The 144,179-nt window shown below is 35.8% G+C and overlaps 4 protein-coding genes across 15 annotated transcripts in view; 1 reads left to right on the forward strand and 3 right to left on the reverse strand.

Annotated features, from left to right (window-relative positions):
• Positions 1-2,756: 2,756 nt before the first annotated feature.
• amon (prohormone processing protease amontillado) lies at positions 2,757-92,327 on the reverse strand. Of its 2 annotated transcripts, XM_022064555.2 has the most exons (13): positions 92,025-92,327; positions 46,449-46,553; positions 31,646-31,892; positions 30,714-30,751; positions 26,766-26,842; positions 17,872-17,960; positions 15,868-16,043; positions 13,377-13,589; positions 13,057-13,157; positions 12,180-12,413; positions 10,250-10,414; positions 9,914-10,031; positions 2,757-9,188 (listed from the first exon to the last, which is right to left on the reverse strand). In XM_022064555.2, the coding sequence occupies exons 1-13, from the start codon at positions 92,241-92,243 to the stop codon at positions 9,027-9,029; spliced, it is 1,944 nt and encodes a 647-aa protein (XP_021920247.1). In that variant the 5' UTR covers positions 92,244-92,327; the 3' UTR covers positions 2,757-9,026. The 2 variants fall into 2 exon arrangements, with proteins under 2 accessions (XP_021920247.1, XP_087207774.1); XM_087351648.1 differs by lacking the exons at positions 46,449-46,553; positions 92,025-92,327 and adding an exon at positions 32,457-32,565.
• Positions 92,328-104,589: 12,262 nt separating this feature from the next.
• Positions 104,590-114,385, reverse strand: LOC110830087 (uncharacterized). Of its 11 annotated transcripts, XM_087352202.1 has the most exons (7): positions 113,408-113,590; positions 112,198-112,291; positions 111,645-111,848; positions 110,539-110,727; positions 108,294-109,514; positions 108,089-108,218; positions 104,590-107,266 (listed from the first exon to the last, which is right to left on the reverse strand). In XM_087352202.1, the coding sequence occupies exons 2-7, from the start codon at positions 112,274-112,276 to the stop codon at positions 107,155-107,157; spliced, it is 1,935 nt and encodes a 644-aa protein (XP_087208328.1). In that variant the 5' UTR covers positions 112,277-112,291; positions 113,408-113,590; the 3' UTR covers positions 104,590-107,154. The 11 variants fall into 11 exon arrangements, with proteins under 11 accessions (XP_087208328.1, XP_087208326.1, XP_087208321.1 ...); XM_087352200.1 differs by lacking the exon at positions 113,408-113,590 and adding an exon at positions 114,246-114,385 and having other exon boundaries at positions 108,089-109,514; positions 112,198-112,287; XM_087352195.1 differs by lacking the exon at positions 113,408-113,590 and adding an exon at positions 114,246-114,367 and having other exon boundaries at positions 108,089-109,514.
• Positions 114,386-114,451: 66 nt separating this feature from the next.
• Positions 114,452-118,537, forward strand: LOC110830088 (rhythmically expressed gene 2 protein). The gene has a single exon (XM_087352204.1). The coding sequence runs from the start codon at positions 114,452-114,454 to the stop codon at positions 115,208-115,210; it is 759 nt and encodes a 252-aa protein (XP_087208330.1). The 3' UTR covers positions 115,211-118,537.
• Positions 115,533-144,179, reverse strand: part of LOC110830096 (small subunit processome component 20 homolog) — a 28,702-nt gene continuing 55 nt past the window's right edge. Inside the window, exons 1-34 of the mRNA XM_087352192.1 lie at positions 143,863-144,179; positions 142,876-143,156; positions 142,029-142,362; positions 141,463-141,681; positions 140,717-140,995; positions 139,820-140,091; positions 138,245-138,797; positions 137,842-138,051; positions 136,965-137,163; positions 136,186-136,345; positions 135,421-135,624; positions 134,597-134,773; positions 134,114-134,239; positions 133,842-133,999; positions 132,711-133,146; positions 132,119-132,366; positions 130,499-130,796; positions 129,665-129,956; positions 129,293-129,490; positions 127,899-128,032; positions 127,015-127,153; positions 126,075-126,826; positions 125,427-125,682; positions 124,173-124,340; positions 122,973-123,410; positions 122,175-122,345; positions 121,318-121,560; positions 120,694-120,843; positions 120,313-120,495; positions 118,598-118,913; positions 117,799-118,049; positions 116,991-117,182; positions 116,368-116,643; positions 115,533-116,102 (exon numbers count right to left, since the gene is read on the reverse strand). The exon at positions 143,863-144,179 is cut by the window's right edge and continues 55 nt beyond it. Of these exons, the coding sequence (XP_087208318.1) occupies positions 115,980-116,102; positions 116,368-116,643; positions 116,991-117,182; positions 117,799-118,049; positions 118,598-118,913; positions 120,313-120,495; positions 120,694-120,843; positions 121,318-121,560; positions 122,175-122,345; positions 122,973-123,410; positions 124,173-124,340; positions 125,427-125,682; positions 126,075-126,826; positions 127,015-127,153; positions 127,899-128,032; positions 129,293-129,490; positions 129,665-129,956; positions 130,499-130,796; positions 132,119-132,366; positions 132,711-133,146; positions 133,842-133,999; positions 134,114-134,239; positions 134,597-134,773; positions 135,421-135,624; positions 136,186-136,345; positions 136,965-137,163; positions 137,842-138,051; positions 138,245-138,797; positions 139,820-140,091; positions 140,717-140,995; positions 141,463-141,681; positions 142,029-142,362; positions 142,876-143,156; positions 143,863-143,907 (8,481 nt within the window). The 5' untranslated portion in view covers positions 143,908-144,179 and the 3' untranslated portion in view covers positions 115,533-115,979. The remainder of the gene's footprint in view (positions 116,103-116,367; positions 116,644-116,990; positions 117,183-117,798; positions 118,050-118,597; positions 118,914-120,312; positions 120,496-120,693; positions 120,844-121,317; positions 121,561-122,174; positions 122,346-122,972; positions 123,411-124,172; positions 124,341-125,426; positions 125,683-126,074; positions 126,827-127,014; positions 127,154-127,898; positions 128,033-129,292; positions 129,491-129,664; positions 129,957-130,498; positions 130,797-132,118; positions 132,367-132,710; positions 133,147-133,841; positions 134,000-134,113; positions 134,240-134,596; positions 134,774-135,420; positions 135,625-136,185; positions 136,346-136,964; positions 137,164-137,841; positions 138,052-138,244; positions 138,798-139,819; positions 140,092-140,716; positions 140,996-141,462; positions 141,682-142,028; positions 142,363-142,875; positions 143,157-143,862) is intronic.

The raw sequence follows: 144,179 nt of genomic DNA on the forward strand, positions 1-144,179 counted from the left end.
CACAACTCTGCATTTCGAACGCAGAAAATATTTACGATTTCGATATGATTCTCCTAATAAAAATTTATTATTTCCGTAGACAAAACGGACCAGCTGGTCTTTTAAAAGAGACGTATTTTGATCTCTTTGTAGTACGGACTGAATTTTAAAATACACTTAAATGAGGAAGACGACTGTCTTTTGGGATGTAGCTCTGTGTAGTCTGGTAGAAGTTTATTAACGTCCCAGAGGTCTTTTCTTTCTACATCTAGATCTTTATATATAATCCAGAAGACAGCCATCTTCTGACTCACCGTCGTGAATACCTCAAATTCTACTCACTTAGATGTGGTTCATCTTCAAAGGGTTAAGTCAGTGACTTGGTGTCAAATGTGTTTCGACGTCTTACTCCATGGACGTCCGGTTCTTCATGTCAAAAATAGCCAACGACTTTTCTCCTAGCATGCCTGACCTAACCTAACCTAACCTAACGTAACCTAACCTAACCTAACCTAAGCTAACCTAACCTAACCTAACCTAACCCGTATCGCTTTATCCATCGTAATTCTACTTGCGGACAAGAGTGGATTATCAATCTATATATAATCGAAGTAATACGAATTAAGAACTGTAATAAGAGAAAATATATTGTCGTGGTATTGGAAGACTTCAGTAAAGTGCAGTTTCTTTACTGAATAAGATCTGAGGTTTCTGTGTTGGCGTCTTTCTAAGATTGTGTTCCACAAACAACCATCGGTCCAATTTTGTTTTTGAATATTACCCAATTGAACGGAACTTGCGTCATCAGAATTATCGATTGCTTGCTTCTCGTAAACCCGAATAACTTAAAGTGTAGGAGAAGTAACGGCAGGACCTGGGAATGCTTAGTTATTGGAAAATTCCTAGTTTTTAAGGTATGGAGTAACGTGTACCCCGACAAATAGAGTGGTGAGTCCATTTCACACACACACGAAGTGTTTTGAGTGAGAATAATATAGCCGGCTTGTACTAAATAATATAACAAGACGGTAGTTAGTGTATAGTTGTCGGAAAACACGTAAGCTAACCCAGTTCATAATACAGATTATCTTCATGACGAGCGATATTTTAAATGGGAAACGAAACCACGGGGTTTTATACAGGCGGTTAGTACTACAGTTATTTATTTGCATTTTAACTTTAATTTACGAATGTAAACTCTACATCGTTATGCATTGAAATACCACAAAATAGTTTCTGTCGTATGGAATATTTTACCATCTTTTAGTAGTATTACCATGTTCGCAATGGCCCACCAGTGGTTTGTATCTTTAGCAAGATCAATCTTATCCAGTCATCACAAGCTGTTACTTTTAAATCCATTTTAGTGTCACATTTTATATCCCAAGTTATCTCTGTCTTTGAAGTTTCCATACTGCAGTTGTGTGTATATTTATCATCTCCACCGTGCGTGGTCCATCTCACCCTTCTTGATTTTACCACCTAAAAAAATATTTTGTTTAGAAGATAAATTATGAAGTACCTTGTTATGAAATAGGTTCCACCTCAGTTGTTTCATCTCTCTTAGATCCAAATTACTGATCGATTCTATGGTATAATGCATTAACAAATAAAATACTGAAATAGCGTTAGATGGTCGCCAAGATAATCAAATAGTTCAACAAGAGTCCACATAACAGAATGAAATTAATACTAAAATGAAGAAAAAAGGAAATAATAATGGCAGACACACGCGAGTTCAAGTCTATGCGATGCGGAGTAGGGAAACGGTTGTGAGATTTGCAGTCAGTAAACACGCGTAAATAAACTGAAATAACAATAAACTAACAAATTTCATTATGATATTGTGACATCGTTGCTTCATTTTAATACAGAGAATGGTGGATTTAGTTCAGAGGAAAAACACTTGTAACCATTACTGCAAACATAAAATTTACATAAAGATTTTCTACATCTAAGAGTTCATTTTAGTCAACTTAAATTATAAGTTCTGCAGTATTAGAAAAGTTTCTGGTGTGAATGTGTTACTGTTTTATTATTCATATTGTGTAAAATAATTACACGAAATTCCACTTTAATTTTTAGATTTTATATAGGAATGTTGCAATTGTAAATTTAGCTTCAAACATTTTGAACTATAGAAGAGTAGCCATTTTAAACCTTTTAAAGCATGGTGGTAACTATATGTATAATTGGTCTAAACACTGAGTTTATTTGTGGGTTTTGTGTGATTTTTAGATTACGAAGTTATTATTTCCTTAGACAGTATTAATTACCAGAACTTTCTAATGGAAAAGGATTGTGTTTTCTCTGAGGTACAGCCTAAGTTTTAAATATTATTTAGATTAATGGCTCTCTCTATCTCACTGTCTGTTATTCAATGAGTGAAAGTAGATACTGAACGTTATCATTTTCATAATAAGAGAAGTTGGAGAGTAAAGACAGGAAGTTTTTACAATAAAATAAGTTTTTTTAAAAGAGGGCTTTCAAAAGGTTTGAAAATTTTGTTTTAAAATTATTTCATTGCCCTATTCCACAACGCATTGTTCCATTTTACATTAACCTGACATTTTTAATAGAATATTTTAATTTATTTACAAGTTTTTATTACATTAACTATACCACGTAGGCTATAGTGTAGCTTACGTTATATCCATTATGAATGTACCGTACTTTTTGTCACATTTAATCTGGATACACCCATAATGGTCAAATTGGGTGAGAAAGGTAAAGGGTTAATGATACTTCTTCCATAATCTATGAACTTACAAACAAAATTATTTCTTCATGATCAAATGTATTCCACATGTTCAATTACGTAGGTTATACTTGGACTAACAGATGATGACATAATTCTAACAAACTCCTTGTATGCTTTGAATTTAAAACTAGAGTTATATCGAAGGAATATCTATTTTTAATAGAAAGCATTAACTACAACAAATATTGTCCTTCTATATGCTTTGCAGTTATCATTTCTATTTATATGTAATATATACTAAATTTTTTTCTTCAAAATAATTATGTTTATTCTCGTAAGCAGATTTTCCTGTTTCAGTATTCTCACTCCTGAGTAAATTTACAAAACAAAAGTTCTAATACTTAAAGTCTAGTTCCTGAAATTTACTTAATTTTTCAGGACTACCACAATAATTTAAAACTGTCTCATGAACAATAAACTATAGTCTGAGTAAATTCTGTGGTACTAATATGGTTTGAGAAGAAAAATAAGGTAACTAGATAAATACAGGTATGTGAATATATGTCCAAATAATAATAATTATCCGTTGCGTGACAGCTCCAGAGAGCCAAAGCCGACTAGCTTGACTGCTGGCCTCACGTTCACATGCCTCAGCAGAGGTGAACGATCATCCAACCAGATATTGGGTGACGTGTGGTCAGCACGACGAACCCCCAGCCATTGCTAGCTTTCCTGACCGGATTACGCTACTCACTGTAGCTCCCCAATTTCCTCACGATGCTGGGTTGGCACCAGTCCCATATACCGGTCGAAAGCTCATGAGAAAATTTCTTCTCCCCCGAGACTCGAACCAGCGCGCGTTCCGTATCGCCGTTCCGAAGAACGATGCCTCAGACCGCGCGGCTACGACGCGGGACACATATGTCCAAATAATGTAACAAATACAATATTGTGTTTTTAATAAAAGTATGATCAGGTGACAGAATTATCATACGCTTTCCATAATGCTTTATAAATATTACTTTCGAAACTTGGTTTTTCGTTACCAACTATATCATTGATTACTCTACAGATTAGATGATTTTATAATCCTGTATTTACGAAGAACCTTGTCCGGAGAACTTGTATAATGCACCTAGTGCAAATGAGATCCAAAGTTGTCCAAATAATTTACTCATCCTATAATTTCACTGTTTTAGTCATCTATTATATAGTAAAACTGGAGCCTACATGTGTTAAGGTACAGTGAAACACACTTTTACGTAATTTCTAACATAAGATGGTGAGGTACAAGATGAACGGTAATATGTGTTTCTACTTAAGTGAAATTGCAGAAATACGAACAAATACCAAACTCGTGGACTTGGAATGTAGAACAAATGTTGTTGTTGTTATTATTGTCCTGCATTTTATAAAACCCAGGTCACATAAAACAGATCGAAGAAATATAAAAATAACCAGAAGTATCTCAAATATAAAGCAAACAGTTTATGAAAAATATATATGTTACATGGTCCTTTATTTTATACTTGTTTATACTTCAACCTCCCCAATAAAGCTACATTTAATTTTCATACAAATTATTGAATATAGAGAGATCATTTCTAATCTTCTGAAATAGATAAATAGAAGTATATGAAATGGTACTGACTGATAAGAACTAGCATGTGAAGGGCTTACGATTAAAAAAGAAAACCACATCACTGAAGGAAAGGTCTACATTTTGGGAATTCAAAGCATTTCGTGGATTAGAAAATAAAATTTTTCTATTTTCTAAACTTGATCGATATTCCACAATCCTACAGACGTTCCAATAAATTCTAGATCACATATGCGGTACATAGTCAAAGACTTCGTAATCTAATAAAGTTACGATAGCTGTAACAGAATAACGTAACGAGTCACAAAGTGAAAGTTACTGTAAAGGTAAATATACACATAATAAAATAAACCCTTTCTCTGTTGTGTATTTTAACCTAGAATTTTTTTAAATAATACAAAAACAAAAATAGGACCTAATATTACTGTTCTTAAAAAAATAATTTCACTACCAAACAATTTACGTACAGAATAACACTAAACATGCCGACAGGCAAGTGTTTCTTGCACTGGATTTTATGTTTACTACCACAGCTTATAAATAACAAGTACAGTACAGATTTTACAAATTTCTAGGGAATTACACTTCACTAATATCCATATTTTTTTGTCCTAATAAATACCTTAATAGATATAGTACTTAAAAAACAAATCAGAAAAATCAGAATTTCAATCAAAGTTTATATATATCAGTGACATTTCTCTTACGTTCTCTTCGGAAAATTCGATAAGCTAATCTCTACAGTCCAATCAAAGATGGTAGATCAACTATAAAATGTCATCAACCCTGTATACCGCTTATACCACAATTGTCTTAGAAAATATAAAGAAAACTTTGAATTATGTAAGAAGTTGCGTGTAAAGTTATAGATTCTTTCTGACAGAGAATTTAAATAATGGAAAGAGTAACGTCATGTCTGCAGGTATTGAACTTCAGGTTAAAAACAACTGCGTTGGATTGGTATGAGTAGCATCAGAATTGTGTCATTATATGGTGCACATAATCTACGTCGAATATTTACAACATAATTTCTTTTAAATTTAAATTGTGCACTCAAAATTAAAGTGAGTTTCTTACGCAATATTCCGACCAGCGGAATTTGTTTAGTCTAGAGTGCATTATGGAATTAAAGTTCTCTTTTAGGTTTAGTGCTAGAACCAATATATCCGTCAATGAATAGGCTTTTAATAATTTAATAATATACGCACGTAAAGAATAAATTACGTTACCTATGATATGATATCACAAGAAATTAACTTTTTTTAAATAATTATTCTGTGCTTTAAATCTTTAAATCAAAACACATTATTTAAGAAACTTTAAATTTAAACTACAAAATGAAGGAATTCTTCAACATGACTACACTAATAAACACCTCCTTTTAATGTCAAATATAATTAATCATAAAATTAGTTGAGATGTAATTGATCCCTCCGTGATGCATACAATCTTTGATTTAAGACAAATAATTTACTTTAGTTATATACGTGAATATATATGTATCTGCAGGATATGTAACTAGAAACAATACAACATAAATAACTACTTTTCTTTACCGCTGTTTACTTTAAGATGCCAATTTAAATTGGACTTTAAATATTACGAGGGATAAGATATTTATAGGCAAATGATTTTCTCTATAACTCATAAAATAGAATTATTATTTTTTCATAAAGCAAAAACAATTAAGCAGTAGTTGCGAAACTTACAAATTACTTATCCGCATCTAAAATTTTAAATGTTCATCAGATTGTTTGCTGTGCCTACGATTATATTCGACACTTCTGAATTATATTTTTCTTTATTTATGTAATGCAAGTAAAAACAGATATATCATATGTTTAGAACAAAACGATCCTTCAAAATCTAGAGGTAAAAATATCCTCGATTGGACAAGCATAGATAGATTTCAATACAATCTTACGTGTCATATAACATTACAAACTAATTTAAAAAAAATATTTAAGTTTATCAGAGACATTAATAATTCTTCTCAATATTGATACCACATTAATTGTTACAATATTATCATATCCTGCTAGCAGGAAGATAAATTCTCAGTCGATAAAATGTATGCAAGCTATTTGTTTTTGTGCGCTGCGTGTACTAGATTCGTGAACTACGTATTACCTTGCGTGGACACGTCTGAGTTCTGATGTTATCGTAAATATATGCTTACTCAGGTAACATACAATTAAATATTATGGTTAATCAGCTTCTTAAACTTTGATCAGATATGTTTGTCGATGAACTTATTCGGTTTTACGAAAACACGCGAATATAGTTCAACTGTTGTTATCAATTATGAGACTAATTTACGTAATTCACTGCAAATAATTTTCTTCGGGGAATGTTTTTAAATTTATAAAATGTCTATTAGAGTTCTATAAAGAAATTTATAGAATATTCTGAGACTCAAGATTATATTCCACAAATTACAATCTATTGTTTCTATTAAATTAAAAGTCAAAGCACGGGAGATACAAATGGGTCTGTGACGGTAATCACTAATTCGTATGTGCAATCTCAAAACTACGTAACTAAACAATAAATATAATATATGAATTAGTGAATGAAAGTGTTGGTTTCGTGAAGATAAAAACGCCGTCAGGCAGCAGGTGAGTCCGAGACGCACGTCATTCTAATTTCATTCTTGAGAGCACTTACGAAAATTATGTCATTATTTCCTGTTTATGTTAAATATTACTTATCCAAATTAATCAGTATTAACAGTAAATGAATAATGAAAAATTCTCGACATGTTTTTAAATATGCATTGTAAATACTATACGGCAAGTAATATTATTTTATTAATTAGAGAGAAATTCTGTAACGGATCTATATCAATTGCTTCCTTATATTATGAATAAATCATTTGTAATATTTTATTATTTTTTAAGTAATAGGTTTTGAAAAAATATTTTTTTTAGTTTATATTTATTTAACGACAGACACAATCCTCTTCATACCTTATGGAACCAGAAGTATTTTATATTTTCTTCACACGCTTTTATATTATAATCATAAAATTCTTACGTTAAAATATTAACTATTCTGCGAATAATTATAGTGAAATATGCCATTATTAATTGTGCTGAATGCAAAGAACTGTAGTCGCACTATTTGGTGGTTGTAATGGCTGCAGAGCCATTGAATCGTAAGTTTAATTTCCACTGCAATAATTTGAATACGATATTATAGATTTTTGGAAGTCCACGTAAAGTACGTCATATGTGAAGGGTTTCTTGAAGTCAAATTTGGATATCGCTCAAAAAGAGAAATAATTATATTTATGTGCTCTAGGCAACATGCTTTACGTAATAAAATATGAATTTAAAAGATAATGTAATTTACTACAGAATGTATTCATGTTACCTGTTACGTGAGTTTTGATATATTATTTTACAACTTTGCACTTATAGTAAAGATTCTCTTGAAAAATTATTTACGCATTTAACGAATAGATTAAAACAATTAAAAAAATAAAAATAATTTTAATCTTGTAAAAACTAAAGGTATAATCGTAAAATATAATAATATAGGGGATGTCCCAAAAAAAAGTACATGGTTACTAACTTATTTAATGGGACTTTACGAATTGCGTTATGAAGTAGAGTGGGAGGATGGAATTGGATTCGCGTGGCTTGGATTATGATAGGGACCAGTGGCGGGTAACGAACAAGGTAATGAAATTTTGAATTTAAGTGTCACGTGTAGTTTGAACGTCTGATTACCTATAGATATTCTAAGCCCTTTGTTATTTGAACCGAACTTCATAAAAGTACATAGAGTACCTCAGGTACATCTTGCACCATAAAAAAAGAAACTGCCTTATTTTAAGGTTATGTCATCATTCACATTTTGATCTTACCTCCTGTGTCAAGAGAGACTTAAAACGTTCTCACGCAGCGCATTTTATAATAATTAAAACAAATCTGCTCAATTTCGTCATTCTTTTTATTCCTCTGCCTTTGAATCCGAGTTCTGTTGCAGTTAACATTGCAAGTGAATTTTCTCTTAAATTTTACAATGCGGAAATTAATTTACGATATAATTTCGAACAATTATGCTTTTGAATGCAAGATTAGTAAGTCAAAACTCTACTGCCTCCGCCCAAATTTTTATTACCAACACGCACTTTAACGTTGTGCAATTTTCGAAGTGCCTAGCGTGGAAATTATTTAATTTATTAAAATACTAAATATTTTATTCTGTTCCCTTTTTTAGCAGGACAGAGTCAAATTACTTTACTACGACGTCTAAAGCACAAACTAAAATATGATTTTTATTAATTCTGAATATTACGTTAATAATTTTGTATATAGGGTGGGTGGTAAGTAAGTACATTGAGGAATGGTTATAACCTCTATATTTCCAATGCAAAGCGATTATTTAATGCCTACTTACTTCCCACCCACCCTGTATATTAGCATCTTCATCGATTCTACACGCGACTAATAGAGATATAAAAATGCTTTTAAGACTGATGAAACCCCCTGTACTGTCCTTGTCAAAGTACGTTTTTGAGAATAATTAATCTTACGCTGTTTCTGAGAGCTGGTAGAACAATTTGCAAATAGAGGGGCTTTAATGAACGTAAATAATGTGACGTACGGCACTGAAGTTATGGAACTGAAAGAGGGAGATCGAGATCTGTCAAGCAAATGAAGAAGAAACAACAGAATATTAAATGAGGGCGTGTAGTGGCTTTGGATGGGGAGAGAAGCTGAAGAGATGAGATTAATTTTACATTTTATTTCTTTCTTCGTGCGCTTTCTTGACAATGGCCAATTTGGAGTGTGGATCTGACACGGGAAGGCCGCTGTATGGTGGATCCCGGGTCCCGTGCAACATCAGTGTCCATTCCTTGATGAATCCTGATTGTGGAGACTGCGAGTTAAAGCTTACCTGAAATTTAAAGAAATTATTTCGCAATATTTTTTACAAATCCTGGCAGATGTTTGTACATTTACGCATCACCTTTCGTCTTTATGTTACAGATGCTTACACATCTCCATGGATAACCTGTTAAAATCAATCTATCTCTGTCTGTGCACATAAAAATCTCGAGAACAGATAGAGTGGTTTTGATGAAGTCATTTTTCCTCTTAGTTGCGATGCTGCAAGTCTACAAAGCGTCACAGCCCAGAAGAACAACACTGACATCTTCACCGTATTACGATTCTGAACAAATTCGATACTGGTGAATTTTACAAAAAAAAAAAAGAGCATCTTCATGTTTGAACATGGCATCTTCAATTTTGAACATGGAATCTTCAATTTTGAACATGACATCTTCAATTTTGAACAAGGAATCTTCAATTTTGAACACGACATCTTCAATTTTGAACATGACATCTTCAATTTTGAACATGGCATCTTCAATTTTGAACAAGGAATCTTCAATTTTGAACACGACATCTTCAATTTTGAACATGACATCTTCAATTTTGAACATGGAATCTTCAATTTTGAACATGGCATCTTCAATTTTGAACATGGCATCTTCTGCAACGCGCTTGCAGTCTTGAAGAACTGGACTGGCATTCCAGAAATGCCAACTGCCTCCATCATCACGGCGTGCAATCGCTTTGAACGAATTATGATATCCAGTTGATGATACTTATACTGACCTCTAGTGACCATGTTCCTTGTGGGTATTCGCCCCATGTATGTGTCGTCATGAATGGCCACTTGGTGAACCCATCTCGATGATCGTCGTCGTTCACTCTCCTACTCAGGATCATCGACCTGTGATGGGAACGGGGGTCAATTAAATTGCTGACAGGCCTATTGTAATATGAGTCCATTGAAGTAGGATACAGTTGCAGTTGCCATCTTCAGGATGAAAACGCAGATAGCTTTCAACATTCGTTGCTAGCAATCCCCGAAAGCTAAAGTTGTACTTTGAACTCCAGTCGCGAAAACCTAAGGACTAGAAAAATCGAATTATATTCGTCTACACTGACCTGGTCCCCATTGGTGACGTGAGGAACAGTTCCACGTCTCCCCGACGAGTGGCGTTCAGAGTAATTACAGCCTGGACGTGCTCGAGATAGCTGACCTGAGTCTCGGTCCCTTGACATGCGTTCGTGTTGATTTTCAGTAGCACTGAGCGGCTGGAAGGGATCTCCCTGTGGGTAAAAACACGGCTCTCAAATTATTTCGACTATTATTGAGAATTGTAAAAGCTTTTGTGTCAAACGGAATTGGGTAGTTCTACACCACCATATGTTAAAACGTTCTCTCTTTTTTTTTTCATTTTATCCACCGTGTTTTACATGTCTAAAAAATATTGAAACATTAACACTCATTTCTTTTCTAAAAGGGCATGTTTTTTCGTCTTCAGGAGAGATACTTATGCTGTTCGAATGACATAATGTACAGTGAATTGGAAAGAATATTGAAGGAATCGGTAGTGAATTAATTTGAGATATTTGCGTAGACTTCGACTTAACTACAATGTAGAATGCGTACAAATGTAGGAAAACAAACAAATTTTCATTGCCGATTATATAACTGTGTGCTTACAAAATTAACTTTTATGACATTTGTAAGCGTGTAATATATTCGTATAATTAAATGACATTTTTCACTATAAACGCAGTCACATGATAAACGGCGTACAAAAATAAATATATACAGTACCAGAAACTTAGTTCTATGTATCTCACAGCATGGGTACCAGCTTAATTACGTAAGAACTTGTTAACATGTGAGACGTCAAGGGTTCATTGAACAACATCATCAAATAACGAAGTAATCAATCTTCTAGCTGTTCTTTATTTCGTAAGTCACGTTGAGTTCAGCTGAGACTGCACTAACTAGCGCCGTGAAGGTCGACTACTTCTCCGACACGTCTGTGTGTTAAAAAGCCTAAACATGACACGAAGGCGTTCCTGACAAACGAATCTGTTTATGTGAGAATCGGAATTTCTGTACAGACGGCATGAACATGAATGACGCTGTTTGAATCCCATTGGAGCTGAAGTAGTGGCCCACTTTAATTCATTCTACGTTGTTTAAATGTTGTTCGTCAGTAAAATTTTCATTTGGGTATATAATTCTATTCTGGGTTCTGAAAACTAAAGGAAGTGAAACCAAACATATTTTTATTGTGTCCTTGCCATTGTAAAGCTGAGTAGTGACAAATCGTGATATATCAAGAGATTACTTCATGCATTTTTTTGTAAATGCTTACCTATCGACAAAAGAGTGGATTACACATATTTATGTGAGGATTAAGACGTACGTAATCTTCTATTAACGACCTTCTGAAGACAAAAATAAGGCTAGATGAAGATAACGTGTTGGAAGCACCAAAGAGACAGCACGAAAAAACTGCGAGATTGATAGTTTTAAATAACAAGCAGATTGACAGAACGGAAGGAAATTGTGAAAACAGAGTTACTCCTGGCAACTAACAAGGAAATGGAGCGAGGCCGAACGATTTATTACGGTGGTAAAATCATAATATAAAATATGTATAATGTCATTTCTTTTCATTTCTAGATCATGATTCGAATGATATACCCAGATGTTCACTGCGAGAATTTTCAGGTTTGAAATATCCACCTAATAAAATTATAGGCCGGATATAAAACGTCTCTTTCGCAATTACAATCTTTCCGTGTACACGGCTTACCAATTAAAACTCAACCAAAAAAAAAAACAGTCGTCTAAAAATTAACTTCTCCAACCTCCCACGTTACACTCCATTCAAGGTCATGATTATTGCTAGGCCGGTGCTCAAGCCAGTTGCGCAGAAGCTGAGCAGGTGCAAACAAAGCGAATTCAAGACCTGAACGAGCATTTATTCTAGGCGTGAAGTCTTTCGTGTGTCGTATTCAGTTCCCAGTTTAAATTCGAACATCCTGTAGAATAGCCGTGTCAACTTACTGGGTCTCCGAGACCGTGCCGCCCTCACAGTGGTACCTGGCTGGAACAGTCTTCCACTGCTTCGCCAGGGCCACCATCGCACCAGCGTCCAGGACTCCAAACCCAAACAAATGATTGAATTCCAGACCCACGCCATTCATCGTCCAGTGGAATCGACCTTTGGCGTCAAACAGCGAATTGCGTTTTGATGTTAGGACTGTCAAGTGTTGGATGTCTCTCCAGCTCAACTGCGGGCTGAAAAATCATACCACACCAAAAAATGTTAGTCTTTCAGATGTGATGTTTTTCGGCTGTGAGGTTCGTGGTGAGCATCTTGCTTTTGGCGTCGTATAAACTCGTCTGTAGATGCTAACGTGCTGTATCCATCATCGGGGCTGAAAGGCAACGGTCTACACACGACGAAACCTAACATGACCAGGAAGTCCACAGAGATTGTACTCTTCGCCAGATTATATTCGGATGAACTAAAAAGGATGACGTGACGAACGCGAAATGTACGCGTAATAGAGGGATGAGAAATAAATACAAAATTGTTATTGAAAACCTGGAAGGAAGAGACCGCTCGGGTGACCTAGACATAGATAGAATGATATTATTAAAATGGATCTTAGGGAAGTATTTATTATAGTATGGATTGAATTAATTTAGTTCAGGATAGGGACAAGTTTAGAGGTTTTATGAGCATGGTAATGAACCTTTGGGTTCCATAAAAGGCTTGGAATTTCTTGATTAGATGAGCATACTATTAATTTTCCAAGAAAGGCCCTTAATTATTTTTAAAACAATTTGTGTGTGTCTGACGGGAATGATAATAAATTTTTTGATAACCGCAAAAAATTATGTAATAATATCATATTAAATGCGCCTTATCACTCACTTTGCTTCTAAAGCTAGCGCAAATACTCCAGCTGCTTCTGGTGCAGCTGCACTCGTTCCAGAATGCGTTGTAGTGCATTTCCCATAGAGATCCGTGGTTGCCTGAAAAAAGAAAGACAGATTTTAGGTTAAGGACGACAGAAAACTCCACTTCAGCATTAAAGAGATAAATTGTTTAACGCTATTTAAGGAAATAATCGCTGTTTACAATAACAATAATAAAAAAGTCATAATTAAAAAAATGAAGAGTTATCGATTGTGAAAACAGGTGGGATATTTATTGATCATCGGGCTTTAAATTTTTAATTGCAATGCACGTACCACGCCGGTGTTCGGGTCCTTGGCCCCGTTGCTGAACGTAGAAGCGAGAGTTGAAGAACAGCTCTCGTCGTAGTGCGCGTTCTGCCCATCGTTAATTGCGCTGTTAATGGAAATGGTCCACATGCTGGCAGCGTAGCCATCACAGTTACAGTCATCGTCCTCACCGCCGTCCCCACTCGCCCAGACGTAGATGTTACCCAGTCCGTTTCGACCCTAAAGAGCACAGAATCAGAACATGACGTTCTCCTCGGTTTTGGCGCCGTGACGACTCGGCTGTCTACGAGGCGCCAAAACCCAGGACGATATCATGATCTCACCACCGTGAAAACCTCAAATCTTCTACAGCACAGATCCACTTTTATACGTAGTTCATTTCGTACGTCAGAGAATGTGCCAATGTTTTATCCTTTACGTTGTGTGACGAGTGTTGAAGGAGAAAGACATGTTTGATGTTCATCATGTTTTCATTACAAGAAATATGTTTAATAATGTAGCTGTCAAGATATTAAAAGTTTACGAACAAATTATTTCTTACCTTCTCTGTGGCTTTCACATGAATACCACGTATTATAAATGAAACTAATAATATAAATTGATTTATATATATGGTTGATACAAATATTACGTCTATTAAAAGATGGTAAATTCAAAACAAAAATATTATTCTGTGTAACGAATCAACATAAATGAATTAATATATTTTGTACGTAAACTCATATTTTACACAATTTACGATCGTATAATTTAAACCCATTGTACCATTGTTTTTTAAAGAATATATTTTTATTTCGGCCGATACAACTGAAATAAAGAAAACACAATTGGAGGCCCACAAAAGTAATTAAATACAGAAAAAAATAATAAAAATCACAATATTCAACAAGTGTTGCCACTACAGAACAAACCCCACTAAGAATAGTCCTGCTTCAGAAGCTAACAGCAGTCTCAGGTGGTTATGGAATTCTCTGACTATTACAAGTACAGTGTTTTATTTCAAAATAGAGTCGAATACCCTTAAGCTCCAGGCCATTAAGACGTATGGAGGAGTGGAGGTACAGCTCCGTATATTCCTAATTTTGTGTAGTAGATAAATTGAGTGGCCATTTCACTCTCCGAATGCATTACTCCCTGAAGAAGGCATCCCGTATCAACGAAAAAGAGTGGATGAGCCCCAGAACCCACGCGTGTGTTTTAGCAAAGAGGGAGATCTATACCCCTGCTTGGAATTGAAACCTTGACTCTAATACAAGGCCAAGTGGCCACAGTATCTCTCGTCATATAAATAAAAATCGATATATAAAAGAAAACAAATATTAAATCAATATCGTGAATTAATTTAATTGAACTAACTAAATAAATAAATATAAAGGGAATATGTCCAAATTTGTCACGATGTTTTAATGCTATAAAAATTCAAAATTAAAGTAGAAAGCACGACGGTTGACGATAATTTGAATTACACTGCAAATGGAAATTATAACAGACTGAACACATTACGTGATTATTAATGCTCTTTTACTGCGACGACACAATGAATTAAACTCCATCAATCATAGCAGTTAAATTAATGTTGGTACAGTTATATAAAATCCAAAATGAAACTTCGTTAAAATTCTATACACTAATACATCTGCTTCTATTCTGATTTCCGTAAATTGTGACAACGAAGTGTCAGATTAGTAGAAAAATGTATATCCAGAAACACTACTTATTTTCCATTTCTGCAGACGGAAAGATGAATCGGTCTAAGTACGTTTATGTTTTATCTGACAAGTATAAAAGTATTTTTTATCTCTACTGCGTGTGTAGAACTGTAGCACAGAAAACTTTAGAAGAAATTTCTTATACTCCGCAGAATTCAAAAGCCAAAGTTATTTCATATTCAAATTACTTTACGTCGTTTTCAACAAGCGTATTAAAGGGAAAGTAATGTTAAATAGGATTACTATAAATTATCTACTTGAACAGTTTGAGCCATGAATAGAATAGAAAGGATTTTAAAAAAACTGTAAAGTACGCAGATTTATGGCTAAAACTGCTTAAAATAAAATCATAAAAAAGGTCTGATATTTTCAGTCAGCAGTGATGTCACATTATCACATAATTTATAGCCATTTTGTGATTTATCGGTTGTAACGTGGTATCCTTTTCACCAGAAAACCAACCAATATATTTTTGAAGCAACTGAAATGTCGACGTCAGAGATCAGACCACATTCTAAAATTCAAAATCTGAAGGAAAAGAAAATTGTGAAGATGGCAGTCTTCTGAGATGAAACATCGCGTATGGTATATAATGATAACGTTTTAGATAAGCGTACTGCCTCAATCATGATTGTAATTCATCCAATATTTTATGAAATTTATTACGCGGGTGGGCGTGGTTCTGATTTAATATTTTCTCCTTAGTTCGTGATTATTCTTGGGTTTTATTTTAAATGGTACATTCTGTAGCGTCTATTAAACAGCGTAAGCAGTAACATAGAACGTACCTCGTTCACTCCCCTTACGATGGCCCTCATAGTCGCATTCCTCGGACCATCTACCGTCTTCCCGTCATCTGTTGGGCCCCAAGAGGCGCTGTATATGTCGATGAGATTTGGCTCGTGACCCATAGAGTTGGCTTCAATCAGATCTGTCATGTACGGCTGATCCAACATCCGAATACCTCAATCAGAAATACACGAAAGGATATTTTGGTAAATGTATTAGAAAATCTTAAAACCCAATACAAAAGATCAGCTGTAAAAGAGGGACACAATCGAACTGCCTAGTTAGTGCTTGACAATTTCCTTCAACAGCCTTCGAGACGGTAGGCGCCGCGACGGTCAAAGTCTGTTTTGTATTTTAGTACCGAGGTTCATTTGTGCTATATACGTCATTGCTCGGCGTCGGTTCCTAGACGTCTTTTACATTGGAAGCTGGAGGCTTACCTCTGCTAAATGTGACGTCTTTGAAGGACGTCGCAAAGCTTGCAGTAGCGTCCAATTGCATCCTGAGGTCTATCTGTCCAATATATTCATTCTGCTGGCGACGTAGGGGCGAATGGCGTCACTGCGAAAAACATAGCGCCTTAGCGGTACCGTAAAAGTAGCGTCGTGACGCTCGGCGTCGATTCTTTTAGAATCAGTCGTATGCTGTCCAAATGCTTCTGTTGCTTTTATTTGCAGTCTGTAGTCGATGTCTCAAGGCGTAGCTTCTCGTCGGTTTTCCAACATCATGTCCAGTGACATCCTAAAGCTGATCTTCTGGCGTGCCGTCGCTCGCCATCGGTTTTGTCACAATCGATCCACGCGAAAATTTTTAGGATTATGCTGGCTTTATTTGCTTTTCGTATTCAGCGTCTTTCGAAGCCTCATATCCAGTTTCGGATTACATGTCATACCAAGGTTCATTTACGATATGTCTGGCATCTTTTTACGCCTTCGCGACGCTTTGCGCCTGTTTTCCGGCATCATGCCCTGTACCATTCCGAGTATTTTCTTGGCAGGGTTTTGATTTCTGGGTCGTGGGACGCTCGGCGTCTTATTCCGGCGCCGTGTTGGAACGCATTCATGCTATAGCCTACTTAAGATTTGTTGTCTAATGTTGCCGTCGGAATAATTGGCATCTCGACGCTGTTCGTCGGTTTGCCAACGACGTGCCATGCAGCTTCCATTGTATATTCATGTCTTGATTTGGTGTTCTGAGTCGGCGTCGCGACGCTCTGCGTCGGCTTGTCAGTGTCGTGTCTTGCTTTTCTTATGTGAATCTTTACAACAGGCGTCGAGGTGCTCGGCGTAGATTTCTCAGCGTCTTCCCTTGTGCCTTCGCTAACATTATGTACGCTATATGTAGAATCCTGTCGGCGTCTCGATGCTCGATGTTGGGCTATGAGTATCCTATCGTATGGCGTCTCGACGTTGTTCTTCGCTATTCTCAGTGTCTTGGTGACGTGCTTATTATCCTAGGTAAAGAAATCGTCTTCACTGGAAATCAATCCCAGGTTAATTTTTCGGTTTTCTATCCTCTGTTGTGCAATTATTTCGTAGAAACAACCGACTTTAGTCTAAGAGACGTTCTTCCACCGTATTTAGTTTCTTAGCAACCTGAAACACGCCTTCAGCGGGAATCAAACTCAAGGAACTTTTTCCAGGGACTGAAATATATAGGCTTATATCCTACAGGGTATAATTTAAGAGTATTATATCAAATCTAAAAGTTCGTGACTATGATGAGTTATTTGAATAAAAATTTCCTTGGATATTTTACATCTTCAAGTAAAATAATAAAATAGAAAACGACGTTTCGGAGATGGGGCTCTATCACCGTCTTCAGGTACCATCTCCGGAACGTCGTTTTCTATTTTATTATTTTACTAGACGATGGAAAATATCCAAGGAAATTTTTATTGAAGAGTATTAAGCTCAGATATGAGTCATTTCGGGGGATTAAGTTTGTTTTGTGTTTAATGGATGTACCACAGACTTAATGACGGGTCATGAAGGTAGCATCACCTGCTATCTTGGAGTCGTAAGCGACGCCAACGCCACACACGCCGTTGTCCCTGGCAGCAGCCACCTCTCCTGCACACCTCGTACCGTGACTGCAAACAGAACAGAAGCATTGCGAATCAGTAATGCGCTTTCGAGGGATTCATCTATAATTCCTTTCAACGCACGACATTGAACTGTCAAAGGCAACGCGAATCCATTTTACACAATACGGTATTTTCGTATAATACCCTCTGAAATATGTTTACTGTTAACTCTGCAAAATGGAGATAAGTACAAGTCATTTCATGGATAGGAACGCGATTACATTAAACACCATCGCAAGACCTCTAATTAAACAGGCTAACGCAGCAAAGAACAAGTTAGAAAATGTATGAATAGTGTCACAATTCGGGATATTTTGAATTTTGTAAATTTAGTCCGTACAACAAAGAAAACACAGCTCCTCTAGAGCAGTGGTATTCAACCTGGAGTATGCGTACCCCCGGGGGTACGCGAAGACATTTTACGGGGTACGTGAAATTTAGAAAAAAATTATGATAAACACCGAATAATCAGTAATGTAATTTATTTAATTTATTTAATTTATTTTAGATGTAGATTATATACTATGTATAACTTGAATTATACACCAACTTTGGGGGTATAAAGTTGAAGAGAAATTATATCTGGGGGTACGCAATCAAAAAAGTTTGAATACCACTGCTCTAGAGGACAACAGTCAAAAACCTAAAATCCCACAACACTTCCCCATTACAAAATCCAACTCATTATATCTGTTTAAGGGAATAATCGTTGTTTAGTCTGAATCACATGAAACCCATAAATACACACTGGAGGAAAAGTAAAGTTAATGAATCGTGAACAAGGTAGCACATATATTTACCGTTAGTTTCAAACAAATACTCCCATCTCTGTTACTTTACGTCTCTAAACTCAAAAATATTCATAAATTTGTTTTCATGATCCGCAGAGGTGTTCATCTCTCAGTATACTTCATGGCAATAATCTGGCACTCTTGATATGTGGATCGCATATACAGCATGTCCACCCATAAATCATTCAGAGTTTAAACTTATTTCTAACATTATTCATATGGCTTTTACTATGACAGAACAAATATTCAAGAACAGACAAAAATCGAAGTATATAATTTTTAAGCTGTAACGCATCAAACATTCATTCATAGAATCTACGACCTCGTTTTTTCTTAAATTGCAAATTTATGGTCTAATCTGTAATTTGATTCCAATTACTGAGCCGATAACATGACGACACACTCTTCAGTTCACCATTTCACAAGGATTCAGACCCCTAGCTACTACTTTATTCCCTGATCCAGGCAGTTTAATTTGCATCTAAGGTCGTTCAAAGGCTGGCGGAGTAGCTGATGTACCTTAAATAAGCGAAGGATGAGACTGAAACATGTTTTATTTTTTGTCGAATAAATTCTTGCAGTATAACGTGATATTATTTTACATTTTCAGTAATACTCGTTTTTAAATTTTTAAATTCGTTGTAGATATATTAACCCCTTAAATCACATTATTAACGAAATGTAGCTTTAGTTGTAACAATAAATAACTGCAATTTGTAAATAAAAAATAAACATTATTCGTAATAAAAAACTTTTAATTACCTTACCTAAAATAACCTAAACAACCTAACATTTACCTTAGGTAATCTAGCTAAGCCTAACCTAACCTAACCTAACCCATCCTAACTTAACCTAACCTAACCTAACCTAACTTAACCTAACCTAGCCCAACCTAAGACAATTCAACGCAATTTAATCCAATTTAACTCATTATTGTTGTTATTACGCTGTATTTTTGCGATCCAAATGGCCAGCCATTAAGATAATTTGGAAAAAATAGTACAGTAGAAGTTCCGTTTCCTTTCTTTACCGCAGTGCGGAAACCGTTTGGGCTGTTACAGCTGTTCTTTCCGGTACTCAATATTACTAGTCCCAAACAAACATAAACTAATCCAATGAAGTTCGGCATAAACTATCCAGGACTAGTCCTACACCACTCTAAGACTTATCTAGAATTTCTCGAGGACTTCTCCAAGACATCCCCACGACCACCCGATGAAATTCTCCAGGACCATCGCAAAAGAACATAATCCTTGCAGCCGGGTGATATCCCCGTTCTGCTTCGCACTCCTCCCTCGCCTCAGTTCACTCGATTAGTGGATAATGGCAACGTAAGGGGCAATATTAAAATAATGTTATATATGAAATGAAGTGTTACAAATTATGTAAACACAAAAAATAAATTTTTAAATTTTTGAAAAATTGTTAGGTGTGTTGCAGATCTTATGGATGGACCACCACGGCCATTACCTTCGTATTTTATGAGAAATTAATATCTACAGGGGATAAAAGACAAAGATTTGGTAGGAAGATGTATAATAAACATAACAATACTCCGTTAAATGACGCTAAAACGGAACCTGTAGGGGGTAGTTTATGTCGTACTACACATTTTGTATTCTATAGCCTGCATTTAACCTACCCTACGACTGGAATCACAATGTGTTCCCATGGCTGATGGATTTATATTATGATTCTGTACAAAGACAATTGAATTTAATAACTCCACGAGAACTAATTATACGTGTTGTACCACTCGAAACATGAAAAGGAATATACTATCGTACACAGTCATATTACAATCAAATTAGCAACGTAAGAAGAATCATATTTAATATAATTGCACTCAGTAAAGTCCCTTTAATGTCATGGTTCGCTGGAAGAATTCTAAACAAATTACCGTACTAAAATTTGTTTGAGTTTATAGAGCTAAAAGAGAAAAATAGATCCCCCAAATGGAAAAACACTTCAGGCAATTACAATGGATTTTATATTTAATTTTTGAAACTTCTAGAATGTCACTTCATAGCGTTTGTTCGTCTCCGTAAAATCGCTTTTCTTTCCATCGGGAAATAAAAACCGAATCCGATTCCCAGAGACTGCTTTTATATTATTTCCCGTTAATTTCCACAATCCAGTTCTTGGAAAAAAAAGGAGCCTGCGTGAAACTCAAACGTAAATAGATTCTCTCTTGTCCGGGTGTAATAAGTTGTGCTGAAAGTCGACAGTGAAGAGGAAATTTGCAACGTAGTTCTGATTTGCACCACAAGAACGCCGAAGCATAATGTGACAAATTGCTACAGATTGAATCTAAATTAAATTTTATTACAGTATCGAATCCACATTTCTTAGAAAAAAATATTGAAGTAGTTATTTAAAATGTCCAAAAAATTATCAAATTTGTGGAATGCAGTATACACATTTTCTATAAAAATAAAATACATTCGGCCTGAAACATTCAAGGCCATACCCGGATAAATATGGCTGTCTTCTGAGTTGAAGATCCGTGTAGACTGGTAGAAGGTTACCGACGTTTCAGAGGTGCTTGCTGCTTCCATCATCAGGGCGTCTACCTCTGAAGCGTCGGTAAACATGGTGCTACTAGTCTGTCAAGGAATTAGAAACTTCCATGTACTGGGATGAAATTTTAACAGCGATGTTTTAAAAGTCACGAATGAAACTGAAACACGCTAGAACATTGTTTTCCTTAAGAAATAGGAAAAATAGTAAGGTCATTGTAGGCTTAAGTAAGAATGTACCTAACATTTAAATTACTTTGGAGTGGAATACTTTGAAATAAGACCTACGCTCTAGTAGGAAACGGTTGGATATATTTCCGATACTTGATACCAGTGACGCCTCCATCAGGATTAGAACTTAGTGGTTTTGAGCAAAACGCTGCCAAATAATGATCGTTCATGATCGTAAACGAGGGAGGCAGAGTACGCGTACACGCGTCAAGCTTTAACCGTGTTAGCACGGCTAACACTGAAAAGGACTTCTTCTGCCTTAGTTTAGCGGTTTAGTAGCACTCTGCACACTATAATAAAGCAGAACCAATCTAATAAAATGAATCGATTGGCAGATCGAGGAAAACCAGGGGTTGTTAGCTGCCTAGTTGAGGCTTGCGCGGTTAATGAACACGTTTCGCCTCGGGTATAAATATATAATTAAATCTATGTGGCTTACGTCAACCAGTTGAATCGTTAAATGAAGGCAACACCCCTGCGTTTTCACGACTGAAGTAAAATGTTAACGAAAAACTATTTTAATTTTAGAACAATGAAGCGTTATTACAGGCAAAAATAACATAGCAGAGACTTCGATTATATAAATCTGTCATCAGAATACACAACTCAAAAAGATCACATGCGGTCGATCAATGAATAAACGGGAAATATGGATCATTTGTTATTCAAACACAATGTTTCCGGATCATTGCTGTACAAATATTTTGGCATTTCCATTGTGCACGTGGACTATCATGGTCGCAATCACTCACTCTGGTGGCAACGAAATGAACTGGCATAATAGAAATAAAACCTAAACAGCAGATAGATTGACAGAACAATACGTTGAACACAATCCATGACTAATATCCCGAATATTCCACATAGACATATGGGCCTTTGATCCACTGTCTTTCTATGAATTGTGTTGAGAACGCATTTCACCCACAAATGCTGTCACTGGACAGAACAGAATCACAATTTACGAGACATCTCCCTTTTATACCTGCGTATCCTCCTTTAGGAATCAAAACCTACTCGCCGAGCTGAACTAAAGGTTTTTCCTTAGTAATATCATACTGAATAAGAGTTCTGTTTATGGTATTATTTTTCTAACATGATTTATTCTAGAACAATTAAAGTGGCCGTATTTCCAGACGTGTTTTGTGAGTGCGTCATTCATGAAAAGAACAAAGCATTTCGATGTGTAAACAGCAGTATCATCACGCCAGTAACGCCAAATACTGTGTGGTTCAGAGAAAATCAACTTTGCTAAAATAGTTTTCCCAAATATTTCACTCCCCATTTTTAGACCATAACTTCACTGATGATACGCATTGATTTATCTGAATTTTTTCAGGGCACGTTAAAAGCCAGAATACTCGCCTTGTTTGATTTAATTTCTACAAAGTTAGTTCCCAAATATGGATCGCCTTAAACTCATGAAATTAGAAATTTAAAGGTAAATATTTTGTTAGTAATATGGTCATTTAAATTTGTATTGTCCAGTGGAAATACTGGAATCCTGTCACCCAAAAGTCCGTGGTTTGACCCTACGAAGAGGCAGCTATCGAATGAACGATCATTTCCACGTCAAAACAACTTTGAGGAAAAACGTCTGATAATTTAATCCAACTTACAAAATTTATAACGAAATATTTATGAGGCGTATGGGATCATACTCTCTCTCACTAATAGGTTATTAATCAATCCAGATATTAATGAAATTTTATACGCTAATAATGTCACGGGAAGCTATATTTTTATTTTTTACGTTGTTGTCGTCTCAATTGTGACCCCATGTAGTCTCGTTAGTGGTTATTACAATAAAATTAATGAGTTTGGTGTCAAACAACATGTGATGCGAGTTTTTTATCTGTTGTGATAAGCCGTATATAAAAATCTGAGTAGTAAACAAGATGGCGTGTGTTCGATACGCAATTCTACCCAGCGAGTACGTGAGTAAACAGAATACGCGTGTGTGAGGAATTGAAAACTCCCCTCCTCCAAGACAACCTTTAAGACTCGATGGCGACCACAAAATTGCATGATCCGAGTGCTATTTAATCTGGTGGATTTGTTCGATCGATCGCCTCGTATGACCCAGTGAATGCTGAAACTATTAATGCCTGAAACGCGCAACATTTCTAAGGCCACTTTGTCCCACCTCTTCAGAGCACATGAATGAAAATATAAGATATATTATTTTAAGCATTGGGCAATATCACTTACAGTTCATGTGGGTTTTAATTTTTTAAAGAAAATTTTCATGGTACGTTCGTCTGTTTAATCGATATCTTTAACAAAGATGACGTGTCTTCTACGATGCTTCACCGTGTAGTCTGGCGAATTTGACAGAAGTATCAAACTATCGCCATGATGATTGAAGTACTAAACACCTTTGAAACGTCGGCGAATTCCCATAAGACTTCACGGCGCAATAACCCACGAGAGAGTTACATTCGAGCTCGCCGTGAGAACCTGAAATCTTACCGATGACCTGAATGATTAGCAAATGGATGATATGACCACCACAGACCTACTGTCTGGGTGTCCCTGTGATTGACTTCTTAAGAGGATTTATGAAGGGCTACGTCTTCAGGGATAACCCGCAAATGGTTGAACTGAAAGCAGAAATATCACAACTGCAGTTGTATTACAAAATAAATAGTGGTTGCAGTTATGGAAAACTTCAGCGTTGTCTGTATGTAGATAGTATCGGTATCATACATTGAATAATTATTTTTAAATTAATCCCCTGTGTTTTATTAGTATTGTGATAACAATTCTGTTTTGTCTTTTAGGTGGTAGAAAAAGTTTCGTAGGACGTAAGAAGATCAGTAGAAATTTCCACTCGACTACGCTCATAATTCGCTTCATACATCGTGACAACGACGACACAAAATTTCCATGGCCAGTTTCGACACCGTGACTCGTCAGTGTCAGCTAAAGTGTTAATGGAGTAATTCTATTATGGAACACCGTGTACATCGATTCGAGGGAGAGAAATGTGTCGCGCTGTTCCGGTATTGAGTCTTCGCACACAGGGCAAACTCAATAATGCATGATTCCACAGTGCACCAAATTTCACAGATTCCCTATCCTTCCCCCAACTTCTCACTCAGCTGCCATCCTGTTAGACGAGCGTGTTCGTGGAAGCTGATGGCAGCGAACTAATTTGTGAGAACACATTCTACTGTCATGACCATCATCAAATCCCCACAGAATAATATTCTAATACAATAAATGGCATTTACGAATTTAGTCCGTACCGCGAAGAAAACACCACACTTTACCGTTACAAAGATCAACTGGTTAACGCTGTTTAAGAAAATAACCCCTATTTCCAGAGAGAATCATACGAAACATATTAATTACAAAATGAATAATTATTTATTGCTAAAGCAATTGTATAATATAGTTACAATTAGGCTTGAGAGGATTAAAATAATTTTGTTGCATGCTGTACTATACATGTTGCTTTGAAATTTTGATGACGTTTGAATCCTGACAAAAGTCTGTAACATCATTACCTGATGGTGAATTGTAAGATTTACGGTGATCAAAGTTTATGTTTTTTTTCAGAATGACATAATGACCACAGGAAACAAGGTTGGTAGCTTCTGAATAATAAGTCAGTATTCTCCCGAAACGTCGCTTATACATAGTCTTGTTCTTGTTTTTTCGTGCACATAACAACGCTTTCTGCAACTTAAATTATAGCAATATCATGTTAGCAGGATTTGAGGTCCTCACGGTGGCGATGATGATGCCCTGATGATGGAGGCAGCATGTACCTCTAAAACGTGTTAAATTCTACCAGAATACACGGTACTACAACCCACGAGACAGCTATCGTCGTAATCGTGGCTTAATATTAGGTATTACAGCGACACCTGTATGGAGGAAATCGGTCAGAAGAGCCGGAAGTGCCAACTATTCTGCCGAAACGTCCAATCGTGTATTTAAAATATAGGTTTGTGCCAGACAGTGGACAATGTACGACATAAAATTCATGTAACATGTAAATAATTGTTACGGACTATTATAGAATGAAAATATACTAATAATATTCAAGTTGTCATCACATAAAATTCGGTCATCCTTATATTTACAGACTTTATTAGATTACACATCGCATTTAACTGCAGGTTAAGTTTTAGCATCAACACGACTCCAAAAACAATGCAGAGAATAAAAGACAATGAAGGGGGTTAATACACGCTTAGGGATGGCATTAAAAAGCTATATTTCATTTACGTACGGGGGATGTCTGTTTGCTATGTACATGGATTGTCTCTCAGTGTAAATAGAACAAAGTCCCACACAAACGACAAATCCTGTTTTTTATATAAGGGCAAATATTGTCTTGATTTTATCTTCGTAACATTTTGTAAAATTTCCCAAAAGGCACGTTAGTTTCTTAAGTGTCTTTTCAACTGAAATACTGAAGCCTGGACCACGCTTTCGATGACACATAGTAATAGTTACTGATGTGCTAGTCAACTTCTAGAAATCATTTAATTTTTTTAAAAATAATTGAAACACATACCGTATGCTTTTTTTCAGGTAAATACAAAGAAATGTTTCCCTTAAAGTGAATTAAATACGCAAATATTAATAGTATTTTGCTTATTTAAGAACCGTTCATCTGCTCGTGAAACTATTCTGATGAGGTGTATGCACTTTACAATCATTTAGAACTTTTAACTGATTCTTAACATAGGCCAAATTATAATCAAAATGGCTCGATAAAATTAGATATGTCCAAGTTCTCTTGACGACAAATAAAAAGATGGCTGTCTTCCTAAATGTTTCCATAATCACCCCCGTTATTGAGGTAGAAAGTCCCCCTCAAACATCGATCAATGCCTACTGGACTATGCATTCTAGAGACCGCCATCTTCATAATTTATGGAGATGTTATAAATGTGAGGAGTCGTCTTAGTTGCTATTACTAGCGAACATAACGACGGAAATTAATAAGTAGTTTTCTAGACGAATATAAAAAAACATATTACACGCTAAGGTAGAACAATTAACATAACAGATCATTAGACGAGTGTTTGTTTCTTATCACAACAGGGAAACACAGCACAACACCAAAACGAGAAACAAAGCAACGCAAAACAACACCGAAATGCGCAGATTTAGGACTGCAAACAGTACGGAGCAAAGGCCACAGGTAAAATTAAAGTAGCCATAATATTAGTTCGTAACAGATAAAAGACAATTTGTGTGTTAGGACGCTCAATTAAGCGACTTAGTAACGAACGAAATACTTTACGTACCTGTTAAACCAATCGTCAGTGTAGCGTGGGTAAGGGTACGGATCATTACTGCTGAAGTCGTAACTCGCTCTGGCGTTCTTGAATAAAAACAAAAAAATATTATTATTATTATTATTATTATATAATCTTATAAATGCAGAAGAAGAAGTCATTCAAATGTACTACTTTATAATACTAGTGAAAATTGACAATTAACTACTTAAGCAACTCCATGGAAGATATTTTGATTTCCTATAAAACATGAAAGGTTCGTTACCGAATAGTATCCTCCCTTACAATTAAAATTTGAAAGTCACTTCTAATTTATATCTCCTGCGCGCTACATGCCCCGCCAATCGCATTCTCCTCGATTTGATCATCCTGATATTAATGCCTTGTATTAAGTGATAGTATGGGCGGAAGATACAGTTTCCATTAAATTATAAATGACTGAATTTAATTTATCCCTCAATCGCTGATGTGAAACAAAGTGAGTGTGTGATTACTGCAGTGAATTGTCTTCGCAGATACATCGAGGGAGTATGTATGACTCCACTCCCCTTACATTCGCGTTGAGTGGCAGGCAGAGTTACAAACAGAGATTAATTGACATCAGCTGATATTTGACCCAGTCGCATGTAGAAACAAGGATAAAATTTGGCAATTATTACGTCACATTAACTGCGTTTGTTTGTTTGTTTTAGACGAATATTTTTAAGCTTTGATTAAACTACTAATAAAATCTATTTATACGCTTCAATGCCTCCCCCTTTTAAAGCTGAAAAAATTATTTTACAAGCAATTAATTAGAATTTCCGCAATTTGTCCTATTCAAAGCTATACAGTCAACACAGAAATGAAGTGAACCAAGATTAATAAGCTTGTGTATTATGTTGTAGGCGAGAGAGCTACAATATGAAGCCAGTTTTCATAAAAACTGTGGAACATTCATACAGAGTTCATAGTTATCTGTATTTTGACGCCGTGTACGTGGGAATCAACGCCTCGTAAGAATGTACCGCCTTTATCTTTAGAGCTGAAGTCACTTAAACAGGTTGGTTCACGTGTTTCAGAATATATCATAAGAACTTCGTTAGTCGAATTATTTTGAGTAAAATATGCTATTAACATAAATCGAATTAAGAAAGTTTAGAGCCATGTCAGTTTGAAATTAAGACAAAGTATAAAAATAAGGAATTGGATTAAATATTTTATCATAATTTCAATGAGAAACACATGGATGACATTTAAAAATGACTATAAGCCCGATCAAACTTCAATGAGATTTGTGGGATTATACTAAATATCAATAATTCAATTGTTTATATAGCACATGTGGGAATCATGTCTGGCCAGCAAAATTCTCAAATTTGAAAGGAAATTTTACCTACATTTACTGTAAACACATATATGATAGTTACATAAATTGGTTAAGTCATAAACAGATATGACATCTCTATTATGTGTTCACATAATTTACTTCGTAACTAAAAATATAAAGATCATAAATTGAATATCAATACTAACATCACTTTCAAAATCAGGATTTAAATCCGTGCTCTCTGGGGATCTTGGCCTACATTAATTAGCAACATTTAAATGCCTGGTTTTTTTCCCTTGCGTGATTAAAATTCATGCCTCAGACTGCATGAATTTACAGCACATTACATACACTAAACTCTTATCCGTTTCGCTTTAAACATGGAAAGTCGATTTCATTTGTTCGCTCGTATTTTGCTGAAATCTCTGGTTGTTCGATTGCTGGCTAACTCTCGCAACATGGCAGATGCGATACTGCTAATGAAACGTGGCATATATAACAAACAAAACCCTCAGACGAAGTTCTGCTCAAAATTAACTTGCTTTCATACTAAGTTGCAGAGTTTATGCTCTTAGTAATGAGGTTAAATGCTATGTACCAAGAATAAGTTCAGCACTATTAGAAAATAAAGGAATAATTGTTTTGAAATTCTCTTCAATTAAAGTAAGATTTCACAGTTTGGCAGGCAGACATCAGCGCCTTCACGGTAACCAGCCACTGGCCTTTGTGGGTGTATATCCTACTAGTGAAGTCTTGTTTATCTAATATAGCCCCTTGTTTGTTTATATTTGAGACACAAAACAATTTTTGGAGCATTTCTGTAATTATTTTCCATTAAGCCCTGATGATGTTTATGGAGCATTCTATATTACTAAAATAAATCTTTCATTACACGGTAATATAATTTCATGTAACCCGGAGAGGTTCACAGTTTGCATAATTAAAGTCTATATGTAAATTATTTTAATCTTAGACGCATCCTCTCGTTTCCAAAGGTGCACTGAACTGTAATGAAGCCCAGATTCAACGTTTATGTTTATCGCCTAAAATTTAGCGAGTCTGGAGTTAGAATTTCTGTTCAAGAACATATGTATGGGTTGAATTTGCTTAACGACGTATTGCACTCTCACACAACCCCGTTTCTGTGAACACAGCTAACTTAAAAAAAAATTTAATATCTCAGCAGTTTTGTTCTGGATAGCGTGAGGAGCCTAGTTATTTCCGTAAAAAAAAAGAATATGGAGAAAATCCTCGAAATGATAAAATACAACCACGCTTTTGTGCACTAAGGTGTTGTTTCTTGTACAGCACGTTCAAAAAGCCACGATCCAATAACAGTTTTTTTTTATTTTCGTATGTATCCTGACACCAACGTTGAATAACACAAAGTTTGTAGCTGAACCCTCACCTCGAGATTGCGTGGAGATTTTATTTACATGTACCATAACTCTCCTACAGTGTGGCGCTTTGACACAGAGATAAATCATACTACAGTCTTATTTTCAACGCTATGAACATAGTTAAATTTAGACTTGCGTGTTTTAATGTTTTACGCTCTTGAAATTGATTTTACCATAACGATTACTAGCCTCAAGTCAGAAAATGAATAAAACCACTCTTTCTAAAACCCACAAATATATCCACACTGAAATGTACACTATATATGTTTGGTTTTATTAGTGTACTTCAAACATTAAAAATACAACAACAACAAACAAAAACATTATAAGCTAAATAAAATTGGTTTCAAATACAACCAACTTTAATGCGCGCACAAACATAGATCATCGTACACAAATTTGTAAAATTGGAGTGTGGGTACTGTGGCCGTAATGGGGTTTCAAATAAACGCAGTTAATTAAGTTTGTATACGTATACAAACATGTCAGCTTTGTGGGAAACAGGTTCTGGTTTTTGAGAAGTATAATTAATATTTACTTATTACAAACGATCGCATTTCTTTTAAGCCCTTACATCAATCAATGTTCGGTGGACAGCAGAGTTACTACAAATGAAATCTCTATGTACGGGATATTTATAAAAAATGATAACACATTAAACTAATTAACACCGTTGTTTTATCCTAAACTAAGAAAAACTATTAAAGGTGTTTGAGACAAAGATGATGCACTAACACAGCTAACACAGATTATAATAAACATAATTATTCCTCTTGACTGGCTTGGAATTAGAACCTTCAAAGTTTTGAGATCTACGGCAATATTAGTTCTGTAGTTATAGGCCTAAAATTAATGTATTTTTAAAGCATGTTCTCTGCTCAAGGTCAAACATAAGCCTACTTTAATTAAATTTAAGTTAACTCCATGTAGAATAGCTTCTGAGAAACTAGCAGTCGCTCAGATAATTAAGAAACTCTCCGGGTTATATCGAACCTGAATGTTAATTATTGTGTAATTTCCAGGACTTCTCTAGTGTACATTAAGTGTCTCTCTTAATGAGTAACAACCTCGAAGTTGATTCTATACCAAATATGGTGAATGGGTATGAGGCAAATGTTCATTCAACAGAACGAGATGCTATGTTGAAGCAGGAATCTATTCAATAGCCAGGGACTTCGCGGTCTCACGGACTACAAAAAAAAGACTTCTGTCGAAATATACTATGAATGACAAAATATCGGGACTTACATAGTTGTACTTCAGATCAGAATGCATGTAGTCCACACCTGGAACAAAATGAACAATAGTTTTAGGATGTAAATAAGAGAGAATTATTGTATTGATTACGACATACATTCCTAAAACTCATTTTAATTTTGGCCGTAGCATATGCAAGTAATATTATACAGGGAATAGATATATACTATCAGTTACCGACTTTTTAAATTCATGTCAAATGAGGAACGAAAATGTTTGGTTTAAAACGCTTCGGTCGAGTAGAAGAAACACTGCCATTATGAGGTAATTCATTAATAATTCGTCTAAAAGCAGTAGTGCAATGCATTGAAGTAATTCAAATCTATTCGCTTCAGACAAGATGAATATTTAGTGGTTCGTCTTAAATATTAACTCTGAACGTATTGCACAAGGTCAGAAACCATAATTTCAACTCACGTATTAAAGTAAAGTAAAGTTTGTCCCACTATACGCCATGTAGGCGTTTGGGGTGAGAGAAGGTATAGCTCCTCTCTTCCTTGACCTCGGCACTAGATGGGGGTGAGTGGTCAGCATCACGCCCCGGCCGGCTTTACCCCCGGGAAAGGATCCCGGTACCCATTGTAGAGGAGGCTGGGTGGGCCCCAGAGCCGGTCTGGACGCAGAGGCTAGAGGAAAAATCCTCTGCCCCCGTCGGGGATCGAACCCCGGTCGTCCAGCCCGTAGCTAGTCACTATACTGACTGAGCTATCCCGGCTCATCAACTCACGTATTACAAAATTATAATTTAAAATATTGACGTCCAATAGCTCAGACTGCTAGATGCTTGTTTCTCGCTTCAGGGACCTGGTTTAGGGCTTTCCTCAGAATAAAAAGGGATTTAATAATTTACAGTAACGTGTTTACAACTTGGATTTCAAAAAAAAAAAAAAAAAAAATATCTGCAATGAACAACTGCCACTCACCGTCATCCATGATTGCAGTTGTGACGTTTTTCCCAGTAACTCCCTGAGCCCAGGCTGCTTCTACGTTGAGGTCCAGTTTCGCCTTGCCACCGTTCTGTCCGGTGTTCTTCAGGTACCATTGGAAGGGGAAGTAGGGGTCGGTTGGGTCATGTTGCGGCCTCATGTGATGCACCAGGTTTTCAACCCGCAGAGGTTTGTAGCCTCGTTTTACCCTCTTAAAGCCAGTTTGTTGTACGGCTAGTTGCACCTGCAGCCATAACAAGTGCAAGTCAAACCTTTGAAGACAAATGCGAAATCTTGGGCGTCTCATGATTCAAAATATTAGTAAATCCACACAGCTAAAACTTCCTTCGGAAAGAGAACTATTTCTTTGATTCTCTGCAACATAATTTCTTTTGCACTATTGTTTCAAGAGATTGTAAAAGACGTACCAAAAATTGTATTGCAGAGAAATTAAGAAATAAAAGCTTGTAAGACTTGAGGTTCTCATCGCCCTGATGACGGAGGCAGTATGACCTCTGAAACGTTGGTTAACATCGACCAGACTACACAGCGCAACAACCCAGAAGACGGAAATCTTCAAATAAAAGCTTTTCTAAATATTATTTAAAGATCCAATTCGTACCACAAAGAAAACACTTAACTTCTCCATTACAAAGATCAACTATTTAACGCTGTTTAAATGAATAATCGCCTTTTATTCCGAGAATCGTACGATAGAAACAAACATGAAAATTTCTAAAATAATATTTAACTCCGTGACGTAGATTCTTCGTGAAAAACTGCAATAAGTTAGTTAATAAATTCCCACCTTTTACTCTACAATTTCTTCCTTCAACTTCCTTTCCAATTAACTCGTCATTAGACTCCGTTTGACGCTATATAACCATATATAATAAAAACAAAGTTAAATAAACAATCGAATTATATAATAAGCAAGTGTTGGCTGGTTATCATTTGCTGTTGAGGGATTTTGGTCGTTATGCGATACTATTTCTGAATGTTTATGTTATAAACGTTGTCATGGTAACACTGTTAAATGATGTTTGGCCTTATGGGATAATATGTACAACTATGTGTGTTTACTATAGATTTTCTTGTCATTCTTGATGGACAATGTATTAGCAAATAAATAAAATAAACGCCTACAAAATATGAGTCAGTCATCCCTAATACTGAACTCAAATAGTCTGTAACTAGTTTTCATATCTGAAGAAACTATTAATTCTACATAAATTACAGCGAAGAAGATATTAATTATTACATATTATATTAAAATATAGGTCGAAATATTCTCCTGTGTTAAAAGAACGTAATGAAAACTACATGCCGGTCCATAATTATTTTTCAAGACAAAGTTAATCTGCTCTGTCTGTCCATATAATGACGTTGCGGCTTTCAGCCCCAGATCACCAGCTTACAACGCTAATTACCAGTAGCACAGGAAACTAGATATGCCGACTTCCAACTTCAAAGCTTCTGGTTCAAGCCAGACAGACGCGTCTGGCCGCCGATTCTGCATATAACAAGTACGCTTGTTACTAACAACACACACATACGCTTCCAAATTGGTGTGCGTCTTGTATTTAAATTAAGGCAACTTACTTCGAATGAAAATGTAAACGGAGATGGTATTAAATGTAACTTTCTATTATCGTGATCCAGCATAACTTTCTTCTCAAATATCACCGAGAACATTGTTTCGTGGTGGGGCATCTAAAATTACACAAGAAATCCCAAAACAAGTTAAACCTCATACCTCATACTCATCTATAAATATTCCACATTCACCAAGCATCGTCATATATATATATATATATATTTTTTTTTTAGTGTTCTGTTGTGACGACAGGTCCATATGAACAGGATCCTTCCATCCTTTTCTCGGACTGGGACCTGTTCATATACGTTCTTGACAGATGATCCAGAAGTGGTTTGCCATTGCCTTCTTCTGTGTGTGAATGGAGTAATTGTTGGGATGCCACGGAGAAACCGCGGAAGCCCCCGGAGGAAAACTCCGTGTTGCCTAGACCACGGCCTTGCCCAACACAAGTTATAAATTCGGGCACCGCCGGGAATCGAACCCGAGACCCCCAGGATTACAAGGCCAGCGTTCTAACCGCTAGACCACCTCATCTTATTATTATTTAGTGTTCTGTCTGACGACAGGTCCATATGAACAGGATCCTTCCATCCTTTTCTCGGACTGGGACCTGTTCATATACGTTCTTGGCAGATTATCCAGAAGTGGTTTGCCATTGCCTTCTTCTGTGTGTGAATGGAGAAACCGGGTAAGCCCCCGGAGGAAAACTCCGTGTTGCCTAGACCACGGCCTTGCCCAACACAAGTTATAAATTCGGGCACCGCCGGGAATCGAACCCGAGACCCCAGGATTACAAGGCCAGCGTTCTAACCGCTAGACCACCGTGGCTATTCATGTATAATGCGTGACATAAAATCTGCGTAGGAGAATCAGTGAACATTCAGGTAACTTCGGAAGAAACGAGATAAGGTGAGAGATAAGAGAAGGGTGTAGGAGTTGCGATAGGCACTATTTTTTTAACGGGCAGGGAGACATAAATTTTTTTTGTGGCTACGAAGGACCCCAGGCAGTGCTCAATCGTCCTTCTGGTAGTGATAGGTCCAGTAAAGGTAAGTGATCAGGGTGGGATAAAATATAAAGTAGCAAGGAAACGAAGCAGGGTCTTATCCAAGCCTCAGCCCTTACCTCAAAGAAAACACTACTCTTTACCGTTACAAAGATCATATTTTGTATTCTGTTTTTTTTAGAAAATAGTCACTGTAAGAATCACACGAAATCCATAAAGACAAAATGAATACTTATTGGCTGTTCAAGCAGATTGAAAACGTAGTTGCCATTTGGCTTTACAGGGCTAATACAAAAATATCCGCTGACAGATGTACAAAAAAGTATTCAGAACTTTCAACCTCCGAGTTAGACTTGTTTAAATTAGCAGTGCGTAAAGATATGCATATTTACTGGTAGTGAGATGATAATATTAAAATTAATCTCAAGGAAATAGGAGTTATGGAGTGAACTTTACTCACCTGACTAAAATCTTTCTATATTTGAATATTTATGTTTTCGTAGAGGATACAGAGTGATAAAATATTTTTAACTTAACGGTCCCAAACATTTACAAATGTAATTCGATATTCATTTGTGTATTATCGTTTCCAAACATCTGAACTTTGTTACGGGTTCAAAGGATCATGTGACATTAATAATTAATTAATTAAAGTAATTCGCCAATTGCTGGGGCAGATACATTATAGCCTGGTGCAGTTTAGATTTAAAACGGCGTTTACTAATTAGATGTCGATCTCTTAATACATCAGACTTAACAAGATATCGGATTGAGCTGTCAAACTATTACCGAAATTGAATTCGCTGTAAATTAACTTCGATTACTGTAGTTGAAAGTTCAGTCAGCCTCAGGATAAAGCAGATAACATACTGTTAGTTCACTGTGTGTATCTGGGTTGCACAGCATGTAATTACAATGACGACTCTAATTATACAAATTACCATATGCTTTTGAAGAAGACGGAGGCAGATGTTGCCAGCACAAACCTGACATGACCAAGTGGCACAGAGCTCAGTTTGTCTTTTGGAAAAGACGCAGATCTCGAGATAAATATTCTAATGAGTCGATGCTAGTTTCCAGGGTTACCGTTGTTGTTGTTGTACAGACATGTGGACTTGTATGCAGGTAATCAACATCTTGGAGGAACATACTGCCTCCACATTCAGGGTTGAAGCCACACTTTAATCCTGAAGATGGAAACAGTATTTTCCTCCTAGCAACCCAGAAAACCAACACTGAAATCTTCACCGCCGTCAGTAACCAAAATTTCATGTCTATGTAAGGTTTTAGTGTTCTCAAGTTATTCAATAGAATTTAGTTATAACATTTCACTGAGCGTAACGTAGCATAAGGTAGTAAAGTCCGAGATATGAAAAATTTAAATGTGACGTCAGAAAATGCCGTATTTGTACGTATATCCGCAAAATTTAAGTGATACATAATTTTTAAAACCGAAAAGGAGAATTTGGAGAAGGGAAACAGCATTTTGCTTTCACGACACTTTTGTAAATTACAAAATTGAGTAAGAAATTTAAAAAAAATCCGGATTCGCTGCTGAAATTCCAAATTCATATTCTTGAAAGATATTCCACTGACAATCATGATTTATTAATCCAAAACAGTACTAGTCATCTGCAAAATATTCTGTAATTAAAACAAATACAATTTCTAGCGAGTAGGCAAATTGCTACAATCTTGCTCCAAGATTTGGTAACCTTAAGTTGGGGGCATCATTTCAGAAGAATTTCGAAATAAAAACTTTTTACCCTAATCTACAACTTTAAACAACATACAAATTTACTATCCGAATAAAAACATGAAACTTTCAATTCATTTGCCGCAATGAACAAAAGTAGAAAGGGAATTAGACTAGAAAGTTATCTCGCCTCTGTCCGTGCCTTTATGTGACATAAACTTTATGTGTGTGTTCCACGTTAATGTTCTCAGAGCGAAAGAAATTTCTGACTTCCCTGTTTAAATTTTCATCTCACATTTGGAAGATGATAACACAACAAATAAAACTCCGCCAATCAAATAATTTAGTACAAACACGTGGACAGTAATGAAACATAATATACGATATGAAACAGGGGATTTCCTACTGAACAGGGGCTTATTTTTACTAGTCATTTTTTCTTTCAAAACTTCTTTAAAGAAGCTTGTTGTAAATTCGTAGTGAATCCCTAAACAACATTAGAACTTGCTTTCTTTCCATCCGTCAGTGCTCGCGATTACATGCTTTTTGCATTTGAGCATTCGATCCATCACTCTACCTAAAATTAGGTCAACACAAGTCAGATTTCTCTGTTACCTTCATTTAAGAGTTCGTGTATGTCTTGACGTAAGTGTCAGATTCAGATTTGTACAATATATGTGCACGAGTTATTTTTACGTACATGAATATCACGACAATTTGAACATTTTTAACAAACATGGCGGCAGTGCGAAATTTGAGTCGAGAAAAATACTGCCATGGATTCTTAAAAGTCATGTCGTTTTATCCAGTACTGAACGACGTATTGCGTTTTAAGATTCCGAAGTATTATAAATCACATTCTAGCGCATTCATCTGTTATTTCTCAACATAAAATCGAACCGAGGATTGCAGACTGACCAATAAAACTGTCACAGTTATAAAATACGAGACATAATTTTTCGAAACAAATTATGTGACAATATATTATTTTATTATTTCTTATGTACAGGATTAAACTACGGCTAAATATTTAACTGCGTACGCGAACAACATGTACAAATTATAAATTTCCACAATGAATTATGAACAAATGTCGCAGCCAAGAATGTAGTACTCCTGCTTTATATTTGGGAACAATCTATTCACGGAGACTGCTTACCCTAATAGATTTTCCGCATTTTTTCTCAGGCCCTCCGAAAAATGACAGGATACCTTAAGTATGTCCATAAGCATTGTCTCCTTTTATAATATTTCGAATTTATTATTTAATAGTCGTATCATTTAACGCTATACAATCTGAACTACTCACAGCATCGTTAAATAAACAAAAAATTGGACTTAATACCGTGTATTTTTAATTTCTTTTTAGTTTATACCCAATTAAGTGAAATAGTAGCACCTAACTGTTTAGAGGGTTAAGGTTCTCTAAGCTTCTACAGCACTGTACCACAACTCTCCCATTTTATGACCAAATTAAGACTTCGTGGTAGAGGGATTTATTTTTGAGCAGTAAATAGACTGAAGAGTGACAGGGGGGGGGGGCAATTACGTCACTCTGGGGGTGGGTTTGCATGAGGACGTAATCCGTGAAACCAAACAATTTGACACATTTCCCATCCCTGGTCAGGGAAACAACGGGGAAAAGCTTACAGTGCACATTTCGCATTAGATTTTATTGATTTCTCTCATGGAACAGCACTCAGTTGCACAAATTGTGCTGTCAAGCATTAGTTTATAGCCTTTCCATGCAATAAATAGGATGACAAGCGCCTTCCTCACAGCAAAAAGGGAACAACAGCAAAATACGTGGATAAAAGTTGTATTAATAACACGGTATTCGATATTTGTATTTTTAACGGAGGATATATAAATGTTACGCAACAGTTGGAAATAAATTACACGTTAAGGAAGAATATGGCTGTCATCTGGGAAGTTTACGGACGTTTCAGAGGTTCTTGCTGCCTCCACCATCAAGGAGATGAGGTCCGATGATGGAGGCAACACATTACACGGGGCTACAACCCAGAACCACGGTGGTCTAGCGGTCAGAACACTAGCCTTGTAAGCCTGGGGTCCCGGGTTCAATTTCCGGTGGTGCTCAAATTTATAACTTGTGTTGGGCAAGGCCGTGGTCTAGGCATCACGGAGTTTTCCTCCGGGGGCTTCCCCGGTTTCACCGTGGCATCCCAACAATTACTCCACTCACACACAGAAGAAGGCAATGGCAAACCACTTCTGATCATCTCTGCCAAGAATGTATATATGTATGAGCAAGTCCCTGACAACCTGAAGAGGTTGGAAGGATCCTGTTCATGATATATGGACCTGTCGTCAGACAGAACACTACAAATAAAAAAAAATAAAAAACAACCCAGAAGCCAACCAACCTCATACTAGCCTCCATGAGAGCGTAGAATCTAAATTACGTACGATTTACCATTCATGAAAATAATTTTTACATTAATTATAGGATTTAAAGGCAAGAAATAGTATGCAGAACACCATTTAACGTTTTAATTGACAAAGGGATATACAAACAGACACGTGACCTCGCGGAATAAAATAGCTTTTCTACGTAATTTCCTTGATTTAAGTTAAAGAAAAAAATTTACGTCCAAATTGATTCAGATTTCCTGCAAAAATGACTATTAAAGCAAGTCAGGATATGAACTCACAGCGTAATAGTTTTGGCGCTTTAGTCACAATCTGATCTCTGACCTTTGCAAATGGCGCCAGTGACGTCAGAGCTCTCTGGATGGCTGGGGATCTCCATGTAACCATGGTAACCAAGTGTAACCATGGTAACAAAGGTAACCATGGTAACCAGTGTAGCCTTTGGATTCCCCACTCAGTTGCTATGATGCGCGCGCAGAAAGAAACATGCAGGTCTTCATGTGAAGTGCCTCTAAGTCAGCGAACATAAATATCTAACATAAATTTAGTAGTTTACTAACTTAATGTTGTCCTGATGGTTTGAACTTCAGAAAGGCGAAACGTACAAGTGGTGAAATTTTGGGTTCTCACGGCGGCGAGTAGGATGGCGAGTGTCTTCTGGGATGTCGTGACGTGCACGTGAAGTATATTGACGTTTCAGTGATGCTTTCGCCCTTATGATGGAGGCAGTAAAACCCCCTAAAATGTCGGTAACTTTCTACCAGACTACACGGCTACTACTATTCTACTCCACTACACTGTAGCATCATTTTTAAATGATAAACAATGTATTTCTCAGATACTCATGATTTTCTCGACGGAGTTGACAGGAATCACTTCTACACGAGTTGTGTTGGATGTTACTCTCGTTACCATAGAAACGCTATAGCCTCTGCGTCAATCCTTTCCACCTCACCCAATCAATTTCGTTAGTTTATGCGTGACCATGGTTCGTATCACTCTCTATAAGCTCTCCCTGCTGCCATCTAGGGCAATATCGTCTATATCAGCCGTAGCTATAGTCCGACATGACGCATCTGACAAGAAACCTCGTAATGAAATATCAGCCCTTTGAAGCTGAAGCAAATCTGTGCAGTAATAATATTAAAATGAATCATAAAAATATAGGGCGTAAGGTTGTCAATTGGCTGAAAACACGGTTCAATGGCGGACAGGTATGAAATTTTTAATGAATCTCTGAGTAACATTAAAGGCAGAAAATTTATTTAACAGTATAATATTTTCTAGAAATTTTCTGTTCCATGGAAGTTGTACACAGCTAAATCTAAAATACTGTCTAAAACACATTCTAATTCATTAATCTCATCTTTATAGCTCATCAGGCCTGATAATAAAACAAAATGACACTAAATATTACATCTGAACCTGACATGTGGATCTGGATCTCAGTTCAGTGTCCTTTAAATGACACCTCCCACACAGCAACAGAACTTCCGCCATGTTGTTTCATATAATCAGGATATACAAGCAAATGAATAAGAGGTAATAAAGACAGGAAATGTTTTTGATTGCGCATCAGACCGTAAACATCGCTCATTTCCTCTCACTTAAGAAACAACAGAAGGCAGACTCGAGTACTTTCTGCCATCTTATTGTCGCGACTTTTTCTTTAAAAAAAACTGAAGTGAGGCTTAGGATAAACTCTAGCATCAACTCCTACTGTATAACTTTCACAACAAAATAACAGGAACTTGTAAAACAAATACTATAATACAATGAATTTAGGTATATTTTTTGTTCAACGGTGAGCAATAAATGTAAAAATTAATCATTTCTTGGAAGTTTTCAGGAATATTAAATACGAACAGAATCGTGAGACACAGTAAGACACTTAAAAATTCTGCTTAAAGGAAACAGTATTGTCCAATTTCTTTTAATAAAACTTGAATGGAAAGTTTCACTACATTTTTGAAACGGTTTCTTGACGTATATATATTTATATATATTACTGAGTTGCATTTTCTATAGGGCAGTGTTTATCAGCTGGGGGCCAGAGAAATCTTCGTGTTCCATATAGGAAAAATTCGTAAGTAGCTGTCGGTTTGCCAAGAAGGAATAATATTATTAATTTGAAAAACAAGGGACGAATACTCTAAAATGCCGCAGAGAACATTTCTTACTATCTGTGCTCAGTTAGTTATGCAGTCTGTTTTGTTCCCATAAATTATAAGGAGTAATAATAGAGAACAAGTAGCAGACTGTCAGGTTAGAACATGTCTGGCCTTCCTCTTGAAATAGTGCTGAGTTAAATTCTCACATAAACGGGCGATATAAAAGTCTCTTAAAAGCCGAGTAACGAGCAGGTTCCATTTCTAGAGAATGTTGTAAGTGACTCAGCTGCTGAGCTAAGTTGTTCGTAAGTTGTCTTTATGACCAGAGACCCATGACATTAAAAACAGGCTCCGAGACGACGGAAAACGTATAACCACCCCTTCCAATCGACCGCCCCAACTCAGTAACACTGTTAATTATAAGTTTCATTACGATAACGCATTTATACCAAACATGTTAACAGCTACGTAAGGATCATCAATGCAGCAGCCAGAAAAAAAGTCATCATTTTCATGGTCTAAACGGGGAGAAGGTGGAAAAACCGTTTACTTGTATTAGCGCTGAATCATATACAGATCACTCTCGTTATGAGCGCTTTCGTTATCCGCGGTTTAATTTCGGTCAAACCTGTGTCGAAACTTCACCAGGAACATCAGAGAATGTGATGAAGATAATTAATTACCTTAGCATCAAAGAATTCTGACGTCAGTCCAACATAAAAATGTTTTCTGTTTTACACGTTTTCAATACTCGCGGGGATTCACAGGAACTCAACATCCGTGTATAACGAGACATGGTAATTGATAGTCTAATTTATTTATATTATATATGGTTTACTTAACAAATCTGTAAGTAAGTTAGAGTACACAGCATCCGATAATGTAATTAAAGAAGTACTCCAGACAGCGTGGTCTATAAATAAATTACCCCCGCCCACAATTTATGTTAAACGTCTCCCGATCTGTCAAATCACAACAGCAAAGATCATCAGGTCCAGTAACAAATAAAGACAGAATGGTAATAGAACGATTATATTGGTTTTATAATGTTTCCTTAGTAAAGAATATAAATTATTAATCTCCTCAATATGCATTTTCGTCCATTCTTTTATCACTTCATTCTTCTTAAGTCCAAATATTCATCTCAGTACTGTGTTTCAGTGAGGACCCTACGTACAATTAAGTGAATCCAATGACCAATTCACAATTCTGCGGAGCTGAAATGGTAATTTAGTTTTCATTAAACATGGCACGTCTGTGTGCAAATATGACGTCATATATTCCTGGAATCATGTAATTGTTTGTTAGTCTATAAATTACATCATTGAAGATTAACTGAATACAGGTTGCAATGTAATTAGAGGGCAAACAATACAAATTTTATATTTATCATGCACAATTTAATTCCATTTGCAATATTTTGTTACTAAATGAAAATGATATTACAAAAAAAAAAAATTCAAATATATAAGTATAAATAACAGATAGGCAAATGTGTGTCATATGAAGATGCTTTAATTTAATGATGGAAGCCTTAGCCTGCTTGTATATAAAAGTATTTTAAATATATAAAACATATTTCATTCTGAGTGAACACTATTTGCTTTTAAACAAGAATCTAATGTTCTGCCCAGTTTGATAACATGCGACCGTCGATTCGAAATTGTGGTATATATACAGGGTGAGTCAGAAGTATGTTTACAAATTTCGTGTGCGTGTTCGAGGATCAAAAATAAGAAAAAATGTTCCTATGAACATGGGGTCGCAAATGTTAATTTTCGAAATAATAGCCATGGATGTACGTAGGTGTGTATGTATGTATGTGTATGTAATTATTTCGCAATTTTACTACACATTCTTGAAGAGAGTACTCGGCTGCAGACATTTGTAAGGCAACATCGGAGTCACAAATCTGTCTCAATTGTCTCATCCATCAGAAATGTTTAATAATACTTTTCTGACTTCATATTTCTGAAATTTGCATCCCATGATTAAACCTCATTCTCAGAGTCCCAACGTCGGAAATAATATACATGTATATCACTGCATCAAAGCCACTTCTGATTGGAAGAAAGCTAATTTTAAACTTGTGTTATTAGTTTTTAATTCTATTTCTTGTTTGCAAACCGAGAAGCTTGTATCATAAAAAAGTAAATAGACACTTTTAAATCAAATTCTAGAATTTTCCGTAATATAATTTATCGGCGTTCATACTGGAACCGATACAAGACTTATTTTTATCAACACGGTCCTGGGACTGGGATACGCCATGTAACATAAAGTTTAATCAGAAGACCAAATAAGATGAACGTAATCTCATCATCTCTGAGAAATTACGCGGCAGAAACATAATAACGTAGTTTCCCAGAAATGTCCTGTGGAACCGGGAGAAACTTAGAAAGCCAATATAGACGGCCATCTGGCCAAGCTGGTAGGTGGTTACCTTATTGGGGTAAGGTCTTTGCCTTCATTTTCCTCTGTCCTGTAAATTTAACTTCATTTGAATGACCCTACTGAATAGAAGAGCTCATAACATCTGTAATATGCTCTTCGTTTTGGATGCATTACTTCTTCGAAATACGAAGGCAGTGAGACGAACAAAAGTGAATGGTCTTGAGATAACAGATGAGCAATGCCATTTCTGGCATTACAATCTTTATCGTTGAAGATTATGGTTTTGATACACGTCCAGGGAGACCACCGACTGTAAAATGTAGGCCCTACCTACTGTGGTAAAGATTTGTACCTGACGAAGCCTATTAAATTCAACATTCCTATGTTTATGAAGCCAAATAAATGGCTTTAAGATGGGTTCCATTCTTGACAAATATTATTACAATTATAAAATAAAGGAAGGTGTAATTTTCAGGGCATGCAGCACGCATAGGAAGAAACGAAATGCGTACAACATTTTTGTTGGATAAACTGAAATAAATAGACCTCTCGGTAAACAAGGGCGTAGATCGGAGGATAATATTGGCGTAGGGAGGGTGAGACAGGATTAATGTAGCTCAGAATATAGACTAGTGGTAGACTCTAATGGTCAGGGTATAGATAATTTTAGTTCCTTAATAGGCAGGAAAATTCTGTACTAGTAGAGCGATTATTGGTTTATGAAGGTGTACTCTGCTCCATGAATATAGTTAGTTGCTTAGCTGCTTGGTTGGTTAGTTAATTAGTTAAGCAGCAAGTCAGTAAGAATGTCCTAAGATATAACAGACATTATATTCGGACAAAACAAGGACATTTATCGACTAGTGAACGAAAGTAATTTAAGAGTAAGGCGACTGAGAAGAAAAATAAGCTGTCTTAAATATACTGGGGACACTGGAAACGACCCGTTCTTCAAGTGCCTGAGCACTGCGGGTTCCAAATATTTCGTTGGCTTGATCTATAGACATTCGGTAGGAATCCTTGGACGAGGGATCGGTCCGTCGCAAGGCCTCTACCTGTACACAGGACAGCACAACACAGACATCCATGGCTTGAGTGGGATTCGAACCCACGGTACCAGCGACCAAGCGGCAGAAGGTCCAATCCTCAGACCGCGCGATGTGGTGTTTCTCAAAAGTCCTTAAATTTTCTTTACAGACGTTTGTACGTCTGTATATTCTAAAAAAACTTTTGATATGCTTTGAAACTAACACGCAAAAGTAGAGATGTCTCTCCTTGTCTGCATCCACACAACATTTAGTTGAAAAAATGATAACTTTTTTCTGTGTGAACATAAGCTGTTTGCAACATCTGTTACCTTTTACGACAGAAACGAAACACCTTCAAGAGATTTCTGGGTAACACAGAATATCTCGTGAGCTTTACAAAGAGTGTGCTACATATATCACGTTTTTCTTTTATGAAAACCGTGTTAAGAGATACCCACTCAAGTTTGAAAAGCTTAATTTATTCAACAGCATTTTCGTATTCCAAAGCGAAATAGCATTTTCTGAAGAAAAAAACTAACTAGTGTTTTGGTCTGATATGTAGCTTATTAAAACACAAAATACTTTCATCTTTCTGCTCGGCTGTAAATGGACTTTATTTCAGGTCATGACCACGCCTTGAATAACTCATATTTATTGACCTCTGTGCCATTAATATTTTCCTAAGGTCCTTTCAATTTCCTATGAAATGTAGGCCAATTCTACAAACATCTCGGTTAAATTTGGTGTCCTTAAACGACATGAAAGCAATGACGTCAAAAATGTCTTAATAAGGTTTAAATTAGAAATTTATCGGCGCCTATCACTACACTCTACTAATCAACTAATTAACTCAGTTGAGCACAGAAGACCGACTGAAGATCTATCAATGAAAAATATAATTAAGATTTAAAATTACACAGCACTAATTATTGATTATTTTAGTAACATTGAATGTTTTATTAAATTACCTCGAATTCCGACACGTAATATTTAACAGAAAGATATATATTTATAAAATGTACGGTCATATTGCCATAAATAACGTTACTAAAATTGTAAACTGTTCATTAAATAAACATCTACTTTCAAATTATGTCTATTTTATATGTAGGTGAGCCATGTTTTATTTCCTAATCGTCCTGATGATAGAGGAAGAAAATTCCTCTGAAACGTCGATCAATATCTACCAGAATATAGGTGAAACATTACGGAAGACAGCCATCTTAATATTTTCCGCTGTGAAAACGTTAAATCTCATCGAGATAAACAGTTATTCACCTATTACTGCTTATCCGATTGCTCTATAATTACTTGGAAGCTCTAGCCAGTTAACCGCGCAGGAGGGATCCGATCTCTGGCGCCTGCCAGCTATGGACGCCTACAGACTCTTTCATCACCACTAATGCACATAGCCTTGATTTATTTAATGAAGCCATTAGACGCCACTATTACCGATTTACGATGCAGTCACAATTCTACTCCTCTGCAAACTCCTAGTGACGTACACGAGAATAACTGGCACATTTCTGAATCATTCATGCCCAGAACTCGAAGGGAAGAAAACCACGTGGGAGATATGTGAGAATATTGGAGGATAATGTTAAAATGAATCTTAAAGAAATGGGAGGGGGTGATGGAGGCAATACGTGTATCTGAAATGTCGATAAACTTCAACGAGAAAAATTATTTCGACATTACTCTATCATTCACATCTCAAAAATAAGTGGAGAGGAGGGAAAATAATAAAAACTTCTGTTTGAATCTGATTGATTCAGAAAAATCTGCGCATTTAAAATATCCATTATCTCTATAATGTTAAAATAATTGCAAGGAAATGTAGTCTATAAACATTAAATATTAAGATAAAATTTAGAAGACAAATGTTTGCTATTATTCTCTTCCATAATAGTAAAGAAAGGGTTATCACTAATGTATAACATTATTCACAGCGTATTTACAACGTGTGCCCACAATAATATTATCTTATGAACATTTTAACATACAGACAAACATCAGGCATTGAAGACAAATCAACAAAAGAAAAGCTTAGGAAAAGTTGTATTCTTATTTTATACCAATATATAGAAGTATCCACGACAGAATTGTAAAACATGGAGCCTAAAGTACGTTATATATTCCATATAACTGAATATACTTAAAAATACTACTTTGAAATCAGTTTTGTTTGCACAAAAATTTAAGACTGAATATGCAGCAAATGCAAATCTTTTATTTATGAGTTAACATTCTCCTGAGGAAGTATTCAAATACAGTATTCTGATATTCACGTCGTATCCTATTATTCAGGTTTCCCCCCCTCCCTCATCAAAGCAAATTCTAAAATATTATACCAAGGATTTTGCATGATTTGTAATTTATTCTGACAAATCTCGTAATAATTGTAGAGTACGAAGGTCAACGGACCATCCCTTCACAGCATCCATGCTTTTAACTCTCCTGTAATTTCAGTATGAGTTTTATCCATGACATTGTTTCCCATGAACTCACAGAGTGAGTTGTCACTAGCGGTCAGAATAACATAATTGGCGAAAACTGAAATCTTTCACTTACCAAAGGGTCCACTTTAAGGAGCCGGGTGTGAGGGACACTTCGCTTACTGCGCGCGTGAGGCAGCGCGCGGTATAAAAAGTGAAACTCATTTGGCGAGCCCAGGATCTGGAAAAAAAGTTACGTCAGTCATAAAACAAGTACTGAATGTCTGGATATATCCTAACTGAATTAAATCATAACATTTTTAAATGTTATTTTGCAATTAAATACACCGTACTAGATAGTTCATTTTATCTTAACTCAACCTTGAAGATGGAGGCAGTATTTTCTTCCGAAACATTGACATGTACTTTAAAGCACATTTTTTCTTGTTTACTCTTAAAATCGTATGAAACCCACTAATGCATTATGATTGGGTAAAATGCAAAGATGTTAATTTTTACAGCATATATTTTCCATTAGCTTTTAAAGTTTTAAAAATTGCGAATTATTTGTATTTATATCGAGTTCTATGCCTTCTAAGAAAATAAGCACATTAATTTGGTGAGAAAAAGTATACTCTAGTACTAAACATAATAATACTGAAAAATTATCATAACAGAGACGAGCCATCTGCATTACCGATTTCTATCGTAACCCTGAATAAGGTGTATATGGCAATAAATACATTACATCTGCAATTTTTAATTATTTTAATTCAGTATTAGCGTCATATGTGAAATGCGATGTTTTCAGGGTGATGAAAGTGTCAGCTCTAATCTTGTTTTCACGACACGAATACTTGTAGGCGGAAAACAATGTTTCGGAGTAAAGTACTGTCTCCTTCTTTACTGTAGTACTCACTTTATTCTGAAGATCTAGGTTATGCGATTATTCGGAACCGCCTACAAATATACAGAGCGTCAAAAGCTCAGAAGACCACAATCCACAACGGCTTTGTGTTTATTCTGAGCCACTCTGATATATCTTGAATGTATGTAGTAACTATGTTCGTCGCATGATTTAACTTAAAATAATTCTGTATTTTGTTTGTGAAATGTACATATTGTTTTCGTACGATTCTCAGAATAAAAAGATTATTTTTTGAACAGCATTAACCAACTAATCTTTGAACGTATTTTCTAGGAGACAGAAAATTAAATTAAAAATATTATATTTTATCTTCGTGGTCCAAAATGTCAATGAAGTATAATAAAACTTTGTTGCTTTACGAATAAGTAGGTATTTAAGACATGTTACTCTGGGCGTATACAAATCTGTGAATATATTGGCAAATGCATCGCTGATATCACAGAGAGATTACAACATTTCACAAGTCGAAAGGAGGGAAATTAATCTTCTCTGTTGTCTTAAAACGTGGGATTATTACACGTTCAAATGCAGCATCCTTCTGGGCTTCAGTATTTTATTATTTCAGTAGATGTTAAGGAAATCCCAAGACAGAGAATGGAAATTTTGCTAATATTGAACAAATGTTCGATAACCACATCAGTAACATCGCATTTCGTGTATTAGAATACAGCGGTATATTGGAGTGCCACAGGCAAAGACTGGCTTTCTGTACGGTCCAACTACCCATGCACTCAAAGACCTCATTTCATTAAATACCGTACCTCATACGCGACCATTCTGTAAAAGCATTGGCGGTTTCATGAACGGCTATTGAAATGCGGTGAAGTGGACACATGAGCTCTATCATATGAACATAGTCTCACGGTCACTCATTCTTGCAGAAAATGACATTCATTTGATTTTGATTGGTTCATTTGTCATATATCTCATATAGGATGTTTAGCACAGATGGAACCAGAATTCAAATCTCGTATTTAAATTATTCTACAGCGTAGTATAATATTAATATACATTTTATTTGTGTTCTATTAAAAATGTAGAATAAAGTACTTGATACGTTCTTTAAAATAGTGAATTTTTTCATAATTATATACATCGTAACGAAGTGTGTTCAATTATAGTGTTTAAAGTATGTGTCAGGCATCAGTATTAATCATGCATCTCTACTCTTGTTCTTATAACGAAAACACATAGATATATTTTCAAAGAAAAGATGTGTATTTAAAACTTGACAATAATAGAATGTCAATTTAACGTGACAACTGTAACCACACTTTCTAATTTAAATCTAAGATTTACATTACTTCCCTTAGGATCACTGGGTCCATTGTTTTAGATGCTTGTTTTATTAGAGAATATTTTTAAACTTTAAATATGAATGTCCTGTGGGCTGTTGCGCTGTGTAGTCTGCTAGAATTTTACCATTGTTTCAGAAATCCTTGCTGCCTCCATCTGCAGGGCGATTTGTACTATACTACATAAAATTCTAATTTTTTCAACTTTATTGGTTATGTAACGTTAAATGTAAGGATTTAAAAAAGTGATCAATAAAATACACAAGTTTTACTTTCCACAAATCCAACTATAAAACTGAAATAGAGTTTCTTTAGAATTTTACCTGCTTCTTATTTGAAAATGTTTCGATTTTCATATAATTGCTATGTAAGTTTAACAAGAATTAGAATAGTTTGGTTCCCTACTGAGATAGGTAGTTACGTCCCACAACTAACATTTATTCTCTGTAGGTCTCCGTACGTGACACGTTAGGATTAATTTCGTTCAAACTTAATCCGAATCAACTGTGACTCCCTTACACAATATGGACTGAGTAATGGGATTTAAATTAACAAGAAATAAATTTGCATGATAATGGATGTTTCTGTTCAGAAGCAGGCAAGCAGCAACGTTGGTTTGCTGTATTTATATTCACTATTCAATACGCTTTTCTATGAACGTTAATCGAGTGTCGACAAAACTTGATCTGGAACTTCGTAATAAATATGTATACGAGCAATCACCTGACTCTGTTTCACAGTTAAGTAGGGCTTGCACCAATTCCAATGCAGTCTCAAAACTCGCATTGAGGTCTTCGTACAATCCTGCAAGAAAACCATACGCGACCAAGTAGGGAAAAGGTACAGAATTGTAAGAACAGACTCCTACAGAGACGACATCTCGTTTTCCTTATTAAGTAAGATGGTAAAGTTGCGTCATATTATGATATAATAAATATATATTATTTAAATCTTGTCCGTCTAATCACAATAAATTCTTATTAAATATTAAAATATTACAATAATTAAAATTTAAAATATTTAAAATATTAAATGATGTTCTTTATCGAAATATTCGATTTACATTAGACCATCATTTTTCACGACATGTTTCAGTTCCTAAAAGAACTATCTTCAGGTGTATATAATTATATAAAGATTCAAATCAATAATAACTTAAATACAATTTCTTAAATACAATTTCTATATATTATTTTAGCGTACATTTTTTATCAGATGTTTATCAGATATTAAACGATGTTCTTTTCCAGATTTTATTCCATTTTAATAACATATTCGATGTTGTTCTGTATACGTACATCATGCTCAATATGACTTTAGTGTGAGTGAACGTTTTTTGTTGTTTTTGTATCAGCCTGTAATGTAAATAATATAAACACTAAATGAATATTAATAAAATAGAAAATAAAATAATATATTGAAATAATGAAATATAATTTTGAAACATACCAGAAATATATAATAAATGAATAATATATACTTATTAAATAAGCTTTACAGACTTCAGGGTAAGATAATTGTTTTAAATGGGTGTGAAATTTGGTCTCTCATAATATTGAAAAAAGGAACACAGACTAAGCCTGAGAACAGGACACAGAGAAAAATATTGGGCCCAGGAGGGATGAAGAAATAGGAAACTGGATAAAACTGCATAATAATAAACCTTATGATTCTTATTCTTCACCAAATATTGTTAGGATGATCAAATTAAGAAGGATGTATTAGTCGAGGTATTCCCATATAATTTTGGCTGGAAACTCTGAAGGGGAGAGCAAAATTGGAAGACTTAAGAATAGAAGGGAGGATAATATTAAAATTGATATTAGGTACATGGTCTGGAAGGGTATAGATATTTATTATTCTGGCACACTGGCGCTATGTTTTGTGAATAGGATAATTAAACTTCGTGTTCCAAAAAGACGGACAACATCTTAAATAACTGGATGACTTAGTTTCTCAAAAAGAACCCAGCTCAACAGACTTCATTAGTTGTGTTAATGGAAAGGCCCATATAACTGTCCTGCGCTTTGTCACATTCGTACTCGATTACCAATTAAATACTTGTTTAAAATGGTCCCAGTTTTGAATTTTTAAATGTTTATGTCTTTAATCTCGTTGCTTTGTAAGGTTCTGTATGCCAGTTTACTTAAATACTGTACCGTGATGACTAAAATGAAATATTCAAAAAAAAAATACCTTAATTCTGAGAAGAAAACAGCGCACGTTTTACAGTTTACACAGAACCTTTAACGACTTCTCGAAGGAACATTCTTTGGTTCTACTTAAGACGGGCTTAAATCAATATAAATTAAATTTGACTTAAGCCGGTCTTCCTAAGCACCAAATAATTGCTCTAATATTACGAGATTCCGCTTCAGGACAGAAATAAAACCTCGTAACTCAGGTATGTTTCGCAATTAGCAGTTTCGAACTTGCTTCTCAGACTTTATTGTGTAAGAGGATCTCAGCTTCGTTCGATAGCATGTTGACGAAGATCCCAATTGTCTACCGCACGAATCTGCAATTAAACTTGAAGAACTAAAGCGAGGTTAAGTTTCAAATTAGTCAACAAAACATTCTGAGACACTGTAAGATGTATACGAAACAAAGTCAGTTTTCAAAACAAAACATCTGCATCTCGTGTGTATTAGACATCAGAAAAAAAAGGCACTAAACGTAAATAAGGGCTTGGCTTTGAAATTTTATACCACGCTGTTAAGCAGAATTTCTCGAATGGTATCCTTTTTCTGTGATTATATTTTTTTGTACTAAAGTCTATTTTGGAGAAACTACAAGGATAAAGTCTTCTCTTCACAGAGACACAATGCTTTTAAACATAATACTAAATCTGTTTATATCATCATTTTTAAAAATGTTGCATTTCAGTTGTGTCAAATATTATAAGTACCTTAATAATAATAGTGGATAAATACTATAAACGAGAAAACATTAATGCCAGCGAGGAAACTGTTCTAGAAACAAACGTATACAAAATTATATTATCCTAAAGTGTTTCCATCACGGTTTACTAGGAAATAATTTTAAAATCTAGCGAAGTTGTATTTTCGAACAAGAGTTAACAAATCATAATTAAATTAATTAAATAGTTAACAGAGTATTTAATCAATCAACCCTTGTAATGGAAACTTTTACAAAGACTAATTGGCCAATGCTGTTTAGGATAATTATCACTGTTTATTGTGAGAATCGTGTGAACCCACCCCCCACCCCACCCCCCCCCACATACACACACACAGAGTGTTAAAGTATGTGACACAATTAACACTGCTTTGGAAATCAGTTAAAGCAAAATTAATAACAAAGGAGTACGATAAGGCTACTTTACACAGAGCTGTGTGCTTTATAAGGCCAGAGGGTTTTGTTACAGACCAAAGACCATATATGGATCACGTTATATGACGCAAAATCCAATAACCAATATGTAGGGTTATTCTTTATCGTATCTTCATAGTTAATATGCTTATTCGGGGGAAAAATGGAGCTCCTATTTCTCCTTTCTGTATTTTATTTATTCATTTTTACGTTTTGAACAAAAGTTCATGCAATCGGATCTGGCTGTAGATCGAGAATTTTAGCGGCCATAATACCTTTGTCAGTCTTCATCACATATCACTAGAGTTCGCTTTTCGCACATGATAAGTCTATGATTCTCATGTTACAAGGGTTTAAATAACGCAGTCCTATTTAATCTTGGTGAGTTTTTACGTTCTCATGGAAGCGAGTATGAAGAAGGTCTTCTAGATTCTTGCGCCGTAAAATAGACATCGTCTCTCTGAAGACGCAGACAGCAAGCACCTATAAAACTTTGGCGTATGTACTTAGTATTACACTAATAACAACTTGCAAGAAATAAGATTGTTGATCATAACGATAACTTAAAATGTGCATGTGTTTTTTTTAGCAGAATGTGAGTTGGTGTACGTAAAAATAACTAGAACATCAAAAGTTTCAAAAGATAATTTTGATTAAAATAAGCTCAGTTCACAAATAAATATTGTCCATAAACATTTAAAGCTATATAACAAAAACTAATCAATTTCTGGTAGAAGATATTATAATTTTGTAAAATGTATGACCGTCTAGCATTTGTAAACAAATTAATCCAGTGGCTTAACAATAATAATGTTACCATCAAGGCAGTGATACCGCCACGGTGGTCTAGCGGTTAGAACTCTGGCCTTGTAATCCTGGGGTCTCGGGTTCGATTCCCGGCGGTGCCAGAATTTATAACTTGTGTTGGGCAAGGCCGTGGTCTAGGCAACACGGAGTTTTCCTCCGGGGGCTTACCCGGTTTCTCCATTCACACACAGAAGAAGGCAATGGCAAACCACTTCTGGATAATCTGCCAAGAACGTATATGAACAGGTCCCAGTCCGAGAAAAGGATGGGAGGATCCTGTTCATATGGACCTGTCGTCAGACAGAACACTAAATAATAATAAGATGAGGTGGTCTAGCGGTTAGAACGCTGGCCTTGTAATCCTGGGGTCTCGGGTTCGATTCCCGGCGGTGCCAGAATTTATAACTTGTGTTGGGCAAGGCCGTGGTCTAGGCAACACAGAGTTTTCCTCCGGGGGCTTACCCGGTTTCTCCATTCACACACAGAAGAAGGCAATGGCAAACCACTTCTGGATAATCTGCCAAGAACGTATATGAACAGGTCCCAGTCCGAGAAAAGGATGGAAGGATCCTGTTCATATGGACCTGTCGTCAGACAGAACACTAAATAATAATAAGATGAGGTGGTCTAGCGGTTAGAACGCTGGCCTTGTAATCCTGGGGTCTCGGGTTCGATTCCCGGCGGTGCCCGAATTTATAACTTGTGTTGGGCAAGGCCGTGGTCTAGGCAACACGGAGTTTTCCTCCGGGGGCTTCCCCGGTTTCTCCGCGGCATCCCAACAATTACTCCATTCACACACAGAAGAAGGCAATGGCAAACCACTTCTGGATCATCTGCCAAGAACGTATATGAACAGGTCCCAGTCCGAGAAACGGATGGAAGGATCCTGTTCATATGGACCTGTCGTCAGACAGAACACTAAATAATAATAAGATGAGGTGGTCTAGCGGTTAGAACGCTGGCCTTGTAATCCTGGGGTCTCGGGTTCGATTCCCGGCGGTGCCAGAATTTATAACTTGTGTTGGGCAAGGCCGTGGTCTAGGCAACACGGAGTTTTCCTCCGTGGCATCCCAACAATTACTCCATTCACACACACAGAAGAAGGCAATGGCAAACCACTACTGGATCATCTGCCAAGAACATATATGAACAGGTCCCAATCCGAGAAAAGGATGGAAAGATCCTGTTCATATGGACCTGTCGTCAGACAGAACACTAAATAAAATAAATAGAATAAAACAAGGCAGTGGTTTGGTTCTATCTACTATTAAATATTATATCATGGAATAACTAAATTAAATTAAAACAGAAAATATTTTAAGTAAGGTTGAAAGTCCGAAAATAATATCCAGTTAGTTTCCTACCGATAGAGTTTAATGATTAGAAGATTTTCACTAAATTCCACGACGGAAGAGTAAATTTTTGTTGGTCTCGTACAGCATCTTTTATTTAAAGAACTAACGTAGTTTCAACCAAACGATTATTATAAAACGAAGCGCATGCAGAAATATTCATTCCTTAAATAACATTTAGTCAAGTGCATTCTCTCAATTATTACGAGTTATGTAAATCTTTACGGAGCGAGTTTTTTGATGTTTAAGGAAATTGAGCGATTCTGTGACAAAGTCAGAAGCACCGTAAGAGAAGACGGAAGACAGCGCGCACAGACGCTACGCTGAATGTGGCAAAAACGCATTCCGTTTCGGAGAGCGCTCATGAACTGTACAAAAGCACGCGCCAAGGTAACGTTTGCCTCCTTTGATGTGTGACGGAAGACTAAGAGTGGAAAATTGTACTCCAAAAAGATACACATATTTTCCAAACTCGTCTTTACAATTTTGTATACCTCGCTGACTTTAACTTCAGTATATTACACATATACGCATAAATATATTGCGTACCTTGCCACACTGCAGGTACAGTGCGCGAAGTCAGAAGTTGTTTCATTAGTAAATTCTACAAATATTTCATATAACTTGTATATCTCTGTTATATGCATGCATATAATCGTTATGTACTTATTTTCATATACAACACTAACAAATAAAAATAATATTTATTAAGATATGAGTTAATAATTAAAATTCATTATTATTACTTCCAAAACAAAACAAAACAAAAAATTACTATCTTTTTGCTGCAGTAAGTGCCTGTAAGTTACAAAATATTAAACGATTCGTTAACAAACAAGAAGATTATTTTTCCATTCACAGACAATAAAACATTTCTGCCTGTGTGTGTGTGTGTGTGTGTGTGTGTGTGTGCTTGTTTCGACTTATTTTTCTTTATAAATCAAATATGGAATGGAAGAGTTCACTTCGAAGACCTAGTAGCAGACGGATGAATAATAATTAAATCCAATTCTTTATTATTAGTGAAGAGTCAATTGAATAAAAATTTTCTTGGATATTATCCATCGTCTAGCAAATATAAAACGTAAAACGACGTTTCGGAGATGGGACTCTATCTCCGTCTTCAGGTTCCTACACAGTTGGGCCCACTAGATAGAGCTAATCCCTATCTCCGTCGTTTTACGTTTTATATTTACTAGACGATGGATAATATCCAAGAAAATTTTTATTCAATTGGATTTATCTGGCTCAGAGTAGAGAACTGTGTACAGAATTTGATTAGTTGAGGGACTATCAGCTTCTCAACAACGACTCCGTTCCATGGAGTTAGTTAATGATTATAATTAAAGAGGAATCGTGCATTTGCATTGCCAGCAAAACCTCTGTCTTAAGCGAATTCCTGCAGCTGCTTGACGGCAAGTGAGCTGCCTGCAATATTTCACAGGACCCCCCCCCCAAAAAAAAAAAAAAAATCAGGATCCCACGCGGTGTAAAACCTCCTCCATAGTCAAACTGTAACAATTTACGAGCCTCGAAAAACTTGGGGGAACATAAAACACAATTTGCCTAATTGCCCTTGGCCTTTCCTGTTGGGAGGAGTTTCATATCATGAGAGTGAGAGAATTCTCTTTGTGTCCAGATTCCTGTACAATACTCCATCGCACATTGCCTTGAAATTGATTCAATATCTGCACGTATATAATATGCAATAACACTAATGAATTTCTACTTTGTAAAATTTGAGGTTTTCACGGTGGTGAATCTGAAGTTGGCTGTTTTCTGGGTTATTGCGCCTTGTAGTCTGGTAGAAGTTTACCGACGTTTCAGGGGTCCTTTCTGCCTCCATCATCAAGGCGATGAGAGGATAATATTAAAAAGAATTTTGGATAAAACGTGAAGTAGATTAATCTTGTATAGAACAGGGACCGTGACAATCTACTGTAAACCCAGTGACTTCCTGAGCGACTGTTAGCTTCTCAAGAAGAATCTTGCACGTGGAGTTAGTTGTTTGTTAACCACAAGTTTAGTAATACTTTTTAATCTCCTATGAAGCATTTTCGTTGTAAGATGTACGAATATAGTTTCCTTATAAATAATTTAGCGAATTAAACGTAAGTAATTTGTAATGCGTAATTTTATTTCAGACGGGAAGAGACATGCAATTCTTCATTAACAACACTTGTTTCGTTCGTAGGCTACTCAGGATATATGACATTCATATTTCCTTAGATTATATTTGCCTACAGTTCAGAGATGTCTTTCTGCATTAGCTGTTTATGGTGGGCGGCATTGTTTGATCGACAATGCGAGTCATAACTACCCACCACGACGTCAGTATTAATGAATATGGTAATTATATTCCCCCAGAGACACTTGTTTGTTGCTACATAGAACCGAGACAGCCCTGACTCGTGGTGGACTATTAATGGACAATTTTCGTGGGGTTAATTTACATGATGAAGACGAAGTTACTCTACCTTCAAAATATCAAAATAAATTAAAACAGCTTTTGCTTTCGAGGTAAATTTACTAGTCTGGATCAAAATTAAATAGATAAACATTGTTGTATGTACATACTTCACATAGAAATTTCAAGTAGATTATTTAATTATATCCAAAATTTCCTCCCCATTTTTCAAGCGTTTAAATCTGCGCTGAAAATGGTACAGAAATACATTTACCAGTTCTCTCCTCCTATGTCATGGACCAGATACGCCCACAGAGCTTCTCCGTGGCAACACCTGATGCTTGGAACCTACGCAATGTTGCAGTGGCTATTTTTATCTTCATTTCTATCATGCACTTCTACCATAATTTTATAAGGACAATGAACTGTTTTCCTTCCAGGTTTAAAATCTTCGAAAGCCAATTTTGTAGAAGAGACACCAGGAAGAGATGTTTGAATCTACTTGTAGCGAAAAAAAGACATTTCAAGGAAAGTGAAAAGCGTAGGAACGAAAAACAATTATGCTACAAAAATAAGATTCTACGTCTCTTCATAAGATTATAAATTGATAACATAAAATATAAATGACTCTTAATTAAAAACTACGTGATAAAACCACTTGAGGCTAACTAAAATAATAGTATGTTCGTAGGTGCTAACGAATAGTTTCAGAAAAATTACGGATCAGTACAAAAAACTTAAGCCATGACTCACTAACCGACGGAAAGCGTCACGACGCCTATTATTCATATGCCGATACGGTTTAAATTAAAGGGAGAGAACATAACACACTAAGTTTGTGACGCACTGAGTGTCGCGACGCTCGACGTCGGTCAGTTAACGTCATGTCATATGGTCCCCCGAATCTCGCCTTATTTGGAATCTGGTGTCGGGCGTCAAGACGACTTTTTTAAACACCTAATTAGGATACCAAATAAAATGAAATAGACCGTCAAGCCAGGTAAAGTCGGTCCACAACCCTGAACCCTATTTTTCTTATATCTACCTTAACATTGTTATTCCATCTCCTCCTTGGTCTTCCGAGTGTTCATCTCCCATAAGATATACGACAAAAAATTTGAACGCATTACTAACCTTCAGCGTTAATCCGAACTAATCCGTGCTAATCCACCGTAATCGACCTTAATCCGGCTTAATCCGCACTACCCCAATCTAATCCAGTCCAGGCCAAACGTATTCAGTCCAATCCAGAACTAACCTAATCCGATCTAACCTAACCTAATATAACCTACAATAACACAACCTAACCTAAAGAAACCAACCTGTTGTAACCTAACCCAAAAAAAACCTAATTTGACCGAACCTAAACCACCAAAACCTAATCTAACATACCAGAACCTAATTTAATGTAATCCATACTAATCAGTGTTGATCCGGGCTAATCATCGCTTGTCAGAGCGACCAGTTTCAATTTTATTTTTTAAGTTTATTTAAAGTGTTAGAGGTGTTTCGTAGATATATCTCACTATGCAATCAATCGGTTATATGATAAAAGTTAATTAAATTATATAATCTAATGATGGGACTTTGGAAACACTGTAATCTTTTGCAGACTGTTGGATCTAATCACGAGGAGTTGAATTGCAAAATATACGAGGAGGTATAATGAAATCCAGGCCCTCACAGTAGGAGGCAGATCAGCATCGAGTACCGTTAGAACGTCTGGTTTTCATTAAAAGTCTACTAAAACATTCTAAATAGTCTAGTCGAGTTGATTTACGAGATAGGGAACCATTCAGCTCGTCTCCAGTGCGACTGACGTTAACAAATGACCACCAGAGTTTTACAGATGAAATTGTGATTAAAATCATCTTGTGGAAGAATTTTGGGAAACGCTGTCAATTCGCCCATGTTTTCATATTTTTATCTTCTGTACATACGTAACGCACGGTAAGAAATTTTGTTGAGTTTTCATAAATAGCTGTAATTATACGTTCTGTTAGAAAAAATGTTTATAGCTGCTGTTCTTTCTAAGAAACTAAAATTAGCTTTTATTATGTAGATTCTTGTGTCATGTATATTTTATAAGTTGGAGTGGAATACAATTTTTTTATATTAAAAGTATCAGAATCTGAAGCCTGTGATAGTAAGAAGAGTAAGGTCTTTGTGTTTCCAGGATAACAGCTTTTAATAGCAGCCAACTGCATGTATGCCTGTAGGCCATTAGATGTATAGAAACTTCTCATCTTGAGTCTACCCGTAGATTCTAAGCTGTTTAAATAACCAAAACATCATAACACGTTTATATATGGCCTGACATGTATTTATGAGCAATCAAATGGAAAATATTTAATGAAAGTAAATATGGATCGAGAAGAAATTAATTAACTATACCAAGTTCCGAGAAAAGTAACAAATTGTAATCTCCGACTTTATAGACAAGTTGTACAAAACCTCTGCAGTTAATTTTATACTGTACTTCATGCAATCGTATAAAATGCATCTTATTCAAGTTCTTAGCTTGCGAGACTCGATAGCCACACGAACGAATCCTATTTTATTAAGCCCTTTTTTTCGATTTTAAACACCCATCCCACATATTGCTAACTAATTCCATGAAACAGAGTCATCCATGAGAACCTAATAGAGCGCTAAATTAGCCAACATATTACCCGCCTTTTATAGAACCCGAAGCTTCATTGCCATGTTCACAACAGTCCAGCATCGGTTCTCATCCTGAGCCAGTTGAATCCACCCCACACTCTTCTAATTTGTGTCCCTTTCATCTATCTTAATATTATCCTATCATATATATACCTAGATCTTCAGAGTGGAAATCATACTAAATTTTAGTTTTAAATCTATTTGAAACAGCCGTTTACTTTTATTAATTTTTTAATTATTATTTTTATTCATATTCATATTTTCATGTCTTCTTCACTTGTACGTCTTATATTTTCCTTTCCCGATATCTAGACTTCACTCACATAACGTAGCATCTGTTCTATTACGCACCAGCTATAGGCCAGTGGAAATTCAATACTTGGGGAACGAATGGGGGAAGAGCACTCAAGGGCCAAGCAAACGTTCTCTCAGAGGAGGACAGATGATTCTTCTGTGGTTTCGCTTAGAAACCGTGGAGTCCATGGATTCAGCGACCAAAATGAAGCTGTCAGCCCCAGTGATTTCCTCGTCAGATTGAAAATGTTCAACCGTAAATACAGGATCCACCTGCAAACTTTCTGACTGCTGTTCGTTGCTAACAGCTTCAGACTTTCAGGCTTCGGGATTTCAAAAATTCTTCGCATGATTTCAACTTCATGTGTAAAATCTATAAAATTTCTTAAAAATTAAATATTGAAACATCTTATCGGCGATTGAGGCCATATTTCTGTCAAATCCACAAAACAAGAAAACCGACCGTATGCAAATTCCCATGAAAATAATTTATTTCTTGATTAACTTAATGCATGTTACGAAAATTAAGTAAGACTTAAACCATGGTCCAACGAAGCCAAGTAATTCAGGTCAGTCAAATGGTTATCAACCGAAGAAAACTTTCCAAGGATTTATTTTCAAGAAAGTTTTTACACAGCATTTTCAATGCAAATACAAGTCGATTTTCCCGATGTCCACCTTAAACGAAACGCGTATAACTCTCATGTCCCGCTCTGTTTTACGTCACAGAACAAATCCTAGAAAATCCTTAGTTACAAGAAACAATTTCATATTTCGATAAAGTTATAGTACACCACAAAATTAAATAAAAATGTCATGACCGATAGGTATTTTGAGTTATCAAACTTTCTTTTCCCAGCTGAATATGGTTATATCAGGATAAACCAGATCCTACTTCCTGCTCTGTGACCCACGTCAGTTGCCATTCCGAGCACAGAATTTGTCTTAATCTTTTCGTCGAATTTCTTACACCTCTTCAACGAGATAAAATAACAAAAGACAAAGATTGGCCCTCTGGCAACTGCCCTTTTATTTAAAACTAACATTTAACTGGGAAATGTTCATGAAATTACTTACAAAATGAAAATTTTTTATACAAAATTTAACTATGATAATCATATGATAGTTCCTCATTCATAATCCTTTTCTTGTGATAATTTTCTCATCATTATTATTCTACATTTCTAAAAATATCACGATATTGACTACGTGGAAGAAGGTGTTAAATGGAATAATGTCACAGTAGTTTCTATGTAATAAAGTTTTTCATGTCTTTTTAGCTTGTCAGTGTAAGCTAAAACCAGACCATTGAAATCGTTTTTTCCTCGCCTCAGTATTTTTTATGAAACTCTACTGAAATAATAAAACCTATACTAGCGCTACGATTTAATGGTTCGTGGCCCCGCCTACATGTGACGCATGAAGCCCCAGCTCGGGCGTAAAAATGCAGCCCTCTTATCAGCGCTTCATTTAAACTTCAAAAACATGAAAACGTGTATCGTAAGCTTCTAGGGGTGAGATATATTCACATACTAGCAAACCTAGCTGTTGTTTCAAGGCAAGTAGGCGATTCATTCGCAACTAAAAACACGCCTAAAGTAAACTTAACTCTGGAACAGTGCTGTTTAACAGATTGACATCGTTGAACGCTGATTGCAGGGATTATGAAATAGTGGCTCGACAAAATGTATTAAACTTTGTAATATAATAGCTTTCAACCTGTGTATCAACTTTGTTAACGCTATTTTATTTCGCATATTGTAAGATACACCAACCACACAAATTCTGCCTCATATAGGCATCAAAAACGACTCTTATGTGGTTACCACCACTGAAGTTCGCCTATCAGCCAAAGAGGTGTTACACATATTAGTTAATTAAACATTACATATTTGTAGCAGTCTCTGGCGGCGCGGTGTTCACACTAATTTCTTCAAAATATGCAGATTTTCTGGAAATTTATTCGGGGTCATAAACAAGGGTCGACTTAAACACATACTGAATATCAACATAGCCTATATTTCTTATAAAATAAGTCAATTCGTTTAATGAGGAAAGTATGTTAGATTTCGATCTGAATCTGCTGTCGTCATGACAACGAAACTGAGTAGGTTGCATACATTCTCCGGTTACTCTGTGACGTCATAACGACTTTTGTCATGTAACGATCGAACTATATGTGCTCTTATGGTACCATGGATAATTTGTATGGAGGGATGCGAGAGGAGAAGGTCTTATCAAACCAGGTGGCTGCAAGCTTCAATTTATACTCGCAACCTCTTCCATAAAAAGGGTTCAGTCAGGAGGGGGAGATCCTGCCATTGTGCAGGATTGGATAAACATAACAAAATTAAAAACTGACATTCAAACTATAATTAAACGAAAGCAGTTGGAAGTCTGTCACTAACTACTGATTTAAGATTAGTGAAAGAATTTTTGTGAATACATTAACCTGCTTGCAATAAGAAGTTGGTAGTAGATTTCTGTCTTCTGGGTTATTGCGGTGTGTAGTCTGGTCGATGTTAACCAACGTTTCGGAGGTCATACTGCCTCCGTCATCAGGGCGATTCTTTATAAGTTATCTACGCTATGAAGATTTCTGTCTTCTGGGTTGTTGCGCTGTGTAGTCTGGTCGATGTTAACCAACGTTTCGGAGGTCATACTGCCTCCGTCATCAGGGCGATTCTTTATAAGTTATCTACGCTATGAAGATTTCTGTCTTCTGGGTTGTTGCGCTGTGTAGTCTGGTCGATGTTAACCAACGTTTCAGAGGTCATACTGCCTCCGTCATCAGGGCGATGACGGAGGCAGTATGACCTCTGAAACGTTGGTTAACATCGACCAGACTACACAGCGCAACAACCCAGAAGACAGAAATCTTCATACTCACCGCTGTGAGAACCTCAAGTCTTACAAGTTGGTAGTATTTTAATAAACTTCATTACAAACACCAACGATCCGAGAATCAGTAAGAAGAGTAAACATACTTTAGATAAACGAAAGTCAGGTCATTCGTAGTACCAATAAAAGGAATTTAAAGAGAAAAATCAGTTAACACTCTCCTCCTTCCAGTTTCTCCAGAACTGCAGAGAGCGGAAAAATATCAAAAGATGCTCTCTGATTATAACGAAAAAATAAAGATGTTATGTTGCGCTCATAAAAATGTATAGAAAATTATTCTATCATTTGTACACCGCAAGTTTAGTTATGAGATTTTTTCCTGGTTTATTACATTCGAATATTTTAGCGCCTTAGAAGCGAAAATATGCAAAGGAATTTAAAATAAGATTTTTGATGAAAACACAGTCCAGTTACACGCAGTCTTCAACACACAGTCACCAACTCTAAACAATTGGTAGCGTGTTCAAAGTAATAAAGGCTTGGGGTTTTGTAGAATGCGGGGAACTTTTTTTACCAAATAGGCTTCTATTAGCTTCACAGTGACACTGCTCCAAAGGCATATGAGATTAACTATTTTACTTAACACGTGGAATTTTAACTTTTGTTCTGAAATTAGCATGTGACATAAAAACAAAATCTCACTGGCGACCTCTTTACACAGTTCCATATATAGATTCTGTGTTCAAAATACGAACAAATATCTTGAAGCTCATATTATGTCTTCAGAGACAAGTCAGGAAAGTGTAATTTATTAATTAAATAATATAAAACTTGTACAATAATATTAATTATACGAACATATACGTCGTGAGATTTCAGTCATCTTCAACATATGTCATTTAACCAACATTCAACTTATCTACATTAAAATTTATGAAGTTGACTGAACTAAAACCAAGAATTTGCTTCCAATGGCATGGATTTTGAGATAAAAGAAAATTTGCCTATTTTCAGCTACAGAATTCTTGCCTAATTTCTTGAGAGAATCAGATATGCGAGTAGATCCATATATATAAAGAGAAATAAAGCCTTTTGTTCTTTAGAATAACCTTGAACATAAAGGTTTTACACTCTAACTCCACGAAACAAAATCCTTTTTGGGAAGTCAATAGACGCTCAACTAATCAAGAAATCCCCCGCCTTTCATGCAACCTGAAGGCATAGTACGGTGTTAACAACAGCCCACCAGTAGCTACCATAGAAAGACACTTAAATCCGGTCAACAACTTCCCGTCCTATTTCCACGTAACAGCGTATCTCTTGAGGACCTAACGCTCACTCCTCCAGTCAAGCAGATCTCAGCCTTTCACTGTCCCGAAAGTCATTACCGTGTTCACAAAAACCCGCAATTTACAATCTAACAAGAAAAATCAACTACAAAAATAACTATCATGAAGCCACAATGAACCAAGTCTAGCAGTGAAAGTAAAAGCAAGGTGGATATAATAACGAATAACTTCTTAATTTACCTTTAAAGTCAATTCAAAGTTTATTTAAACTACCTTTTAGAAGGTTGTGTACCCATAAAACTATCCGGGGCGATCATATTTATCTCATTACACCGGCATATCTGGTTTTATTAATCACCGACTGTAAGAATTAATCACTTTATTGGCATTCCATATTTACAACTGGAGCTTCGGGAATACATCTAAATGGACGCAATACGCCAGTTGCTTTTCGAAAGTCTTTATATAATTACGTCATAAAATACGCCCAAACATATAGAATGACGTCACACATTTAAGGCCTATAAACTGTTTAGTACTGAAAGCTTTCTTGTTAAGGAAATCATTTTCCCTGAAGTTTATGTGACGCATGAGTAATTTCTCCATGGCCAATGCCAGAACAACATTTAAGTTCCTATGCCCTCGTTTATGGCTTACGTGTCCCAAAATAATTATCTTCTTTGCGTTGTTCTCTTGTTAAAAATTTGTGTCTAGGTTTGTGTTCAGAATGTTGTTGTAAAGGTCGAATTTATGCGTCGGGTATCCTTTAATAAAAGCATAATAATTTGTACTTTTCACCAAATATTAGAACTAACAAATCAAGTAATATAAGAAGTGCAGGACAATGTATAAAAAATTGGCCACACGATATGTAAGATAATATTAGAATAAATCTTTAAGGAACGGAGTGTGAGAACAGGAATTGGATTTATCTCCCCCAGGACAAAGTACAATATCGTGCTGTGATCAAATCCAGGTCACTGGATTCGCTCCCATGAAAATCTGCATGTGATTTGCGATGGACAAAGCGGCAATGGGACAAATTTTCTATTGCCCTTCAGTTTTTCACCGTCAACATCTTTCTTCCAAAGCTTCATATTCATCCATGCATCATCTTTGGGATGCTCAGTTCCACAGGGACATAGTCTCACCCCATCGAAACAATAAAAATGTCTTCCTCTCTTTCAGCTCCAGTTACGCTCCTCAGGACTGTGGTAAAATTATCCTTATCAAAAAACGCCATAATATTACCGCAACCACAATATATTTTCAACCATTAATGTAGATATAACCTTTACAGATAACAGTCACGTGGCGCGTATCCTGATTTTATAGCGTCTCCTGTGCTGTAAAATGTAACATAAACTTTACAGTAAACACAAAATGTGACTGTCCTAAAGTGGAATTTGACGTCAGACGAAATCCTTGTTCAGCTGCGCGTAGAAACGACAAAGATTTCGTCTGACGTCCTTTGAAGGGAGGGTGAGAAATAGGAAGAATTTCATGAACATCGTTAGTAGGTAGGATGTAGTCAGAAAACCTGCGGTCGTCGCTAGGGGATCAACCCACGGACTTGCAAGTGGTGACTACATAAACCCCTCGGTGCAAAATTTCTTCCGTGATTTATCACAAACACATGCAGAAAAAGTACACACACACACAAACCATCGTATATGTACCAAAACGTATATAAATTAGACAGGAAAAGTCTTGTTCATTGCTGTACTACTGATTTCGTCAAAGTGGTTACAGATTTAATCATCTGAAAATAAAACTCTTATTTATGATGTACGTCTAAATAATATTTAATAATTCAGTACGTACCGAAAAGAAAACACAACTTTTCACCATTTATATAATCTGTCGTTTAAGGAAATAATCACTGTCTAGAGCGGAATTATACAAAACCCCTAAATGGAAAATAAAGATTATTAAAGCAACTGTTTAAATGTTCCTTCAAACTGCAGTACATCACTTGACTTCGTGAAGTGTAGAATAGTATTTTAAAACAGGATTTCTAAGACAAGATTTTATCAACAAAATCTCAAAACCCGTACTTCACCACATAACAGCGTCTCTTATCTTTTATCAGCAGTAAAACGCATATAATAATAGTACAATGGCTAGAACTAAAGTTCGAAAGTCTTCTGTTGCTGATAAGTTTCTCCTCAGTCACTCATCGAAGTACTCGGCTACTCTGAGCAGAAAATAGATCTACTTATACGAGGCGCGTCCTCAAAGTAAGTTTCCCACTCGTCCCACAGCTAGCAAACCTTATATTGCGCGAAGCGACTGTGCGTACGTGATAAAGCAATGACGTAGCATGGCGCATGCACTAACGGCACTTCCCGCGTTCTCACAGTAGCATCGTTGCAGCCGTTGAAGATGGAGGTTCTTATTCCAGCTGCCGCCGACTGTGAAGTGCGGTCAGTGATAACGCTAGGCCGCACACGGCTCGACGGACAGCAAGTTTCATGCAGGAGTTCAGCTGGGAGGTGTTTAATCATTCACCCTACAGCCCGGACCTCTCTCCCAGTGATTTCCATCTTTTCCTACACCTCAAGAAATTCCTGTCCGGTCAGCGTCAGCGTTTTGAGAATGACAGAGAGGCGGAGATGGTTGTCACACAGTGGTTCCAATCCCAGGCGGCAGACTTCTACGACACAGGTATTCAAAAGTTGGTCCCACGGTATGACAAATGTCTCAATTCCGGTGGCGAATATGTTGAAAAATAGCTGGACACTTGCTGTATCTGTTGCAATAAATATTTCCATGAAATTGTGTTTTGTTTCTGTAAACGGCCCCAGGGAAACTTACTTTGTGGACGAGCCTCGTATTTAACAGTTGGTGTTCACACCCAGAACTACATATTATTACATTCATAAATTCATGCAAATTAACTTTGGTGCAGCAGCAAGAAGGCCACTGGACTCTGCTCTTCCCACGTAGGAACTGTATAAAAATTAATTTCAGTTCATAATTTTATTACCAAAGCCACTGTTATGTCTCATCTTTCTTAATTTTTCCATTTTCCAGGTTTTTAGAAGCACTACGTAATGGAAAATGGTTGTATTTCCTCGCATCAGATACAAAAAAATATCCTATTCTATTAGTTTCTGGGTAGAACTGGTCTCCAACCTCGCACATTCATGTTTAGACAATAAAAGGGACATATTTTACGTCGCTCCACTTCAAGCAGTAAAAACATAACCCTACTTTTAGTTGGTACCGAAAAAATTCTCTCGCATCTGTTCAGCTTCTTCTCCCCACATTCGGCTTGCGTTTTAAATTATATATTTGTTTTTGTTCCCTTAACCCATTGTCATTTCATTTCATCCTCTGAAAAACAATTAACTGAAAACATAATAAATTACCTAAGTTTTTCATTACAATAATATAAACATTTAAATTATATGGCATAAAAATCTAGGTTCTTTTCCGAATGCATAAGTTCGTCGTAACATTTCTCTTCAAGAAAGAATAATTTTTACAACAATGAAACGAGTTCGTATCATGCTTGTAACATGACCTCACAATTATGAATTGTTTCGGCTTTAATAATTCTACCTCAGAGAATAATTATTATGCATGAAGCTGCGATTCTAACAGAAGCAATACAGAAATTACAAGTTGGTACTTTATAATTAGTGACGTCATTATATAAAGTCTGTGCTGAAATACGTTCTCAACAGAAGGTAAAATGTTTACTTAAGACAGAAGGAAAATTAATTTAATGTACAATCAGTTCTATGTTTGCCACTCCTTAATAACATTCATTAGTTTTCAATTAAAATTATAAATTTTCTACAAAAGGCAATTGTTCTGAGTGTACTGAATTCAGATATTTCTCTGTCGCTTACTGTTCCAGTATGGAGTAGCCTAAAGTCGACGCTAAACTCTCATATTGAGAAACTTAATCTGAAACTAAAAGGTATAAATTGATATAATCTTGTTTAAGAAAGGCGGACTTAAATGTTTATATTCTTACAACAATACAGAATTTTAGGGTACTTCATCAACTTTAAGTAATTAAATTTCTTTATATAAAATGTTACAATATCAACATAAATAATGAGCATGAAAGTATTTGGGTATGACAGTCAGAATCTATTATGATTTATACCTCAGTTAGATACAAATAACGAGAAACATCAGAAATTAAAATCAAATTATAATTTTTGACGTCACTAATATGATTCAGGTGAGAGTTGCTTACTGTAATCCAAACTAAAATGCGTTATTTAATTGGTAAGGGATCATAGTACAAAAATATTAAAAGTCTATTTGATGTGAAACTAATGGATTCTGAATCGTGACCCATCACACAACAAATGCTGTCAAAAACGCCTAGGATTGTCATTCATGAAGTGTACTTCTGATGGTATATTGCGTTTGGTGTTGACGATTTCTGGACTTTATATACATCGTTCTGTATTCCACAAAGGAAACACTGCGTTTGTAAGTCTATTACACTGGAATTAATGTGCTACTGATTTAATTTCTGTATTGTAATTCGGCATTGTTTCCTTCTGATTTTTAAGCGACACATTCTCTATAAGCCCACAGTAAGAGTATCCTCTTTACGGAAAGAATCCTCCAAAAGGACCATTCTATGTAACCTATTACCGTAGGAGTAATATTACCGTCTTTGATAGAATAGGTGATGGGTGTTTTAAGTAATTTATAGCATGCAGCAGTCAATATTTTCCTTTGCGAAAGCAGAAAACAAACTCTGATTTTACTTTGAGTGAGATGATTAATTATATGAACCCCTTGTGTTTATGCACACAGCTACAATCTATTACAAAACTGTCCAATTCTCTCTACCTAGATAACACTTTCTTCCATTAATGTAAAGCTTCGCCATCTTGTATTAAAATATCAGTTAATATAGATCACTCAAATACGTAATCAAAATCAGGATATTTATATTTTCGCATCTGTGTGAGTTTTAATTCCACATTTTAAGTGAAATATAAATTATATATAAAGTAGTTAGCATTACGAAAATGTAGTCTTTTTTACAATTTGAATCTGCCTTTCTCCTTTGAATTAATGTTGTGCTTAAACATTCGAGAAAATATATTATTTTGTAGATTTAAAATTTCATAACCTACATGGAAATCCGAAAAAAGTAATTTGCATGCAGGTGAATACGCTGGGCATCAGTGACATTTAATTGGCAGTTAAATTAAGACTTGGTTATGTGATGAACAAATTAATGCTTCTAGGATACACGCAGTTTTTTGTCGTATTTATTTCGAAAGTATGCTCTATATGATATCTGGTAATAATCTACCTGGAAATAAAATGTCCTCCAAGCAAGACTTACATCGACGTACCTATACAGCACTGAAACACACACACACAGGTACAGACGACATGATTTTTTTCTAAGCTTCGTTCTGTCAGAAAAAGAAATATCAACTTTTAAAATGAACGAAGTTTGACAGAAAGCTTATGCTCTGAAGATAAAGCGAACGGAGAATAATTCATCTGAAAAGTTAAAACTTTCTTATTGTTATAATCTCGTTTCCACATAACCAAGTTCTGAATGTTAGTGAAACATTATCTCGTGAAAATTTCTCTGCGTTTTTGAGCAACGAACATTCATTCTCTAAAAATGATACCAATTTTATCGTTTACGTAAACAATGTGGTTTATTTCTTGAAAATTCTGTTAAATTTTTAACAAAAAAAAAATCGCCTATTTCACAATTTAACGATATAAGACTATTTGTGTAAGTATTGCATTAAACGAGTTTATTTACAAACTTTTAGATTCTTGTAGGAATTGTGAGATATATTTATGCTAGAAGGCCAACAGCAATGCAAATTTACCCTCATCCTACCAACCAAAAATTTTATAAGCATTTCTCCCATACATCTAACATTATTAAAATTTTCGTTTCAGACATCGATAAATTGCTTTCCCTTGTTAACGCCTACTGACTATCGTTACTGAAATCGAAAGACTGCTAGCATCACTTTTAAGCAGAGTGCATAAACGTAGCTAATGGCTTCATAACCATAAAATATGTCACACAAAAAGGAACCTTCCCTCTTAACATCCAAGTATGTCCTTCGTTTGAATTTTTATAAGGCAAGTGTAGGGGATAAAATTGACTGCAGTAACTATAATAAATGCTTTCACAGCTCATTAAATGAATTACGAGCTTCTATACGACAGACAAAGACTTTTTAAGATTCTATGTCAGAGTCGACCTTTGCCATCTCGACGAAATTGTTCCTAACTAACTCGAGAAATAAGGACTAAAAAAAAAAAAAACACTTCTCACGCTCCCCGAATACAGACACTCTTTTTATGATTAACTTACAGTCGGAAAGAGCATTTGTAAAAATTTTGAAATAAGGTGTAGTTGTTTTAATATGTGGGGTTGTGTTTTCTGTAACACTATCATATTCCGACAAATTTTTCATAAATCTTCGTATTAGTTTAAAGGTGGATAGTTTCTTTATTGGCTGAATGACTGGATGTCACGAAAGATTGTTCCGTGGAGGTAGTTATTTAATTAGGTAGGGAGGGAGGGAGGGATGGAGGTTAGTTGCTGAAACCTCACAACTTCTCTAGTTCCTTGAAACTTCACTTTGCACTTTTTTTTGTTTTTTGCATGTAGTGGTCTCTTTCTAGAGCCGAGTCCTTAGTGGCATCCGATATTACAAAGCCCTAGTGCGGTTTTCCTGCCTTCTGTACTCCATAGACCATCGCGTCAAGTTTCCAAGTTCCAAAATAACAACGACGTCTTGGGGGCAGTGAGATAACAGATCAGGAAACAGTGAAATGTTATGGCACATTCAAACTCACAATGAAGTTTCGTTAGATTTCAAGTTCTCAAGGCGGTGATTATAAAGATGGACGTCTTCAGAGATGTAGTCTGGTAGAAGTTTACCGACGTTTTAGAGGTTCCTGCTGCCTCCATCATCAGGGCAGTAGAGCAAATGGCGATTTATAAAACGTGGATAAAATCATAGGTTTCTCTTTCACTCGCGTAGTGCCCGGTTACTTTACTTTTATATGGGGATTTAATGAGTGTGTTAAAACATATATATTTTTTGGTATTTGTCAAAGTATTCTTTGTGAAAGCTAAATCGTTCGTTTATATCCATTTAAATATGTCTGTAAAACTGAGGCTGAACTAGAGAAGTATCCTGTCTCGTTCTAATTAGCACGTCAGATTGTAAAGGCTTACTGTGGTGCAGTATATAGGCCCGACTCGAGGAACGCGAATCGATACCATGTACGTCACAGACCCTGAATCATGACGAGTACCGTTCGTCCAATTTGCCTTTCATTTCTGAATACCTGCCATTCTTGATTCGCTTTCCCCCCCTGCACACCACTCCCCCTCGCCTAACTTTTTAATTAATTTTTATTTCATTTTCTATCTCCACACGTCTCCCCATATTTCATCACTCATTTTACGTGAAATTTTATTATGAGTTTATTGAGCTATATTTCTCGTAGATTTCTTTTAGTAACACCAAAGTCAAGGTATGGTAGGTTAAGTTCTCAGCCTAGCTTCCACTAACTTGCTGAAATTAACACATGTCTGTTTGTTACAAATTAACTACACAATTCTAAAAACTTTTCCGTGAATAATATACGAATTAATTTCAACAGAAGTTCTGTTAGTTTCAAATTTACATTTCCTAAAAAAATTTATATTACCTCTTTTCATTACAAATATTTTGACTAGGTAATTGTTTTTTTCTGGATTTTCTCACCACTTTCTTTTCAAACACAGGTTTATGCGTCGAAAGTATTTTCCTTGTGCGTGTATTACCATTTTGTTCACGTTAAATACTTCATTCTATATTCCGCGTCTTCTTTGATGTGATTTCAGTTGACATTACGGTATAATGAAACAGCTCTCCTGTCATTTCTATGTTCAAAGGAATGTTTTTCACTTCTGTATTTTAGGTACGAAGCTTTCTATTTGAAACAGCATTCCTATCTTACACTATAAACCTCTTCCATAACATCTTCATTCATTAAACTTTGAAGCAGTCTCTCATCTTTTCTTCCGCTCAGACATATATTAATTTCAGAAGTTCCATACATAATTAATGTCACTTTAATAATCCAAATAATAAGACCCTTTACTCATAAAATAAGCAACCAAAAAATATACTTTATATACCGATTAATTATATCACGATTAGAACCTGTGACTTCGTTATGAGTGCGTGGTGAGTGAGATGAAATAACTGTGGAAATAGTGCCATAAGAGGCGCACATTATTCGTGCCAAAAGTTTCCGTTGGATACGTTTAACTACCGTTTATCATTCTGTTCCACTTATCATCCTTACTTCCTACTCCAGCCCGCAGTCTGTCCAAACTTACGTGTTATGACACCTACGTTGGACAGTTCCTTTTAGTGATTTCAACCTATCTAAATCTAGGAAACACCGGCTTGTAGTCACAAAGCTCATGTCCAATTTCCATTGCTTAGGTATTTCCAAAGAACGCATCCAAGTCGAGTTCCTTGCAACATGTATGCTGATTTTCTTAAAGATTTTTTTAGCCGCCCCCTGACAACCAACCAAGCTAGAGAATCACTCGTTCTTTTCTGTCCACGGCCACTTATTTATTACAGTCGAAGCCACTCTCCGTATCAGGAAGCCGTCTCCTCTGTCCTTAACCCGGGGGCGCCATGCAGTGGGGGCAAGGAACCCATTTAACACGGATGAGATGTGCAGGGCATGTAGTGCGTATGGGGAGATCACAAACGCGTAAATATATTGGTAGCAAAGCCTGAAAGAAATATCACTGGGATTACCTAGGCGTAGATAGCAGGATAATATTAAAATAGATCTTAGATATATGGGGTTTGTGGGTATGAATTGGATTTATCTAGCTTAGGTCAGGGTTAAGTGGTGGGATTTTGTAAACACGTTAATGTATATTCGGGTTTCATGAAAGGCAAAGAATGGATTCAACTGTTCAGCAACTAACAGATGTCAACTTCTTAATATAATTTGGTGAAGAACTATAAAGCTCTTCATTGTGTAATTTTCGTCAGTCTTTTGTCATTTTGTGTCTCTTACGTCCAAATATTCTCCTCTCAATCTCTGTTTCCCTTAACGTGAGAGTGACGAAGTTTTCCATGCAAAACACCAGGTAATATCATTTCTTTTGTATATTTTAGTATTTACACTTTTATATAACTTAAATCTTGGTGGATCAAGTATTGTTAAATTTCAGGTTTCTGCATGAGGGACATTTTTCATAGTATGACAATACAGAGGTATTTTTAAAGTCACCATAAATATTTTATTTGAATAACAATAATAATAGATAAAGTAAAGTAAAGTTTGTCCCACTATACGCCATGTAGGCGTTTGGGGTGAGAGGAGGTATAGCTCCTCTCTTCCTTGACCTCGGCACTAGATGGGGGTGAGTGGTCAGCATCACGCCCCGGCCGGCTTTACCCCCGGGAAATGACCCCGGTACCCATTTTAGAGGAGACTGGGTGGGCCCCAGAACCGGTCTGGACGCAGAGGCTAGAGGAAAAATCCTCTGCCCCCGTCGGGGATCGAACCTCGGCCGTCCAGCCCGTATAATAATAGATATGTTTATTAAAATACCAAAAAATTTACTCGTAGAGGTGGGTGTTAGTCTTAATTATTTATTTTATAATTTATAACATCATATAATGAAATATATTATCAGTATTACGTTAGAATATGGGAAAATCAGTTCGGCTACCGGGTACTTCCACAGCGTTGCCTCCCACCTATTTTTAAATGTCATTTCATTTTTTTTTCAATCTTGCACTAATTTAATCCGTATTTTAAGCAGACTATTGAGTAACGACAGACCTTATTACTAAATACAAAACAGATACTTTCAGATCTTTAAAAGTACCATATTGTATTTTGGGATGGAAACGAGGTTATTTTTCCTACAATTCGCTTTTCATTCTGTTGTTTCTATCTTCTGTACTGTGAAAAGTCATTATCTTGGATCTGACATTTTAGCCCATTTTATAAGCAGAGAACAAGACAACTCTGCTTCAAATAACACTCGACAGTTTAAGACGTTTTAACGTCAGTTATTCAACGAAGATCCGCTCAAATTAAATTTATTCGTTCCTATTGTTTCCTACCAATTTGTTCTTCCGTGGCACAAGTTGGTTCAAAGAAACATCAGCTACAGTCTTTTAGAGTTAAATTCAAACGTAACGAATATGAACTGAATACAATATTAGTCTGAATAACATCAAACTGACAAAATGATGAATTATACGAGTTATATTGAGTTATTGGCTTCGTGTTTTGAGTATTTGAAGATCTGGATGATTTATTTTTAAATAAATTAATAACGCTGTTTTAAGTGCAATATCAAACAAGGTAGAAACTATGATTACAGAGTGGGTACAGATTTTGACCACGTTGATACTGTACTGCTCAAAAATTTTCCTGGTTTGAAGGTGGTTAAGGAAAATTACAACATATCTTTCAGGATATCAGGGACTCAGACGACATTCAAACTACCCGATGTAAGTCTACAGACTGCTTAATAGTGACCAGGAAAATGGTTGGAAATACTTTAAGTGGCCAGGTACGTATCTTACACACGTTGGTACAAATCAAAATATTACACCGTCATAATTATCTATTTACTATTGTACCTGTTTCGGCACTAAAGTTTAATTATAATTAAACATAAGATTGTTAATTCATGTTTGTTAAGTAGATGAAAGAATGCATTAATAATACATGAAACCCTCAGTCTATTGGGTATGTTCCTCGTACAATTCTGCATTAGAAATTTTTTTAAATATTTTTCGAAGTTTAAAATAATTAAGTTCGTTGTGGAATAAACAGGTTCATCACTGCCATACAACAACATTAATGAACCAGTTTAATTCAGGTCAAAGTATAGTCCATTTATATTTATCTCCTTTCTAGGTCACGTTGTCACATGGTCTCATACGGTAAGATTTTCGATTAGACTGTACTTTAAACTTGTGTTTCTCATGCAGTTTATCTACCATATTAACACTTATGAGTAGATTTTTGCAAAATTTTTAAACCATCCAGTTCATAATATTTTATTCTCAAGCGCTAAGACATACGTAAATGTAAATGTCTGTATTACTCAAAAGATAATTGCTTGTTTGATCGCGTCAGATCTGAGAGAAAGGGAGTAAGAAGAGTTGACGCAAAGTAGAATATTTCAAGGAGACTTTGATGTCGAAAGTCTTTTAAATAGTACTTAAAAATCCACTCCACACAACAAAGAGAACACAACAAAGTTCCCTCACAGAGATTAAATGATTAATGCTGTTTAAGGAAATAATCGATGCTTACATTCAGAATCTGTGGTGTAAAACGTAAATACAGAATTTATGCTGAGCTAGTGTGAAGTACAGTCTGATAATCTTACACCGTCCACACTAATCAACTAGAGAGCGGATAACCTGATTTTAATTAGATTTAATAACTGAGAGCTTCTCGAAACTTTGTCAAATAATTTTCGTCCTCCATCTGGCGACATCTGCTGCCATGGCCAGGACCATACAAAAGCCATGAACACGTTCTACGGTCAAAATTTAGAGTTACAGAAGGTTGGAACATGGGGTTCATATTATTAGAACTGGGTTTTAAAATATTAATTCCAACTCATTTAATTATAATAACACAAATGAAAGACAAGAATTAATGTTATGAATTTTCTCGTCCGTATTTTCGTATATTCCCCTGATATTCTTATGTCATCGTTTTTTTTTTTACCTGGCGTAACCCTACATTCATTTTCAGACTTCGGGCACGCCTTTTCAACAAGGATTAATTTGTTGTCTCAAATAACGTGTAATTATAAATGGCTCAGTATGAAAGTAACAAGAATCACATACATGACAGAAAATTAATATAAAAGTTTAATCGAAAAACCCGAAGATTAGATACATTTATTTATTATATGCTAGTATGTTATACAACTGGATTGTTAGATTTTTCCATAAAACACTAATTACTGAATTTTTAAATGTATAATATAGCATTTCAATGTTTTATACATGCCATTATCATGTCAAATAAAAAAAATTGTATTTGGCAAAAAAAAATCTAAACTGATGAATAGGTTCAGATGGTAGGATAATATTAAAATGGATAATTATTTACGAGAGAGTGGATTAAATTGAAGTGTCTGAGGAAAGGTTCCACTGGCTTGCTTTTGTAAACATTCGGGTTCCATAAAAGGCGGGAAATCTCTTTACTAGTTCAACGACGATGAACTTTTCAAGAAGGACTCTGCTTTATCGTGGAATTAGTTAACGGAACTTTCGCGAACACAGTTTTCGCGTCACGATCTAATAAAACAAAGTGAAGTTGACCCTGGATCATGTTAACGCGTATAGGGGTTTGTTCTGCTGTCACTGATGCTGAAACGAGGATGCATGTGACGTAACATGGTGTGATAGATCACTGTTGTTAGTTCTAAAGCTGTACCAGGGAAAACATCAGAATACTAAATCGGGCACTACGTGCGCTGAATTTCAGACGTCACATTTCTTTGCTATAATTCTATCATTGGCGGCACTGAAACTCCGTTCTGCTTCCACGTCTGGTCTGTTCAATCTAGGAATTAATTCTGAAACTGATATTCTTTCCGAAATTCTACATTCGTTAATATTTCTTGAGTGGGAAATTAGCCAATCACGAAAACCCGATTTTAAATACGAGAAGCCAGCTTATTGTTCAGATATTCAACTACAGGAATCGTGTTCGGTGTAACCTAAATACTTAACTTGCTATTTTTAAATGTTTAAATGTTAATTGTAATAATATTTTAATATTTAATAATAATATTTTATTGTGATTAGACTGATAAAATTGAGCAAGTATATATTCAACACAATATGACGCAACATTATCATCTCCTAAATACTTAGCTTATAAAACGTGAGAATACTTAAGAACCGTGTAACCACTTAGTATCGTCCATCTATCCATACTCGACGCAGATGTGATTTAAATTAAATAAGTTAATCTACTACTAATATAATAGTTAATGTACAATTAAGTTCTTAAGAAGGACTCATTTCGTGCTATTGGTTAAAATAATAATATAATATTAATCAGAGGTAATCCACGCACCATGTTAGTAGTCGAGGTTTGGCTAACAGCTCACCTTGGAAACTCATAGTTCTCCTTCCCCTCAAGTCTACAATACATCATGTTTCTTCTAATTGCGCCTGTACAATGTGACTAACATCCGTTGGCTGCGGATAGTTAAAGATATATTTTATCTGATCGGTTCTGCAGTGTTGCATAATATGAAGTTACACTGAACCATAAAAGTAAGACCAATTTACCTTTTTTTTAAAATGTTATCCACGCGTATTTATGGCGTGGTTATCGATTAATCTACAAAAACGGTCATGACGCTTAAGTAAACAGCAAGATTATATTTGAAATCCATTTTAATTAAACCACAGATGTCGTAAAACTACACCACAGCTGACTTAATGCTGTCACTAACATTTTGAGAATTTTCCCGTCTCATCCTTTCTGTGACACTTTCCAAGTTAGAAGTTGTGATGGTTGTGACGATCATCAAAACTTCTACCTCGCCTAATACAAATTTGGAGGGGCTGATCGCCAACTCATCGCGTTCAATACGTTTCAGTAAATTACACAGAACTGTTTCCTCGTCTATATGTTCATACCACACTTAATTACGTCATTTTAATCTGAATATTGGACTACTGATGTATAATACGTATATGCATACCATAAGTCTCCTAAGAGGACAGCCATCTTCAGACTCACCGTAATGAAAACCTCAAATCCTACGTCTCTTAAGAAGTCTCTTTCGTTCCAAGTTTTCATGCTACAACTCTGTATACATTTCTCATCTCTCCCATGAGAAGGAAACAAAAGTATTAATTCGGAGAAACTGTAGTTTTATACGTCTAGCCAGAACGTTCGCGAATCCACAGCTCGAAAAGTAATTACTATCTTTACTTGTTTCCCACGAAACCACTTCAACTTATCAAACCCTTTCTCCCTGCCCTCCCACTCGCAACTGTTGTCCAAGTACAAATCTTACACGCACGCACGCACACACACGATTACAACTCAGATAATGAACAGAAACCCACGCAAATAACAATTTCTCCGACACAATTCCGCTAACATCTTAACATTGAAACGATGCTCACACAAGTATCAATGTTCAAACAGTTTTGTACTGGTTTTCGTGATTTTATACTTTCATTGAGTTAAATTCTCTGCTCGTCTTAAAAACCAGATTTTTTGCGGAACACAGCCTATTACAAAACATCTGTAATGACGTTAGTCACACAAATACTATTCCTGTAACTAAAAATCTAATATTTTTTCTTTCATTTACATTCAGCTTTGTACTATTATGCTCCAATATTCCTTAACCCTTTGAAGCCGAAGATCGTCTGAATATTATTTATGAATTCAGTCCGTACCGCGAAGAAAACACTTCACTTAACCATTAGAAGTCGAATCAGGCGGTACCACATAAGATTTAACAAAAGAACATTCCGGTCAAAGCCTTAATTATACGTCGTCGGTGCATTTATCATTCTCTCGTATGCTATTTCATCGTTGATAATGAACAAGTTCCTACTCAAGAATTGTTAAGCGATTTAATTTTCTATATGAGAGTTCAATCCCTGGTATGCAGTCTGCCTCTGGTTTTTAGAAGACGTAGCAAGAATACATATCTGTTTCATTAGAATAAATTTCATGAAAATAAATTCTTATTACAATTATGACATTACCGTAAAATTATTAAATTACCTTAGATCATCTCTGATCAGAATGATTAAGTTTAAAAGTGTAATAATTTAATAAAATCTGATCAGGGTTCCTGACAATCACACAGTTTCTGCAACTAGAAAGAGTTTATTACCGTAAGAAAGGTGTGTCTTTATAATGGACTGCATTACTTGGATTTCATTTTATAAATTTCAAAAACGTAAATTAAAAGTGTTAAAACCTTCAATTTGAACGTTTAAAGCGTGGGCGATAGTAAAAATTCTGATAAGAACAGGCGACATGATACACTTTGTAGTGTAATTGCATTTGAAGATTACATTCAAGCAGAGAAATCTGTTTTGCCACGATCTGATTCAAGATGACGTACGTTTACAGTAACAGAACGGATGTTAAACACTGCAATTTAACCACTGTTGGGATTTATCATATGAAGCAAGATATTAGCATGTAAAACGAAATGTCAAAACATGCAAAACGAAGTGATGAAAGGGTAAAGTTAGATGGGACAGAGAATTGTAATACAGTTGCTCGTCTGTGTTTATTCCGTTGGCTGTTAGATCAACACAATCTTATTATTAAAACGACGCTGACCTTCGCTTTAGTAAATCTGCAGATAACAATACGTGATTTTAATTAAGAGCGTTGTAACTTAAGAGAAGTCCAGAAAATCAGAGTTTTATAATCTGCTTGCTCTCGTCAAAATTAAGCACCAATTTCTAGTCTGAGGGCAAATGAAAAATTAGGAAGGCAAAAAGTCATCTTCATCAAACTTTCAAGAACTTCTCAACTGTATAAAATAAAATGGCGTAAAATAACAATATGGCTGTGAGTAATAAATTTATAATGATGTGTAAACTAGTGTTAGTTACCTATTTTTAATTACTGCTGTCTAATATCAGGGTGATTTTCCGTGGAACCATTAAACACCCCTGACGAAAGTTCAGTAAAATTGTACCAGACTACACGACAAAACATTCCAGAAGACAGAAATCTTTGGGTTGACAGATTTATCGATTTAATATTACGGCAAATGAGAATTTAACATCTCTTCCCAAGATTGATTCAGTATTTTAAACACAATATTAGGAGCATCGTGCGTGAACATCTCATTTCATTTAACAGCGACGAACAATATTTCTGTTATCTAATGTGTATAATTAAAACACATCATGTAGGCAATAGTGAGAACTTTAATACGGTTTATCTGACGGCTGAGATCTGATAGTACTATATGAAGCCTCGGCTTCTCTATATGCTGGTAGCTTGATAGACATGCATATTATTCTCCTGCTCGCATTCTCATTGACGTCTGCATGTGTTGACACAAAAGAGTTTGCTTACAAAACATGCGGGAGAGGACAGATGTGAATCACACCTTCGGTATATTTACCCTCCTTATAAATCACTACCTACAAACGCATTCCGATGAAACAGAATAATACAAATTCATAACTCTATAAAAGTAACAGTTTATTTACTTATGGCTTATTTAACGACTCTGCTCAGAGAATAAGGCGCTGGGGTGTTGAGATGATTAATAATGAATTGAAAGGAAACGTAAGGAAGAGTTCGTGACATGATTTAAAATACTACCCACGCATTTGCTTTAAGAGACTCAGGAAACCCGCGAAAGACCTTACGATTCTCGGGTTCGATTCCCGGCGGTGCCCGAATTTATAACTTGTGTTCGGCAAGGCCGTGGTCTAGGCAACACGGAGTTTTCCTCAGGCTTTCTCCGTGGCATCCCAACAATTACTCCATTCACACACAGAAGAAGGCAATGGCAAACCACTTCTGGATCATCTGCCAAGAACGTATATGAACAGGTCCCAGTCCGAGAAAAGGATGGAAGGATCCTGTTCATATGGACCTGTCATCAGACAGAACACTAAATAATAATAATAACAGTACATTGTACGTCGTAAATTAAGTTGCATCAGAGACCTAAATTTCTGAACGTGCCACAAATAATAATCCCAATTCTGAGTATTTGGAGGTTGAATTGTGAAAAATGTGTGGACCTATAAGTGAGTAACAGGAGTATAAATTGAGGTTCTCACGGCTATGATAACCACAAAGCGCTAAAACCCAGAAGAGAGCCATCTTAGGGGAATTTCTTGATTATCTGAGCGAGTATTAGCTTGTAATGAAGGACTTCGCTACAAGGAGTTATATATATATATATATATATATATATATATATACGTATTTCTCTGTGTGTGTTTGAGAGCGATATCCCGTATGCACACACGATTAGACAGCATCCAATGACATTAACAGCAGTAACTTAATTAACACCCCATATTCCAATAATCTAAATTACAGTCAGTACTACCACCATTATCATCACATGATCTTGTCAGAATGTGCAACAGTTTCAAGACAAAAGCCGAGTTAAAATGTGAACTCTATGAGGCATAGAATATGAGTATCGATGCTAGAAGCTGATTTAGTCTATCATAATCACGTAAATGGGTCATCAATGTACAGAATGTACCATTTAAAATACAACGAAACAAAACGTATTAAAAAAATTAAATTTTAGGCAGGTCCTGTAACAGACTCTACCAGCGACTCCGGCGAAACATCAAAGTCACCCTAGTTGCTAGGCCGTTGCTCACATCAGCTGCGCAAATTCTGTACAAGTATTAACATATTTTATTCAAGAGCATTACTTAGGAATTGTCAGTCTCTGTCTTTTAAGCATTCAGCATTGGGTCTCCTTGCAATAGATTACGTTGATGTCGACAATACACCAATTGATAACAAAATCGAGAAGACATGAATTCATGCTCATTGAGCGACAAAATGGCTGATATTACGAACGTACCAAACTCAAGTAGTAAATCAGCTGCAACAATATTTTAATTATTCTTATCTTTGTCATTTTTAGTACTTTTATTTGCATTTTAAAAGGAACAATCTTCTTCAATTGTCGAATCAAAATTGATTGACACAGTTAAGCAAAACGAAAAGATACTTTAGAAAAAGCTTTTTGAAAACGTTTCACAGAGTAATTGCGGTTTACGGCGACGTGTATAAATACGACTTATATAAGACGTTGCGTCATCGCCCTAATGACGGAAGCAGTAATCATATCTGAAACGTCGGACAGTTTCTACAATATTACACGGCGTAACATCCCACAAACATGCTTACTTGTAACAAAAAAACGAACACAACACTTGCAATAAAATTTTCAACTCGAGCAGAAATCCCGAGTCGCGCGTTTTGTGGACAAACTTTTATTCCAGCTCGAAAACATTTTATTTGTTGCAGGGAAGTTACGATCGACACACTTGTAATTCAGACGTTGTTACAAAGTAGGTAATGCAGTTGAACTCTCTACCAGTTTACGATATATGTCGTGAATAAATATACAGTTTAATAGACGCTGGCTACGTCTATATAAAACGAAAAAAAAAATTCTGTACATTCTGGCAGTGGCACAACTGTGTATCGTAGCAGGGCGTGACACTTCAACGCATTTTTATAATGGTTCTGCTGTTAATTAGTAACTAAAGGAACGAAAGGAGGACATTTTTTATTTTAAGAAAAATGTTTTTATTATTTAGAATCCAGAACTTAGAATTATGGAACTCACTCACCTTGTCGAAGCTTTTATAAATTTTGGATAAAATATGCTCTGTATGTATGGGACGTAGATGCTATTAGATTTTCATTTTTCACTGCTAACTGCATGTCTTAAACGTTATCGTCTTATTTAACTCGCTGGCATATGTATGAAAATTGTATTTGAATTATTTATCGTTTTGAAGCTTTATATAATTATATACACCTGAGGATGGTTCTTTTAGGAACTGAAACATGAAAAATGATGGTCTAATGTAAATCGAATATTTCGATAAAGAACATCATTTAATATTTTAAATATTTTAAATGTTAATTATTGTAATATTTTAATATTTAATAAGAATTTATTGTGATTAGACGGACAAGATTTAATATATACTTATTATATCACAATATGACGCAACTTTACCATCTTATTTAACTCGTTAAAATGCCACAAATGATAAATAATCTAAACATTTTTATATATCTTTGTGTAATGGTCTAAAGAGTACAACGTTCCGCTAACAAATTTCTTGAAATTTTAAACCAATTCGAGCAGATCTTGCCTAAAATCACATGAAAAGTAAAAGACTTCATGAGATCCCGCTAAAACGTAAATGAATAGTTCATACACCAGTTCTTGACGACAAACATTTAAAAATCAATATGTTTTGTTTAGCTACAGAGGTTTGTTCACTGGTCATAACATAGCATGGCGTACATTGCTGCAGTAACAAACATCAATAAAGTATTCGATAATATTGTGATTACATTAAAGTCAACTACCTTCACATTCGGCCTTTGTAACACAGGTTTTATATACCTTCTAGTACTTCGAAACCATTCTGTTGAGTCATAACAGGAATATCTGACAAATAACAACTAGCCCTTTCTTTCTAGCACATTGTCAGATAATTACAAACAAATTAGCGCCCTATACAAATTTCAGTTCATTTCTACCTTCGAGTTTTAAAATGAAGAGAACATATAACCACAGGTTTTACTACAAGAATGTTTCTTAATACCTCATATTTCCGTGGTTATCTTACTTCACATATATGTTTATTTAAAGACTCCGTCAATAACTCAGACTACATAGCGTCGGATAGGATAATTAATGATTTTGGGAGGGATGTGGAAGGAAGCGGACGTGGCCTACTTTAAGGTACTATCTCTCAAATACCTGAATTGAAATGATACAAATAATAAAAAAAATTGTCGGAGCAGACAGTTTCCGGGATTAATAAAATGTTAAACAATACAGATTTATATTTGTTTAAATCTTATCAGTCTAATCACAATAAAATTCCTATTAAATATTAAAATATTACCATAATTAATATTTAAATATTTAAAATATATTAAATATTTAATATTTAATAGAAATTTTATTGTGATTAGACTGATAAGATTTAAACAAATATATATTTATCACAATATGATGCAAATTTATCATCTCAATACAGATTTAGTATAACAATTCTTGACAGAGGGAGTGCTGGGCGTATTTTGGACATCCCATATGGGTAGAAATTTCTGAAAACTGAAACTCACTGTGTTCTTTTAAGCAATCAAAAAAATTATAAACCATTTCATCGTTTGAAACAAAATCCAGTCGATTCTTCCTCCAGGTTACAAAATCAGAGAAGATACGTGATCTGTAATAAGAATGAACGTTGTGTTTTAATGAAAGGTTGGACTTTTGAAAAGTTAAGCGACTATCAGATTCTCGAGAACAACTCTGCTCCATGGAGTTACTCCTGTCTTCACAAAATTGAATTTAGATTTCCTAAAAGTAGTTTGTTCGCAGGGACATCCAGGTTAATGTAATCCTCCATAAATAAGCTAACATAAGCCCCTTATGCACTCTGTGAATTCTCCCGTATTCCTTAACTCCCTTTAATCCTACGCGTCGTTTACAATTCAAAACACATGGTGTGCTTATTTGAATATGGAACTTAGCTTGCTCAATTTGAATCGCCTCAAAACATTGACATTTCCTTTGCCGCAGTACACAGTTCTGCGAGATAACCAACCCAAAGCTTTAAAGCGAACGTCCAACTGTTAAAATTATAACACGTCATCTTTGTTATAGTGAGCATTATCAAAGCTATCATAAATCCAATGATAACGCTGATGTATAATGAGCGAAATGTCAAAGTACCTAACTTTACCACCAGCATCTAAAAGGAAACAGATTTGGTTTATGAGTGCTGAATAGAACATCGTTAGAAGCATTGATCCCACATTTCATTACCACAAAACATGACTATCCATACTGAGCTGATGAGAGATACTTCACTCCGGACACATATCAGACAATTACGTTACCAGAAGAATATTCTCTCCATCAAAATTATGATGATCATTATCATAGATCATACAAATTAATTGAGTTGTTAAAATTAACTAAAACTTGTGAACACAAACGGAAACATTCTCATGAATTGTACATGTATAAACGCGGAGTAAAATGATGAATGTATAAAGCTGTTTTATAAATCACACGTTCAATTGATTAGATCTGTAGTCCCGTTTAATCAGACATACAATACAGCTCATGCAATTGTGGTAATAATTATTAGTCAATGCTGGATAAGACTTTCGCAATTAGGAAGATTAACATCATCATTTAATGAGCAGGATGTAAGCCTAATATAAAAAAATACTGTCTTCCAGCTTGTAGGGCCGAGTTATCTGGCGGAAGTCTGCCTATGTTTCAGAGTACTTGCTGCCTTCATCATCAGAGCAGACTACATAGCGAACATCTCAGAACACAGACAGTTCCTCGGTTCAGCCTGGCTATAAATATGTTAATGAGTACCTACAAATTACAAAGCTCTTAATTGTGTAGTCTTCTCTATTCTGTCTCACCCTTAGGTCCAAACATTCTTTACAGCACCCCTTTTTCAAATACACCCCATTTAAAACAGGGCGAGATCAAAAGTACTAATTTAAGACGACATGTAAAATTACAGTTTTGCACAATTTAATCTTCACTTGGACAGAAGGATGCGACAGACGGATGAAAATCCCAGCGAACAAAATCCGAATTTAATGTATTCTTCAAGTCTTTCAAAATATTTTCGGATGGTTTATTACTCAGCTTATATATTGCGTTTTATTATAAATTGTGGTGGCACACGAATTTACACAGGCCTGTATAACCTTCAGAAATCCCTTTTGGCATACGAAATACACAGTCTTTGAATTCTGCTGGCTGGGTACAACGTCTGCACCAAGGGATTTGAGCGAACAGATTGGAAAAATGGGTTATACCCAGCACCACGCTGGCATCGTCCTTCGTCAGAATTGTAGCTTCAAGTACACAGGATATTGGTAACTATTTGTACCACATAATTTAACGATGTCGCTCAACGAGTCAGTATAAATTTATGCTTAGTATAGACAACAAAAATATTATTTTATTCATTTTAAATCGTGAAATGGTGTATTATATTGAAGGTAAATCAGCATCTTTAAATGTTATATCTGTGTTCAATAATTTTTTATACCCTCGGCACACCCTGATTTGTCAAGGACACGTGACCGCACACCACAAATTTCGCCTCACGTTACAAAACTACGCATGACCATAAATGTGTATATAAATCTCTATGCAAACAAGATGTAACATACGTTGAATAAAACTATCGATAATGAACCTGCGTATGTGTGTGTTTGTGCTACGAATTCTGATTACGAAAGATAAGAGACTGCCTTTTTTTATAATTACAACGTGCGAATACACAATTTCTTATAAAAAATTTGCAGCACATCTGAGCTCTTGTGGAAAATCATAGTTTGTAAAACACTGTCTATTCTATACTACCGACAGGAGAAAGTGAAATCCTTCTTCTGAGTTTCAACGAATGTTTAAAGAGAAACACAAAGATGTACTCAATTTACGAATTTAAGAAATAATACGTCTTTGCAAAGTTTTCATAACACAGAACGTTTTAATCGAAAGTCAATCAGCCTCACAACTACCCGGAAGTTGGAACTAAGCATCGATGTATTTATAGAAACAAACAATAATACACAGTTGTGTGTTTAAAATCGATTTCCTTATAATTAAAGACATGTTTTTTTAAACAATGAATATTTTATAACGGAAACTCAGTGTTACAGGCTTACACATCGTGGATGCAGAATTCTAAACTACCATTTTTTTTTTTCCAAAATACGGGAAATAATGACTGAAATTTAGGCAGTTTTCAAATATAAATTTATAAATTCTCTCATTCATGACACATTTTATAGTCCTGGCTTCTATCGGTACCAGCGTACAAAGAGGATAACACGTTAATAGAATCTAGACTTATCGCAAGGGAAAACGCGAGAAAGTAAACACATTACTCGTATTTGTATTTCACTGGCAATTTGTCAGACTTCTTATTCTTTAACGTACTGGACGCGAAGTTATATCTTGATGGCGTGTCTGTTATACGGCGGGACAAGTCCATGGTGTCACCTCTTCGCAATGTTTGACTGCCCACTGTGTCAAGATGATTCGACCGTAAATATTTCTCCCTTCAGCATAAACTTGTGTGAATTTTGTCACAACTAAAAGACTGGTCAACTGCGATAATAAAGAACAAGAATATTTTACCATAAAAGGCACATCCTGACTAACTACATATACCCGAGTTCTTGAAAACGTGTCCGTAGCACAATCAAACGATGATAAATGCTATTATTACAGCCCTTCACCTGGCTAAACTGAGCCAATATAATCCAATAAAGACCATCACGAAAATATCTCCGAAATTAATATTGCTGTCAATTTAGGGATTTGGTTGGCCTCCTTAAATGTGTGATCAATCAGATGCAAGGCCTCTACCGATAAAGGACGACACAATAGAGAAATACGGAGACGAAAATCCATGACTTGAGCGAAATTCGAACAGTGGCCAAACCCCCATGACCTAGACAGCGCAAATACTGAAAGACAGAAATCTTGAAGCTAAATGCATTCAATCAACCCTTTCAAGCCCAGTAGGAACTACACGTAGCATCAGTTTTAACAGCCAGCAGCTCTGCGGTTTTTATTAATGGGTTTTGCATGATTCTTTAAAAAAACTTATTATTTCCTTAAGCAGCGTAAAACGTTGTGTTCTCTTTGAGGTACAGAATGAATTCTGAAGTATTATATAGGCGGGATAAATACATTCAATCGATTCAAGGAATCAAATAAAGAACAGGAAAGAAATAATCCTAAGTAAAATAGTTTGTAATAACATGGAGGTACAACATAGAAACTACTATATGAATGCAGCTAGAGATATACTCTCTATTTGGTCTACTAATAGTAAACATTAATAAGAGCTCACGGACAAACTATTCTCCAAAAGCAATTTTGAAGGCCGTATTAAAATAGTGTATGTACTCATATACAAAGTTATTGCAGTAAACAGACAACTGGGACCAATACGAAGCTACAACGCAGTTCTGAGTCATAAACTTGCTTCGGAGTTTTTAATGACTGAAGTCTAAACAAATAAGAAACTTTTAAGAATTTTCAAGTCACTGTATAAAATTCTGAGATAGCTAAAAAAAATGCAATAGTCGTTAGAATCTTATATTGAAGTTTAACGGAATATCTAGTACGGCATAGCATTACATTACATTTCAAGCAATGGAATAATTTTTTTTTTTGCGAAAATACACCTTTATATAATCTCCATAGAGTAAATTTAAATATTAGTGACCTTACGACATTGCAGAATTATTCAAGCACTCGAATTTAAATATCTACTTAGGGAATATAAAATCTTTCAGACTTCTCAGTTCCATCCGATATGTGTAATATACTGATAAGTGAAACGCAGAATATGTCCACCGCTACTTCGCCACAAGGTAACCATACGTTATTTGTCGACGTCGGTATTCTGGTTTGTAACTCAGTGTTCACATTCCGGTAGATACCATCGTTATGAAGGAACATATTGTCTCCTTAAACCTCTAACAAGCCAGAAGATTAACAACATTTTGACCGCCAAAACAACCATAAATATCACATATAATGTTTTATATAAAAAGCTATGTATTTGGTATTTACATGCATCAAGAAGCAGTGCCTAGGCGGAGAGTAATATCCGAAACGACGGTAAAATTCTACCAGACTACACGGGGCTAAACCCCAGAAGGCAGCCATATTCATGATAATGGAACTTTGGGTTCCGCAAAAGTGGAGGATTTTCTTGGCTAGCTGAGCGACTAGCAGCTTTTCATTAAGTGCACTGCTATTTTTTTTTTTTAAATACGAAGACACATAACCATGTTTCGATATTACACGTTTGTTAATTTGTAAAAGAGAGAAGAAAAATATTATTTTACCATCCAATATAAGTAATTTCAAAATGTCTACATTAATTTGACGCTCAAAAAGAAATTAATGTATACATTTCTCTAAACACTGAGATTGTTTCTCTGGTTAAACATTTCATACCACTTTCCTTTGCGATAATTAGACGATTTTTCAACAAAAGATTGAAAAGAATATGACCATTAACTCCCTAGTATATGTCTGTCTGTTCACACGTAACAACTCGGTAAACGCAGAATTGATTTTCACGAAATCTTTTTATTGGAAATTGTACTACAATTTGTAAGCATATTCTAAATAGACTACTTGTTAAACGTAGCATGAATAAATTGTAAAGTTGACATGTTAACAGTTGTAAAAAAAACTCTACAACAAAAACAGTTTCAACACGAAGAGCGCGCTGGCTTTGAAAAAATTCCGTCCAATTTCTTAAATATGAATAATATTCTACAGAATAACTAAATTTATTTCTTTATATTGTTATACCTCAATGTGGGGGAAAATATATTTAAACTATCAAATATTAGTTATAATAAAAGTGCAAAAATTATCAAGAGAAGTAGAATATGTAAATATATATATATATATATATATATATATATATATATCAGACATGTTTGACAGACAAGCTTAACATAAACTAGTAAGGATAGAAAATTAAACATGTTAATCCTAAAATTTGGAAGACTAAAGGAACAAGAAAAATAAATATTTTCTGTCAGTTACAAGGAATTCTCTTTCACAATTAATTAGAAAGAGAAAAGAGTTATACTGCCAACCGACAAACAGTTTCGTGGCCTCAGTGAAGTGTAGAACAAGATGCAATATTGCGGTGCTGAAGTGACGAGCGTTTGCTTCGGTAGGTCTCCAGAAAATTAAATCCATACTTAGCAAAATTGTAAATTCTGATGCTGTGATGCTCAGACCGTTTCAATCTTTATTTGATACCAACTGTAAACCTACATTGAAACCTATTTCCTTCTGCCCCATTTTTGTTAATAACGAGAGCTAGTCAAAATATAAAACGTAGATTGAAAGTGATAAAACAAAATGTAATATCACGATATCACTTCAAATATTTAGTTATAACAGCTCAATGTTTATCCACAAACAAAAAAGGTTTTATAAAAGACAAATATAAAGTAAAGTTGTTTATATAGTTTAGAGAATTGTTCTGAAAACAAAGAGAGCATTCCATTAGCTCGGGCTTTTAACTTTGTACTGAACCAACTCCACAAATAAACTCATCTCTATGAAGCTGATATATGTATACAAAGCGTATCATTACTTGTCGATAATTTTATAATCGAATATTCAGAATTTCAGTGTATATGTTACATTTCATTGCAAAGAGTGCTGTACAAATCAAATTATTATTTTACTCACATAGTATAATGTACATGCAAAAGTTATTTTAGAGAGTATGGAAGCATATTTACACTTTTATATTCCGCTTGGTATTGATCAATTTCAGGTGACGTACATATTTTCATCCGTCAAATGATGACAATGAGCAATATTCATCTAGCGTTGTCTTCAATTTCAAGGTTTTATAAAATACAATTAAACAATATCTTAACGTTTTAAATATCCTGTATCAAACACCAATTATCCCTTCTTTAAAATGTAATCATTAAAATCTGGAATTGTTCGATTTAATTATTTTATAATTCATCATCCATTTCCATATTATATTATCATCCATATATTCTAGAACATACTGAGTCTAAGACTACAAATTCAACAACAAAATTAGTTTTTGTATATACGTATTATCTTTATTTAAATTTTAAATCTAGATTTACTGTTACTGAGAAGAATATTTCGGCGGAATGTTAAATTCAAATTTTCTCCAGATTTCTAATTTATAATGAGCAGTAAATCTAGGACTTTTACAGACCTAGATACATTAAACTTCATATGATCTCACTTTATAGTAATGACACTCCGTAAAAATTTGCATACAGACTTAACTCCTTTCATAGTTTATAATATTCGCGCTGTAGCCATTATTAGGGTCGTGGCCATAAACGTAATTTTCGGCGCTACTTTTTAACGTATCGATTTGGTCAACCCCGTACCTGTGCCATGTCGCCGAGCCTTGAACTGCTGGCATTTGACTGCCCCACAAGATAATTGAAATAGGTCAACAAAACAGTCCATAGGAAATTGGGGTTGTACACAATAATAGGAGGCAACCACAAACAAATTCTCATTCTCCAAGAATACAAATCAGTACAGCATGCTTATTAATAATAGCTACTGAGTCACTAAGTTATTTTTTGAGTTGATATTTCCAATAGTTTTAGAACTTTCCAGCTAAAAGGATTTTTTTCAGAAGTCTGCAAATATCTACATACAATATTCCCAGTAGGTATTAGTTAATTTTTTCGATATTAGTCTTATGGATAGCAACGCCGTTTATCCTGAAGATGGAGACAGTATATTTCTCAGAAATGTTATCTATTTATACGTCCATATGGAATTACTATACGAAAATTTAAAATCCATCACCCTTAAAAATTCAAATATCGAATAAATTTCATTTTCTTAAGCACAAACTAACTCTAGTTTGAAAACAATTACAAATTTTATGTCTAATTAATTCAACAATTTAGATGTAAACGTTTGACATACTTAGAAATGTATCCAAATGTCAAAATCTGGCAGCGTTTAATTCATGACAATTGTTACAAAATACTATAGTACTTTAATTATGTCATATATTTACATTACTAAATATTTGTACATTCAAGAACGAGGTCTAACTTTTATCAGTTATAATCCAAGTTATTTACTGTCAGGAAGTAGTAATGACTGATAAGATATCCTCCAGAAATGTCTTTTTATTAAATATAATTATGTTAATTTATTGCGACATAACATTTAAAATATCACGCGGAATTTCAGAAAGATTGAAAGACAACTGAAAAATAATGCAAGATACCTTCGCGATTATTACTATTACGTAAGTTTCTGTTACAACACGTATTAATTTACTTCAATAGAACTAGAAATTTATATATGAAAGTCTCAGAAAAAACTGCATTCATTCAACACCTTATATTTCGCATTCTGAAACTGTCGTACAAAATGAAGTTAAAATCCGTCAGATACTTCGAGAGTGGAAAATCAGATTCAGATGTGTTGGGTATTCTCCTTCTGAATGGAGCAGAACCTCATCCTACGCATTTCTTTGTAATGCACAGATCTTATCATCACGATCTCGGTAACCCTCGAAGTTGAAGAGCGTGACATTCAAATTCAGAAGTAAATTGCAAAAATTCATTGTACAATTCTGCGTATTAAGATGTACCCTACTACGAAACAAACAATATTAAAATGGCACATAGATGCAACTGAAATAAATCTATTAAATAATTTAAGTACCCAGTATTATAAATACTGATCAAAAACTTCGTTCAGTATATGAACCAAAGATATCACATATTCAGTGGCGTAATATTAAGTACAGTTTCAGTTACTTAATTATACAATCATGGCAACTACTTATCCATAAGCCATTCATAAATTATTTTCGATAACATTAAACAAATACTGCCACATCATCAATCAAGTTTACCCCATATATAAAAATAATTTCTAACCTAATCCCATGCGATTTAAATAATAATATCATCATGATAATTCACCATATATTTCTTATTATCACATAATTACAATTTTCAGAGCAGTGTGGAAAAAGCATGTGTTTTCTTGTCAGTACTTTCTACTCGCCTTGCTTACGTAAGTGACCGTCAATGTATTGATGTTTGCGAAAGCCAGTTGATACATTAAGTCATATAAAACTCACCGGACCAAGATTTTCAAACCCGTTCCTTGAGGCTACCCGGTGGGCTACCTCGTTGCCTGGTTCCCCATGGAGCCTGACAAGGAACGAGTTGGTAAACACCTCTGCTGAAACCTGCTGATTGGTGAAGAACACGACCAGCATGAACCAGTAGATGAGGATGGAAGTCTTCCACGTTGACGAAGAAACGTTCCCAGAGAGGATGTCCCATGTCACCAACATGGCTTGTTTCAAACAGAACCCTATTTCACTGCTGCTAGCGGTGACAGCGGACTCCTCTCCGAAACGACGTCCACAACTCGATATAAACCCCCTCCCCTTTACAAAACATTATAGCACGCCCGTGACGTCAGACTACGACGTCACATGAAATCGATTTTGAAGATGCGGGTGGTGGTGGAAAATCCAGCATGGCGTCTGATTGTGTAGTTAGTAAATCCTCCGCTAGGATAGTTGAGTTATTTGCAAGCCGAAATGCGCATGATCGAATAAACATCGCGCTGCATCATAGATTGCTCTATCTGCTGCAAGATTTTTGCATCTAGAATTTCATTACAAACATTTCAGTCTCTTGATTAATATCGAACTGGGCAATAGCCAAGTACAGGTTAAGGTCGACTGGAATATGTAGGAACTTGAAAGAAAATGGGCTCCATAAGATTCACCTACATATTTATTTTTAACACCAAACTCACCCTAATGGAAAAGATGACCACTTAATTGTGACCTTGTGCGGAAATGAAAAGAAGCAGTGTATTGCCATAGAAACAATTCTTAAATCAACGTTTTTCTCCATTCGAATATTTGAATACAAGACTTATTGAATTTATTTATATTTATTTAGTGACCTGTCTGGCGACAGGTCCATATGAACAGGATCCTTCAATCCTTTTCTCGGACTGGGACCTGTTCATATACGTTCTTGGCAGATGATCCAGAAGTGGTTTTGCCATTGCCTTCTTCTGTGTGTGAATGGAGTAATTGTTGGGATGCCACGGAGAAACCGGGGAAGAAGCCCCCGGAGGAAAACTCCGTGTTGCCTAGACCACGGCCTTGCCCAACACAAGTTATACATTCGGGTACCGCCGGGAATCGAACCCGAGACCCCAGGTAAGAATATTTCGACATTTTTGACAGAAAAAATCTAATAAACGGAACATAATTCGAGGAAAGCACCGATATTGTCGTTTCTTGTTTAAGACAACTTGCTTGTATTTAAATTTTTGTACCTTATTTATTGTAATCAGTGGCTCAAGCCTCTATGCCAACTTGTTATTGGCATTTCCAAGTGCATTTTGAAAACTATTAAAACAAATATTCGTGTCTCCACACGTGTCCTTCGGTCAACAAAATACTAGGCAAGAGAACGAAACAAAAACAGCATAAATTATTATTAAATTAAAATTAAATTAGTTGGTTATTCCGTCAAATCACAATATGACGCCACTACACTATCTTATAAATTATTATTGTTGGATGAGTCTTGAAACGGAAGATTAAAACTACTATTTATCAAGTTGATTTGACAACTCCCGAAAAGTTGCTTTATTAAATATACTTCAAACATTGGGCAATGACTTTTTAAAGTACTTTAATTATATCGACAAACATAACACGTAACCATCTCCCATCTACTGAATCAAGTTTTCTTCAGTTTATCCCCTTATTATTAGTGTAATTCTTTTATTCTTATCGTCACAGACGTAAACCTGCACTTTCATGAAGTATGAGACTCAAATGTCGAGTTGATGCGACAAGAGATGATGTGATGACCCACACAATTTTCTATTCAAAATCTGTAGGTTCATAATACAGTCATTTGGCGAGAATTTAGCAGACCGCATGCAATAACACTGTTTATAAACGATAGAGCAGCATTCAGCAGCTGAGCAAGAATCAGTGCCTGGTAGGCCTTGTAGAGACAATGAAAATATAATACGAAATCTACAACCGGTTAATTAAAAGTTACGAAAGTTTGTTAATCAACAGAATACAGAGTAGAATACAAGACAGGAACAAAAGAGAATATCAGTTCCTCATGACATGATTACAGAAATTATGTAGACAAGTATTTTCGTAAATGTCTTTCAGCTAACAGTCGCTCAGCCATTCAAAGGAAATATCCCGCCTACATAAAACAAAAACTTTATTACCGTGTCTGCATTAGCCATCCGTGAGTCCTTAAATTCATCTGGATAAATCCACTTCACATTATCACACCCTATTTATTTAAGCTATATTTTAATATATTCCTCCCATCTAATCTCTGGTCTTACACGTTATATTTTCTCCTGAGGTGTCTAACTTTACTTTTCTCGTGACAACGCTTTAAATTAACCAATATAAATTTCATGAGTCGCTTCTTGGATAAGAGAAAATATCAATTTTTTCCGGCACTGAACATTGTTTACTCTAGTGTCTGACAAGATTTTCCTTCGTTCGAACGTGATGAAGTGGGTTGAAAAGGGCTCTGGTCTACGGCACCTTTGGCCCACTCTAGCAGGATCACTCAGCTTTGACCTTGTCATATCGTCTTGTTCGTGATGTAACGTCGCTTTGTAAAATGTAGAAGCAAGGTTAAGAACGCGACTATGCCTCGAACTGAGGGATTATTAATTAATGGCACTTCTGGTACTCAAACTACAAGACGACAATAAGGGTCTCCCAATATGTTCGACGACACAAGACAATAAATTTATAAGAATTTACAGAGTTTATCAGCGTTTATTCCTCTCATGCGTGGACTGAAATCATCATAAACATTTGCGATTTTGAAACAATGATTATTTCACAAATTTATAGTATTCTTAAGGCCACAATACAGAACAACGCTTACATACATCAATCAACACAGCGAAATTCAACACTGAAATTTAAGCGGTGTTTTTATACAGAACTTTGACACCGACCTACATGACAACATAGGTCACAACCGCCAGACATGATGACCCCTTAACCGGCAATAAAGCATCAGACCTCAGGTAACAAAACTCAGATACGCGATTCTGTACTTGAAGCTATCGAATACCGTAAATGACTCATACCATGAGATCGGAGGATCTCACAGTGGTTAATATGTCGATGACAGTTTAACGACACTGTATTGTGGGCCAAACACTGGAATTTATCTTTTATAATTCGAATGGAGACCTTTAACATAATACATTTGGAATGTGGACGTAACTAGGTAAAAGTATCAGCTTGGGGAATCCCCGGCAAGCCGGAAATTAACACGGGGAGTCCTCCAGTGATGACGTCATTACCCAGCTAGACAGGCGCCATCGCATAGGTCACTGGCCCGAGACAATTCTGACACCACTGACGTTGACCTCAAAATTCAAAGGTCAAATATTATCAAACACACTATAAGATGAAAAACTATATAAATTCAACATAAATTAAAACTTTTCAGAGTGGTTTTGTCGCATATGACACCGGAGGAGAAACATGGAAAAAAATTTCATATACGTAGTTGAACACTGGAGGCCATTCAGTGGTGATACACTGCTGTTGACTGTCAAGACCGTTTTTTTTTTTTCAAAATTTCCAATTCCCTTCAAAATATTACATCTGAACATCCGTTGTGCTGATCGCCATTGGCCATTTACGATGCATGCTGAGTTTCTATTAAAAACTTTATCTGGCATTTTTCACAGAAATGTCCAACGAAAAGAATTATATAAAAAACAAAACACGATAACAAATAATTTATAACATTACGATAAGAGTAGTATTGTGACTAGGCACCGTCCGATAATCTGTTTTTGTAATCTATTAAATAAAATGCTAAAGACAGACAGACTTTAAGAAAAATGATTCAGTTCATTACCGTGTTTACTACAACCAGCCACTTCCTAAGTCAAATTAATCCAGTCCACAGTCTCTTTCTTTAAGACCGACTTTAATATTATCTATGCAATAATTTCCTGTGTCTTTTACTGGTTCAGTGCTACTTATCCAAGTTGTTAACGCTACTTAAGATAATTTCCCAAAGAAATTGGATGATTGCTGTAAAACATAAAATAAAGCTACACTGATGTGTCATAAAAAGTAATGAGCGACAGGGTTACCAACCATAGACTCCCTAGTCAATTGTCTATGAATTTTTTCTATGTTTATTTTTACCTAATAAATTAAACAGGCCGGAAAATAATCTTACAAAACTTACATTTCATTACAAAAAAAAAGGGTGGGGATACAGACACACGTTGACGATCTAAAATATGACCGTGAAGTCCCGACAAGCTCGAGTCTAATCCGTGTTGGGTAGAAGAAATTGTCAGATTAACGTGCTGCTAGGTCGGTACGACACGTGAGCACACGTGTTCAAACAGCTGGCAGGATTATGAACGGCTCACCGAGGCGCCACATCACGTGACACTATGAGAGCTAAATAGAGTGTTCCACTATCGATTCTTGTGGTCACGTCATCGACGTAGTTCCTGCAGTGACACCAATTATCGCAGAAGGTCGAAAATATTCTGTGCACGTATTTTCGATATTATATATTGCATTCGAACATAGATTTCAATATTCGAGACAATTGTCACTTTTACGACACAAATAAAGATTGGGGACTGAAAAATATGTTGAAACAAAGGTAAAGAATAAATTATTAATAATAATGTTAGTAGCGAACGAGTTGGGATGTCAAATTGTCTTCTATTCTGGTCTTATTTATCTGATTATTTATTTATGTGATGCTTATTTAACGTCGCTGTCAGTCGTGAAGATTATTTTGGGTCGAATAATAGTATGATAAATAAATATTAACTTTGAAACAGTGTGGAAGAAATCGATAGTGACCTAATTTAATGTACTATGTATTTAAGTGGGAGAACTGAGAAAAACCACGAAAACCTGAGTCAATGAATGCAGTTTTCGGGCCGAGATTTAAATCTGGGGCTCACAGTTAAAAAAAAAGTAGGAATGCTAACCACTCGACCATGAAATTTGACTTTTATCGCCTCTTTGATGGCGATAAGTTGAAATGTGTACATACCAAATATGGATTCAGTCTTTTTAATAAACAGCAAAGCTAGCAAACACGAAAATGGGTTTTATATAATACATAAAATTTTAAAACACGTGGATTTATGCGTTCTTTTGTTGAATAATTTGATCACTGGTCTAGACTACAGTAGACTGAAGTCACATTTAGAGAAACGCGGTCAAGTCCTGCTTAGTGGCTGCATTCCATTGTTACGTGAGCTTGAAACAGAGTGTAATACAAGAAATGTATGAAAGTGTTGTTCAAATTCAGAGAGCGACTGACAGACTGGCTTACAGTTAATGAAAACAAATGTGCACATTTCGAACAAAACAAAACTGAACATAACTTGTTCCCTGCCATAACAATGGCCTTCATTCTAAAGATAAAATTAAAATCCATTATTAACGTTGCACATTATGAAACGTAACAAAATGTTGTTAACAAATGGCATAAATTATATATTTATTACTTTGAAAGACCGAGGGCATTGTCTAGAAATAAATGTTAGCTAACCAGCTGCAAATGTATAGAATAAGAAGTCGCAGCCAGCCGACAAGGGGTGGTCCCTCCGGGTTGGAGTTTGTGCGAGGACAAAGAACTCTACATAGTGAAAAAGAGAGCGTTACAAAATGTTACACCAGAGTTCGGTCTGCTCCGAAATACGACAGCAGAGGAAAATAACCATAAACGGATATGTTGCACTCCAGGTATAAAATGTGTACCCTCAGAGCTCAAAGTTCCTATGGACGGGTTGGACACAGCTAACTTACTCCTTGACTCTACAGTCCTTGAACGACTTGGGAGGTTTCTTAAGCTATTTAGACATTTGGAAAAGACTCCTTGGACAGGTGATCAGCCCGTCGAAAAGCCTCTTGTCTACACAGGACAGCAGAGTGGGATTCGGACCGTCCGGCCACTGAGATCGAACATTCCTGCTAACATTAACGCTTATTTTAATACAGTAGTAATGATGATGATACTTTGCTAATGATACCATTATACATACTACTCGTGATAATGGAAATAACAATTATAATAATAAAATCAAAAGCGGAAATAATGTTTTTACGACTAAGTGTTACATCAAGAAGACGTATGAAATGTCTTAATCGTGTGTATTTCTCGCATTTACCGTTCTACTGAACGCTGTATCGACAATTGAATGCGTGATTTATAAGTATATATTTATTTCTTAAGTTTAAATACTCGCATAATTCTGTATTGTTTAAATCTTGTCCGTCTAATCACAATAAATTCTTATTAAATATTACAATATTACAATAATTAACATTTAAAATATTAAATGATGTTCTTTATCGAAATATTCGATTTACATTATAGATAGACCATAATGAAAATCCAAATATTTCGATAAAGAACATCATTTAATATTTTAAATATTTTAAATGTTAATTATTGTAATATTTTAATATTTAATAAGAATTTATTGTGATTAGACGGACAAGATTTAAACAATATATATTTATTATATCAGAATATGACGCAACTTTACCATCGCATAATTCTGTTTTACGCTAATTAAGGGGATGTACAAGAGAGTGGCATTGAAGTATAATTCAAATTCGTTCCCATTATCAAGTTTAAAGCGAGGATGAAAATTGCTCTGTGGGGAGTAAATGAAAAAGCAGTTGGGATGTGACAGTTGGAAAAGTAGCTAATATTCTGACGCTGCTATATTTCCGTCGTGATCAACAGTCTGTAGCATCTGAAACAGTAGTTGTCAGAATCAATAAAGCGCTAGATTATAGTTCAAGCTAACCCACCGTGAAATGCAAAACAGCATTGCCAAACCGAAGCAGACTGATGGCAGCTATTTCCTTCTCCCCCACAGTGCACACTAACAACAGCCTGATACAAATATAAAATTCATGGAACAGTTTAATTTTTAATAAGCTAATAGTCGCTCAGGTGATCAAAAAATTTCCGATCTTTTATAGAATCAGAAGAGTGGTTACTTTATTCATAATAACCAGCCACTGACCCTGTCTTAAATCACATTAATCTATGTATCACACCACATTTAAGATCCACTTTAATATTATTCTCCTGTCTACTCACAGGTTTTGACGCAGTATTTTCCATACAGTTTCCTGAGTAATGGTAGATACACACATAAAAACTATGTGGTCTTCTTTAAACGTAAAATATAAGAGGAAAAACTCGAAATAAAGAGGCAGGTCTGAATAAATGACGATGGATCAGACACTGTAATGAAATGTTAATGCCAATCTATTTAGCACGTAAAGAGAAGAGTGGTTTGCTTTTATCTTGTTTCAATTGGACCAAAATTCACTAAACTGTGGGAGCAGGATATTGCTTCATTTTAGACCCCTCTTCTACCTACCTCTCTCTTTTACCCCGACGTGAGCAATCTTTCGAGAGTAATTTACAGAGAACCCTTCGATATTTTGCATGAACCTTGAGGTACATACCGTTTCGTTCACAAGCCAGAAAATCGATTACTCCTACTTACTACGGTGTGTCAGAGTTTAAATTTATTTGAATTGCACTTAAGACAGTGGTCAGAACACTAGCCTTGTAATCCTGGGGTCCCGGGTTCAATTCCCGGTGGTGCTCAGATTTATAACTTGTGTTGGGCAAGACCGTGGTCTAGGTATCAACGGAGTTTTCCTCCGGGGGCTTCCCCGGTTTCTCCGTGGCATCCCAACAATTACTCCATTCACACACACAGAAGAAGGCAATGGCAAACCACTTCTGGATCATCTGCCAAGAACGTATATGAACAGGTCCCAGTCCGAGAAAAGGATGAAGGATCCCGTTCATATGGACCTGTCGTCAGACAGAACACTAATAATAAAAAAAAAACAGATATAATTTCTCTTCAACTTTGTACCCCCAAAGTTGTTGGTGTATAATTCAAGTTATACATAGTATATAATCTACATCTAAAATAAATTAAATAAATTACATTACTGATTATTCAGTGTTTATCATAAAATATTTTTTTTTAAATTTCACGTGCCCCTAATATGTCTTCGCGTACCCCAGGTTGAATACCACTTTACTAGACTATACACAGCGGTACAACTCAGAATACAGCCAACTTCATAGTCTTTTTTTGTCTGGCAATGTGTTTGTAAAACAAGTCTGATATTTTAAATTTCCCTTTTTTTAAATTTAGTTGTAGAAATTAGTCACTAAACATAACAGTAGCAATACATAATAAATGTTCAGGAAAAACTCTGATTAAAACAATGAAACCTTAATTTATGATATTTAGAATTTAGATTTTACATTACAGAGATTTTCAGTCAATGCTGATAACAAAAAACTGATGACGTTTGTTGTGATAATTCTCTTTCTGCACTGCAAATTGTTCTCAGAAATGCATGAGCTCAATGAAGCAGAAACAGTGTAAAAGTAAGCGTGCGTACAGTTATGAGGTAGGCCATGGCGTGAGAGATGGTTGAACTGAGTGCATTTAATTATTTTACGCATTGTGTGTTTTAATGGCACTCATATCGTCTGTTCCTCTCTTTTGTACCCCCACTAATAATTACTGGCAGTAAAAAAAGCTTGTTTTCAAAAACAGAAATCTCTTGTTAGGCGCAATTAACAATTTGTATGAAGTTTTGCCAACCGCGATATTTGGTTTCACTTATCCGCGGGTTTAAATTAGTGCGCACACTAGTTAACTATCTACATTTGTAGCCAATCTAGAACTTTTAGAGCAAAGTAAGACATCATTTTTAAATAACCAATTATTAATTAATAAATATATAAATATATTTGTATTTTTTTTTTACAATGCGCTATTTGAGTAGTTTGTGTCTGGCGCAAAGGTTTTGGACAAACCTGTGCCTAATTTTTGAAGTAGGAAAAAAATTCAACTATTGTCCTGAAGTTTCCTCTCCGAGAGATACATTATTAATAGCATTTGCAATTTTTAATTCGAAGACAGTTTGTACAACTTTTGGACACTCCTGTTCCTATTTCTCTAAATAGAAACAATCAACATTTTTCCCGACGTTGTCTATTCAATATGAGCGTTCTTTGTCTACTATCTTCAATGACGCACCTTTTTGGGAGAAACAGAGATGGAGAGACATAGCTGAGTTTACGTCTGTAACATGTTAATTTACTAGTGAATAATAATAGACCTTGCGTTATTTATGTTTTCACTCAATAAATTAAAAGAAACGGAATATAGCAAAAGCTGATTTTGTTGGATTTCCCTAATGGCGAATTATAAATAAAAGACCAAAGTAAATGACAGTAACACCCCCTCGTTTCATTCCACGCATGTCAGACTCTTCTAAAATCTGTAAAACGACAGATGTCGCTGATTAAATCTAACTTAACGCACTAACTACTCCGAGAAAATGTCCCTGATTGCCTTAACTGTCAAAATACGGACTGCCAGCCAAATCCTCTCGAGTACTGAGATAAACTTTCGAATGCGAACTCTTCCTAATGGAACTGCCGTTCTGAACTCTGACCTTTCCAGCAACAAATTTTACATGAAACTCTATAATATTTTAGCAACCGCATTGTGAGAGCCGGTACATAAAATATGAACGTCTGTGATGCTTACAAGACCATACACTGCTTAGGGACTGTAGTAACTTCCGGTAAGCTTGTTGGTCTAACAGCCCAAAGGCGAAACCCTGAGGTTTCCGTAAATGAAGTTCGACAGCACACGAAGTCACAAACAAAATACGTATAATACTTAAAGTAAGTATCCACTCTTCTTATTTAAAGTATGAAGATGGCTGTCTTATGAGATATTGTGACGTGTTGTCTGATAGAAGCTTATTTTAAAGTCGTTAAACCCAATTTTAAAGTTTTTAAAATTATTCATGACGGTGAAAATATCGATTATGGTCTGCTGAGCAGCGATTCCTTGAAATTTGTAGGCGTTTACCGAGGTTTCGTAAGAACATATCGACTCCATCATCAGGGCTAATTTTGGATATAAAGAAACCGTATCGAAGTTGGTATAAAATTTTTGTACGTATAACAGAGGCGGAGTTCTTGTCATCATAAACTTAACTACAAAAGTGTAAAATGGGGTTTTCTAAGCGATAATAAACAAACGAATTCAAATGTACATATAAATGCGTTCGTGTTTAGTCTCGAAACTTTCCTGCGCAACAGACTGAATGTTTTTGGTCGTCCTTACAAATTAAGAAGCTCATTATTATCATTCTCCATTTAACTATTATGAAATAGCTAATACAGTACAAATTATTAAGACAGAATAATAACTTAATTAAATCTTCCATTTTGTGTCCCAGTAATAAACCGTCAAATGTATGAATTCTGGTACGAAATAGGTGGACTAATAATATTAATAATTATTGATGGAATAGAAACTCAGATGCTGAATAAAACCACGATACCTGAATACACCCACAGCACGTCTGTCACCGTTCCGATGGTGTGTGGCAGTGACTTCCCGGAACAGGACAGTTAACGAGTCCTTCACCGCATGTTTACTGATACCCTGAAGGGAATAAAACAATGGCTGGCTTTGCGAAAGTTGTGTTGAGTAGGAGAACGTTCTCGAAAGCTGTCACTTCCAGACATAACGTGCAGAAACATACCGCGTAAATAAAGTCTAGTTTTTTTTTTATTATTAATATAGGTAAAGGACGTCATACAAGGAGGAAAATTCAGTTTAAGGGACAATATCGATCTATCGCTTTCATACGAACGTGGTAATTAATAAGACCACCTTATTCTCGTAAAAACTGTCATGTTTTAAGCTATTTGGCACCTGAATCGCGAAAAATATTAAGTCAAGTAATGTCTGGACACTCCTTATTCGCATTGCCTACAAAAAGTGACTGACTAAAACCAAATGTTGACTGAATTGTTTTAGATTCTGCAAAGTATACTGTAATGTATTCAAGAATTTCTTGAAATAAAAAGATTAAAGCCATAGAAGAATTGAGAAAATTGCGTTACGAGGAGCTTCATAATTTGTACTTTACAATATATTATCACTATAGTAAAACCAAATAGAATAAGATGGACAGGGCACTTAGCAAGTTTGTGAGAGACGATATATACAAATTTTTGGTCTAAAAAGAACATTGGGGAGATCTAGACATAGATGGGAGAATCACAACGTAGTAGGATGTAGTGTGGACTGGATTCAACAGCCCCCCCCCCCCCAAAAAATAGCATTTGAGTGTTCTCATGGACACGGTAATAAACCTTCGAAGGGTGGAGAATTTATTGACCAGCTGAACGACTGTCAGTTTCTCAAGGACTCTTGCTTTATGGAGGTAGGTGATATGCTCGATATACAGCAATATTACAAAACTGGCATCCGTCGATCACTTGTTAACATGTCCGCGAAATTATTTGTTAATAGTTACTACAAGATCATTTATTTTAATCGTAATTATCTCGTCTGCTGTTGCTTTGCGTACAAATGCCACACACCCTCTCGAATTCAGTAATTTGCGAGAATTTCAATAAAATATATACTTAAGCTATTTATAAACATGCTATGGTAATTCATAGTCATTAAAAAGTGTTGTTAAAGATAACGAAAATTGGTTGTTAGTTTTAAAAATTAGCGCCCATGAGAAGTTTCTTGGTTCTTGGGTCCAACGGGAAACGTGTCCTTGGCTCAAGGGAAGAAAATATTTTAACCATCCTTACATTCACAGCAAAGGCAATCTCCCACCTCTATTAGAATTTTCCGTCGCTTCAGAGTGATAAATCAGGCAATAAATGTCAGCGCACTAGGGAGACAAGGTCAGAGACGAGCTATGACATCATTGTGCGGAACGGACTGACCTACATCGGTTCAATATGAAGACGCGAGATTAAACACGCGTCTTGGAGAATGATAAGCAGGTTCGGTAATAAACGAAGTCCGACCTGCAGGCTACATGACCATCTCATCCTAACGCACGTGAGAAATCTTTAGTGAAAATATTACGTACCACAATGACGAATAGAGCCACGGTGGTCTAGCGGTTAGAACGCTGGCCTTGTAATCCTGGGGTCTCGGGTTCGATTCCCCGCGGTGCCCGAATTTATAACTTGTGTTGGACAAGGCCGTGGTCTAGGCAACACGGAGTTTTCCTCCGGGGGCTTCCCCGGTTTCTCCGTGGCATCCCAACAATTACTCCATTCACACACAGAAGAAGGCAATGGCAAAACCACTTCTGGATCATCTGCCAAGAACGTATATGAACAGGTCCCAGTCCGAGAAAAGGACGGAAGGATCCTGTTCATATGGACCTGTCGTCAGACAGAACAATAATAATAATGACGAATTGCAATTACTTTCTGTTTATTAGGTGATATATAAGGTCCTCATGGCCCCGATTGTGGAAACGTCGATCACTTGCTGGTAGACTAAACGGAGACATCTTCTTCCTATTATTTAGATATCATTATTATATTGGGCAGCATAAATGTAAGATTGTGTATTTTTCGCCACAAGAACCTCAAATCCTACAACTAACCAAGTGTCTGCTGTCTCAAAATATTACTTTTTGAATGGAAAAAGGATTAAGGATATATAAGATGATATTGCAACTATGACATTTTTCATTAAATTAAATGCAGTTACAGTAACAACCAAAATATAATTTCTTACTGCGTAACATTAGGAGATAAATAAACACAATAAATGTTTACCTAACAATATAACATTTTCCTTTCCTTTCCTTTCGTAATTTATTTCACAATAAAGAACACAGAATAGTGTCCTCTTCTTTAAAGAGTAAAAATAATACAAGGTTTACCTTTTAATTATTAATCTTCATAGAAATGAAATTAATCTTAATACAAAATTCAGATTGGAGTGCGAAACATTTTCACAGTTTCAAAAGTAAAACAATTAGTGGTAAAGATTACATCAGAGCATTCACCACAATAGAAAATGCATCTTACGCGCCCACAACGGCAGATCGTGTTTTGTGACAAATAAAAGTTACGTAGAAAATGCCAAAGTATATCTAAATCTAATGAAAGTGTAATTACTCACATTTAAATAATATAAAAATATTTTAAATTCAGAAATGTTTTAACCACTTATCAGTCTTATTTAAACTTGACTTTAACGCACATTTTCTTTAGATGCTATTCCGAGAACCAGCAGCGCTACTCTTGAGAATAAGGCGAACAATCCGAGTACAGATCCGATAATTCTTTTCTCGCCAATTTAATTTTATCGAGCAGCTATTTCAAATTTTGAGACTTCAGTTCCTTCAACATTACGTGATATAAAATTACTGAAGCTCTTTGGTATCTTTTATTTCCCACTATCGCGAGGCATTTTTACGTATACTCTCCTCCCGTATGAATATCTCGAAGAAGTGAAATAATCAGACGCACAACTGTGGATGACGTTATAAAAAATGTTTTTTAAAAAAATTTAAATTTTTACTCCTTAAACTTTTGTAGAATATAACTACGTTCACATCAAATAATTCTAGTCGGAAGTAAACTATACAATATTGCGGATACATTTTTGACGATAGCAACACATACATGTGGACCGTATTGCCAACATCTGAAAACCTTACCGTCTCCATCTTCAGAGCATAGGAACATACTACATTTACGGAAAAAGTCCACTGCTCGATACCTCAAAACTTTCGAGAAACATTTATCAGTGCACACGTGCGACCATTTTACAGTAGTTTTTAGAATTAAAGACGAGAGAATATTTCAAGAATAAAGACAGAGGAGGAGAACCTTGATCATAAAGGGCTGTCGATCATTATGGGACATTCGGGAAAATTCAGACATTAGACAACTAGTTGTTTCAGTTGTCCTGAACAAATAAATAATCACGAGAAACATCTAGGGTCAATCGGTACCTCACGGCCCAGAACAGAATGCCCAAGTGACTCACAAAGTGTCGGACATTTTATTGAGCGATGAGACACCACGAGCCACTTGGACCTTTGCTGATGACACTCTCCCCCTGTAAAAATGAAAACGCCGCAACAACTGGAAAGAAGTTTAAAAAAGTCTACGTTTTAACGAGAGTTTACGCGACAAAGATCTCGGCATATTGTCTCTCCACAACAACACGCCAAAATCCGTCAGACATAGACGACTGAGCAGATTCGATAAAGGTAGCAAAAAACATTCTTGTAGTCCGAATCCGGCTGCTTGAAGTTACTGATCTTTTTAAGCCTTGAAGTCACAGGCAGCAGCTTCAAGCAATGAGTACGACCACTGCTTCAAAAATTAATTCGGGAGACTCATAGAAGCCCTCAACCCAATATTATGGGACGAAAATATCACAAAAAGAACGAAAAAGAGAATATATAAAACAATGGTACAAAGCGTAGCAGAAATTTGGCAACTCTCGGAACAACAACAAAATAAGTTGAGAATAATGGAAATGGATTTCCTATGAAGAGCGGCTGGAATATCCAGAAGAGAGAGAGAGTGAGAAATGAAAGGATTAGAGAAATCATGAGGGTGGACCGATATATAATAGAGGAGATAGAGAAAAGACAAAATGCAAAGGATGGAGGAGGAAAGGTTACCAAAGAAGACTATGAAATAGCAACCAAAAGAGAGAAGGAAGAGAGGGAGACCGAGACCAGGATGGAACGACGGAATTACAAGAATTGTGACAGAGCGGAGACTACCTCCGGACGGATGGGAAAATAGAGAAGAATGGAAGAAAATATTAGGCACCGGAAGACCGAAGTAACATTCAACAAACAGAAGAAGAAGAATATTAGTGAATGCATATAGAAAATTATCAAATTATGCCATTTTCACAGGCGAGACCGTTGATTATGTTTCGTGTAGATTTTAATTACTTCAAAGTCATTAACGTCGCTTACCCGTGTCTTGTAAGTCCGACTGAGAATGTTTCAGGTTCAGATCTTGTAAATATGATGCAAAAGCTGGTTGAACTTGCTGTAAGAAATTCTCAGTGGACATATACTTCAAGGCCCAATTCTGTTTCATCTTATTACCCAAACTGCGGTTATTTCACCTCTCCATCTGCGTTGAGTTAAGCTGCGATATCTTCAAATTCATTAAGACTTCTGTCGATGTAACATTTACTCAATGTAAGTTCTTAAATGAGATTCTATGCTTGGGCCATTTTTCAGGTCTTATTTGTTCAGTGACCCTTAGAAAGGTCACTGCTTGTCATTTTCACACAACATAGCCAGCTTTTTCATCTCTAGTTTCTTCCTCGCTTCTAGTCGTTTCTTCCGAATCTCTTCTGGCGTGTATCTCTGTGGCGGTGATTTTGGCGCCGTATGAACTGAAACGTACAACACGGCTATTACCTGTTGGCTTCAACTAATCCATAAGCAATATCTACTTCACGCTAATATTCCTAATTCAATTTCTTTATTGTGAGAACACAATAATACATACATATATTTAAAAATGTGCAAAAATTTAATTAATTCAATCGATACCCTCTTTTGCGGTCCCGTGTACAAGAGAAAACTTCAATCTCGTGCAACGTTATCTAACACGACCTCTTCCGAAAACGTTCACGTCAAAAATATTTATGGAATGTCCATTTAAAATGTATTTCTAACATTATTCCATTCCCTCTTTGGGTGGCTATTACTAAATGTACGCGTTCTTCAAGTGCCTGAGCACTACGGGTCCCAACTTTTTCATTGGCTTGATCTATAGACATTTGGTATGACTCCTTGGACGAGGGATCGGCCCGTCGCAAGTCCTCTACCTGTACAAAGGACAGCACAACACAGAAAAACATCCATGGCTTGAGTGGGATTCGAACCCACGGTCCCAGCGACCGAGCGGCACAAGGCCCACGCCTCAGACCGCACGGCCACTGCGGACCCCTCTCTATGAATCAGAGATTATATTAAAAAATATAGCAATCACCCATTAGTAGAAAAATGTCATTAATTACTACAAGTCTCAACATTACACTTCCCTTCTGGACCGTAACAAAAGACGTGAGACGAACCAAGTAACAAATCAGAACTTCCACAAAGTCAATACAAAATAATTAAATTTCTTATGTCAACTGAAGATTCTCTTAAATTAATGGTTATAACGATAATTATAATTCAAATATTTTAATATAACCGTACACACTTACATGTCAGAGTGTATCCAAGATGCTGCAAGGGGGTTTACTGTGCTTTTACTGCGACCCTTTTCCTCAGTGAATTTATTATTTACCTCTGGATGATCATGACATTTTTGAACACTAGCGCTCAAACAGTTTACTGAAAAACCAGAAGCGCAGTTTTCATCTCTAGCATATTTCAGGCTTCCAGATTTGATCCGTACGTAATACTTACATGGCAGCGAAATCGAGCCGGCAGAGGAACCGGGTCGCGCGACGTAACTATTCTTCTCAGCCGCACTCTGCCCTTGCCGCATAAGAAACATTTTATTATTCACAAGTGGTACAACTTTATTCGAATGCGGTTTGTTTACCTGAACGGCTGAAACCGCGCTCAGCCGTTCCGGTAAACTCTGATTATTACACATCCTGGAGGGAACTTTTAATCGAAACTGCGCTTTATTGGTTGCAGGTGTGCCGACGTCATTCGCCGCATTTCCATGATTTACGTGCTTCAACGGCCTACTGCTGTTAATTTCATGAACTGGTTGGTCGTTAATTAATGATGGCCTGTGAACAGGAAGTGACTGTCCCACAGCTGCTTTCAGTACAGTTCCTCTTTTCGAGTTCATTTGTGTCCTGTCGTCCACCTTCTGAAAAGATTGTTTACCAGTTTCTTTATCACCACGTTTCTTCTCACAACCCTGACTCAGCATTTCAATATCTGCTTCTGTTAAATTTTGTATCACGGCATCAAAAGAGTCGTTGAATGCAATTTCACTGTCAGGAGGCGGCTTAGAATTTATCGCCGAGGCCGTGTTAGTTCTGCCATAACGGATTTGAACTCTAGCACTTGAATGGTTATGTGAAGCCTGAGAATGACAGTGGTCATCCCTGGAATATTTTGTCGTTCCAGATTTAATCCGTACGTAATACTTTGTTCCTACTTTTGGACTGTTCGGTTTCTTCGCGCCGTTACCGATATGTTTTAAATCGCTGGCTGCCTTGTGCATTTTTGGACTCCCGACTAGAGATTCTACGGAAACACGATCATTGTTCTTGTAATCAGGTAATGGTAACTCTGAATTACCACTACAAACCACAGGTAAATTTTCATTTAACTTCTCTTCTATTTCCTGAGAACATCGCAACATAAACTCATCTTCGTCGTCATCGAACAACGCAGTAAAAGTCTCACTACCTACATCACGCTGATTTCTTTGTAACAAATTCAAGTCTGGCGGTGGCGATACAACACACCGCTGGTCTTTCATCTTCTTGGTTTCATTCAAATACCTTTCGTGTTCGTACTCTGGCAAATCACTAGCCAGCTCCTCTTTCTTACCACCTGAAGAACTACCTTCGCCCCTCCTCAGAAAATTGACTGCCGCGTCTTCCTTTTTGCCAGCGGTCACGACACAGCATTCATCGTTTTGTGTCGTCTTGTCATTTTGATCTGTTCGTAAAATATAAACAAAAATGTTTTAATTGATATGTTATCATGAAGCGATGTACAACTCCAAATAATTTCATAGTTGAGTTTTATCTCAAAATAGAACATCTAAAAAAAAGTGGTATAGATCTGTGATTATTTTGTCAAAACTGAAGAAATTTAAACTGAATTCATGACAGAAAATCAAGTAAGGTACTCCCTTCTAAACCACCTTCATTCTATTATTCTTTAGTTATCCTACTTGTTTTTGAACCACCTTACATTTTCCTTTTATCCTCTTTGTTCCGAACCGTGAAGTGGCTCCGCACCGGATACCACCCTGCTTTTCTGCATGATCAATCACATCCAATCAACAAACACTGCCAGATCTAAATAAACGATCCCTTACAGTCCCAAAGTCATTCAAACAAAAAAACTCTTATATCACAAAATCTCAATTTGGAATAACGTTGTATTTCAAAGTGCAGTCGGGTATGTTATTAACTTTATGCGACTCTTATTATGGTTATACAATGAAGACAATTAATGATTAAAAATCTGTATCTTCTTCTTTTTCTGGTTTGACAATGTTTTCTATAGTTTATAGTTTAGATGCGTAATAATAATAATAAATATATATTTGAATGTTTTCTACATTTTCCGGTACCCTTTTTCAGGTCCCCAAATTTTTTTCAGTGGGTTTGATCTATGGACATTCGGTAGGACTCCTTGGACGAGGGATCGGCCCGTTGCAAGGCCTCTACCTGTACACAGGACAGCACAACACAGAAAAACGCGGACAAACATCCATGGCTTGAGTGAGATTCGAATCCACGGTCCCAGCGACCAAGCGGCACAGGACCCACGCCTCAGACCGCGCGGCCACTGCAAACCCCCCCTAAAAATTTGTATTAAACTTAAAATATAATTTCTAAAATAAGAATGCTTTCAATTTCATTATCACAGCAACAAAATGTCCTTTTATTTAAAGCAAAATTAATCATTGACGACTCCATAAATCCTATTAACAGATCTGCGCATGTGTTACCTTTCATTTCGTTAACGAGATCTGCTATAACTTGCAGCTCAGGAATGATCTCTGAAAAATCACTTGCAGGCTTCTCTATGTTAAATCTTCTTCTAGGGCGTAATGGTTCAACGGGAGAACACGATTTCAAACCATGTTTCTTCTGCACAAATGAATTTTCTTTTGGGAGTTTCCTCTTGACTTTCAAACCTGAAAATACGGAAATTTAATAGCAACCATTTACAAATCTATCTTATACATGGTAATTTCTACGTATTAACGAACTGATAATTCATATACACACACTTTGTTAAGATAAACCTTTTAAGATGTTTATCGTTAATATATTTTTCTTTTATTTTTTACAATATATCCCATACAAAAATTTCTAATTGATAGATAATTAAATATTCTAAGATCTTTATATTATGGGTTGTAGTGCCTTGTAGTCTGGTAGAAGTTTACCAATGTTTCAGAGGTCCATACTGCCTCTATCATCAGGGCAAGGCAATCATATGCTACTAATAAAATACTACAACTATTACTATAGTTCACGACTGTAATCTTGAGATCTGCAAGGAATGCAGGAAGTCCGAAGGCAGACGCTATCTTTCCTCCCTCCTCCTTCACCCCACTTCCTCACACCGCAAGTCTCAAGATTACAGTCGCGAACAGTACTATGGCAGCTTCTGACATTCCCAAGAAAAGATAAAATAATACTAGTGGGATAAACAAGGCTGTGGACTCAGATATTAATAGTGGAAGGATTAACTGCGGTGGTCTAGCAATTAGAACGCTGGGCTTGTAATACTGGGGTCCCGGGTTCGATTCCCGGCGGTGCTCAGATTTACAACTTGTGTTGGGCAAGGCAGTGGTCTAGGCAACACAGAGATTTCCTCCGGGGCTTCCCCGGTTTCTTCGTGGCATCCCAAAAATTACTCCACTTTCATCATCATCTCGCAGAAAGGGGGTTCACAGCAGGAGCGTTAAATGTCGAGGTCCCGGTCGAATCCATGGGTCGTGAATCCCGCTAACCACCAATGCACACCATGATGAATGGTGTGTGCTGGATAAGAGAAAAAAAATGGTACATAACTGGATATGTTGCTGACTGCTCTCTTATTTACCTAATTTTTTGCTGGATCTCTGCTGTGGGGAACCACAGCCCCATCCCACAGCCATTGCATCCTGAGTGCAGTAAAAGTTAAATGGACCAAACTGATCATCTTCATCCTCAGTGCCGTCTCCATACTCGGCCACTGCAGCAGTACTTGCAGCTTCCAAAGGAGTGCTGTGATCTTGTGGGGTTATTATCTTGATTGGTGAACGTTCTATAAAACACACAATACTTTATGTACGTAGACATGTTTATTTTGTGAATTATGTTACACTGCTGTATCAAATACACAAGTTATGCTAATTATAATGAGTTATAGAATTATTATGTATGTTTGGATGGATCTACTATCCCAGAATTTGTCTAGAGGGACTGCGGAAAATTACACAAATCTTTAGTCAGGATGGTTGGCAAAGGGTGAGACTCAAACTGCATATAATCTGATTATAAATCTGATTCTTTATCAATCACCCAGTCTACTAAAATACTATACATCTTAAATACATGTGTAAAAAATTGTATCAGTTCAGTGTTGAAATGGAAAGAAATTATGAATTACTTACCTTGCAATCTTGATTTATTTTCAACAACTTTATTCTTTTGCCGTCTGGAAGGTCCTTTACACTCTAGCATCTCTTCCATAGTTCTTCATGCTAACTGCAAGCAAAACCATAATAAATGCCTTACATTCATGCACGCATGCTAAATGAATGCAAACAAAAATACATGGATACTTTTAATGTATGTTTAATCCAAAATTATTAAACTTTCAACTCAGACACATGTTGCAATATGGAATATTCATGCTAAAAGTTTCTTTTCTGTTGACAAATAGTGATGTTTCATTGTTTTGTCTTCTTTGTATTTCTCCTTAAAATACATCTCAATTTACTACTTAATATGTCACTATAATCAATTCACTACTCCTCAATAAATTCCATAAACAATGAAAATCAAGTTTTATGACTCTCACATACACTGTTTCCTGCCCCATACTTGTGCTATTCCTCATTTACTTGGTTTTATGCACTAATAATGTCAATCAATCATATAGTGAAAGCCAAGCTCACTATTACTTTGTCACCACCAAATAATACTTTCCTGATCAATATGTTGGAACCGTCTCAAATCAGTTCCATTTTGAAAGTGTGAAACAAATGTTAATATTGTTGCCAAATAACCACAGATTTACACTTCATGGAACAACAAAGAACAGAAAGTTAAACTGGGATTGTTAATATGCTCCAATCATCTGCTAGATATGCTACTATGTATAATGACACAACTCAATCTATTTTTACTTCAATTATATCAATCAATGCATTAATCAAAAGAAATTACTGAACCTTACAGCAAAACAGCTACAATTCTACTCAGATAAAATGCTGGAATTACACATGAATGGATACTAATGCCTATCAAGCAAGCCAAGAGTGTGCAAATATTTCTAAGAAGTTACTCTTCAACATTAGTGTTTTAATTATTTTAATTCAGACTCCTATTGTGTGCCATAATCTTAATGGGGCATAATTGCTCGCAAGATGCTTCATAAAGTATTTATGTAAAACAAAAAATTGAAACTTGTGAATGAACATAACCTAAACCTCCTGTACAGATCCACTGGAACGTAATCGTAGGCCCAATAGTTAATGTAGCAGACTGGTACTACATTTTATATTTTAAAAAATCTTAATTGTGGCCAGTCACTGAGTTAAAAAGTAAAACTAGAACATTTTAAATCACTTCCATTACATTATAACACAAGGAACATACTTCAACTCCTGTTCAAAACAAGGGAAAAATAACTGCTTAAATTCATACGCTTTCACATGATTTGCGAGCAACATGTAATCGAAGAATTATAACACAACAAGAACTTCCTCAAATCATGTACCACACAAACAGAACGCCTTTTAATTTCAAACTTTGTAGCCGACTATACAATTGGTAGACAAGTCATACTTGAATCCACTCTTTGATTTTATGAGAATCGTATTAGTAGCCAATTTGAATTAGAATAGATTCACATTCCATATATCCTTCAGAATATAAACCGAGGACGGTGAACATGTCATATTATGAATATAAACACCAGTAGAATAAAATACTAAAACAAAAATGTAATTACATACACTACATATCTTCGTACATAAATACAATAGGAGTGAGATAAAAGATAATCTCTGGATGCTGGCTGAAATTATTTTATAAAATGATTTCAACTTTTAAACGATGGTTCACATGTCATGATGACTGTTCCGATGTCACACATAAAGGCTTCACACATTCGATTATTCCTAAGGATGCTGAGATTTATGAGGAAGAATAAGGAATACGCAATTTCTCATAATCCTCCACGCACAACAACATTTTCGATATCAAACCAACATAATTGTATATTCTTTTCATATGATAAGGTATATTAAGAGAAGATTGGACGTATTGGACATTTAAAGAAAGATTAATGAACATAACCATCTTAAAAATCAGCACATTCTGAATACGGGACACTTATATGGTCGTCTGGAAATCACAAGTTCTTAAAACCTAGCATAAAGAATCATGTTAACATACTAGGAGATATCTACAAAAAATACGAAACTGGCCTTACTATATATATTAATACATAAGCGTCACCACACAAGCGAAGTCCAACTACATCCACATTGGTTATCAGCGTTTAAACAATGGTTGTTGATATGACCCGTGCTCTATTGACTGATACGTTCAGACCAGGTTCGTGTATGTTTCGAAGTTTGGAGTTAAAATAACTCATATTAAAGGAAGTATAGCTTATTTCTCTTAAGTGTTTCTACAATGCAACATATTAATCGATTAAGGCTAGTGACATTCGATGTGACAGAAACACTCCTGAATTTCCGAGTTCCTCCTGCAGAAAAATACGTCGAAGTTGGGGCGCAGTTTGGTGTATCTGTAGATGCGAAAGCAATAAACGCCAATTTAAAAAAGCAGTGGCGATATATGAGTTCCAGACACCCAAATTTTGGCCAAAGCACAGGCTTAGGATGGGAAAGGTGGTGGAAACAATTGGTTAACCAAACATTTCAAGAAACTGTGAAGTGCAAGGCATTTGATGTTTCAATTCTTGATACTATTGGTGAACACCTTGTAGAAATATATAAAACATCAGAGTGTTGGCAGACAATGGAAGGTGCAAAAGAGTTACTTAAATGTTTGAATACACTGAATATTCCAGTAGGAATTATATCAAACAATGATGAACGTCTAGAAACAGTTCTTAAGACAATGGAATTGCACCAGTATTTTCAATTTATTATAACATCATATTCTGCAGGTTTTGAAAAGCCCGATCCCCGAATATTTCATTTGGCGCTGTGTGGACTCAGAAATAGCAGTGTAAAACCAAATGAAGCTCTGCACGTTGGTAACTTACCTGAAACGGATTATATAGGTGCAGTGAATGCAGGGTGGAATGCTGCACTGGTCCATCAGAATGCTAAAAATGTGATAGAGCACTACAATGATATTGACCCAGAACTAGTGTTTGAAACTCTCAAAGATCTGCAGTCATACGTAACTACGTTTCATAATTAACATTTTGAAGTATATGTTCTGTCGATACAGAAGCTAAATGTTATTAAATTTATTAGCACTGATGATCATATGAGTATTTAGGTGTGGATTATTTAAGATATTGTCAGTAACTCAAATTATACAGCACCAAATGATGGGATGAAAGAGAACAATAAATTGGTATGAAAATAATTGCCAATGAAAGGAACCATTAATCAAAATAATAAAACATTATATTACTGGTCACTGCTGTTAAAACTTAAATTGTGGTTTCATGTCGAAAGCAGAACAGTACAAGCCAAGGATAATATGAATACCAACACACTACCCAAATAAAATACAATTACAAATAAAAATATATAGTTATTACAACTATTTACATAAATGTTTACAGTGTCTCTCATTTTATGTGCTTTTCCCATACAGAAACATTATTTTTCAGCAGTTGTACCTTCCTTCTACAGGATAGATGAACAGATTTTAATTAAATTTGATTTTGAGAGATTTACTAAAATTTATATTGTCACATTCCAGGTTTGATCAAATATGAACAATAACAGGTACTTTATTAAAAACTGCCACATGAGTGTAACTTTTGCAACACCCATTATATGGCCATTGCAGGATATAACATTGCTATCCAGATTAATTTTTAATATTACATTATATTTTCTATCGATATTAAAGGAAAAGTTTCTTAATGTAAATCAAATCATCACAAGCAAGTTAATGGAGACTGGGTGCATATGAAATTTTAACTTAAGCCTAAATATTTTGAGATAATAGATGATCATCGTGTCGACCGTACGTTTCTCTTAAATTTAATTTTTTCAATTCTTTTCTTCTTTACTTCTCGCTTCTTTAAGTGTTTCTTTATCTTTCGTTTTGCTGCCTTCTCTGGTTCTGTTAAAACCTGAAATAAGATAGTGGAAAACATGAATATGCATGGATTTGAAAGAATTTTAGAACTTACATTACCAACACATGCATATTAATTTCTATACCAACTGTACAGGACCATAACCCAGTTATTCCTGATATGAGCAAAAGATTTTTCTCTTAGCTACAATGCATCATGGCATACACACATTCCAGTTACTCTTAAGGGGTACAGCAACGGTGCAAAAAGTCACCAGCTTGTGTGAAATTGAGACCCCTTCCATCCTATCCTCACTCACCTCTTGTGCTCGAAGTTTCTTACGATCAGCCCGTCTTGTAGCCAGCTTGAGTTGTAGACGAGAAAGAAGTCGCGTATATACTTCCATTCCCAACTTCTTTTTTATTAGATCAGAAACCTGCTTGGCCAGTTGATGTAACTGCTTTTCTGTACCAGATTCATCGCTGCTGACCAATTCACGAGCTAGTGGTGCAAGCAGTTGATATGCTAGAGGAGGAAGTCCCTCACGGCCCAAATCCAGAACAATAGCCCCAATCCATTTGAACACTGCTGTACGCTGCATGGCAAAGAGATAACCCAGATTTGAGGTTCTCACAACGGTGTGTAGGAAGATGGCAATCTTCTGGGTTGTAGCAAAGTATAGATTAGTAGAAGTTTACCAACATTTAAACATTTCAAAGGTTCTTGCTGCCTTCATCATTACTCAGCACCCTGATTATGGAGGCAGCAAGGACTTTTGAAACGTTAGTAAACTTCTACCAGACTATATGGCACTACAACTCAGAAGGCAGCCACCTTCAAAAGAAAATCCATTAAAGTAAGAAACTTCAGAATATTTCATTGCTAAGCAACTGGATAATTATCCTCCTGACATATAATATGCACATTAATTACTTAACTTACCATAGCTGTTGACTTTGGTGATTGAACCACCTCAATGTTAACTATCTTCCTCATTCGACGAATCATCCACAGAAGTGAAAGTTTAATCTGATTATCTGACTCATCTGAATCATGTTCCTCGTTTTCATCTATCTGACCTTCTAGAGATACATTCTTAAGTACTCGGCCCAAGAAAACTAAATCCTTCACCACCTGCAAGAATACGAGTTCGCAAACACTTATACCAGGTTATTTTACTAGGCACAGCACATCACATCACTGAAAATTAACTTGAACATTATTTAAGTGGAGTAAAATGAATTACTATGCTGGCGGTAGCATAGCTACTGGTAGGGCCTCCCTAGCTAGATTGGTCGAGGGGGAGAGGTCAGACTAAGACAGGTACCCTGGTCCTCCAGGTTGGGGGTTGGTCGCAAGGCTAACAACCTTGCACCGTAAAAAGGAAGAAGTTTCGAAACCTCAATCAAAGCCTCGGACAGATGGACCTAACAGAGGACCGAATGGAAGAGGAGAATTGACGAGGCCGTGGACCGAATACGGATTGGAGAGCCATAGAAGAAGAAGAAGAAGAAAATTAATTAAATAAACCAGCAGTAATATTATACTGAAACAGAAATTCTGTGGCACATACTTTATAGTTCTGCAGAAAATCACATGAGTAAGGCAGAAGTTTCTTTGTGGAAGACATCACTTGATTCATGTACAGAATAATTCAGAGCTAAATGGTAATCGACCTAAACAACAGATATGTTATTAAGTTTACAATACCCAACATCTGCTAATGTGTGTGCGAACTGCTGGCACATACCTGTTCCACAAGTTCAGCTCCAACTTCACCCGTTTGAAGCTGTGAGCACAAATCCAAGACAAGCGACTTAATCCTTTGTCTAGTATCATGGTAAAAGTAACCACAATCTTTTCTGGAAACACTGTGATGTCTAGATGTTACTGCTACTGCGATGTTTTTGGCATCTAGCGAACTAAATATATGGCCAAGCAACTGTGCCGCAGCAAGACGAACCCACTCGTGTGGATGTGCTAACAGGCCGTGAACATTTTCTGTGAACACCCATAAGAATTTTATGATGACTGTCATCTGGGATGTTGCACTGTCTAGTCTGGTAGAAGTTTACTGATATTTCAGAGGTGCTTGCTGCCTCCATCTTTTACTCCTGATGTTAGAGGCAGCAATTACTTTTGAAATGTCGGTAAACTGCCAGTCTACACAGCGCAACATCCCGGATGTCGGTTTTCTTCGTACTTGCCATCAAGAGAACCTGAAATCTCAAATACAGTTTACTATTAATTATAAATATTCATATTCTGAAAGTTATCACTTCTGCTTCATGTTCATGCGACCAAGGGTTTCAATCTCAGACTGGAGCCAGTAGAGATTGTATCTTAAATGTCATGACTACTTTCATTCACAGATAAGCTGATTCTACATAACACTTAACAAAATTTTATTAATATATTGGAATCTGTATGCGCAGAGTGGCACAGATGTTGCAGAAAATAAAACTGTTACGGGATGACTGACTTTGTTACATGTTATTAAATACTGATTTGCCATATGCAAAATGAACCCTAAAGAAATTACAGTGTACCTCCAACAGTTTCCATATCTTCCTGCCATTTTGGTTCAGTGAGAATATCTGGACAGCAAGTACACATTTTAAGTAACAACTGAAGCAACTGGAAAAGAAGGTGATCTCCCATCTGTTGATTCTTCTCCACTTCGGTTTGGTTGTCATTTTTACGCGCAATTCTCACAAATCTACCTGGCAGATTACCATCAATGGCATCTAAATTGAATTGCTGTAGAATGAGTGAGAACAGTGCTGGTAGGCGATTCTCAAAGTCTGACTTTTCAACTGTAACGAAGATTCCGCATAACTGCACTGCCAACTGACTATGCTCCACCTAGTAAAGAATGATACAGTTAATATGGTGCGTAGCTGCTTATGACAATCCATTACATGGTGAAATCAACAACAGAAAAAGCATATACAAATTAATAGACATATCTGTTAGTTTTGAACACTCATGAGGAAGTTAGGAGGAGATTAAATTCTGGATATGCTTGCTACTTCTCAGTTCAAAATATTTTGTCTTCCCGTCTGATTTCTAAGAAGCTGTTGTTTTGTATGGGTGCGAAATATGGTCTCTCACTCACAGGGAGGAACACAGATTGCACGTGTTTGAGCATAGGGTGCTGAGGAGGATATTTGGGCCTAAGAGAGAAGACGATGGGGCATGGAGAAAACTGCATAATGATGAGCTTAAAAATCTGACTCCTCCCCCAATATTGTCAGGGTTATTAAGTCGAGAAGAATGAGATGGGCGGGGCATGTAGCACGCATGGATGGGACAAGAGGTGTGCACCGGGTATTGGTTGGGAAGCCTGAGGGGAAGAGAACGCTGGGGAGACCTAGACATAGATGGGAGGATAATGTCAGGCGTGATCTATGGGAGATAGGAGTTGAAGGAGACTGGATTTTGTTGGCCCAGGACAGGGTCCGGTGGAGGGCTTTGGTTAATTCGGTGATGAACCTACGAGTTCGGTAAGCCATCTAGTTAGTTAGTTAAGGAGAACCACCTGAAAAAGACCAATTAAGGTCAAAACGTGTAATTGATTCTTAATAAGCATCAAAGCTATAATCAAGAATTGTGTAGACAGACTGTCAACTTAATTTACATACATTTTTGTGTATCAAAGTGATAAGGTAGGGAATTCTCAGCCAGAAAATGCAGCCAAATGGGGGAATCCCTATGATGATTATGATGGAAAAATCATCCAGCCAGACAGGTCCCAGGCACCACATCCACTTTAACCACAGATGTTACTGACACCATTCACAAGGGTCAGATTCAGGTTACCACACCTAACATGTTTATATTATGAGATAATAGTAAATACATACAAAGCCCATGGAAATAGAAGAATTTGTGACAGACAGATGTGTTGCATACAAAGATTCAAGATGCAAGAAAATGAAATAATCTTCCAATTACTATGAGATAATGAGAATGTTCTTAGGGTGTTATGTCTGATACATATGAGACTTTCTGCAGGTTCTTGTTACTCCCTGGTCCCAATATTCTCCTCAATGCCATGTTCACAAACACCTTCAATATAGTATGTTCTAAATTAATGTGACAGAGTTCCACACACACACAAAATAAAGGGTAAAATTACAGTTTTGTATTATTTTTGCACATTTTTCTTATAGCAGGAGACAGGAAGACAAAACATTCTTATATGAATGGTAGCAAGCATTCCCTCAATATAATCTATTCTTAAATTATATATAAAATATACCTTTTTATCTTTCATCCATATAATAACGATGTCAAACAGCTGATTACGAGCATTTGTATCGAGTCTTTCTAACATAGTTCTGATGCAATGCGCAACCATTTTCCTGCATTCCGGTGAATCATCGTTTACTAGTTGGGCCCCAAGAGTAATGAACAGAAGACCTGAGCGTGCAGTTAAAATGTCCTGTGGAAAAATATAGAAAATGCACTTATTCACAAATTCAATTTTAGCATCGGCTAATTTCCATATTTCAACGTTTTAAGATGAAGAGTGTAGAAGTAACCAGAGTAAATCAAGAGATTAAATACTGTCGCATACTAATTAATATAGCCACAAAAGGGAGCTGCATATGTAAGAACAATAAGATTTTTAAAAACATACTATTGGAAATGAGGTAATAACAGACAGCACCATTTCTAGGGCAGACTCTCGCCCTGACTGAACCTCATGGTTCAGTTGAGAAATGTAGAAGGACAGGTGACGTTGAAGCTTCTTACCCAGAGGGTAATCCATAAGGAATTGATGGAATACCTACAAACAGTACAAAAACATGGCAGCATTACTTTTACTTGTTAGAAGTAGAATCAAAATTATTCTCTCTAGACATTCGGTAGGACTCCTTGGACGAGGGATCAGCCCGTCGCAAGGCCTCTACCTGTACACAGGACAGCACAACGCAGAAAAATGCGAACAAACATCCATGGCTTGAGTGGGATTCGAACCCACGGTCCCAGCGACCAACTGGCACAAGGCCCACGCCTCAGACAGCGCGGCCACTGCGGACCCCGCTATAATACAGGAAAGTTGAAATTCTTGTTTTCACAGTGTTACTTAATTTCTATCAGGAAAACCTTGTAGCAGTTAGCAGTGAGTCATACAGTTCCAGCCTGGAATGCACTGCATAAACACAGTCAGTCAGGCACATTATGAGACTCATACTGTGGCTTCATTAATTACTTCAAGCCCCATCATGCTATTCTTCTTTTGTCTTTGAAATTTACTAACCTGCCTTGCCTGTAGGCGGACGTGAGAAAATTCTGAAGTGATACTAAGTTTTGCCACTTTCTCCATGACATCGTGCATTTCAGGTGCCACAAGCTTGCGGGCTAACACAGCCTTCAGCAGTGCAAATGCAGTTGCTTGGCGGTTAAAGTCATGCATATCCTGTTCTGCATATAACAGCAAAGTCTTCATTTGTTCAGGTCCTATAATATGATATTTGACATCTCTCACAAGCACTGCTACCACCTGCAATTCAAATTCATCGTCTCCATTACACACATAATATGCAATTATATTTATAGACATTCAGCTAATCCTCCTTCATTTAACTAGCAATTTTAGTTGAAGATTACAAACCACATAGCTTTTTATCACTTAATACTTTCCATTCTTCCATTACTTCCTCGCTCTTAGATTCAAACAAAAGTAACTGAAACTCAGTTAATCATATAAAGAAATTAAAAATCAGTGTTACTAAAACTGGGATCTCTGAATATTCTGCATCTTATTTGATACTAAAGCCACTACTTCTCAGAAGCTTGTTACTGTCATGGTGAGGCACAATATATCAAAGACAAAGAATATTTATAATCTACGTGGATGTCTTGATTTGTACGATTTGAGAACATTTATTTATTTTGTTTCCCTATGTCAGGTGAATGTTGGATTTGAGTTCAAAGTACTGAAACAAGTTATAATCCTTTACAAATGCTCAAGCGTTAGGGTCAGCAAATAGTGAAACAATCAGTGACGTAATCTACAATGTATAACCAATTCTGGATAACGATAAATTAATGTAAATATTTTGCCTTAATTTTTGATAAAGTTAGTATTTTACCAAGAAATCCCAGAAAACTCACTTTGAAAGCTGCAACAACTAAATCAAAGTTGTCTCCTTTGCTAAGACCGGCCGCTGCGTACTTATGCAGCAACTTAAATACTGATGCACAAATATTTTGTATGTTCTCTCTGAGGGCAGGAAGATCCATTCTCAAAACCCAGCTCATGCAGTGAAGTGCTACTGTAGTAAGCTGAAAACAAAATGCAATGTACGGAATTCAAGTTAAACGGATCTCTGGAATACTTCATTTTGGAAAGATTCTGCCTCATCAGAGCCCTAATGACGGAGGCAGTATGACCTCTGAAACGTTGGTAAACATTGACCAGACTACACAACACAACAACCCATAAGACAGAAATCTTCATACTCACCGCTGTGAAAACCTCAAATCTTACATTAAAGATGATCATACTCTGTTGGAGTTTATATGCTATTAAAGTTCCTGATGATTGTAGTGTTAATGAGGAACTTTGAACACTGAAATAGTGACTGTAAGTTCAGATAACTGAATGTTTAGTGTTTACTACATTTGTGTAAAAGAAAATACAGACTGAGACTGGTGGATTGAAATGCAATGGCTTACAGTTATCATATGTAATAAGAACCAGCTGGTAACTGATGTACTATAATCTTCGTTAATAGATGCAGAATAGCAGAAATAAGATTACTGTAGTTGTAACTCACAACTGTGAAAGAACACATTCGTAACATGCCAAAACTTGAAAAATTATGATGGCACTCATTATATATCGTAACCATTCTAAATACTTACATAAAATGCACTATGAGTTGAAGTTTTAGTTTAATGTTTTCTTACCTTAATGTGGTGAGCCTTCAAACAGTCACAAAGGACTAGCACAATGGGGTCAACAAATGACCGAAAATCTCCTGTTCGAAGCTTCTCCCTTTTAAGAATGATATGAAAGAGACGGAGACCAAATTCAACCAATATATGAGCATTAGTCTTAGCTGATGTCCTGGCAGTTATGTTGGAACCTAAACGATTCCTTGGAGCCTGAGGAATAATGAAACTGTCTGGACGCTGCCGGGCCAGTAACTCTTTCTGGACAGGTGTAATTTCTTCTTTCTTCAGCCTTGATACTAAATCAGGAATGCTCTCAGATGCTATTCCATACGTGAATACAAGGAGGGATTCAACGGACACAAAAGTGTTATCAGCCAAGCCCAATACAACCCGACGTAGACACTCAGAACATTTGTGAATGACTTTGAATGAATGTGAATGCATCAGAATCTGTAAAATAAAATATAAATGAAAATGTGTAACATTGTAAAAATGTTGAAACTAAATTACACAAAATGTCAAGACAAAAATATTGCTGAGATTATGCAATTCCAAAACTGCTGTCATACTTGCCTATGGACATAGATAAAATAATGGATTAATCACACAAATTTGGATTCATATGGCTCTAGACAGGGACTGCTGACAGGCTCTTGTAAATACGGCAATAAACAACCAGGTTCCATAATATATGGGGAAATTCTCAACTAATAAAGTGTATTATTAGCTTCTAAAGAATGACTGTTCAGTGGAGTGCGTTAGTTTAGTTCTTTTTACAAACTAGGCACACAGCACACACTTGTAATATATATGCATAAATTTTATATTAAATAATCGTATAATCTGTGCACCTAAGAGACTTTTAACACAAACAGCCAAGCATTTAAACATAAGCACTCAACAGAAATTTAAAGAAAAAACAAAACAGTAACAGTAAGTGTTTCACATTTTAAAATAAATCTATAAATAATGAACAGCCGCTACCACAAAGACGAAAGGGTAGACATTTCTTTCTTCTTAACAAGCGACAGAACATGAAAGATTTCGTGGTGTTCTAAGTACATATTTTGCAGTAACACTGTTTCCCATTAAACCATAAAAACAGTACTATTAACACTTTCCAAAAAGCACGGAAAATTTCAATTACACAACTGAATATTCAGTGGATGTGTGCATTAAAACATACCACTAAGTAATATATTTTATACAAACCTCTTGGATTGGCAGAATTAAATCCAGAACGCATTTCTCTGTGATAAACTGTGCAAGGATTTGAAATGTATCATAGCTTTTGGTTGTTCGAGCTTCTTGTAATTTTCCAGTGATTTGGTTCACTTCCTTTTCTTCTGCTACTGCTCCAAACAAATCCTTCTTGCAGAGCTAAAATTAATTATAGTCAAAATTCAGAAAGAGGTCTCAATGAATTTAAAGAAATGTGTGTTGCATGAGAAAAGACAAAGAAAAATGTAAATATTTCAACTTTATATTGTAATTAGGAAGATCACAAATTGGGCTGTCAATTACTTTATTGATTTTCTTTCCTTAGCATGTACTGGTCATCTCAGAAACAAACTTAGTATGTGGAGCAAATACTGGGCCCTCAGATCCGTAGACAGATGATCAAAGCAACACAAATTAGGGTACTTGTGGGTTATCGAGACACATTGCTTTAAAAATAGGTTAGGTTAGGTTATTGTGTGTAGATAAATGACATATACATAAAAGTTATTATATTTTATTTCAATAAATGACAACTAACCTAACCTAACCTATTTTTAAAGTGATGTGTCCCGATAACCCACAAGTAGTCAAATTAGATATGTACATAGATTAAAAAGAACAACTTGAGAGACACACAGCAATGTGAGGATATAAAGAATCTGAGGTTAACAAAATGACTGATGATGTTTAGGAATACCAGGAGGAATGGAGAAGTCATGTTTACTGGATACCACACTACAGATTACCATGAACAATTTCACCTATAGAATTTTAGGAAAGTAGGATTTAGGAAGACCAGAAATAAGATGATTTGAATAGTTTGTACAACTAAGATTTCAGGATCTCATGGTGGTAACTGTGAAGGTGGCTATTGTCCGGATTGTTGTATTGTGTAGTCTCATCTGCTAATAGTTTAGTGAAGTTTCAGAGGTACCTGATGCCATCATCAGGGCAACGTACTTGCCCTGATGCGCAACAACCTACAAGATGGTCATCTTCAGTTTATGTAATGTCAAAATGGAACTAATGGGCCTAAACCTAGTATCAAAAAAGAAGAAAATTATGAGGACAAGAGACTTTTAATACCTTCCTTTTTAAGAACACCAGACAGACAAGTGCACAGAGCTGAAAATAATTTCAATTGATTACAGCAATCCTGAACCTGGCTTCACAGAAAATGATGTATGAAACCATCTAAAATCCCCCTTTAATATGAAATTAATTTCACTGTCCAAGCTCATTTACCTCTAAAATACTCTGAAGGCAGCAGTCAATGCTATCAGGTTGAAACAGATTCTTAAGTGAAACAAGAACTGCATGAATAGTATAGATGAGCACATGCACTTGATAGCCTCTAGTAAGCATCGATGACATCTCATGTAGTAATATGCCCAAATACTTGGGACCTAATGTCAACATTATCTTCTGGAGGGTCTCACGAGTCACTCGCCGGATACTCTCTAGTCGAGACTTCAGAAATGTACACAACTTCATTAGGATCCTGTTAGAAGTACAAAGAAACTACATAAGCTTATCAAAATATTCACTCATTAATAAAACAGCCTTTGCAGGATAATACTTCAGTACACTGATGCTTAATTCTTAAGCTGGGCAGAGTATTTTCCTCACATCTGTTATAAACATAGGATACTCTTTCCACTTCTACTCACTACTCCCTTATATTGTGCTAAGCCTGTCACCAGCACAGTAATCCAACAAATCATAATTTTTATTTCCCATTCAGCGAGTTCTCGACTATAAGCCGTCAGAACCACGAATATACAAAAAATAATGAAGATAAAGTAAAAAAGTCTAAAAATAATTATTATTATTATTATTTATTATTGACTGCAAATGGGTTTTTAATGACATCACAACACTACAAATACTTACCCTGGCAAGTTTTGTTCTAACATGTGAGATGGCAGCTGCTGCAATAGTTTAACAGCAGCAAGAGCAATTGGTACACGCAGAATTCCTTCCTCCTCTTTATCTGAAGCTGTCCGTTTCTTGTTCACTTTGTGAGACATTTCCTCTTGGGTCAGTTGTGCCATTACACGATGAATCTGTGGCAGAAGCCCTGTCGTTATAATCTGAACCACATGTGTGGCAACGGACTTGTTAAGTGCTGTCACTTTGCTAATAGCCGGAATAGGATCCGACAACACTTCACATGTTGGTTCGGGCTCCTTTTCTTCTACTTTGGAAGCATCATCTTCTAAGTCTAACAGACTTTCCAACCTGTCTGCCAATTCCTCTGGGCGTGCTTCTTCTATTGTCTTGTTGTCAGTAATTTCAGTAGAGTCAACTGTACCATTTTCTCCCATTTCTTCTTCGCCTTTTTGTACCGGTACTGCTGAAACATTTTCTGAAGGATCAGAGAACTCAGTACTTGCCAGTTCCTTTTTATGACTCTCTTCTACATCCATTACTTTCACATCTTCTTTTTTCACGTCTTCATTTTCATTCTGTGTAGCAGAAATCTGTGCCCTTGACAAGTTAAAATGAAATGCGTCAAGAATAGCAACCACAGTACGAACCAACTGTTTCTGGTAGTCACTGTGGTACCGAAGCTTTGCCAAGTAGAAACGAAGAATGGTTTCATATTGGTGCCATGGTAACAATCGACATACAGTGCCGACAGTCTGCAAATGAAAATATAATATTGTGAAACTGAGTAAAAATTAAACCAAGAATATAAAGGAGTAATGCACGAGATTCTTTACTTCTAACGTACAATAATTCTAGTGAGGAGTGAGTAAATAATAATTACCAACTTTATTGTTGTAATTTGATGTTATTTCAGTACAATCCAAAATTATAATCAATTTACCTCAACAGCTGCATCCACAATATTATTTTTGTGAGCATATTTCTCTGAGCACAAAAATGCAGATGCAAGAGGAAGAATAAAATGTGTCAAGGTCCGAGAAGTTGGAGCTTTCGTAAGTTCCTTTGCGACTTGGCAAAACCTGAAAAAATTGTAAGGAAAATATTATATCGATTGTTAAGGGTTCTAACGATGGTGTAACACAAGCCATATTGTCCAGTGATTTGGAATAGGTTATTGTAATGGAGCCCACAGAATAGGTGCTCCCTTCAGTACACCTAAATACGAGGACAGATCCAGTCCTTTAAATGCTGTGTGTTTTATAACGCCAGACAATGGACAACATCCAAAAACCCAATAATCCATTAAATGTTCTGTGTGCTAAAAACCAAAAAAACAAAATGTAATTACAGAAATTTACAGAAAATGGTTGTTGTTTGTTTCTTACATTACTTGGCAATAATTGTTTCATCTCAAACTATACAATGGTTACAAAATTATAGTTTGTAAATGATGATAATAAACTTGTATACGCAGTCGGTTGGAGAGTCTGCCTCTGGGTCAAGATCTAGCCCTCTCACATAAAAAGCAGAACTACCAACAACTCAACCATAACTTTTGGTTTCCACATACAAAAGACATAGCAAACAAAAATAACTGAAAATAACCTAATTCACATTTTTATGGCTTGTTTAGAACAATCTATTTCCTGGAAAATATGTCACTAAAAATTACAGGCTATTTCTTATAATATTATAATTTAAATGAATAAAACTCTGTATCCATGATCTATAAAGTGCTACCTTTCAGAAGACAACACCGACCCACAGCTTAACATTATTTGCTACTTTTATATCAAGATCTGTAATTGACTCCCTGTGACTTACTTGAGTAGGGCTCTGGACTTGCGATGGCTCTGCAAATGCAGTAAGTTCTCAAAGAAATCAACTTCTGGGTCATCTTTGTTAGCCAACTTTGATAAATCTTGCAGTACAGGATGCAGCTCATTACATTCACGAGCCTACATAAATATATAAAATTATTACTTCACATTTTCACAGAGATGAGCATTCATATTGGGTTGTCACCATGTGGTCTCGTAGATGAATAGAACCATTTCAGTGGAACATATTATTTGGATTGTATACCTTTCTGACCATTCATGTCACTTCTCCTCTAATAAAGTAATCTGGATACAAAGTTTAACATGTATATATAACCAAATGTACAGGGCTATTCAAAAAGATTGTCGGGGTTTTGTGAATTTTTGTGGGGCAGTGCATTAAACGTACGACTATTATCATTACACTGGTGGATAGAAAAACTCTCAAAGTTTTGTTCTGTACCGCCCGCCATCCAGTAGTTACGCGTTTGGCCGCCAGGTGTCAGATTTTGCAATATGGCGGCTAACGGTAAGGAGATGGCTTTTTGTACTCTCGAATATCATCAAAGTCGGTCCTTTACCATTGTCCAGCGGCACTTCCACACGAAATTTGGGAAGGATCAAGTCTTTGTCCTCCCTCCATCTGCGACTATCCTGGATCTGAAGGTACGTATCAGAGCCGCCATTCTAAACATCACCATTGACACGCTGGGGCGTGTGTGGGAAGAAATGGACTATCGTGTAGATGTCTGCAGATGTGCAGAAGGCGCACATATTGAGCATTTATAATGCATGTAAAAAAACTTTGAGAGTTTTGCTACACAATAAAACAAGATTGGTATTCCTACCTCAATTGTACTACGTGTAGTGATTTTTTAAAACCCCGACAATCTTTTTGAATAGCCCTGTATATACAATAAAGCCTCCCTATTACTAAGAAACTTTCTGGTCACAGCAAGACACGACGTAATGGTTTTAATAACACATTTCTCACACAAAATGAGTAACAAGTGGAAACTTTCACAGCATAAAACTTAACACTTTGAAGCTTACAGGTACACAGGTCATACCATTCATTTAGTAAAAAGTTCATTTCTACTTTGTCAGTAGCTGACTCTATACTGTCAAATTATATACAAATTAATGAATTGGTAAGGATATGGAAGGAAGTGACTGTAGCCTAATTTAAGGTACCATCCTGACATTTGTCTGAAGGGACTGAGGGGTATCATAGCAACATACTGTTAAACCCCAAAGTTAGCTGGCAATCCATTAGTCCACGATGTTAAATCCCTGTATGTTCATGGCAGAAGTTAATTCACATAATGTGAAAAAACATATGCAAAAATAATATTTATAATTTAAGTGCTTCAAATAACTCCATATATGAATGCTTACCATTTCTCCAAGCAGCTTTACTGACTCATGCTGGACAGTTTCATTTCTATCTCTGATACCAGCGCGAACCAAAGGCAGTACACTATCGCTCACTAGGAACTCTACCTCTGAAGCCATATGTCGATACAGCAGGCACACGGCAGGAGCCACTTTGCGCAAACAGTAACCTGCACTGTCCTTAAGAGACAAATCTTTTTCCTGAAAAAATATTATGTATAATCTAAAATGAATTATACTTGTACATCTTACCACTAAAATTTCTGAAACTAATAGTTTATTGGCACGTTTGGTAAGAAATTTAGGTGCACTAGGATATATATTCCAAGTAAGCTCAAGTTCTGTTTCAGACCATGAAATATTTCTAATACTTACTGTTCTGAGGAAGTGAAAACAATTATGAATTATTATGACTCCCAGATCTGAATCAATCTGTCCCTTTTCTAGCATCTCATGGACTTCTTTAAATCCATCAAGACGCTGATTAAAATCAGGCTGCTCCACCCACTTTGCATCAAAAGCATTAAGCTTCGATATAAGGTGTGCACTAGCAAATAAGCGAGCCTTCCGTTCTTCAATACTGCATTCTGCAATTGTCATCAGCAGTTCAATCAAAAGCTTTCTTGGTCCTGGGCTACTCACTTGACCAAACAAAGGTGCCAAAGACCTGTAAACCACATTTTCCATGAATTCTCATATCAGCAAAAGATTTCCTGTACATACCAATATACACGCATGTGCACGCATCAGAAACACACGCAATATATATATATATATATATATATATATATATAAATTCAAATCTATGCAAGCAATTTTTATTGCGTAAGATTTGAGGTTTTCACAGCGGTGAGTACGAAGATTTCTGTCTTCTGGGTTGTTGCGCTGTGTAGTCTGGTCGATGTTAACCAACGTTTCAGAGGTCATACTGCCTTCATCGCCCTGATGACGGAGGCAGTATGACCTCTGAAACGTTGGTTAACATCGACCAGACTACACAGCACAACAACCCAGAAGACAGAAATCTTCAATTTTTATTGCATTTTAAGATGATGGACGAGAATTATTTGTAGGATTTGATTAGATGTATGTTCAAACATGCCGCATAACAGGGCGACAGACAGTAATGTGAACACCATAAATACCATTTAGACTCTCATGAAAGAAGATATTTAATGTCAGTCCCAACCAAATATGAGTTACACTTACCTAAGGTGTTTCTCTGGATGTGTAACATTTTTGAACAAGTTATTTAGAGTTATTAAAAGGTGAGAAACTGTCTCCTCCCCTGTATGTGTCTTCTTCCTGAGCAGTGGCAGCAACAGGCGTAGCAATGTATCACTGGTTGAAGCATCCCAAACCAATTCAGTGGTTCTTGAGAGAACCATCAGATCTCGCTGACTCAAACTCCTGTTTTTCATTGATCCTAGCTTATGTTCTAAGTACTCCAGGATAACAGGAATATGAGGAAGAAGCAAACAACTGCCATAATTTAGTTTTTCACATACTGTAAGGAAACATTAAAACCAAAGATTAACTTGGTAAGTGGTAAGTTTTCATATCTACAACCGAAAATCTAAAAGAATAAAGTAAATAATGGAAACTGCAATCAGCCTGAGTAGAATAATATAATACAGTGAAACCTCTATCCATCGTTCCCGGAACTATCGTTTTCCCGGATGCATCGTCCGTTTTGTTCGGTCCCGAATACATCCCATATAAAATAATGTTACATTTTCCCGCTTCTATCGTTCCTCGAACTATCGTTTTATCGCATCGATCGTTCAAAAATCTTAGTCCCGGCCCACAATTTTCCCGCAATGATCGTTTCTGAGAAATTAAAATGCTGGGTTTTGAGATAAATTAATACCGAAAGACGCACAATGTTTTTGGAATACGCAGTAGCGGTAACCTGTTATATCGCCCAACCAGCACATTCTTTTGGAATGAGGGTCAGCGGTGCAGGGGTGATAGTTGGAGTGAATGGCGGTGCTCATTGTCAGAAATTTTACGATTTTCATTAGGGTGCACTCATATTTCGTTCCAGCGATGCCAGATGGCATGTGCAGTGTGAATTTCTTCACAAATGCTTTTATTACAAGTACAAAGGAAAGGCTGGCGGCACTTTTCATTCTTCTGGTTCATCTCGTTTCCAGCGGTTCAGGGTCTTCTACAGCTACGTTTCGTTGAGTTCGGCAGTAATAGTATTTCCATTCTTCCTGTTATTGTCCGCAAAGGGGGTTGGAGTGGTGAGGAAGAGGAAGACGACGAATGCGAGCCCGAAGCTTTGCCGAGTTTTGCCGAAGCACACGCTGCATTGGCGAAAGTGAAGTCGTTCTTTAATGCGCTTAATATTAGTGAACGTGACGAGGAAAACATTTTGAACGTGGAAAGTGCTCTGTTTGGTCTAAAACGTAAAGTTTCGACAAACCAGTTGTCCACTAAAGACTTTTTTGGTAAAAAGAAGTAACACTGAAAGAGAAACATTGGTTTTTTTTAAATTTTTAATGCTTTCCCGCATCTATCGTTTTCCCGCATTCATCGTTTTTATTTCCCACCCCCGCCGAAAACGATGCATCGAGGTTTCACTGTAACTTTCACAATAAAATGCAAATACTGTATATAACAATTCATTAGCATGACATATATGAAAGGAAAAAAATTAGTCCTTGATATGCTAAGCATGTCATCATGTAAAGGTACAAAGCTAAAGCACCTTCTTAAGTTTGACAGTACATTAGACTCTCAACTACCCATGGAAAAATTATCCACTTAGGAAGTTCAACCACTTTTTACCTCCCTCCTACCTAAGTAAAATTAAATATTTACACGAGAGTTTTGCGACAGCATCTGAGTCAACTTCCAATTTTGGGGTAACTGGTATATCTGGAGCCACATCACTTCCTTGAGACCTTTCTTCTTGGTGGTCCTGGAGTGTCAACAACCTTTGCACCAATTCCATGATAGAAGTAGTAACCGATGGATGTGTTTGGGTTCGAAGCAGAAGATTCATTATATATGGCAACGGAGTTAGACTCTTATTTCCATCGGCATGTTTTGCCAAAAGTACAAAATATCTGTAATGAAAATTATTATTTGTAGGATTTCCAGTTCCTGCTGCAGTGTTCATTAATGCGACATAAAATTATGTGCGCAGTGTCGACCTGGATTCAACAGAAAATTACTCCCAGTCATAATGCCATGTTGGTATTAAAATACATTCAGACATCTCGGAGAAATCCTCACACAGCTTTTCCACTGATATGAAACTTCTATCTGTTACAGAAAATCTCAAGTAGGTAAACAAAAGCAGCACCATGTAATTTCACATCAGAGGAATGCGTTATTTATGGAACACTAGAGGCAAAAATTGAGAAAATGACGTCTAAAAGCAGAAAAATGTTATTGTAGTCTTTTTTACCTGGGATGTTTGCTCCAAACAAGGAAGAGCTTAAGTAATGCTGTAGGGCTGTTTATTCCATCCACTGGCAGCTTCTCCAGCCACGGCCACACCAAGATTCGAAATATTATGTCCACTTCAATTTCACTCCAGGCATAATTATCAAAATGTTCAAAGAAGTGTGCTGCTATTCCTTGGCATGAATTTCGCAACGTGAGTAAGGTTCGGAGGTAGCCAGGATGCACCTCATTTCTGCGTGCAAGCGCACCTTGCACAATGGCAGAAATACAGAACAAGACTCTCAGCAAATAAGGCAGCAACCTCTGCCCCATCAGTCGGCCAAATTTGTCCAGAATAATACTCAAAAGATTAGCAGAGCTCTGCAAGTGCCTTGGTGGAATTATGTGTTCAAGATCCAGCGTGCTGAGGACTGAATCTACCATAGGAACAGGATCATCTGTTCAAAACAAAATTGCAGACAATAAAGGCAGAAACACAAATTCAGTATGACATGTGCTCTAAAGTTTTGCTTTTTGGAAATCTCAATACGAAAATGATCCTATAATGCCAGAAGCCACAGAGCTAAACGACTGTGAAAATCACTTTAACATCTTAAGACACATCAAACAGCAATTGGTCACACACAACTGTTAGCAACATACAGTATAACCACTACAAAGCAAAATTCAACAAACTCAAATTGCCCTTTATATATGGTAGTGCTTTATGTAAATGAAGTTTTATCTCAAAGAGAGTAAAAATTTAATTTTCATCCTTCATTTATTCACTTCTTTCTTACATTTATGGAAGTGTATACAACTGACAGAGTCATAATACAACATTTTAACTGAAGAACAGAGAATAAAGAGTTTGAGAGAAGTTTGCCAAGAAAAAAAAAAGTTGGATTCTGATAAATTAATACTGAGGAAGTTCATAATTTTTACTCTTCATCATACACTATGTGACCGAATCACAAAGAACAAGAAGAATGGTACAAGAAATACACATAGGGAAGAAGAGAAATGCACACAAAATGTTTCTTACGAAACACAAAGGAAACAGACCATTTAGGAGACCAAGACAAATATGAGAGGATAATATAAAAAATACATTAACACCAGATGTTTTTCATACACGTGTTACGCTACAAACCTTTCATAAATTTTGCATATTTTTTGAAGGCCATCTCAACAAAAAGAAGCATTTCACTCTCATGACAGCCAGCAAGGAATCGTAGAACTATCGAGCGTCGCAGCTGTCCAGATCCTGATTTAATGCCTGTTTTTATCAACATCTTGCTGTACATAATCCTAAAAGCAGAAGAACCACATACTTGGAGACACAAATACTCTCATCAAGTACAAGACTGTTATATAGTGTACACACAAAATAACGCTATTCAACAGAAATAAATATGTATTTACCTCATGATGAATGGCATAAGTTCACTACGATGCTCTGCTTGAATTAATTCACTTTCCTTGTCAATTCGAAACACTGTCAGCTCAGTCTTTAAAGTTCTATCATTGATCAAACCATATAAATGTTCTCTGAAATAAACAGAACGCTTACATTTTACAGAACAATAAACTTTCAGTTTTGTAATCAAGCCTATGTGTATATTCAAAAGTCACATATATTATTTTAGATTCTACAAAAAAGTTTACGTCTGTATGGGATTAAGACAATCTCTCATTCTTTGCATGATTGAATCATTGACGACACCATAAATTATCACAAAAATAGCCCATGATGAAAATATAAGTACAGAGCAGCTAGTCATATGAAACAATTATAAGTTTCCTCAATCTGAGCCAAAAGCAATACCAGATCCTATATGAAATGTCTGACTGCACAAAGACAGTTATATATAAGAAATGAAAAACAGAAACATAAAAGAACCTCACCGATAGGGTATCAAATATTTATACTTGTAAGACATGAGACAATCAAGTGCCATTTTCTGAACTTCAGGATTCTTATGAGTTAAGAGGTCAAAGTAAACTTTCTTCAATTCTGTTTCTCGATGTATGGAACGTGGATTTTTAATTTTACTGAAGATGTTCATCTGTGCAAGTAAAGTCCTGAAACAATAAAGAATATTCAATATCTTTTCTAAAATTGTTGCATCTCATTGATATTTACACACGATTTACAAACACCAACACCAAAGTTCAGTAAAAGAGAATGAACATTCAGCCCTTCAACAAATTCTTTGTACAAACTGCACAAAAAGAACACATTTGTGTGTATGCATGTTATATCTCAAAATTCACTTAAAGAGATTTTAATTAAATTTAATATTGTGGGTGTACACCAAAAGTAACAACACAGCACACTCAATTTGGTCTGTAACAGTTAAATAAAATCCCTACTTTATATGAAAATCAAATAGAATTTTATTCAAAAAATAAAAATATCGAACCATTAGTACATAATGCAAAATACAGATCCAATGCACATCTGTAACTTTTATTAGGAACATTTCTAGACATTGCACATATTTAACAAATTATAAGAAAAGTTATGACTTTATGCAGCACAAATAGCTTCTTAGCAGATTAAAAAGTAAACTGTATTCCATCACCAACTTCATTCACAATCTCCCCAGGTCATAAATACACACTATTTGCATCTAATTCAGTAACAAAAACGGAAGGGTTTCTGTCTAGGTGGGTATTTCCCGTTCGGTGTGAAAGTGAGTGTGCTCACTTTCATACAAAGATCTTACTTCAACATTGCCCTTGAACTGGACTGTGACGGTTTTGGAAGTTTTGTCAGTTCCCTTTTTACGGCCGTCACTTCTGTCTCTTCTATAAGCTCTTCAGTCTCCATAATTTCTGTGTCATCTACTTCTGTATCTTCCAACGATGCACTTCTCAGCTTTATATTCCATGAATAAGCTACGTCTGCATTGGACTTGAAATATTCTTCCCTTAAAAAAATGAAAGCCATTCATTCTCAATGTATGTCCTGAAATTGTTCCCAATGAAAAATGCAACAAAAGGAACACAAACATAACACAGAAAATTGTTATTTAATACCGATGCTTGAGCTACCTGAAATTCAAAGTTGCTTTATGCAGTGCTGATATTAATTTGTCGGCCAATTTGAAACATAGTAGGAATGACTTTCAGAAGTACATAAACCCTTGCCAATTGGCATGGAATCTTTGTTAGTGCTATTAACAACGTCATACATCATAATACACTGTTTGGCACACTATTAAAATTATTTGATATTTCCTGAGATTTCCTCTCAATTGTAAGACGGTACAAACCATTTCTTTCTCCTTCACTCCAATATCAATACTTTGTGGCCTCTTAATTCATACCTAATACTACAAATGTATCTCATCACTTTCATTATTTATACTCATTTAAAGACCTTTGCCTCATGCGACCCATGAGATATCTGCTACAAATCCATGTTCATTAAACCCTCCATTTATTTTTATCTCATAAGAATTTAATCACATATGAAGGGCAGTACTTACTCCAAAAATGTGAGAAATAGTGGACAGACATCCCTGTTTCTTGTCTCACAAATTTCAGGGAATCCAGTCATAGCTTTCCAGAGTAACAGACGATAATTAGCATAATCTGGTTTGTCATCCAACTGATTCAGGGTGGAAAAGAAATCTAACAGGAATTCACCTAAAAAACAGTAACACATTAAAATAATAATACAATAATTACAGTAAATATGCCAGTGCCAGGGCGAAGGGGCATAAGTCAATACTCGTAAGTATCCCTGATGATGAGGACAGAGACGGTCCTCAAAAAGATTGGCAAGTCTAAATCATCTGATATGGCTGATGGCCGAAGAAAATTTGATTAATGACAGCTCTTGTCAAAGCTTCATATTATACATAATACCTGTTCTCTAGGAAAACCAGCACTTCAGCCTTAAGTTCATGTATAAATTGTATGATCATAACCTATAAATTTTTGGGAAAAAATAAATAAATTTGCAGAAGCTTAAACAATTTGTTAAGAACACAACTGACTTCAAGATAAACTTGTGAAATCTGGATTTCAACATATGAAAATTTTACCAAGTATGTTAAAATTGGCTTTGCAAAAGATATAGGTATGTGTCAATGTAAGTGTTCCAATGCCACAACCTCGCATTATATACGGAAGTCATTATGGGGCACGGAGGTAAACACAAGGCATTTTTAAAACAATACCGAAGTACATTATGAAGTTTTCGCAGCAATATCCCTTCATAACCACAGACAAACAAGTAACGATTCAAGAAAAAAATACTCACATTTTAATGGGAAGAATGATGATCTCTCTTGACTATGACGTTTGATATGCTGGGTAGCTAAACACAGTTTCTCTCTAAACACTTCCCAGAACTCAGTCATGTCCATTCCATGTGCATATGATGCAATGAATTTGCTTGTTGGCTCCCACAGAAGCTGAAAGTTTATGTATAAGTTCCCAAGCAAGAAATGTACTGGAACCTACAACAAAACAATTCTTTGGGTGAGAATTGTAGTCTTCTGTGTTATAATTTTTCATAGTCTTGTCTGCACGGTGTCATAACTCACAAGAAAACAGATGTCATGTCATTTTCACCACCATGAAAATCTTAAATTCCAAAGAAACATGGTTTCCTCTTCTAAAATGTATTAGCAAAATGTGTCTCTGTATTTTCCCTGATTAATCTAGTCATCAATATTATTCAAACTAAATGACCAATTTTCACAGAATTTATGTGTATGGATGCATTTTAATACCCAAAATATAGATGAAACTCGAATTAAACACCAACTGCTTTTAAACCCAAACACAAATAAGAAATAATTTAATAACTTCTAGATCTACGACTCTTAACACTTCCTTTAAAATCTCTTATCTCGATTACAAAATCATGGCTGAACCAGTGACCCAGTTTTTCTACTGTGCACAAAACCAATTGGCTTGATACCATATATCTTCATGAGTTCATACCTGAATACTCCTGGCTGGTTCTAGCTACCACTATTTCCTTAAAATTTTTTACCTCGGCAAATGCTATTGGTCTCTAAATTTACAGCTCAGATGCTTTGGTACCTACCACCTACTGACAATGAGAAACCAAATTCCTTACTTGTCAAAATGGCCATCACCAACATGTTAACATCAAAATAAATGCTCACCTTGTTGTATTTTGGATACTTTAATAAATGGGTATGAGTGGCTGTGAAGTCCAAGTTCTCAAGGTGTTGAAGTTTATTTCTATATTCATGTACAGTGGGAGGAACTAATTCTGCAGACAGGCAGAGACTAAAGATTGGCCAATGAATGATTCTTCCTGAACCATCTGATTGTTCAAATAATGAGAGCACATGTGAAGTCAGCAATCTAATCTGTATGAATAAAACAAAACAGTGAAGTTTAAACCGTGAACATAAACAGCTGGTACAAATGTCTAGGATGTTTAATGTAAGTAAAGTCTTTGGCTGACTGTGAGCAAAATACGCAATGTAACACACATTCTTGTTACTACTTTTTCTCATTCTAGTCTAAGTTAGGTTATGTTGCTTATAAATGTGCACTTACCTCATGAAAAGGTGAAGACAGGTTCTGCATTAGTTCTGAAAGCAATTTTTCAAATAACTCCAAACAATAAAAATCTTCTGTCTCCAGCTTACAAGCAGTCAAGTACAAATCCAGTGCCCTTAACGCACTCAAATATTTTGGATGACATACATATGGGAGCAGAGAATCAAGGAGCACATTCACATCACATATTTCTTTCAAGGTCTCATTCTGAGTGATGTGGATAACAGTTTCCAAAACAGTTGCCAGCACAAGAAGAACAATTTGTATTCTTTCTTCACTCTCAATAACTTCATTTAGATTAGACGTCCTCTGAAGCTGCATATTTTCAGGCAACTTAGTTTCGCTTTCAACACCATTTGAAATTTGTTTCAATGAAGAACATAACAGCATCATCACATTTTTTAACAGTTTCACGGCTACATCACGATCTAATGGTTTTATGTGCGGAAGACAAATTGTGACACAAAGAAAATCATCAATTCTCTGTAACAACTCATCCACATCAGTAACACGCAACACATTCAGAAACAGACCTGGCACAGCAACACTCCTATAAATAAATGAACAAACACATAAATATGAACATAATTTTATGTCTATCTATGACTATTTATGCACATAAATCCACTACAACACATTCCCACTAGACATAACCTCAAAGTTCCACTACAACACATTCCCACTACCTTACTAGACATAACCTCAAAGTTTCACATCAATGACTTTCTTGAAACTATGAACATACAAAAACACGCTGCACACAAAGTTTATAAATACATTCATGACCTATGTCCACAAAGAATTAATTCCTAGTTGCTGCCATAAAACTAAGAAGCTAATACAGATTTCATAACCAAAGTAGTGAAAAATATTAATAAAGTTGCATATTCTTTTAAATAATAAAACTAGGCTGAAACACAAATAAGGAATAGTATCTTTTAAATAATAAAACTAGGCTGAAACACAAATAAGGAATAGTAAAGTCAAAAACAGAATTTATGTATGATATTCCATGCTTGTGCTACAAAGGAATGAATGTAGTAACTTTATATTATCCTCAATTATCACAGTCTTGCACCTTCAACAGCAAGGATAATATATTCATATATATTATGGAAATTTTAGAGTATAACCCATTTAAGACAGTTTCAGATCCAACAAAATCAAATCACTTTGTCCCATAAATATCTGTGTGTAATAATTTTTTATACTAACTAATATTACAGTTAACTATGCCCATACTCAGGAATATTACATAAGTTAGACGCATTCCCATCTTCACATGGTCTGTGAAAACTAAATAATCAAAAATGATGACACTGTACCCAAAATAAGCCATTTCATAATAAGAAGTGGTACAAGAAGAGTTTGCGAGCCAAATGAAAACATATTATCATAATGAACTTCGCCCAATTCTTTTTATTTTAAAATCACTGGTATCTATTAAAATGTGAAATTCAACTGTCAAACATTCTGATCCAGCCCTTTACAGACGTCTTCGTGCTTCAGAAGTTTAAATTGTTTGATCCCGTAGCAAAGTTTTAAGAAGGCATTCCAACTTTCTTTCATTACCTGAGTGTGCTGTTTGTAAAATTAAGTGGATACTGGTGCCAGCATTTCAAATCCATTCCTGTCCTGCACAACGGAGCTTTATGTAGTATCATACGTGTAAGCAGGTTCAGAAAATCATGATTAATTCCTGCATCATCTACAGTGCTATCGTTCAAGGATAAGATAGGACAATGATGCATAAGATGAGGAAGCACTAAGACTTCAAAAGCTGGATAAGTCAACACTTTCTGGACAAACATCAGCAACACGCTAGTATGTGGTACAGCTAAAACCTGAAATATAAATACACAAGAAACTTAAATAACACCAAACATTTCTCTGAATATATTCATAAACTTCTAAGAGTTACATCAAAGAATAGAGAGATATCGACTATAAATCCACGTGAAGAACACGGTCTGACTTATTTTACTATCAGATTTATTTAATACATTTCTTGTCTACTTATTATTTTGATCTGTTCAAGTTTCCAGGTATATTTAGTTTGCTGAAGTGTTTAAAAGTGTATATTGCAGCTGGCAACATATCTGTACAACATTAATTCCATTTCCAACTTGAAATAACAAAAGCAGAATTGTTCAGCATTCTCAAGTACTTTATATACAAAAAAATCTTATACATATTTTCAATTTCTTTGCTTTAATTTCAGCCACACAGAGAATATTTATTAATGAATATAAAATGTTCCCAGTATTTTAAAACCCTATGTTACGCAGTTTAATTTTAAGGTCCAGTGGTAATAATATACACCACAAACTTTAATAATCTGTAACTCTGCATTTTTACCCAAAGAGTGTATTTATGGTTTCATATGAATCTCAGAGCAATCAGGAATTAACCAAATGATCTTTTCTGAGAAAGGAACTGAATTTTTAATTATGGAAATAATCATCTCACCTTAAGAATGATGCGGCTGGCATACTCCTGTGGCAGACTCAGCACAGGCGACATCAACAAAGCCGCAGCTACTTCTGATGATACTAAAAGGATGTCCTCAGGCAATAGTTCAAGCTTTAATAGCTCAATGATTTGTTGCGCTACTCCTGCGGGGTCTGATACAAAGACAGCATTCCTGTAGCTAACGGCTTGTAGTACAAGCTTCAGTATCAGACACACAGGTTCACGCACGTCTGCATCATCCTTCTCCCACCCCGACAGAAATGACCCAAGAGTTTTCTAAATAGAAAGCAACACACTTAACATTAATGTTTAAACAACTGGCAAACAAATTTTAATTTTAAAATCATCATATTTTGTTACAGGAAAATTATAAAAAGAATATAACATTACTGAAATTTACAAGCTGTTCATTGCATAAATATACAGAAATAAATTTTACTTTAACAAAACAGAAAATGTAACTATATAAACATGGTGATTCATGTTTTAATTTACTTCATTATCATCATTAGAGACTCCATTTATTCTCACATTCAACAAAACTATTGGTTACAATTTAATTGGTCTTACACACATTTATTTTTAAAATAAAATTTCATTAAATTTTACCTGTAGGGAAATTTCAAAATTAATCTAATGATCTAATACTTTCTTCAAAACATACACACACCAATAAATACATAAGGGAACTACAAATTATATTTTTATATTAATTCCACTAAATGTGACTTATTTTAACATACAAAGGCTGATGTCCAGAACAGTCCACCCTTCTTTGGCTGAATAAACTTGACTATCGCTGCCACCATGCAACCAAGTACTTCAAACAGGAGACTTTGCGGTACTGATTTATCTGTTAGCATTTCAAACACAAGGGGTAACATGGTATCAGCACAGCTATGGAACTGCCCTGATACACCATGCATGACTTCAAATAAAAGACGCCCACAACCCGCACAACCCTGCAAAACATAAACAGACAAAAGGCATAAATATTATTGGTGAAGTCTTGTATTTACATTACCAGAATGTTCATCTTCCTGTATTTTATAAAAATTTTGTATGCATAACTTGTCTTTCTGAATACACAAAGATATACTAAGCTAATATATTAAAAATGTGTTATAAAAAATACAATATCTATAATTCAGTGTGCGTGCTTTCTCAAAAAAATTACTAGACTCACATGAATACAATTTTACCAATACCTGTTGAAATTGCTATATCTCTCACTAACAAATATCTCATTAAAGATATTTATACCTTTATTTTTCATTTGGGGAGGGAAGGAATACACACATATACTTACCTCAGGATGTTTCTTCAAAGTTTTTAGGACAAGCAAAAGGAAGGCCTTCTTATCTTTAACTTTACGTGCCACAAAAGCAAAACTTTCAGCTGCAAAATTATTGATATAGTCCGGTCTTGAATCTTCAAGCAAGGGAAGAAGGTCCCTAAACACAATTCTGACATCCTTCACAAGGTGTCGCCACAAAAACTTGGACAAGTAAGCCAAACATGTAAATGTCCATTCCAGTACATCACCATCTTTTGTGTGAAGCAGATCAATTAAATGATGTACAAGCTCTGAATAATGTGGATAGAATTCCTGCTGCAAATCTCGAGCCAAGGCTACCACCAACCTGAAGGAAATCATTAACCTTCATATTATGAATAACAATTCAAAAATAATAAACTACAAACTGTGAAGAATGTAGACAAAAACCCTGCAACCAATTTGAAGCCAACATTTCTATCCCACGACTGCTTAAACTGTATTTATTTGCTGTCTGACTAAAGAATGTATTTGACCTTGAAACAGAAGGCCTAGCATGCATCCACACAGCTATTCTAATTTGTGATTGGACAATACTGGCTCACTCTCAGTTATCTGCTGGTTTTCTATCAGTAGTACTGCACCTTATAACTAATAATGGAGAGCAGCAACTCCTGGAAATAAAACTGATAGGGAAGAAAGAAAAATAATATATTTGGTATAGTGATTTGCTGGGGCAAACAGGCAGAATGCAGACATTTTAAATATGACAGCCAGATCACTAAAGCTTTCCACTAAATGCCTTGAATATTATTATAACAGTTCCAAAATTATAGTAATTATAACACAGCATAACATAAAGGAGTTTAATTTAACTTACTCTAATATAGGTTGCAGACTCAAGGGATTTTTAAGCTTAATATATTTAATAAGTACGGTTACAACGTCATCTTTCTGTTGCAGAAGTTGAGGAAGCGTGTGTGTTGCAGGAATTTCTTTCCGAAAGGCTTCAAAGTTTTCTGTAAGGTTTAAATCACCCCATTTTTCTAGGGCCTTATGAAAATATGTCTCAGAGCCTTCTGAGTCATCTTCATATTTATGTCCTACTCGATGGAAAACATCAACATCAATATTTGCTATTCTCTCAGAAAAGGGCTGAAACTGAAACAAAAAACAAACAAATAACAAACATTCCACGAGCCCCATAAAGATAATGATAGACCATACTACTTGCATAATATTAGCAGCTCCACTATCACAATACTGTATTTTATCAAATTCCTTTCCACCCCCTTTCATCCCAGGAACTGAGAGCAGGGAACAAAAGAAAAGAGTTAGTCATAAAATTACACTGAAATTCCCTCAGAGGTAATATGGTTCCTTACGACAATCATAATTTGTTAATCATTTCCCACATCTATTCAGAAATACTGTAACACCAGATATGATCCTATTACATAATAAAAATTTGGTATATTAAAAAGCATTTCAGAAACTGGAGCCAATAAGTGTGAAGAACACTGCCCCCTACTGATGGGATTTACGGTCCTCATTATGGGATGAGATTATATGATGAGAACGAATACACATTACAATTTTATACCTTTCATAAACTGGTTTTTGTACTTCACAGTGCTTTCATTAAAAACCGGGTTCCCCAAAACACAAAGTACCACTTCTACAGACAAATCAGTAAATGTTATTCATAAATGTGGTAACAGAAACTTATGCAACAGTCAAATAAAAGCCATCAGTTTCGAACATTCGAAATGTCTTCATACGACGTGTGCTTAATTTGGGTTTCCCTTTTACCACATATATACCTCTAAGGCTATAGATAGCATGTTTAAACATTTATGATACTAACCTTAAACGTATTACTTTCTTTGTGTCGTGTAGGTTTGTTTTTCATTATTGCTGGATGTTAAATACTGCAGTAAACTAGAAATTACTCCTCTTCTTTGCAATAAATAAAATGTTATGTTTCGTCATCCACGTGTAATATTCAAACCTCGTGTTCCTTACAAACTTGACGTGCGTACAGTAACGAGTATTTAGTTACGTAAAGCAGAATTCCAGCATGTATGGACATTACAATATAAACACGATAATTTTAAACCCTTGTGTAATTATACGGTGTCCCAATTTCCGTTCAATACATTCAAACCATACAATTAATAGGGT

This window comes from Zootermopsis nevadensis, unplaced genomic scaffold (genome assembly GCF_977971745.1).
Source record: "Zootermopsis nevadensis isolate Lab colony 2312 unplaced genomic scaffold, Znev_1.0 Znev_ptg000020l, whole genome shotgun sequence".
Lineage (NCBI taxonomy): Eukaryota > Metazoa > Arthropoda > Insecta > Blattodea > Termopsidae > Zootermopsis > Zootermopsis nevadensis.

Bases quoted from the DNA above. Each gene is read 5' to 3' on its own strand.
- LOC110830088 (XM_087352204.1), top strand. From the start codon at position 114,452: ATGCAACATATTAATCGATTAAGGCTAGTGACATTCGATGTGACAGAA.
- amon (XM_022064555.2), bottom strand. From the start codon at position 92,243: ATGTTGGTGACATGGGACATCCTCTCTGGGAACGTTTCTTCGTCAACG. The intron at 13,158-13,376 runs GTACGTGCATTG...TTCTTTTTTCAG, and splicing joins AGGACCCGAACACCGGCGTG to GCAACCACGGATCTCTATGG. The intron at 12,414-13,056 runs GTGAGTGATAAG...ATGATTTTTCAG, and splicing joins GCGCTAGCTTTAGAAGCAAA to CCCGCAGTTGAGCTGGAGAG.
- LOC110830087 (XM_087352200.1), bottom strand. From the start codon at position 112,276: ATGGAAGAGATGCTAGAGTGTAAAGGACCTTCCAGACGGCAAAAGAAT. The intron at 111,849-112,197 runs GTAAGTAATTCA...TGTGTTTTATAG, and splicing joins AAATAAATCAAGATTGCAAG to AACGTTCACCAATCAAGATA. The intron at 109,515-110,538 runs GTAACACATGCG...TTTTACGAACAG, and splicing joins TCTCGTTAACGAAATGAAAG to ATCAAAATGACAAGACGACA.